General features: G+C 43.8%; 1 protein-coding gene across 1 annotated transcript; it reads right to left on the reverse strand.

Moving 5' to 3' along the window:
* Positions 1-12,356: 12,356 nt before the first annotated feature.
* On the reverse strand, positions 12,357-120,446 carry LOC126418488 (serine/threonine-protein phosphatase 6 regulatory ankyrin repeat subunit A-like). Its single transcript, XM_050085264.1, has 3 exons — positions 120,374-120,446; positions 31,086-31,662; positions 12,357-12,843 (listed from the first exon to the last, which is right to left on the reverse strand). Exons 2-3 carry the CDS (start codon positions 31,649-31,651, stop codon positions 12,357-12,359), a joined length of 1,053 nt encoding a protein of 350 aa, XP_049941221.1. The 5' UTR covers positions 31,652-31,662; positions 120,374-120,446.
* Between the last annotated feature and the right edge of the window lie 23,733 nt (positions 120,447-144,179).

Genomic DNA, 144,179 nt, shown 5'->3' on the forward strand with positions numbered 1-144,179 from the left:
GACAAACACTGTACAGGGTACAAGGTTCAGTTAGTACTTGACAATGACATTCAAGACATGCAAACACACTCATCGGACACAGAGCTAATGGACTTGAAAACATTGCTTGATCATAAGATAAGTGAAGCTACAGCTCTCAGTGTACATGAACGTATAAAACTACAGGAAGTGTTATCCAAATATTTACAAGTTTTTACCAAACGATTAGGTGTTATCAACACGTATGTGTACAAGATTGAAGTTAAGCCTCACAAGATCTTCTACCATAAGACATATAACGTACCGTTATCTCAACGACCTGCTGTGTGGCAAGAATTAAAACAAATGTTAGACTGGAAGGTCATTGAACCATCCACCTCACCTTATTGTAGTCCTCTACTTGTTGTCAAAAAACCAAATGGAAGCATTAGGTTAGTGTTAGACGCACGAGCTATTAATGAAATAATTTTACCGGTTCACACAAAACCTGAAAATTTAGAAGAGCAATTACAGAAATTTCTAGATGCAAAATATTTTTCCACAATAGATCTCGCTAATTCGTTTTGGCAGGTGTGTATCACTCCTGATTCTCGGAAATATACTGCATTTATGTTCGGGGGGCGAACCTATCAGTTTTGTGTTCTACCCTTCGGACTGAATGTCAGCTCTGGGGTATTCATTACAGCCCTGGATACCGTGATTGGCGACGATTTAGTTGAGACAGTCACACACTATGTAGATGATATACTGATAGCTACACAATCTTGGAATGAACACGTTGACACACTTCAAAGAATTTTAGAAAAATTTGCACAAGCTGGAGTCACAGCCAACCTAAGAAAATCAAAATTTGGTTGCAGTGAGATAAAATATTTAGGACATATCATTAATTCACAGGGCATACGTCCGGATCCCAGTAAATTAGATGCTATCAGAAACTTTCCTAGCCCTCGAACTAAAAAGCAGTTAAAATCATTCCTTGGGCTATGTTCATTTTTCAGACGTTTTTTGCCACAACCACTTTTGAACAGTAAACATCTGCTAAATCTACTCAGAAAGAATCAAGTTTGGATCTGGTCGGAACAGTGCCAGAATGACTTTAATACAATTAAACATGCTTTAGTGAATGCTAACATATTGAGCCATCCAGATTTCAATTTAGATTTTTGTATGACTTGTGACGCTTCACGTACTGGCTTGGGCTGTTGCTTATTTCAAGTTGTAAAGAATAAAGAGGAGGAACAGATAAGAATTATTGGGTTTGCGAGTCGCACTCTAACTGAATGTGAGCGTACATACTCCACTACTGAGTTAGAAACACTTTCCATAGTATGGGCATTCAAGAAATTCAATTATTATTTATTTGGAAAACATACGGTAATTTACACCGATCACCAGGCCCTGACATTTTTGTTAACTTGTAAACTTGTACATCCTAGACTATCACGATGGGCAGTTACACTTCAGAACTACTCTTTTGAAATTAAGTACATAAGAGGTAAGGACAACACCATTGCAGACACTTTGTCTAGACTTCCACAAGGTATCAATGATACCAACAGTGACTTAGAAAATATAAATGACTACAGGATTCTCTTAATGCAAGACAAGCAGTATCACCAATATTATATTGATATGTGCAGAAACATGGCTGAATTACAAAAATCTGATCCTCACTGGTATAAGATAATAACATTACTGGTAGAAAAACACAATCATCCTTTGACTAAGTATTACAAGTTACACAATGATGTGTTATTTTACCGCCGACATCCAAATGCTACTAACTGGTGTGTATGCATTCCCAAAGAGTCTGAACGTAATCTAATTTGGCACACACACTTAGTTTGGGGTCATTATGGGACGAAAAAGTGTTTGGCAAAGCTCAGCACATACTGTTATTTTAGCAATATGAGAAGAAAAATTTACAGGGAACTAAAAACATGTGTCATATGTCAAAAATCAAAACCTCAGAATTTATCCACAAAAACAGATTTACATTCTATTTTACCCAGTAAACCCCTGGAAATTCTGTGTACTGACATCAGTGGACCGCATCCAGCAAGCTCTGGAGGCGTCAAATATATCTTAGCTTTTTACGATATGTTTTCTAAACATGTAAAACTTTATGCTTTAAAATCCGCCACTGCAAATGCTATAATACGAAGATTCTCAAGTGATTACCTGACGCACGTGGGAAAACCTAAAGCAATTCTATCAGATAATGCAGCATACTACTCTGGGTACAAATGGAGAAATTTCTTGAAGGACAATAACATCAAAAGTATATTTATTTCGAGGTTTAGTCCACAATGTAACGCGACTGAGAGACTTTTCCGAGAATTAAACCGTTTCATGAGGACCTATATTTCATCAAAACATCCTAATTGGGTGTCCTACCTAAGTCTTTTCGAAGACGTACACAATAACTTAAATATTTAATATACGAATTACACACCTAACGAGATCATGTTCAATTGCAAACAGAACGATCAGTGGATAGAACTATTACCTAAGTTGTCGGACAAGGAAATCACACCTGAACAGAAAATAAAAGAAGTATTGACTACATTGACACATCACGCACAAATACGAAACAAACATCACAGAAACATAATAAAAAGAAAACAAAAATTCGAGGTAGGAATGCTTGTACTACTTCGTACTCATCATAAATCTGTAGCACTCAAACGACGCAACGCTAAGTGGCGTCTGCTATATGAAGGACCTTATATAATTGTTAACATACCGCATCCTGGTGCGTATCTGTTACAACATCCTAGAACTAACAAAATTATTGGGCTATACGCACACCGAGATCTTAGAGCATTTCATGCTGAATAATGTCAAGGTCATACCCATCAAAATATTGCTAAGCAACTCGAAAAACTCTGTTGTTACAACACAGATAATAAGTAGTATAGAAATTTTCATTTCAGCGGTTCCAGTGACGCAGTTGAAGACAGAAGAACTCTTCTTTCAGCGCGCGCCTCCACCTGAAAGACGGAATATTAAAGTAAAATTTATGATTACGTAGCAGTGGATGACATATTAATTTTTCACGGAACATTTGTTACTGAAGGTACCACTGACTTGGTGTGACACCTGACGAACTGACAGACGTCATCTGTGAAGCGATCTTTTACTTTGAGAAATAGATTAGACGCACATCTCTCAACACGAAAAGCATCTATCAGTAGTCAAGGCCACACAGACACTCTACACACACGCACAAAACGCGAGGAATCGAACATTTTCTCTCTCTTACTATTTTGAATATTTATTGAGTAGTGAAAACGCCTGGTCTTGCCTACTGATGTAATGAATGTTGTGTCTAACCTATCTTAATTTCAGATGACATCACAAAAAACATCGATAATATCCCAGCAAAACCGCTAAAGAGGATGTAAATATCTGCAATTCATGAAATCAAATGTGACACAATGTAATAACCTATAGCGATGTAATGATGATGTAAACATGTTTATGTGCAACTATATTATGTTTATGCTAAGAAAATATGTGACGTGTGTATGTATAATTACTTATTTTTTTTAACTGATGTATAGTGTAACTGTTACTATGTGAAAATTTGAACAAAACGAGTGCCAAAAAGACATTGCATAGTGAACCACTGTTCACGGACATTAACGAACATTACTAACTCTGCAACTACGCGGAAACCTATGTGAAAGAAACTGTTAATGCCATTCATTATGCAGCGTATCTATGTGATGAACGATTTCCTTGATTAATAACTACGAACATTTAGGTGAGCTATATTCAGCAAAAAACTGAAAATGTGAAGTGCATAATTCGTGCATCGTCTAGTGACATTACTACAGTACCCAACTTCAAGATGTTAACTGGATTAAATGGACACAAAGTGCCTGTCCAGAAAACAAGACGACGGGTGGAAGAATTTTGGTTGGAACTTCAGGGAATGAAATGTTCTCGAAATGTGACGGACACTCTTACCTGGACTGTCCAAGGATCGACGCCAGCTATGTGCCGTCCGAGGTTCTGCAACCAAGCTTCCACGGAATGTAAAAAACGAACTGCACGTGGAACAATAACTCGACGGGTCACGTCTGATCTGTAATAAGCAATGCTTTTAGTCACAACGAACTGCATCACTACGACTATAATGGAAATGAGAAATGGACACGCTTATGTATTAATCATGTTGTTATACAACGATGTTACTGTGATCAAAAAACTTTACCACGACGATACTAACCTGTAAAAAATTATTGTGCAGCGGATGAATATGAACTGTAATAACGACACGATGTGTATAGGTCAACGCACCTGAAAAATACGGACATTTTTCTTTGAAATATTTCAAAACAATACTATGTAACTAAGAACATTCAACAATCTAAGTTGTATTGTGTTATAACAAATATTGTAAATTTAAAACTAAGTTACCTGTCATAGAATGTAGTCTTCATATGTAATCTTGGTTGAATATTTTCTTTGTGCAACGACTGAAAAACGCGCGCACACGAACAATATGAACTGCAATACTGTGCCGCGTGATCTAACTGTACGATATAACGGCAGTGCCGCAGTTACACAGACGCTTCTGCGCATGCGCGCACTCTATCTGCCAACATTAGAACTTTTACGGCGCACCCGCGTCATTCAAATTTTGTATATAATGTGTATAATGTGTAATGTAAGTCATGTAAATAGTTGTAGATAACTTAGATTTTCTTGTGCCTTTAGGTGAATTGCTCGCCTGCAGGTGTGTCCTTTCGCCTCGCAATTCAGGGGGCAATATAAAGGCACATTTGCATTGAATATATCTGATTTAACTAACTGTGTAACTTTTTTATGTTTAGTAGACAATCACCTCTGTACGACGTATTGGCATGGCTGGCAAATTATTGTAATATTGAGATTTAGATTATGAGTCCGCACCTACCGCAGCAGTCTTTGGAAACGATTTAATTACGAAGTCCGATTATTCAGTTTTATTTCACGGTCAACTACGAGTAACATTGCCTTTACGAAAAAGCCATTGTCAAGCGTCTGATACCGAATAATTAAACGTCCACGTTCCAGATAAGCAAATACAATTGCAATCACAATCACCATCATACAGATAGAATAATCAATATCTAAATAACAATATATTTTTATTTATTTATTTTATTTATTTTATAACCTTTCGCCTCGCCCCCGTCACACACATCTCGCCAGCTGCAACTTACACCACTACACGAAGCAAACAGGGTAACGTAATGCTGGTCTGGCCTTGTCAGGGCGTACGAATCACAATCGCCACTTGCTCTCAGCTGCAACTGTTGTATACACGGACCCAACCAACCAACCAACTCGCACACGCGCGCCCTGACCGTGACATCGCGGCCGTCGGCGTCTCAGGGCGTTACCGTCGACGGAAGGGGTCGCACCACGGCTGAGCTCGGGTCCGCAGCGCCCTCTGCCTTCTGCATATAAGGAGGAGCGCTGGCCCCGAGGCGTATGATCTCATCCCCTTCCCCCACCTCCTCCTTTTCCTTGAAAGGATACGGATCCTGTACACCTCCCGTAAACTCGATCCTCCTCACCCGCTCGTCTCGCCAATCCTCTCCCATCCCCGCCCGCTGCCGCGCCTGTATTCCCACGTCCCGCCCGGTCTCCATCTCTCCACCCTCCTTACTCTCTCCCAAGGTGGCTTCCGCCAGCTCCCCCTCCCTGATGATGTCCTCCTCCCCTCCATCTACCCCTCCTATCAACTTTGACCCTGCCCCACCACCCACTTCCGGTGTCCTTTCCTTTAGGCACCCTCCCTCCCTCCCTTCTCTTCCCTTCCCTCCCCTTCTCTTTCCTTTTCCCCCATCCCCTCCCTCCACCACTCTTCCCCCCGGGCTTCCCCTCCCCCTTCCTCCCTCCCCCCCTTTCTCCCCTGCCCGTAGCATCTCTGCTCTCCCCTCTCCCTCTCCCACTCCCCTTCCTCCTCCTCCTCTCTTGGCAGGTCTCCGGACTCGCACACGCATGGTGAACATTCGCGCGCCGGAGATCATCGCCATCAGTGTCTAGTGTGTGCCGTCGTGTTTAGTGTTCAGTGTTCCCCGTCACGCTCCCTCGTTCACCAGTGCCATCGTCATCTTCAGAGTTTGTGCGTCGTCTCATCAGTTAGCAGTGTGGATTATCGACGAGTGTGAACGGCTCCGTGTTTGTCTCTATGTGTCTCCTGTTTTATTGCCCACATTCTGTAACTTATGTGTCTTCTCCTGTTTTCTCTGCTTGTATATTCTATGGCTGAAGAGCAGCGTAGTGTGCTGCTGACAGCCTGCCTGTTGTACAGGCTTTAAAATAACAATAAAGTAAAAAAAAAAACCCCGAGGTGGACAGTCTATTGTCGATTGTCTATTGCTAGCCTCTCGTGGAGTTTATAGCGGAGCCACTGCAGTGTGATATTTGCTATTGTATTCGACTAGGCTCAGTACACGGATTACTCCGGGATATTACTTGGACTTGTTTTACTGGTGCACGTTTCGTCAGAAATAAAGATAAGTTATCTCTTTATTCCAGCTGGCGCAATTCTTGTCATTAATTATTTTTCGGCCACCAGACATAGCTACATCCTGGTCACTACCCACGCTTTATACAATTTGTGGTGGCTGCCCCAAAAGTACCGCCGAGGACCTTGGGTTAGGGAGCCGTCACAAAAGCAACAATATAAACTTCTGTATATTTGAACAGTCAAAGGCTCTCAGTGTGAGATTAATTCAGATTGCGTTATCCACTTTTTTTAGGGCCGGAGTACTTGACTCGCTTTTGCCACCAGGATCCTTGTCCATTGTGGTCTTAAACCACCTGTGAGTTGTTAACGATATTCTGTCATAATGTGTTATGCATAAATTATGTTAGTCTATGTTTTTTGGGAAAATAAATGTTGTCAGTAAACTAGATTTTGCATACATTCTCAATCATTTTTATATAGCCCACAAACAGGTTGACTTTCATTGAGGCGTCCCATGCCAGATTAACTTTCATTCTGGCGTCCCATGCAGGATAACTTTCAATATAGGTCGGTATTATCATTCCAATATTGTAGTTGCCGCTCTATGAAGAATGTTCCGTGCCAATATTACTCACCTCACTCATCTAAATACACAAAATCTCTCTAGATGCATGCATGCTGAGGAGATTAGCACTCCTAATTGCTGCATAACACATACGAGCCTGTAATCCTTGTTTTGTCACTACATGAGACTGAGTGAGTGCTGTATGCGAAGGATATAGTGGAAACATGAAGTCTGGAAACAATTAATTGTCCTACCGCGGTGCATTAGAAATCATGAGAGCAGACTCATGTAGTGATGCAGTTGATGGAAGCTCAAAGTCTGGAAACAGTTCTCTATGGTGACTTGATTCCCACTCCAATGTGTACAGAGCTGTGAACACAATGCAATTACGCTATCTCATGTGTTGGGTTCCCAGGCAGACGCCCCTGCGCTGTCTCACTCTCACTAAACCGACACCGAATGCGTGATGTGTGGTGGTAGCGCTCTGGGGCAGTTTCTGATATTTTTAATTTTAATTAATTAATATCATAAACGTTTAGTCAAATAAAAAGCATGCTGCTATAATGTCATGAGATCCGTTTTTCACAATAGGGTTTTTCTGTCATCTGCCATTTTTAAGCAGTTGTGTTTTGTTTTTTTTCAAGCAGTAAGGCTGTAGGGTAATTATCGATTCCATTTTCTGTGAAAATTTTGCAAATTCTTCCTGCATGATAATAAACATGTAAATAAATGGACATTATTCCCAAGACATGTCCTTCCTCTCCAGCAGCTCAGCACAGACTAAGTTTTTTCCTATCAATTCCCAAGTGGGGAAGTGGAGGGGTTGGTGAGGGGAAGGTCGAAGTGAAGGAAGGGAGGGGAAGGGGGTGGAGAGGGGGTGTGACGTTGCCACATCTACCCCCATGAAGAGGAGGTGGGGGACCATCCAGGGAAAGCCGCCATTTTGAATAAAATTGTCAACAATGCAGACTGGTGTCACTTTACCTTTCTACCGTTACTCATGTGATATAAAACAATCTCCTTTGCAGACTCACAGCACTTTCTCAGTATCCTGTCAATGAACAAAAATCGGCCACATGCTATACCTGTGAATGAATCCACATGACTGTTGTGCTGATATCCTTGTAAATTGTTACCATCAGTTGTACAGGTTGATAGTACATTTTTACATATTTTGAAATGCATAGTTTTTGTTTTCGATTATTTATAGCAATATGGTAACATTTGCACAACTATTAGATCTTGTCCAGATCTGAATATCTGTGCAGTTCTTGTGTCATATAGAACTTCATTCTGGATACCTGTATCTGCAACATTTGAGGTTATGAATATTGTGATACCATATCATTAATGTACAACATACACAGCAACAGGTACAAGACACTTCAGTGGGGGACACCGGAAGTTACCTGAAATTCTGTCGATGACTCATCATTCAGCCGTGTCAGTCCCAAATTTCGTTTTGTATCCCACATGATGGTACTTTAGTTAACAACAGTATGTATGAAGCCTAGAAAATGTTAAGATAAACTACTACGCCTAGCAGCCTTGTTCTGTTGCTTTTAGGGTGTCATGTGAGACAATCGTGAGATGTACCTTGTTGGCTAGCCTTTTTTGATAACTGTGGTGGTTGGTTTGGGTGAGGTCATAGACATTTTCATTCAATGAATATACTAAACCATGAGAAATATATATTTGCTGATCTAGTGATGTATCAACTGTACATTATGCATATAAAATCTAGGTCATTTACACTAAACCAACTCTCATATATGTATTAAATAAAGGTTTAAACCAGTGGCTGATGATGCCCCAATGTAAGTACATAATACAAGGTATCCATAAACTCCATTTACAATTTCAAAATTTTATTACAACGGCAGTTGTTGAAGTATTTTAACAAAATTCCTTTTATTGTAATCACTGTTTACTAAAGTTTCTATATATACTAAAATTTTGTGTTTCAGATACACTGATGATGGAAAGAACTGAACCTCTACAAAATGGCAACTCTGCAAGAGGAGGCACAATGTGTGTCCTGGTTTATTGAGACAAAATCGAATGTTCAGACTCAACGAAACTTCAGAACGAAGTATGGAAGAGATCCATCATCGTGCCCTTCAATCCGTGCATAGCACAAAAAATTTATGGAGACAGGGACAGTGTTGGATAAAGGGAGGAGCGGGTGACCAAGAAAATCCGAGGAAAACATCGATCGCGTTTTAAACGTCTTCACTCGTTCACTTACGAAGTACATTCGCACTGCTGCCAGACAGTTGCAACTACGACGTTCAACTGTGCATAAGGTCCTCCACAAGAACTTACGGCTGTACACTTACAAAGTGCAACTGTCACAGACACTTGAGACAAATGACTAGCCAAAACGGACAGAGTTTTCACTCAACATGCTGGAACGCCATTCGGAGGATGAAGCATTCCACAAGCGAGTTTGTTTCAGTGAGGAGACAACTTTTCATGTTTCTGGGATAGTAAACAGACACAATGTGAGAATGTGGGGATCTGAACACCTCCATGTGACTAGGGAGCTTCACCGCGATAGTCCAAAAGCGAATGTGTGGTGTGGAATCATGTGCAACTGAATAATTGGTCCATTTTTCTTCAACGAGTCAACAGTTACTGCAGATGTTTACCTCGACCTTCTGACCGAACATGAAACGCCACAGCTGATTGACTTACAACGAACTATCATTTTCCAGCAAGATGGTGCACCATCACATTGGGGACTGCATATTCGTCGGATCCTCAATGAAACATTTCCAGGCAGACTGATTTGCAGGGATGGGCCAATTCCTTGGCCACCGCGTTCGCCAGATATCACTCCCTTGGACTTCTTTTTATGGGGGTACGTAAAAGATATCGTGTATCAAACACAGATACTGGACATTGCTGACTTGAAGCAAAGGATTCGTAATGCCACTACCCACATTGATCACGCTATGCTACAGCGAACATGGCAAGAAATCGAGTATTGTCTTGCTGTCCTTCGTGCAACTAAAGGTGCCTATACAGAGGTCTATTAAACACTGTCGAAAAAACCTTTATAAACACTGATTACAATAAAAGAAATGTTGTTAAAATATTTCATCAACTGCTGTTGTAATAAAATTTTGAAGTTGTAAAGGGACTTTATGGACACCCTGTACTATTGCTGCATCGACGTACTGGAGTATGGAAGGCTCACTGCCTGTTCCTATTGTTACTTGCATAGACGCACTAGAGCTTAATACATACAAAAATCATAGAAAAAAATTCCACTATAAGGTTAAAAAGGAAGTCAGAGAATTCGCATAATTACATCAATAAGGATATCAACAATTCAATCAATTAACGTAAATTTACTTGATTTATGGAGCAAAATATAGAACTTTGGTCCTGTACTTATGTTATTTTAATTACTACGTCAGGTGCGCCATTCTGCTTGACATGTGTTTCAATTCATGTGTAGCATTGTGTAATATGTATGACTGTGTTGTATTCATAGTTGACAATCGGTTTCCTAACAAAGTCCAACTCTTTTTCTTTTGATAGTTGTAGTTTGATGACATGGAAGATGCAACGCTATCAAGGTGATACTGGTATTAACCTTACTTTTCGCATTTACTATTTTTCATTTATGACTCCGTTACTGCATCTGGTTACTGGTTCAGTCTTTATTACTGTAAAAAAATGGACCTTTGATACTTATGTAACTGAAAAATCACTTTTTTGATCTGTCACAAACAAGGTTGTATTACATTGCCACCATATAACAACTTAAAGGATAGGCTGCATGTACTGCCCCATAGACAGCTGCTAATGATAGTATTTTATCGCTCATTCTAGCGAACTGCAAACTTCTTTTCAGCTTGCCATTTTTAAAATAATATTAATACTACTGGCTTGCATACCTTCGAGGTGGCGTAGCGTTCCAGTGTCCTGTACTACGCTCAGTTTTCCGATCGGATTGCCCAGACAAATTGTCAGTTCTGTTTTACATTTCCCACGTGCCGTATTTTCTGTGGACTGCAGCCTGGTGCGGCTGTTGTGCCTGTCCGACAACGGTTCCTGTGCGGCGTGTACAGTCACCCTGATTACGTGACATGGAGCTGACAGAAATTTACTGAAAGTGGACAGAACAAAAATGTGGAAAGAAGGAAGGTCGTCTGTAACATCCTGTAATGTGGGACTCAATATCTCTGTAGCTTGACACATGGTAATAAATCCTAACAGCAGCATTAAAGTTGTATGGAGACTGAATTAATTAGGATAAGCACAACCACATGTTACAGGTCCTGTACGGGCCTTTCTGGATACAGAAAATGTTCGAATGCTGCCCTGGCCAGCACATTCTCCGGATCTCTCACCAACTGAAAACGTCTGGTCAATGGTGGCCGAGCAACTGGCTCGTCACAATGCGCCAATGCTTGATGAACTGTGGTATCGTGTTGAAGCTGCATGGGCAGCTGTACCTGTAGACGCCATCCAAGCTCTGTTTGGCTCAATGCCCAGGCGTCTCAAGGCCGTTATTACGGCCAGAGGTGGTTGTTCTGGCTACTGATTTCTCAGGATATATGCACCCAAATTGCGTGAAACTGTAATCACATGTCACTTCTAGTATAATATGTTTGTCCAATGAATACCCGTTTATCATCTGCATTTCTTCTTGGTGAACCAATTTTAATGGCCAGTAGTGTACAAATAAACTGATAATACCATTTTAGATGATAAGCACATAGCACTGTGAGAATATTAAACCCAATATCACATTCTAATTGAATACATTACCTACTGAACCGCCTGTATTGCGGACCCATGAGTAAATTTAGTCTGGAATTAGGACTTACGTGGTGTGAATATTGAGAATAATATCACACTGTAATTGCAGACACAAGTTATTGCACTATCTGCATGCCAGAAAAACAAGTAAATTCAGTCTTACATATGAACTGAAGACACATCATAACTATAGAACTTACGTGGCAGTAATCTGTGTAAGGTGAAATTTACAGTAGTTCATATAGCAGCAGTTACGTTCCTATGAAGTACTTTTCACTAATTAAACATTGCAGAAAACTTATGTTTATTAGTAATAGTACATTTTTCGATTTTTGTTAGAGTTTTTATGAAATGAAGTGTGCCTTTTGTTATTTACATTAGTTTATAGACATGTAATATATCACTCTTGTGTGATGTTACTAGTGCAGTTATATGTACTACGTTGACACAGGTACAATGAATAACTGCATAATTAATGTTTATTGTATTCTTAAACTAAAAAAAAAAACAAAAAATCGTGTAGTGATGTTCTTTTCAGACTTATTTTTCGGACTGCTAGCTTCATCTTAGGATGTCTATCAGCTGGTGATGATTCTTCTCCCTGGCGAGGTCGAGTGCCGTCTTGCCTTCATTATTTCTGGCTCTCCGGTCGGCCCCTGCCTGCAGCAGTGCAGTCGCTGCCTGCTCCTGGCCATTGAACGCCGCATCGTGCAGTGGAGTCCACCCACCCTCACTCCAAGCGTTGGGGTCGGCAGAGGACGCCGTCAGCAGCCGCACCACTGCTGCGTGGCCGTTCCAGGCAGCCCTGTGCAGAGGCGTGTTCCCACGGGACGTCCTGGCACTCATTTCTGCGCCAGCCTCTACCAAACACCTCGCAGCCTCGACGTGTCCCTCTGCTGCTGCATAATGCAGGGCGGTTCTCCTGGTGCCGTCCTCTTCTCTCGCCCCCACATCGGCCCCTGCTGCGAGCAGCGTCCGCACATCATCCACGGTCCCCTGCTTAGCTGCCTTGATTAGTCTCCTGTCCTTCTCTTTTGCAGAAAGGCTCCTGCACAAAAAAACGAGGTTATCACTCGTCTGTCCAAACACACTGAAGAAAACATACAGCTACAGGGTAAAAACTCTGGGAGGTTGTAGGGGACATCAAAGTAAATATTTTTACCTAATGCCATTTTTTCCTACGAGGATTATTTAAAACGGTGGGGGCCGTATTACGCTCTTCAGTTGTTAGAAGCCGTATTACTATCTTCAGTTGTAGGTAACTGTTGTCCACCAGTGTAGTAGTGCATTGTCTCTCTTTACTAATGGAGCTATACACCTGGAGCGAGTACACTGATATGGTTGGTGCGTACTACATAGCGCACCACAACGACGAGCTGCACAGCAGGTTGATCAACAACCATATCCTAATTGCCATATCCTGCATCATACGACCTGTGCTGCTGTGTACCAACGTCTGCGTGAGACCAGGTCATTTAGCAGATTACCTGGATGGGCAAGCAGTGAAGGAAACAAAAGAAAAGTTCGGAGTAGGTATTAAAATCCATGGAGAAGAAATAAAAACTTCGAGGTTCGCCGATGACATTGCAATTCTGTCAGAGACAGCAAAGGACTTGGAAGGGCAGTTGAACGGAATGGATAGGGTTTTGAAAGGAGGATATAAGATGAACATCAACAAAAGCAAAACGAGGATAATGGAATGTAGTCGAATTAAGTTGGGTGATGCTGAGAGAATTAGATCAGGAAATGAGACAAAGTAGTAAAGGAGTTTGCTATTTGGGGAGCAAAATAACTGATGATGGTCGAAGTAGAGAGGATATAAAATGTAGACTGGCAATGGCAAGGAAAGCGTTTCTGAAGAAGAGAAATTTGTTAACATCGAATATAGATTTAAGTGTCAGGAAGTCATTTCTGAAAGTATTTGTATGGAGTGTGGCCATGTATGGAAGTGAAACATGGACGATAAATAGTTTGGACAAGAAGAGAATAGAAGCTTTCAAAATGTGATGCTACAGAAGGATGCTGAAGATTAGATGAGTAGATCACATAACTAATGAGGAGGTATTGAATAGCATTGGGGAGAAGTGAAGTTTGTGGCACAACTTGACTAGAAGAAGGGATCGGTTGGTAGGACATGTTCTGAGGCATCAAAGGATCACCAATTTAGTATTGGAGGGCAGCGTGGAGGGTAAAAATCGTAGAGGGAGACCAAGAGATGAATACACTAAGCAGATTCAAAAGGATGTAGGTTGCAGTAGGTACTGGGAGATGAAGAAGCTTGCACATGATAGAGTAGCATGGAGAGCTGCATCACACCAGTCTCAGGACTGAAGACCACAACAACAACAACAACAACAACCTGGACAGGGTCGCCTTTGCATGGTAGGAACGCTGCAATTTGAGGAAGCTGTCTTGCAGCACATGCAGCAGGATCCTTCAATCAGCACTCGTGCAATTGCACGTAACATGGGGACAAATCAGACGAATGTAAGACCAATCCTTCGAGAGCAATTGCTACATCCATTTCACTTACAGCATGTCCACAAGCTGGAACCAGTTGACTATCCACCCAGAGCACAGTTTTCGCAGTGGTACTTGGAACAGTGTGAAATGCATCCTAAATTTCCATCCTCTGTGTTGTTTACCGATGAAGCAACGTTCGGGCGTGATGGAGTCTTCAACATGCACAATTCGCATGTTTGGAATGAGGATAACCCACATACCACAGTTACTAGCGCTCATCAAGTGCGGTTCTTCGTTAATGTGTGGGTCGGTGTTCTTGGGGACTGTTTAATTGGGTCATAACTGATACCTAGGCCATTAAATGAGAGGCACTATTACAATTTTCTAGCCAGAATATTGCCACAATTGCTGGAAGACGTCCCGCTCCCTACAGGACAACGCATGTGGTTCCAACCATGACGGAGCACCAGCACGTTTCAGTCGTCGTGTGTGTCGGTTCCTGGACCGACGGTTCCCAGCAACGTGGATTGGCTGAGGTGGTTCTGTACCATGGCCTGCTCGATCCCCAGATATGTCCCCTCTGGACTTTGTTTTGTGGGGAGAGATGCGCAACTTTTTTTACGCATTCCCTGTTGCATCAGAAGACGATCTGGTTGCCCGGATAGTAGCAGCAGCAGGAAAAATTCAGAATACTATAGGGTTTTTGCCCATGTCAGACAGAACATGATCCGACGGTGTAGCCTTTGTTTACGTGTCAATGGAGGCATTTTTGAAAATCTACTGTAGTTGAAATTGGGTTGTGTTAATGTGTTGTCTCTTGGTCCTAAAAAAATGGAAAAGTGTTTGTTGGTTTAATTAATTTGCCGCCAGAGAAATCTTCCTCTACCGGTTTAAATACTCCTCATATGAAAAATGAAATTAGGGAAAAATATTTGTTTTGATGTCCCCTACAACCTCCCAGAGTTTGTTGGTTTAAATACTTTACACCCAGTGACAACCAACCAATCTATTGTAAATTTTCTTCCTTCTATGGCACAAAATGTTGGATGTTCTCTGTATATTAAGGGACATATGCACAGCTGTACCATCCTCTCAAAAGTTTTCACCCAGTATCCTTTAAAGATTCCTATACTCTATCTCTGAATGAACTCAGTTAACCCAAGATACCACATAAAATATGCTTCATGCAACCAGTACCAGTTCTCTGTGTGGAGTAAACCCTTCTCAACAGCAAAACTCACGGGTTAAGTGAGTAATATAATGTTTTATTCACTCTTCCAGTCGCAGGTTCGAATCCTGCCTCGGGCATGGGTGTGTGTGGTGTCCTTAGGTTAGTTAGCTTTAAGTAGTTCTAAGTTCTAGGGGACTTATGACCTAAGATGTTGAGTCCCATAGTGCTCAGAGCCATTTGAACCATTTGATAAAACACAGTCATTGTATTAATCTGCCAAGTGATTTATTACTGTTGATAAATACAATATCCATCAATCGATTAAGTACTCATCTTTGTCTGTGGCTATTATGCATACATAGAGTTGATAAATTCGCTGTCTGTAGTCGAAGTCCCATAGTTTATTTATTCAAAATAGATCTTAGTTTAGTAACAAGTATGTGAAACCCTTCTTGATGTTTCCTGTCGAATGGCAACACAGAAAACGTTAATTCTCAACTACTCGTCGTCAGCCAATGGCCTGAATATCACTTTGACCCCACAATGCTTTCCTAAGGCCGGTGCTGGTGAAGGCATGCGCCTTTGAGTGCCTCTAATCTGTATACCGATTCATATATATCCACAGTCTTAAATGGAGTACTAGCAATGGTGCTACTTAGTTTTAAGCCACATGGTTTCTCGTCTAGCGCAGTCTGTTCCCTGATTGTGAGTAGCAAGATGTAAAATCTGTTTTCTTTGGGATCTTTAACTACTGATTATTTCCTTACTTAAGGATAAGGTACAGTTTCAACTTCATACCTTATTTACTTTATGTTTCTGCATCTGGCACTCATTATTGCGTCTTGTGACTACATTAGTTTCCCTACATACGTATCGATTCAGTTACTGCACCTCCTGGAGTAGTTGTATGTTATCTTGTTGTTAAGATTTTCTGACATAAGTCCTTGAAGAGTGCCACTTCTATGAGCGTGAGCAATTTAACTCATTTCCACTGAATTGCTCGCCTATTTTCATTCTCTTTTAGGTCTTGGTGTTCTGATCTGTATACTGACGTCCATTGAAATGCAGAGGTGCTGCGACTAATGGGTTGTTGCCTCTTAGAATGTAGCTGAGTCACTCTGTTTATGATGAGCTTTTATGTAGACTTATATTTTTCTGTTTATACTTATATGCACACAATTTGCTTTTAGACATAATAATCCTGAGAAATATTTAACCCATAGTAATGAAATTTCGGTAATACGTGAAGGGCTTATTTCAGTAGTGGTACAAGTGCATTTTTTTTCATTCTGAGAGACAGAGTCTTAAAGTTAAAAGAGCGCTGAAATATCTGCAGTTGAGATACCAGAAATATCAAGTATATGTCTCAACTGCAGATGTTTCAGCGCTCTTATAACTTTAGGACTCTGTATCTCAGAATGAACAAAAATGGACTTGTACCACTATTGAAATAAGCCCTTCACATGTGTCTCGGTAGTATATTTAAGGGTTAAGTGATTGTCATCGTAAGATCACAGGTTAATGTTAGTGCCAGGTAAGAGATTGCAAATGGGAAAAGCAGGTACATTAATAACCTGTGCAGCAGCCAGAACGTTCAATGGAAGCATGCAAACGTGCTTGCATTGTGTTGTACAGGTGCCGGATCTTGGTTTGTGGGATGGAGTTCCTGGTTGACCAATACAGGAACGGTTAATGCTGGCTGTGGATGACGCTGGAGCTGTTCTCCGATAATGTCCCCGTGATCAAGGGGTAGGGTCTTTGTCCTTGGGGTGAGAAGCTGCCCCTAAAGGTGGAAGAATCAGTAATGGTCAACGGCATGACGAAGATGGCAATGGAAACCACAGCATTAAAGACACATAACGTGTATCCACAGGACATGCGGCCTTTAACTGAAAAAGTGTCATCATGATCTCTCTAGTGGCAAAAGATTCCGGAATAGTCCCTCCTCGGATCTTTGGGAGGTGACTGCCAAGGGGGGAGGTGACTATAAGACAAAGATTCAATAACCAGCGAAAGGATAACGTTCTACGAGTTGAGACGTGGGATGTCAGAAGATTGAACATGGTAGCGAAGCTCGAAAATTTGAAAAGGGAAATGAAAAGGCTCAGTCTAGATATAGTAGGGGTCAGTGAAGTGAAATGGAAAGAAGACAAGGATTTCTAGTCAGATGAATGTAGGATAATATGAACAGCAGCAGAGAATGGTGTAACGAGAGTAGGATTCGTTCTGAGTAAGAAGATAGGGCAGAGAGAGTGTTACTGTGAACAGTTCAGTGGTAGGGCTGTTCTTATCCGAATCGACAGCAAACCAACATCGACAATGACAGTTCACGTATACATGGCGACGTCGCAACCTGAAGATGAAGAGATAGAGAAAGTATGTGAGGATACTGAAAGGGAAATACAGTACATAAAGGGAGATGAAAATCTAATAGCCATAGGGGACTGGAAGGCAACTGTAGCGAAGGTACAGAACAAATGGTTACAGGAGAATATGGGCTTGGGACAAGAAGTGAAAGGGGAACAAGTGAGAGAGGGTAAAGACTAATTGAGTTCTGTGACAAATTTCAGCTAGTAATTATGAATACTCTGTTCAAGAATCACAAGCGGAGGTAAACCTGGAAAGTCCAGGTGTATCGGAAAGATTTCAGTTAAATTACATCATGGTCAGACAGAGATCATGAAATCAGATACTGGATCGTAAGGCGTTTCCAGGAGCTGATATAAACTCAGATCACAATGTAGTAGTGATGATGAGTAGGCTGAAGTTTAGGAAATACGCAAATGAGTGGGATACAGAAGTACTAATAAATGACGAGATACGCTTTAAATTCTCTAAGGCTATAGATACAGCAACAAGGAATAACTCAGTAGGCAGTACATTTTAAGAGGAATGGACATTCCTAAAAATGGCAATAACAGGAATTGGAAAGAAAAACATAGGTACAAAAAAGATAACTATGAAGAAACCATGTGTAACAGAAGAAATGCTTCAGTAGATCGATGAAACAAGGAAGTACAAAAATGTTCATGGAAATTCAGGAATACAGAAATAAAGGTCACTGAGGAATGAAATGAATAGGAAGTCCAGCAAAGTTAAGACGAAATGTCTGCATCAAAAATGTGAAGAAATCTGAAAAGAAAAGATTGTCGGGAAGACTGACTCAGAATCCAGGAAAGTCAAAACAACCTTCGGTGAAAATAAAAGCAAGGATGGTAACATTAAGAGTGCAACGGGAATTCCACTGTTAATGCAGAGGAGAGCGTGTAGGTGGAAACAGTACATTGAAGGCCTCTTTGAGGGGAGATTTGTCTGATGTGATAGAAGAAGAAACAAGTGATAGGGGATCAGAATTTAAAAGAGGTTTGGAGGACTTACGATCAAATAAGGCAGAAGGAATAGACAATCCATGAGAATTTCTAAAATCATTGGTGGAAGTGGTAACAAAACGGCCGATCAAATAAGGCAGAAGCAATAGACAATCCATGAGAATTTCTAAAATCATTGGTGGAAGTGGTAACAAAACGGCCGTGTGTAGGATGCATGAGTCTGGCGACATACCATCTGACTTCCGGAAAAGCATCATCCACACAGTTCAGAAGACTGCTAGAGCTGAAGCAAGACTAAAGAAAAATCGAGATCCGTTCATAGGATTTGTCGGCCTGGAAAAAGCATTCGACAATGCAAAATGGTACAAGATGTTCGGAATTCTGAGAAAAATAGGCGTAAGCTGTGGGGAGAGACAGGTAATATACAATACATACAACAGCCAAGAGGGAATAATAAGAGTGGACAACCAAGAACGAAGTGCACGGATTAAAAAGGGTGTAAGACAGGGATGTAGTGTTTCGCCTCTACTGTTCAATCTGCACATCGAAGAAGCAGTGATAGAAATAAAAGAAAGGTTCAGGAGTGGAATAAAAATACCAGGTGAAATGTTGTCAGTGATACGATTCGCTGATGACATTGCTACCCCAAGTGGAAGTGAAGAAGAATTACAAAATGTGCTGAATGGAATAAGCAATCTAATGAGTACAGAATATGGATTGAGAATAAATCGAAGAAAGACAAAAGTAATGAGAAGTAGCAGAAATGAGAACAGTGAGAAACTTAATGTCAGAATTGATGATTACAAAGTGGATGAAGTTAAGGAATTCTGCTACCTAGGCAGCAAAATAACTCTGACGGATGAATCAAGGACATCAAAAGCAGACTAGCACTGGCAAAAAGCGCATTCCTGGCCAAGACAAATTTGCTAGTTTCAAATAAAGGTCTTGATTTGAGGAGGCATTGTGTGGTGGTGAAACATGGACTGTAGGAAAGCTGGATAGAAGAGAATCGAAGCATTTGAGATATGGTGGTAAAGAAGAATGTTGAAAATTATGTGGGCTGATAAGGAAAGGAATGAGGAGATTCGGCGCAGAATCGGAGAGGAAAGGAATATGTGGAAAACACTGACATAGAGAAGGGACAGGATGATGATCATCTGTTAAGACATCAGGGAATTACTTCGAAGGTACTAGAGGAAGGTGTAGCGAGGAAGAACTGTAGAGAAAGACAAAGACTGGAATACATCCAGTAAATAATTGAGGACGTATGTTGCGAGTGCTACTCTGAGATGAAGAGGTTGGCACAGCAGAGGAACTCATGGCAGGCCACATCAAATCAGACGGCTGATGACAAAAAAAAGTCCGATATGTTCTGGACTGGACACCGATCTGGTGATCGAGCAGGCCAAGGCATATATCGGCGCTCTGTAGAGCATGTTGGGTTGTGTGCGCGAGCGTTATCCTGTTGGAAAGCACCCGCTGGAATACTGTTCGTGAACGGCTGCACAACAGGTAGGATCACCAGATTGACGTACAAATTTGCAGTCAGGTTCGTGGGATAACCATGAGAGTGCTCCTGTTGTCATACGAAATCGCACCCCAGACCATAACTCCAGGTACAGGTCCAGTGTGTCTAGCACGCAGACAGGTTGGCTGCAGGCCCTCAGCTGTTTTAACCAACATACGGCCATAGCTGGTACCGAGACAGAGCTTTCGTCAGGAAGCACAAGAAATGGCTCTGAGCACTACGGGACTTAACATCTATGGTCATCAGTCCCCTAGAACTTAGAACTACTTAAACCTAACTAACCTAAGGACATCACACAACACCCAGTCATCACGAGGCAGAGAAAATCCCTGACCCCGCCGGGAATCGAACCCGGGAACCCGGGCGCGGGAAGCGAGAACGCTACCGCACGACCACGAGCTGCTGACTCAGGAAGCACAGGAAACCTCCAGCCCGCCCTCCAGAAGGCTCTCACTTGGCACCACTGAAGTTGGTGGTTTTGACTTTACAGGTCAGTGGAATGCACAGGGCGTCTCACTTGGACCTGTCCTTGAAGTAGCTGATTTGTGACAGTTGGTTGTGCCACTGTAGTGGTGCTCAGATTGCTGCTGCCGCTGCGCCAGAGCCCTAAGTCGAACCCGATGGTCTTCGCTACCTGTGGTGCCATGTTGCTTGCGACCGTACATTCTGGAGACCACCGCTGCCAGCAGTCACGTACAGTGGCTACATTCCTGCCACGTCTTTCTACAGTGCGGCAGAAGGAACATCCAGCTTTTCATAGCTCTATTACATGATCTTGTTCAAATTAAGTGAGGTGTTGATACTGGCATTCTTGTCGCCTTATTGGCATTCTTCATTAACATTAACCCACTACGTCTAATCTCAAAGTTAACCAAGGCTCACGACCGTTACAGCGTTTATTTAAAGCAAACCTGATTTTCATCCTTATAGTGGCGCTTGTTCCGCGACTCTTACGCGACTGACACGAAATCTGAATAGAGATCATCTTTCAGACGTAGAAAGACTCCTACCAACTTTCGCTTATGTTGGGCAACTCCTTTTTGGTGTTGCGGTAGTTTTCCGCCACATTTTTTAAATTTTAATTTCTTATACACCACATAACGGTGATGCAAACATCAGATGTTCTTGCGTTGCAGTCCTTTGTTTAACCAATTACTCATTGACGTTGTGTAACAAATGGTCATTTCCTCTTGTATCGAACCTAATAGTAGAAATGTAAAACAGTCAGGTTTGAGTGGTCAAGACACAACTGAAATTATCCAGTTTAGTTAATTTAATTTTCCACAATTTCAATGAGAATACCGTTTTTGTAACTGCTTTTATTCACTTTTTGTGAAAACACTACAGTGCCTTTTCTTGGTTGGATGCAATTTGTTCATATTCGCTTCTGTAATCAGTTTTTGTTTCATGTATGTGGTGTTGGTGCACCTGTGCATAATCTTTGGCATTTGTTCTTTTATCATGCAGGAACGCAGAAAATTCAGCGCAACTCACTTTTCTAGACCTAACCAGATGCTATTTTTACTTTTTTTATATGTTCAATGGAAACACATTATTTGACGTATGCCAAAAGCTCATTTCATTTCATTTGATGTAATCGCTTTTATGCTGTAGTCATGATCATTTTAAATGACCAGAATTACTGGTTCTGTTACAGCGTGCATTGTTACTCGACGATCGATTGGTGAATGCGTTGTATGCCTCTATGAACGTAGCATTTGTTCTCTTCTGTTGTCAATAATTGTAGTTAGTTCAACGAGGCTCGCTTGCTATATCTTCAGCAATACACAATAAGCACCAGGGTAGTTGTTTTAGGCCTTTCACATTTTCGGTCACAATGCCTTTCTGTGACTATGTCATTCATTACTTACGATCGTTCCACGAGTTTTTATTACGTTCCCAGATTATTTTCACAGTTACTTCATAACTGTATTTTATAGCTAGTTACTTACTGTCACATGTGCGAACTCAACTGACGATGCAGTTTGGTGTAAGCACTCACCCGTTCCTTGTTATAGTTCATAGTTGTACAGTAAACATTTGTTAATATCTGTTTTTCATTGTTGAATTATTTGTGGAGCGGTTTTTATTCTTTGTCTGTTCTGTACTTTTACATAACGGTAGCAAGCTTAACACAGAGTTTCATTGTAAATACACCACTGAAACTACGCAGTTTAGTTATTTCAGTATTCTACATATTCAGTGACAAGTTCTTGTAATTGGTTTTATATCGTTGCTCACGGTCACTTTCTGTGAGCACGTTTATTGTTTTTTGCTATATTGTGTGTGTGAAAGTAGTTTCTGTTTTATCTGTCTACGCCATCTTGTGTAATATTTGGCATCTGTTCCGTTATTGGATAGACATGTATCAAATTCAACATAGCTCGCATGTAGTCTGTTACGACCGTACAAGAACTAACCAGCTCAGTACTTTTCAGTCTTTTTGTATGTTCAATGGCAAGACGTTTTTTGTTGTAACTGCTTTCTATTGTATAGAATTGATCACTTTGTACGAGCATAACTATGGGCTCAGTTGTATTATATACAATTACTTCAATATCGTGATTCTTGAGGTTTTCCGGCGTACCGAATTCGTGATTTGCAGCCGGATCATGTTGACTTCTTGCCACAATACTTCGGCTGGCAAACGACCAGAGCCGCACTACGAAAATTACGACAAAATCCTCGCACGATGGCCTTACCAGCCGATGAGGGAAACGCCACCGTGCTGTTGCCACGGATGTGGCGGGGGGGGGGGGGGGGGGGGGGGGGTTGTAGACCGAAGATAACTTGCTGAGTGAACCATTGTATCGAAAGACTGACACCAAAAGATTAAGGTCTCATAGTTCCGTGCCACCCAGGTTATATGGGCTTCCGAAAATTCATAAAAAAGAGGTTCTGTTACGGCCGACCGTCAGTAATATCGACGCCCGTACGTATGATGTGGCGATACATCTTGCCTGTACTGAGACCTTTTGTGGGGAAGTGCGCGCATCATGTTCGCAACTCTGCTGACGTCATCAATAGACAGAAGTCACTTCAACTCAGTGAAACTGACTTACTAGTGAGCTTCGATGACATCTGACTTTTCAGTAAGGTTGCTCTTATAGACTCTCCAGGAAGAAGTTCACGGACGACATAACAGCACTTTTGCATCATGTCCTTTCGTCGACTTACTTTTTATTTAACAACGAATATTTTGAGCAGAAAGACGGTATTGCCATGGACAGTCCTCTCTCCGCTCTGGTAGCAAACTTTTTTATGGAAGACATTCAGGAAAGGGCACTTGTTCGACAGAACTTAAACCGGGAGTCCCCAGGCGATATGTAGCTGGCACTTTTGTAGAATGGCCCCATCCAGTTTACGATGGAATAGAGAAGGATCGTTACTTACCGTTTTTTGACGTCTTGGTTACTAGGAGAGTGGATGGGTCATTAGGACATTCTGTCTACCATAAGCCCACACATACGGACCTTTACCTGCAAGCGTCGAGTTGCCATCACCCTTCACGAACTACCGGCGTCCTTAGAACGTTGGTGCACCGGGCCCATGTTGTTTCTGATGGAGACAGCCTTAGAAAGGAGCTAGAACACCTATAGTCGGTGTTCAGAGACAATGGTTATTCTCTACATCACATCAGTACAACGCTAAGAAGAAAGAAACGTGACCACCCACAACATGAAGAAGGCAAGCAGCTGTTCAAGTCCAGGGCGTTCCTTCCATACGTCGGCAACCTTTCGTCTAAAGTAGGCAGGATCCAAAGGAAATATCGTGTAAAATTAATTTTCCGGCCACTGGCGAAGATAGGTGTCCTTCTCGGTTCGGTCAAGGATGATCTGGGTCTGCGGAAGGCCGGGATTTACAAAATTTCTTGCCAGTATGGCAAAGCGTACATAGGTCAGACGATTTGTACAATACATGAACATGAGCCTGTCGCAGCCCAGTAAGTCGGCCATAGCTGAGCATTGTATTTTTTTCCTTTATTGAATTTTGAATTTCGATTCGATTTATTGAATTTCTATTAATACGCCGCTCTACAACCGATAAAAGAGTAAAAAAAACATAATAGGAAGATAACAAACAATATAATACAGGGGATAAAACAATAACTTCCAGTAAGTACACAGGCACAAGTTAGAAAAACAGGGCGACAGTACCGTTCAATGGTCCCAACAACTTCTTCAGAATCACCTTGACCTTTTTGCCACATGGTGTAACCAGTGGCAGCTCAAAATCAATCCTTCCATGACCCAGGCAACCAACATAGGTCGTACCACTCGCTCCTTCCGGCTCCTTGATTTTTCTCCCGTCATGTCCACCTCTCCTCCACCCTCACCTACCTTGGACTCACCATTGACTGTCACCTCGACTGGATCCCTCATCTCCGCTCTCCAATCCAAAGCAAACAACCGCCTCCACCTCCTTAGACTCCTCTCTGGCCAGACATGGGGGTTGAACCCCTCTACCATCCTCCACACCTACAAATCCTTAATCCGTCCCACCCTATGTTATGCCACTTCCACCTGGATATCCACCCCCCCCCCCAAGTCTATAAGTCCCTCTAGATCCTCGAGCACCACTCTACCTCACCTTCCATATACACATCCCAGCCCATATCTGAGTCCTCTACACCTCCTGCCGACTTGATCCCCCCTCCCCATCCCCTGGTTGCTCCACTCTTCTCCAACCCCAGCCCAATGCCACGCCTTCACCATTGTGTCCCCCCTCCCTCCACCTCTACACCCTTCATCTCCTTTCCTGGATGATGCTCTCTCTCTCTCTCTCTCTCTCTCTCTCTCTCTCTCTCCCTTCTCTCTCTCTATTTATCCCTCTTATCAACTCTGTTACTCACCTTCCCCTCTGTCCTTTCCCCAGGCTCCCTGTCCCTCCCTCCATCCTGTTTCTTCCCTGCCTACCTTCTCTTTGACTCCATTCTCTCTCCCAAGTCCTTTTTTTTTCCTCCACTGCGTTCCCCACTCCTTCTTTCATCTGCCCTGCCCCCCCCCCCTTTTCTGTGTCCTCTCCCTCCATTGGCATCTGTCCAGGTCCCCCACCCGCCCCTATGCCGTCGTACTCTGTAGTGCAGTTTTCCATGAGCGTCCCCTTGAGGATGCAACGAGTGTTGCGAACAGCCATCAGACTGTCGCTAAGTGTGTTTTTAACTGTTGTGAACAGCAACCAGACTGTCCCGTGTTGTTTAATTGTGCCTATCTATTTATGTTTTAATCAGCATCGCCGGCCGGAGTGGCCAAGCGGTTCTAGGAGCTTCAATCTGGAACCGCGCGACCACTACAGTCGCAGGTTCGAATCCTGCGTCGGGCATGGCTGTGTGTGAAGTCCTTAGGTTAGTTAGGTTTAAGTGGTTCTAAGTTCTAGGGGCTGATGACCACAGCAGTTAAGTCCTATAGCGCTCAGAGCCATTTGAACCATTAATCAACATCACTGACCCTTTGTTTTTATATTTTCTTCGCACCTCTTCTGCCATGTTTCAGTTTTAACAGTCGCCATTTTATTGTCTGCTTTTATTTTTATGATATCTCCTAATTCTGCTTTCTAACTTTTCTGTAGGCTGCAGAGGGGCGTATTGTGCTGCTGCCAGCCCCCCCTCCCCGCCACCCCTCTGGAAGAGAATCGAAATCCAATAAAGAAGAAAAGCAGCCTCCCAGGTCATTCAGGTTGGAGCCCTGACAGTGTTTACTTGTGAGTACATGCATGTTGTTCATTACAGTCACGAGTGTTGCTCAGCATTGTCTAGTTGTAGTGTGAGTCGTCATCGATTTGTCGTTCACCGAGTAAGGCAGCTTCATTATATTGAATTCATTATTTTCTATTCATCCCGTTGTACCGGGTATAGACAGGCGACAGGCATTCATGCCGATAGCCTGCCAACAGCAACCTGACTACATCAGTCGGACCGGGGCTAAACATGAATAGGGCCAAGGACAGGAATCCATGGCTAGGCAACTCTTCCATTTCCCCTTCGCATGGCAATGTGACACCAGCCACTCAACAGCCATCGTGGCAAGCTGCCGGCTGTGCTGATACTGACACCCCCCAACGGGCTAAGGACCGAGCGCATCTGCTTCCCACCACAAGTCACTGATAACCACTGAGAGTGATACTGATTCACATGAACCCTGTACACAGTATCACGTCAGAGACCGATCGTCCTCTTCGTCGTCTATTCCCGTGGCTGCCTGGTGATAGACCTCTCACCTACGGATAGTCAAGCCATGTCGGCCCCCAGCATTTTTACAATCAACCGACATGCAGACGCCTTGCCGGGTGATGCTTCATCTCCACCATCTCGTCACCCCTACGGTGCTATCTGGGGATTCTGACCCTGGTGGTCCCCTCCACAGTTGACAATCTAAATGGTCTTCCACTCACGCCCATCACTGCGGCCATGATTCAGATTCCAATGCCTCTGCACCTGCAGCAGCGACACCTGTTGCTGCCATGGAGCAGGACATGGGTCCCCATCCAGACCCCACTTCTCAGAATCCGCCTCCACCACCAAGAAAGAAGGAGAAGATAGATCATATCATTGTTTACAATTCCACAAACTACATGAAACTGAACACTGAACTGTGACTTATTGCAGCCCAACTGCGTGCGGTATACCAGAAAGACCACGTCAAGTACCTGCTTGACACCGTGGATGATTATCTCCAAGTCCTCAAATTTGTGAAGTCCAGGGCTTTGGACTACTACACTCAGGCTTCTGGTGACAAAGGAACAAAAATCGTCATCAAAGACCTTCCTTGCGGAGTTACAGAGGTAGATGTCAGGGTGGATTATTTCGTCTCAATTTCCTGGACCCTTTAGTCCACCAATACAACAAGAGGGACCCTGAGACCCGGAAATTTATCCCTACGCCCACCTATGTTTATTCGGAGGAAGGGCTTCGAAAGCATTTTCCAAATCAGGTATCTCCTGTCCACCAAGGTGCGTATTGAATTATATGAAGGCTGCAAAGGCCCATCTGCCGTAGCTGTCAACATTTAGTCCACACCAGCAACTACTGTTCACTGCCTTTTCCTTAGTGTGCTGGCTTGTCTCCATCAGAGGACTGCAGCCTCCCGGTCTCAGAAAAACCCGCGTGTCCCCACTGTTTGGGCACTTCTCAGGATCTCCACCACCTGGCTCCCTGGAAGGTTTGTCCTATATACCAGAAGGCTGTGAAGTCTTTCCGCTCTCCACAAAGGAAACAAAGGACGAATCGACCACCCCCACCATCATGCACCACACCTATTTCCCCATCTCCAGAGTGAATTCTGCCACTGGCTCGCCAACTGGAAAACACAATGGGAGGACAAGATGTCTGCATTCCTCCTCCAACATAAATCCAAATGGGCTTTTGTCCGAGTCCTGCAGAGCTCCACAGTAAAGAACAACCATCCCATCCGCAGTGTTGATGGCTTAACTTATGATGCCCTCCATGTGGTAGAAACTCTGGCTGATGAATTTGAGGCCCAAACCCAGTCGCTCGTCCAACCTCATGCCTGATAACCTACAAGATGAACACGATATGCTAGCGGCCATTGCCGCCTTAAGACAAAGACCACCTCAATCTGTCCCTCAACTTACGTCCACAGGGCAAATCCAGCGGATCCTCTGGTGGAAGCAGGGACAGTTGGCTCCAGGTTTAGATGGTATTTTAAAGGAACACTTCCACCGGCTCCCTCACAAGCCACTGGTCTTGTTTACCAGTATGAAGAACCGCTGTCTCACAACTGGCGTCTTTCCCCCACAGTGGAAGTGGGCCAAAATCTTTGCCATCCCCAAGCCCACAAATGATCCCGCAGTCCCTTACTAACAATAGGCCCATTAGCCTTCAGAATTCCATGGCCAAGGTTCTCAAATCTTTGGTCCTCCATCACATTTCCAAGTCTCTGGTGGCAGATGGGACAATCCATTCACAACAAATGGTTCAAATGGCTCTGAGCACTATGGGACTTAACATCTATGGTCATCAGTCCCCTAGAACTTAGAACTACTTAAACCTAACTAACCTAAGGACATCACAAACATCCATGCCTGAGGCAAGATTCGAACCTGCGACCATAGCGGTCACGCAGTTCCAGACTGAAGCGCCTACAACCGCACGGCCACACTGGCCGGCTCCCATCCACAACAATTTGGATTCGCTTCCCACCTGTCGGCCGAACTCTAAGTCCTTTGGATCACAGAAGATGTCAGCAAGGGCTTTAACTCCACCATGTCGACGTCAGATTTTTTTCTGTGCCTGAAAAACGCATATAAGATCTGACAGGACAATCTTGTGTACAAAATGCTGACATAGACGACCATCCCCGATATCTATGTGAAGATAGTGGATAATTTCCTCCATGATAAGACTTTCTTGTTTACTCAGTAAGGTCGACGCCCCATCTTACATCACATGTCGATGGGTACCCTTCAGGGCTCTGAGTTGTCTCCCACCCTTTTTAGCATTTGTTCTAAAGATATGCCAGTCCTCCCATACTGCCACCTGGCACAATACGCCAATGATACAGCTCTCTATACCACCGGCGCAACACAGACCAGCTTATTGCTCGCCTCCAGAGGGAGGTGGACCTGGTGTCGTTCCAACAAGATTGCACTCAATGCCGCCAGAACTACAGCCATCTACACCACTAAACAGCACCCCATCCTCTGCCACAACATCACTGTTGCATGCGTCCAGGTCGTATGGTTCCGTGATACTAAATACCTAGGTGTCTGGATGGATAAGAAACTGTTCTCCCATCGCCATGCTGAATATGTAACGCAAAAGGAACTCAAGCTGATAAAAGCGTTTTACCAATGTTCACCAGCAGGAAACTGAACCTCGACACAAAGCTCTGCCTGTACCAGATGGTCGTCCACCCTTCCCTCACCTATGGCTCCACTGCATCGGCTACGATTAGTGCCTCCTGGATGCAGACCCTCCAGCACCTGCAGAATAAGGTGCTTTGGTGGAGTCTGCATGCTCTTACCCTCACAAGGGTGGTTACCCTCCATGAGGAAATGGGCACGGCCACTCTCAAGATGTCCATGCGAGAGAAGGCAAGGCGTCTCTATACCAAAGTAGAAGCCATATGTGACACAGTTGCTGGCTTACAAAACTTTGGCACAACGCCTCCCCGGCACTGGCACAGACACCTTGTTCCTCTCACCATCCTTGAGGACTCCGATTCCAACCATGGTTAACATTAGTCTTCTTACAGCCACTCATGCAGCGTTAGTATTGACTTGACCACTCGATGGGTGTCGATCATCATAAACCGCCGATGTTGATACCTAATGTGGTTCGTCGTTATGTTACCTCTCAACTGCACCTGAACTACCACCGTCAAAGGGTGATATGGGACTTCAAGTCCCACCGCCACACCTTCAACATGCACTCCAGTGATGTCTTTAGAATGGCATCACAGTCGAGTGGAACAGTTTACCATCCATCAACATAGTAAGACCGTGGGCAACCAGTGAAACTGTATTCCAAACTCGCAGAAGAAAAAGCAGCCTCCAGTATCAGACACTCACCTGAAAATGGCTGTACGGTTGCCAGCCGAACTATTGTGTCAAGAAGTCATCATGATCTGGCTGCAATTCCGAAACTTCACAGAATATTTCAATATCAGTTGTGTAATAAGTCGTATGACGTTTGAAAATAATAATGATGCTGATCTGTGCAAACACTGGTGCATGTTCTCCTCCATAGTGAATAACTGTAGTTAATTTAACAGCATATGATAACCTTCAATTTGGTCTTTTTTATTCCCATTATTAATGGCTTAAGATCATTCCGTGAAACCAAAATTACCGTTCGTGACATATTTTACAGAAATATTTGGGAACTCTATTTTATAATTATTCACTTATTGTCATAGCTGTCAATTGACGAAGCATCGTTACCTGTCCTCTTGTTATTGTGAATAACTGCATTGTTAACTTTTGTTCAGATCTATTTTTCAGTTGCTTCGATTAACTGTGCTCTCTTCAGTGTCAGTCTCCTATGTAAGGTTATGTCATTGTAACGACTATGATCGGACAATCGACTACCGCACTCGAAAAAGGCTAATCATTACTTTTACATGTATACCTCTGTTGTGGATCGGGCCTGTCTACACAGCTTGTGGTGTCTGTTCGCCATACTTGAGCCAGGCGGTCGGCAAAACATTTTGTGACGAGTTTTTGGATTTGATCTTTGACATTTGTGCCGACCACTTTTGTCGTGACTGCAGCACAACTCGGTGAGGATTTAGTTATCTATTCCTTAAGATTCTGTAGCTTTAGCGCAATTTTCTGGTCTGTTCAACTGCTGAAGACCTGAAGATGTTCACTGAACGAAATTAGCGGTAAAACGATAAATACAGCTGAGGTGGTTGTGATTAAGCATCATCATTAGTGTCAGCTTTGGTGCTCAACATCCTCAAGATTATTTTGTTCAGCGGCATTGGTTCAATGGCTCTGAGCACTATGGTACTTAACATCTGAAGTCATCAGTCCCCTAGAACTACTTAAACCTAACTAACCTAAGGACATCACACACATGCATGCCCGAGGCAGGATTCGAACCTGCGACCGTAGTGGTCGCGCGGTTCCAGACTTTAGCGCCTAGAACCGCTCGGCCACTATTCAGCGGCATTATGCCAGACCCTAAGTAATAGCGACTTGTACACATACCATTTGACAGCACGGATACATGTAAGGGAACTCAATGGCAAACATCAGACAGTAGTTGCGGATATATACACGCACACACACATACACACAAATGGCGAACATCGGTGAATGGCTGCTAACGCGCTTACCTGGTTTCTGCTGGTAGCTCTGAGAGCAGCCGACTGACTTGGACCACGTCTTCTGGCTGGGAGCGGACTGCGTCAGCCCAGCCCTGCGTCGCCATCACTGGAACCAGGTGGGCCTTCATGAAGTTAACGGCGGCCTTTGTGAGGCTGGCCCCGGAGTGCCTGACTGCGAGAACGGCTGTGGTCGCCGCATTCTCGACTGACAGCTGCGCGGCCACCTGGCGCTCGCAGTGAGCCTTCAGCACCAGCAAGCCGTACTTTTCTGCGGCTGCCAGTAGCTGGGCGGCCATGCCGGGCAGCTGGGGGGCCTGCAGGGTGTAGAGGTAGGCGACCAGCTGGCGCAGCACAGGGCCCTCCACGTCTGGTATCGTGACCAGGCCGCTACTGGCCTCCAGCGTCTCGTGCCGGAACATCGCGGCGAACACGGGACTCCTATCGGCCAGCACGGCCCTGTGCACCACGAGACGGGCGTCGCCCGCCGCCAGAATCACCACGGCTCCGTCCCCCGCGTCTAGGAGGGCGCCCAGGTTCACAGTTGTGGTCTCCTTAAATTCCTGAGTGGACTCCATTCCTGATGATTCTGAAACACCGCGTCATTGAGCAGTCCTTTGTCTTTAGACAGTATCCCCTACAATTGTACGATTTACTGGCAGATCTGTATCGAGGACAGCTCTAAATGTTATCAGTTGTACGTCAATAGCAGCAATGTAGTTTCCTTGCTGTGTCAGAAGGATGCCATAGGTGAACAGCTGCAAATAATTAATAATACCATGTAAAGCAGTCCCTATTTGTTTCAGCACATATCATTCTCAGGACAAACTCAAAAAGCGAAGGAGACTTCGTTTCCTTAATATCTTTCTACAGTTATTTCCTTGAGATGTCAGTGAAATGGGCATCTGGCATACTATTAACAAGGCCAGAATGCTCTATGATAGTACCTTATTCTGTGAGCCATGTTCCTGACTTCTCCAGTTGCTTAAGCAAACAAGGATGTTTTGAGAATGGAATCTGCAATACTCTGCTCTTACAAAGGTGGTTTGAAAAGTTCTCGGAACGGAATAGAAAAAAAGTACTTACATCACTGAAACGTTTATTTTTATTTTTTATTTTTTGATGTAGTCTCCTTGTAGATTAATGCACTTGGTCCAACGGTGTTCCAGTTCCTTGATCCCAACTCGAAAATGACTTTCCTCCAGGCCTACAAAGTAGTTGTTAACTCCGGCTACCAGTTCTTCATTTGAAGTGAGTCTTCGTCCACCAAGAAAAATTGTAAGTTTTGGGAACAGGTGGAAGTCTGACTGTGCCATGCCAGGTGAATAAGGTGGGTGTGGCAACAATTCATACCTCAGTTTGTGTAATTTTGCTATGCTGGTGGCACATGTCTGCTGGCGCGCGTCAAGAGTCGCGGCACCCATCTTACAGATCGTTTTTTCATTTCTAATTCTTCAGTTAAGCATGCGTTAGAAATTTCATGCACTTTCAATAGGTGTCCTCCATGACCATTTTGTGCACTTTTGCATGGAGTAGTGACACATCTTGGCCGACCACTTTCCGAACCATCATCTAGGCTTTCCGGACCAAATTTAAATTCATTTGTTCACTTGGCAACAGTTAAATATGAAGAAGCAGAGTCCCCCAGTGTATTCTGGAAATCGGCATCAACGTCCTTTGCTTTCATACCTTTCTTTACGAAGTACTTAATCACTGCTCGAATTTCGATTTTTTCCATCTTCGAAAATCACTACGCGGGAACAACAACAGAGCCACGTCACCGCCACAGCTCTCTTCCAAGAGCACTGGCATGGCACGCGTTCACAGGCAACAGTCCAATGAGTATCATGTGAACAACTCGTTGCGCTACCACTGACCTCTATTGGTGATTCCGAGAAGTTTTCAAACCACCCTCGTAAAAGTTAGTCTTTCATGTTGTCATGAAGGTGTTAGTTAACACAGAGAATCAACCATAACCTACCAAAGACTGTGGTGCCTTTCCACCAAGCAAAACCTCCATGGAACAGGGGTAACCAGACTGCAACTCATTCTCAACATTCGTCACATAGTCCAACAGGACAATACGCAACCATACATAGGGCGATACATAAGGGCCAATCATAGAGAATATGCCCTTTTTTCGACTTATATATGTGATATGGTCTTCTAGCTGATGTCACGCTACAACAGGTTTGGAAGTGGTACTGATAGGCGAGTACATAATTCATATTAATATAAGTTCTCAATTAGAAGCTCTGGTTCTCTTTCTCATAGTCACTATCTAGAGTATCTACATTAGACGGTCAGGGTTAAATCACCTTCAGTTTATTACAGTTATCTTCTATCAACCAACCTCAGTCATTGAGGGATTCATTTTAGAAGAGGAATCTGATCTACCTCTGCAACACCAAAGAAACCAAGCCCAGAAGTAAACAATTTTCCTCCAGACTTCTTAAAGTGGGAGGAATGGAAATCAAAGTCAAGTTATACACTGTGCTGTGTAACGCATCTGTATGGGGAAGTTACCAACAGATTTTGAGGTGAATCTCTTAAACAACTGATAGGCTCCATCGTTTCAAAGAGTTGACCCCATGTTCTCAAAAAATCAGTTTGGTTCTGGAAGAAGTCAAATAATCTGAGAAGGAATATTGGCCTTAAAAGTAATTATAGAGAAATGTAAGCAAAGGAATTTAACAACAAACATGAATGGTGACAAAGTTTGACAAACCAGTGTTCGAGTACATGTATGTAATGAGCTTCTGTATAACTTTGACTAATTTAGGAAGCAATATCACAGGAAGTGAAAGAATCAAAGAAGAAATACGAAGAATAACTCCCCAATAAAAAGAAGATATTAACATCTCAAGTGGTTGATTTGGGGGAGGGGATGAAATAGCGATCGGTCCCATCTGATTAGGGAAGGATGGGGAAGGAAGTTGGTCGTGCCCTTTCAAAGGAACCATCCCGGCATTTGCCTGAAGCGATTTAGGGAAAACACAGAAAATCAGGATGGCCAGATGCTGGTTTGGACCGTCGTCCTCCCGAATGTGAGTCCAGTGTGCTAACATCTGCGTCACCACGCTCCGTAAAGCTTAATGTAACGACCAATAAATCGGGAAAAGCCTTCCAAAAGCATATGTTTGGAGTGTGACGGTGTATGGCTGTAAGAACTTGACTCTGGAGACAGAGGAAAGAAAAATACTGAATTTCATTGGGGTGTTGTGTTACAGGTGCATACTGCAATTCAGAAACGACTCTTTGGATGAAAAATGGCAATCTTTTAAAGAGTGAGGACAAGAGGAGTTTATATAATTCCGTTGTAAACTATTTTGAGGGGTATCTATTGAGATGTGAGGAGTTCCTAAACGCAGGAACAGACAATAAATCTCACTTGTAGCATTCCGAGCGTATACGGGCGGTGTATTGAGTCAGCGCTGGCAGCAGGTGAGTGCGGGATGTAAGGTCGACGCAGTTTCGCGAGACAGGTTCGCTTGTTGAAACAGCGACTCAGTAGTACTGCACAGATTAGTGCAACAAGGGTAAGCCAGATATCCACACTGACAGCGGCCATGGCATTTTAGACTACAATAAGTTGGTGTCGTATAAGCACATCACACGCGCTGCTGCTGGCTATAAGCATGGGACATTTTTGTAACAAATTTGTTCCCAATGTTGCAGCCCCACCGGGTTTACTGGGCTGTGTCAAACGAGATCACGATACGGGCCTGCTAATGGAAGTCACCGGTTCGAGGCCATGGCAGGGCAACAGTTGTAAGCACTAGGTCCCCCCCCCCCCTCTCCCAATAGTGCCAATGCACATGTGGCCATGCCAGACCAACATCAGCAGCACGGCTCATAGCCACTGCTCCCTGTATTGTGGGTGCCACATCTCAGAATTTGCATCAGCATCTTCAACCGACATGGAGTCGGAATCACGAGCTACTGTTATCAACGAGGTGCAGTTGGCGAAGAACTGTGTTTTGGAGAGTGTAATAGACATGGACATGAGGCGTGACTGTCATCGTAATATAAAGGCTACCTTGTTTAGGCCAGAGGAGCCGACTGACTTATCTGAGTTTGGGGGTAACTGTAGAGAGCAGTATTTGGTGTCTCTACGGTGCACGCAACTTGACTTACCTGCGCATTAGCGCAATGCTTGTAGTCTGTGCCTCTACTCCGTTGTACATGTCGTTAATGGTGTCATATTGCAAGGCGCTGTAGAGAGTCTAGGTGGCTCATGATACAACGTAAAGATTGAGTCTGTGATCAATTTATTGGAGTTGCGACTTCTTGTTGTACTAGTGTACGAGATTAGAGTACTAATATTGTTACGAAAGGTTGTACAGCTGACAGCTGATAACAGGCAGCTACATGGGCCGATGACAGCCAGGGACGAACAGTTAGCATAGCTTCAGGTACCACAGTATGAGGTGGATCCAACTATGCAGGGTTTCCCCTACTGTGGAAAACCATCTGAGGATATGCTGTTGTTCGTAGAGGAACTTCAAACCTCGGCGGAGATGGGTGGTTGGACTGCAACTAGAGTGAGAATTAAAAAGGTACGTGAGGTGTACAGAAGCATTAAATAATGCAGCAAGCTTCGAGCAGTTGGAGAAATGACTTTTGCAAAGCCACAAAAGAACAGAACAGTGCACGGTATTTTCGGGACCAGTTGAGCGCCATCGTGAAGAGTCATGGATAAACTGCGGAGGATTTTGCTGATAGGACACGTATGACTTGAGGCAGAGTAATGAAGCACGCACAGTTTTGTTGCAAGAAGATGGGCAGATGATGGTCGAAATTGATACATCAAGAGGTTTATGAGATATACATGTTGTATTTTCTGCAAACACTGTTCCAGGGGCCGGCCGGAGTGGCCGAGCGGTTCTAGGCGCTAGAGTTGGGAACCGCATGACCGCTACGGTCGCAGGTTCGAATCCTGCCTCAGGCATGAGTGTGTGTGATGTCCTTAGGTTAGTTAGGTTTAAGTAGTTCTAAGTTCTAGGGGACGGATGACCACAGTAGTTAAGTCCCATAGTGCTCAGAGCCATTTGAACCATTTTGAACTGTTACAGGTGTAGACAGAAGTGGAATTTACAGAGGCAGTTCCCCCAACCACAGGGAAGCAGAGGATATGGAAGGTATCAGTAGTCGAATTTTGGTAATGGACGTAGTGGTTGATGAGGAGGTGGTAAGCGGCCGTTAAAGGCAAGGGGGAACGCAAAGTCCAGCTAAATGCATTCCTGTTCAAATTAAATGCAACAAATACGTATGCAGAGATGGAGTGTGGAGTAATGGGTGTTGTGAAAAATGGGAAGTACTTTTGTTTAACACTGGGCAGCAGATGTGATGGTGGTGGTGGTTAACGTCCCGTCGACAACGAGGTCATTAGAGACGGAACGCAAGCTCGGGTTAGGGAAGGATTGGGAAGGAAATCGGCCGTGCCCTTTCAAAGGAACCATCCCGGCATTTGCCTGACACGATTTAGGGAAATCACGGAAAACCTAAATCAGGATGGCCGGAGACGGGATTGAACCGCCGTCCTCCCAAATGCGAGTCCAGTGTGCTAACCACTGCGCCACCTCGCTCGGTGGGCAGCAGATGTCGGTTGCCTCTAGAGACTACAGACTTACTGAATCAGAGGCAATCGAACCCACAGCCCTATGCGATTCGCGGGGTCAGCGATAACAATTTAAGACGGCTGGGTTCAGCAAACGTAAATTCTCACACAGGGGCTACTCGATTTAAAAAGTATGTAGAGACATTGCTACACCTAAGAAAGGGCTACAGCCTGATCCTGGGGTTTGACTTTTTTGGACCGAAATTGTGCTAAAATTGATCTTAGGCAATGTGTAGTAGAATGACATTTACATCAACATCAGTACTCCGCTATCCACTGTGCAATGCGTGGCGGAGGGTACCTTGTACCACTACTAGTCATGTCCTTTCCTGTTGCACTCGCAAATAGGAGGAGGGAAAAACGACAGTCTACATGCCTCCGTTCAAATGGTTCAAATGGCTCTGAGCACTATGGGACTTAACATCTATGGTCATCAGTCCCCTAGAACTTAGAACTACTTAAACCTAACTAACCTAAGGACAGCACACAACACCCAGCCATCACGAGGCAGAGAAAATCCCTGACCCCGCCGGGAATCGAACCCGGGAACCCGGGAGTGGGAAGTGAGAACGCTACCGCATATATAGAATCCGCCTGTTGCTCTTCATCCATAGTTCGCCGTATGTCATGTGAGATAAGGGCAAGCTGTGCTTCGCATGAGCGACGCTTTCTAAAACCGTGCTGATTCGTGGACATACGCTTCTCGATCTCAAGAAAATTTATTATATTCGAACTGAGAATATGTTCAAGAGATCTGCGGCAAACCGGTGTTTGGGATATTGGTTGTAACTCTGCAGGTTCGTTCTTTTGCCCTTCTTGTATACAGGAGTCACCTGCGCGTTTCCCCAGTGGCTTGGACCCTTGTACCAGGTGAGAGATTTGCAATAAATGCAAGTTAGGTAAGGCGCCAATGCCGTAGAGTACTCTTCGGAAAACGGGATTGGGATTCCATTCGGTCCTGATGACTTATTTGTTTTCATCTCTCTCTGTTGTTTGTCTACGCCAGGAATGCTTATTACTACGTCGCCTGTTCGATGTTCAAAGGACAGCACGTCTGTACAATTATCCTGCGTGAACGATTTCTTGAACGTGAAATTTAAAACTTCGGCTTTCGTTTTGTTATATTCAAGCACCACATCAGACTGGTCGACAGGTAAATGGAAATGAGCGTTTGGCATCATTGGTCGGAAAACCCCTTACGGGGCAGGTCCGGCCTCCTTGGTGCCAGGTCTTATTACATTCGACGTCACATTGGGCGACCTGCGCACCGGATGGCGATGAAATAATGATGAAGACAACACAACACCCAGTCCCTGAGCGGAGAAAATCCCCGGCCCAGCCGGGAATCAACCCGGGCCCGTAGGACGGCTATCCGTCACGCTGACCACGCAGCTTTCGGGGCGTACGGTCGACATGTGATTGAATGAAAGCTTTAAACTCTCTTAGTGATTTCACGTAGGCCCAGAATTTTCTCGGCTTGTCTGCCAGATCTTTTGCTGAGGCATGACAGTGGTAGTAGCTGTATGGTTCACGCATAGATCACAGACGCATGAGTCTCCACTAACCTTTGCTTGTTGTCATTTGCGGATTCTCTTCCGAACCAAGAGCACAACAGCCTCTGCATCCTGGGAATTTTCCTAATCTCGTTATTAAACCATGGTGGGTCTTTTCCATCCTTAATCGATATAATAGCACTCCGTCTTCAGGCCACGAGTCGCCTACCGGGACCATCCGACCGCCGTGTCATCCTCAGAGGAGGATGCGGATAGGAGGGGTGAGGGGTCAGCACACCGCTCTCCCGGTCGTTATGATGGTATTCTTGACCGAAGCCGCTACTATTCGGTCGAGTAGCTCCTCAATTGGCACCATGAGGCTGAGTGCACCCCGAAAAATGGCAACAGCGCATGGCGGCCTGGATGGTCACCCATCCAAGTGCCGACCACGCCCGACAGCGCTTAACTGCGGTGATCTCACGGGAACCGGAGTATCCACTGCGGCAATCTACATAATAAGCATCACATAATTTTCCAGACCGCGATTTACAAACTGCTTAAACTTTGGATGTCACTCCTATATGCCTATTGTACTAGAACTAAGTGACGTCGTTTCACTGTCTAGGCGAGATGCTAATAATTGCTTATCTGCTCTTTGTAGAGTACACTCTCCTATCATTTTAACTGATTTATTAATTTGCGTATGCTTAATTGCTATAATGACATCATCCCGGTTTCTATACTGATGCTGTCGATAAGGTGTAGCCTGTTTGTAGTTACATCGTCTAAGACATTTCCATTCCATGTGGACTACTAACCACAGTTCGCCTCATGCGGGAAGGCGGCCCTATTTTCAGCCGTTCTGTGCATCCCCCACCATTCATCGAAAAAGTTCAAAGAAGGGCAGCTAGTTATGTACTGTCGCGATATAGGGGAGAGACTGCCAGGGATATCATACGCTAATTGGGATGGCAATCACCAAAACACGGGTGTTTTTCGTTGTGGCAGGAACTTCTCTTGAATTTTCAGTGCCCTACTTTCTCCACAGAGTGTGAAAATACTTTGTTGACGCCTACCTGCAAAGGGAGTAATGATCATCATAATAAAATAAGAGAAATTAGAGCTCGCACGGAAAGATTAAAGGGTTCACGTTTCAAGGGCGCTGTTCGAGAGTGGAACGGTACAGAAATAGCTTGAAGGTGATTCGATGAACCCTCCACCAGGCACTTAATTGTAAATTGCATAGTAATCAAATAATTCCTTGCAAGCAGTCGAGATGTTTTATAACCTTTTCAAATGTGAATACGAAGGTGAGACTTATATTTTTGAAGACTCAAAAACGAACGGTAGAAAAATCGCCTGCATCACAAATAGATGGTTTTGACAATGATATTTTAAAGCACTCCGTGTTTTAAATGTATATAAGAAGGGAATACTCGCCATCACAAAAACTCGTTACAATTATGCCTGAGCAAACTGGCTTCACAGGTAACGCTTCGTCAACGCAAAGAATTTTAAAAGGCATTTGTTTCAAATCTGTTAAGAAGAGAGTTTTTAACTGAAAGAAGTGACACAGAAACAACACGAACCACGTCCCTCATAAAGACGCACCGTACAAGAGAAGGTGGTAGTTCCACAGTGTATTACCTTGATGAAATATGAGTGCATCATTCCATGAACGCGTGCAAGGTTTTCGGATACTTCTTCTGCAAACTTGTATTTAGGTGTAAGAAAAACAGTAGTAACTACCAGTCACAAATGAACGCTGTCACTTTCAGGAAGTGGTTCACTGAACGATTGTTGCCGTACCTTGCTTCGAAGTCGATCATTGTAATTACCTTGTCAGTTGTCATTCAGTTGTTACACAAAGAAGATCAACTACGAGCACCAGAAAATGGGATATTGTGCTCTGGCTGAAAAATAAAAATATCCTGGACAATATAAGCCAGACTCGTGTGCTGAACTCGTGCAGCCCGTTAATTTATAAGAGTACAAACTGACTTTCATGCGTGTGAATGCGGCCACACAGTGCGTTTACCCACATACCACTACCAGTATAATCCGATAGAATTAATTTGTCGACAGGTTCCAAGCTATGTGCGAAGAAAAAAACAAAACATTCAAGATAACAGACACTGAAACGCTTTGCACGAAGCAATAGACAGTACGCCCCTTCAGTGTGGGCACAATGTGTGTGGCACAATGAAAAGTTTCAGAAATAAGACTGACAGGGAGGTCAATATGGATAAACCCCTTGCAATTTTCATTCTAAATTTACAGTCAGATTATGCAGACATGGGCAGATGGTACTACGATGTAGACATTGAAAAGGGAAAGTTATCTGTCAAGGTATCTGCGGTTTTCGACGTTATCGGCCAGCATTACGTCGGCTTATTTACAGAAGATAGTTAATTGTTTGCTTCTTCAGTGGATTATAAATGCGTTCTTCCACTATAATATCGAACATACTGACAGCTTTTGCGATAGTCTTTTGCACTAAACTTTGCTACCAGTAATTCTTTTATACGCATAGTGATTTACATTGAACTACACTGAAACACACCCACCTACGCGCATTATACACAGCTAAAAGAACTGTATGCAGTAGAAGCAGTTATCAAACAAATATAATTGTTTCGGTTTGAGTTTGAAGTTTATTTTGTAGTGTATTACATTTTACTTATATTACTGTCCAAATCGCAATAAATAGTAATTATTGGAACCATTTTCGGTGATCTTATCGTTGGACACTCGTCGTTTTAAGTAAAGTTGTACTTGACGTCTTCACAGAGCTGCGTCAGCTGTTCTCGCCTTCTGACCTTTTTCAAGCAATGTCAGTCAGTTGGTTTATGCTTCATATGTCATTCTTTCTCCGTGTGTTGTGGGTATGGTTACTAGCATTTGCAGTCCACTCTGCACTATCTTTTGTGGTATATATCACAGTTTTATATATGTACAAGGATGTAAAAGTTAAGATGCCTAGTCTTTTGAAGCAGTTTCTGTATGTTTCATAAGTCTTTCTTCTCAATATGATCCTGCCTGTTTTTCTTTAATGTGAACACCTTCTTTATGTCTTGGATGTTTGAGTTTCCTGACACTATAACTCTACACTGCATGTATAGTTCAGAGAGCCGATGTTACTCGGTACACAGACGCCGTTTGTCTGTATACTGTGATAACTGCCTCACTATGATTATGACAGAGGTGAGTTCCTTACAGATAGTATTATACATTGTTTCCATTTCGGCTCGTTACGCATAGTAATGCCTAAGCATATAGTGGATTCTACTTCTTCCAGTCTCGTTTCATCCACTTCTAAACCCATATACACAGCCTTCCCTTTATTTCTGAACACTGCACACATAATCTTTTTTAGGTTTATAACCAGTCCATTTTCCAGGCGCAACTGAGCTCTGGTGTTCGCAGACATGTATGTTCTTCTCTCAAGCTGTACCACATTTTGGTCATTGTTCAGTATTGTCACACTATCTGCGTGTAATACTTTCTTCTAATTCTCTTCAATACCAATGGCCGATTACGAATCCCTGCAGCGCTCCATATTTGATGGCTTTAGTTTCTGACTAATATGCATCCCCTATTGATACATGATATGTTGCGCACCTTCAGGAAAAGAACTATATACTCTATCCAGCTAGTTGTTTTATTAAGATAAGTGTAGTACACGAGCAAATGAGGTATTGCAGGAGAAATGTACCCATAAGTGCAGATAATTTTTGCACAAACTAATTGACGTTAAGGAAGGGGATGCTGATAGCGAGTTTTGACATTCCAGATGAGGATGAATGGTACACAAGATGTTGTAAACCACAATCAGCTGCAAGGCACCATTAAGTCTAGGGCTCTAATTCGAAATTGAGGATTTATTTTCCCCATGGGGCCTGTTGCCAGTGATGTCTGTGACACGAATCAGAATAGGGAATAAAGCACCGATATATCAGTAACTATATCACATAGCTAGATATTGGCAGCTGATTATAGAATATTTTATTAACCTGTAGTTAGCTGAGAGGATAAGAGAATAGTGATCTATGGAGTGCAGGAGTCGTGGTCATACGAAAAAAGTCTACAAATGGCCCTAGACAATACAGGTTCTGCTGTGATTACAGTCACTTGAACATCGATACCACTGAGACTATCGATAATTTAGGACTGTGCAGTCCTCAAGAGCCAACTGCGTACCGACCACAGCAGCGCCGCGAAACAGCATCAAGAAGGCGCTGACCAGCGCAGCGAAGAAAAGAGCGGGCAGCGCCACACCTCCAGAAAGACAGAGTTCAGCGTCCCTCACCAACGCTGACTTAACCAGCTGCCCATCGCTGGTCGGACCCAGTTCGGTAGCAGTCTTCGAGAGTATCAGTACTGAGCAATACGAAGATGATACTTACCCTGAATTCTGCGAGTAGTAGTAGAGAATAAAAGTAAATGCATGTAGGAAGCACAGGTAGCCACTTAATAACGTTTTTAGAAATGAAGAGTTCTGTTAATTTAAAAGTGTTATGCACAGATCATTTTGCATTCCTGGCCATCGCAACTTCTCTCCATCCTTGTTTATGTCAGTGCTGACTTCCACAGTAGACAAGACAACAAGGACAATGCTGGTACTTTTCGACCATGGATTCAAGGAGTGGTTACCACAAATTTGAGGTTGTTCCTAAATACCAGCCGAAGATAGAATATTCGGTAAAATGAGCGTGCTATTAGTTCAGGAGAATGCTTTGGATTGAAAAATGTACCTGCAACGTTTCAGAGGTTATTGATGATGTACTGAGAGATTAAAAACTGGCCCTGTACCTAGTTTACTTAAACGATATCATCATATACTCAAAAAGGCATGGAGCAGGCAGTACAGGTAGCCACTGTAGGAAGTGTTTAAGAGACTGAGGGTTTCACGTCTGATGTTGAGCACAGAGAAGTGCCATTTTGCATTAGAGGAGGTAGGGTATTCAGACCAAGTAATTAGTAAAGATGGAGTACAGACAGACCCGAGGCTGGTGCAAGCTTTGGAAGGCTTCCCAGTGCATAAGTCGAATGAGAACTGGAATCCTTTCTAGAGGATCTCAAGTTACTACAGAAAATTCGTGAAAGGGGTGCTGACACCAAGCAGTTGCTAAGAAGTGGTGTGAAATTCATGTCAATATAAGAGTGCTTTGGTGTGTTTGAAGAGTAAGAGGGGACTCCGACATCCAGCGCAGTTCTAGTATTTCCAGACTTTCAGAACGAATTCATTCGTTCGTATGATGCTTCCAATCGTGCTTCGGGATGTGTTTAACACAGGAGATTAAGAGTGAGAAGTGGCCTGTCGCCCATGTCTCGAGACAGCTGAATGCAGAAGAGAACGGTTATTCAATGACAAAGAAAGGAAGAGATGCTGAGTTTCGTTTATAGTGTCACGTATTTTAGATGTTATCCTTACAGGAAAAAAATACTGACCACGATGTTTTGAACCGGTTATCGGGCCTGACGGGACCCATCCAGCAGCCTGGCAAGACAGGTCCAGAGACAGCAAATTGGACTACGAAGTGGTACACAAGCATGCGATGAAGCACAGGAGTGTAAATGCATTATGCAGGCGGGCAGCAGTGTTGAAAGCTCTAGGTAATGGTCTTGCAGTATAGCAGAGAGCTCACAGTGGCTGTAAACAGAAGAGGATGCAGTCAAAGTCTGCCACATGTGATGAACTGTTGTGCAAGGGAAGGAGGCCAGGACTGCGGGTGGCAGTACGAATGAATTTTAAGGTGTTATCTGGTCATGCTGGTCATGAAGAGAGCAGAGCACCAAACTAAAGAATGGCCAGGAGATACTGGTGGAGAACAAGAGAAATGGATGCAGATAAATACACGAGCAACTGCGTGCAATGTGCACAGTGAGCTCACTTGAATCGTAATTGTGTAGCCTGCAGAGGCTAACAGAAGTGTCAAAATCATTTGAAATGCTTTGAGATGACGTATTAGGACGGTTCAATCAAATGCCAACAGAACACCAATTCGTATTTGTTGCGTACACAGTTCCGCGTAGTCAGTGCGTACACAACTTTCCCACTAGAGCGCGCCCCGCTAAGCACAACAGCGCAGGCGCAGCGCTCGTCCGTCTCCGCATTACGAGATGGCGCTGCCATAGAGACGGACCAAATTCTGCTTCCGCCGATCCGCGTATTAATATGTAACGCAGCCAATGAGATTGCTGCTAATGTAGAACCTTTTCTTCTAGCGGATCACACTCGCGCAGTGATACCTGAACGCTCGAGGTATTATAACGAGTGTACAGGCCTCCGATTAGTCAGTTTGCATTAGTCTTCATTTGTCTGTACCAGTCTATAGTCAAGTTTCAATCTGCTCCTAATAATATTATCATATTCCTGTACATAGCCATGAAGAGAAATGTATAGACACTTTGTCAAGTATGAGAGATATGTGAGAATAAGATTAACGTACCAAGACCAAAGGAACTTCAGATTGTCAATTGTAAATAGCATCCAGAATCAAGTTATGTAATGTCTATGCTTTTTATTATTTTAATAAATGTGTGTGAAAATTAATCAAGTTCTGTTTAAAGTTGGTCACCGTCAATCTGCTACTCTAAGCGTGCAAATGGTACTTCTATTGTCTGCCCTAACAGCAGAAAATAAACACGCCACAATAAGACCACGAGACATATTGCTGCCACTCGCCTATTTCGTTAGAGCGACAAGTCAAATAATCTGATGGTGTGTGTACCGAAGGTCTTACAGTACGCACACCACAGTATTAACGATAAGAGTATGCTTTACTCAGTATGTGGTGATCGTTGCTGTGCTGAACCAGCCGTCAGAGACAGTTGCACAAGCAATCTTTAACAGCTGGATGTTGAAGTTTGGCGTGCCAGGTACGATAAGTATGGACCAGACTAGGAATTTCATGTCAGACTTACTGAAGGAATTGTGTCGGTTATTAAACGTGAAGAAGTTAAGAACTAGTCCTCTTCATGGACAGGCCAATGGTAGGATGGAATGGACACATAGAACGATTGGGAAAACTTTACGTTGCTATGTGAATGCTCATCATAGTGACTGGGATGCATATGTAAGGTATGTCGTGTCAGCGTATAATTCAAAATTACACACTAATACTGGGTTTCCTCATATGAGGTTTTGTATGGTCGGAAAATGCCATCACCGTTTGATTTAATAAAGACAAAGAAAGGTAAAGTTGGAGAGGCGGCACGCGGGTATGCGGAAAAATTTCCGGAAGTCGAGAACAGAATACCAAAACAAAGGCAAGGGGAATCAATGCTTCGCTGATTACTCCTGCTTGTCTGTCGCGTCTGTACCTGTACTTACCCTACGGCAAGTTTACCGCAGTATAAAGTGACATTAGTGAGTCCTTAAACGCCGGAAGGCGAATACGAATAACCTCATCACTAGGTGTCGAGCACCCTATCAGATGGTGGTGGCTACTTTGTCAGTTACGTGAAGCTTCAGTTGTCAACAAGAACGGCAGTTGTCTGAGGAAGCCTGGAGTGGATTCCAGGAGTTTCAAGAACGGAAACGGAAAAGAATGCGAAGAGAAGGAATCATAGGAAAAGACAAGATGATGTGGTAGAGTCTGTGCACGAAGTAACGTATTCGTTAAGATCAAGACAATGAGGCTTGTTTCTGAATGATTTCTTTGGTGTTTACATTTGTGTGGGTATAGGACTGTAGCGAATACATTTTTTTAGTCTATAGATTCTTCTGTTATCTTTTGTTGTTTGTGAATCGGCTTGCTAGTGACAGAGGCCTTCCAAGCAGGGGCGGGGGAGTGTGATCTTTGTTCCTGTCACGATGAAAGTAATAACAGTATTACATTTCGTCGCCCGGATTGGGGCGGGGCCTCTGCAGAACCAGTACCAGGAAAGATGAAAGCTGTTCTCGAGGCAACAGGATGTGATAGTTGCCAGCCGTCAGTGGGCGCTGTAGTTTCCAACACATGGGAAATGCGGAATGAAGTGAGGACGTTGAAAGAAGCGTTCAACGGACTTCGCGAAAGTGGTCAGAACATGGAAGTACTCAAGGAAGTTTCAGGGGAAGGTCATAAACGAGGGACAAATGAGACAAGTAGTGGAGGCTGTGCTACATACACGGAGAAAGAGAGACTTAAAAACTGTGGAAAGAGTGAAAATACACAGATAGCGAATTTGGAGAGTGAAGTGTTGAAGAACACACAGTTGGTATGGAAAGTGACGATTAGAATAATGGATTATGCTTAGGCATCGGAGAACGTGATGACCCGGAATTTGGGATTGCTGCAAGCATAAGTGTTGGGAATTGTAGTGACAATGCTGAATTAGCGGATAGCGTGTGGGACGCACGAGAGATGGTGTGACGCTTGCAAGCAGTCATACATCTTGCCTTGCATGGATAACTGAGCTTAATCTTTTGCCACATGAACAGCACTTGTCGGGGTTAGAGAAAGCAAGTAGCGAACTATCGCTGAGTTAAGTCTAATTTGGTAACCCAGTAGAAAAAACTTACCCTCTTACCGCCACATAGCAGTGGAAGTGAAAGAAGACCGAGCACCATTATACAGGGTGTCCAACATAACTCTACCACCTCATATATTTTAGAAGTGAAACAAAACGGAGAAAATGCAATTGGCCAGGAATGCACTTGTGACAGGGGCAGGTACGAGGGGCGTTTGAAAAGTCCGTGCGAATTCCGAGAGATGGCACCACCGTCGTGTATCGAGGTCACGTTTAGTTAGTAGCATCTTTGGAAAGAACGCACACCAAGTTTCAGCCATGTTGGTCTATTTTTTTTTGCGTTTGGCAGTCGTGTGACTCAAGAAAGTCGGATGATTGTCAAAAAAATGGACGAAAAAGAATTTCCTGTAGTGATTTAACATTACTTTATGAAAGGCAAAACGCCTCAGGAGACTAAAGAGAAGTTTGATAAACATTACGGTGACTATGCATCTTCGATCATAACAGTTTATAAGTGGTTTCAACATTTTCAGAGCGGCCATATGGGCACAAATGATGCTGAACGTTCTGGACGCCCTGTGGAGGTTACGACTCCAGAAATCATTGATAAAATCCATGATATGGTGATGGATGACAGAAGAGTTAAGTTGCGTGAGATTGCTAGTACTGTGGGCATCTCGAATGGACGGGTACATAATATTTTGCGTAAAGATTTGGACATGAAAAAGCTATCCGCAAGATGGGTTGCACGATTGCTCACGCTTGACCAAAAACGGAATCGTGTGAAGTGTTTCAAGGATGGTTTGCAGCGGTTCAGGAAGAATCTGTAGGACTTTAAGAGTCGTTTCGTCACTGTGGATGAAACATGGATACATTACTATACCCCTGAGACTAAACAACAATATAAAACATGGGTTACCAAGGGTGAATCTGCAGCAAAAAAGGCGGAGACCATTCCTTTGGCCAGAAAGGCTATGGCGACTGTCTTTTGGGATTAGCAAGGTATAATCCTCATCGACTATTTGGAAAAGGGTAAAACTATTACAGGTTCATATTCTTCATCGTTATTGGACCGTTTGAAAACCGAGCTGCAAGTAAAACGCCGGCGATTGGACCACAAAAAGTCATTTTTCTTCACGACAATGCACCAGCACACACATCAGCAGTTTCAGTCGCAAAATTAATGGAAATAGGATTCCAATTCGTTTCACATCCCCCCCCCCCCCCCCTGTTCTCGAGACTTGGTTCCCTCAGACTACTATTTGTTCCCCAATTTGAAGAAATAGCTGGCGGGACAAAGATTTTATCCAAATGAGGATTGCAGCAGCTAATAGCTATTTTGCAGACTTTGGACAATTCCTATTATTCGGAAGGCATCAACAAATTAGAACAGCGTTGGACGAAGTGTATAAGTCTAAAAGGAGACTATGTCAAAAAATAAAAAAAGTTTAACTCAAACAGGTAAGTAGTTTTTATTTTTGCTCGGACTTTTCAAACCATCCTCGTATTGTCGTATTGTCAATTCAAAAATGTAAACAAACATGATTTTCAACGTAATTTCACGTTTCTTTCTTTCTTTTTTTTTTTTTTAATGGCACATGTACGTTTTTCTACGGAAATGAAAAATGGAGGTGCAATCAGTGAGGGCTGACTTTTTTTCACTGTTATGAACCTTATACCTACACAGACTTTTAAGAATGGCAACGGTGCCACGGTCTCTGCTGCAAAGTGCAGAGCAAGGGGTTGCCCAGTGCAGGCTTCAGGACATTGCTGACAACCCGCATTACGCCATTACAGCATTACGGCAGAAACTGTGTTACCACGCCAGTTACTTAAGGTCAATGTATTCCAGAAAGTATTATGGCAGTGAAACCAAGTCTGCCTTCAGTAATGATACCTCTAGTTTTCATTTCAGTAGAAAAACATACACCTGCCATTTAAAACAAACGTAAGTTTGCGTTAAAAGTGATGTTTGTTTACTTGAAGGGACTGTGCATTCCTGCCCATTCTGTGATTCCTCCCTCCCCCCCCCCCCCCCCGACAGGTGTATCCATGGCCAGTCGTATTTTTCATATTTCGTTTCATTTCGGAAAAGTAAAGCTCAGCAGATTCTAATTCGATTCACAGTAACATGAAAATATGTACAGTTTAAGTGTTATGCCATTCACACGTACCCAGTAAAGTCGGAAGATCTTGGAAAATTCACGTAGGTGAAGGTCCACGAGACGTTATTAATTTCGGAACATGGTAGCTGGGATGCAATAACGACGAAGGAACTATTGCAACACTGTCAAGGAGGGAAAGCTCAAGGAGACCAGACTGATTGAACTCAAGGAAAGTGGGTTATTAATCAAGGGGATTACGTGCAACATAACGGGGCCGACCCATCTACTGGCCAGGATTTGGGAATCACACAAGGAAACGTCTCAGAATTTCTGTGGTTTTGGCCACATGTAGCCCTGGAATTATTGCCAGCACCGAATATCACACTCCCAAATGAAACTTTAGAACTTGACCTAAACCATTCCCTGGATCGGATCATTGCTATGCAGGAAGGGCGCATTTCGGCTGAGCAATTAATGCACCACCGAGGAAAATTCAGAGAAAGACAGTGACACGTGGTGACAATTTTCAGTGCCGCAGTACCAAGCGCCAGAGCGGTTTTAACTGTGCTGCGCATTGCTTTTATTCTTATGAGAGGGAGGGCTGACTCAGTATAAACGATCCAGATTCAGTTGACTGTATCTCGAGTGCATAAGAAAGAGAGTGAAACTGTAACCTTGTGAAGTGAATGTAGAAAAGTGTAAATTAGTTTGAGGGGGAAGGACGCAGCTGGACAAGCCACCGAAGGTTAAATTGCCAGAAGCGCAAAACAAGTGTAGTAAATAGTCTCGTAAGTAACGTAGCAATAGGCAGCATAGTAAGGAAGATTGGCTGTCGTATCTAACATGTGTGGGCAACCTGCCAGTTTCTTTTAATATCAGTTTCTCCGTATTTTGCACGAAAGTGTAGTGTAATATAGAACTGATTTTGAGGGCGACTCAAGGAACCCGGACTCGTTCACGGAGGGGAGCTAACGTAGCACACCGACAAAATACATGTACACACAGATGAGCCAAAACGCTATGACCACCTGCTTAATAGCTTGTTTGTTCGTCTTTGGAACGAAATACATTACTGATTCTACATATCAGGGATCCTACTGTTTATTGGTAGAACTGCGGAAGTATGTGCCATTAGATGTCTACGCACAGGTCACGTAATTCGCGTAAATAACGGGCCGTTGATTTGCGTACGGGTGATGACGCCCGACAGTGACACAGATGGGTTCTATAAGATTTACATCACGCAAATCTGGTCGCCGAGACATCAACGTGAGTTCACTATAACGCTCCGCAGACCTCTGTAGCGCCGTTCTGGCTCCGAGACACGGACTGCTGACTTTGCCATCGGGGAAGACATCAAGCATGAAGGGATGCAGGTGGTTCGCAGCTGTCAGCTTGTTTTCGATTACTACCACAGTTCCACGTATGGGCATGTCCATGTCCCCCATAACATAATACTGCTCCCACCAGTCTGTGTGCATAGCACGTTGCACGTTTCGAGTTGCCGTTCACCTCCTTGACGGCGTTAGTGGAGACGACCAGCGACCTGGGGTAGCAAAAATGTGGTTCACCCTGTAACCACCCCCTTCCTAACCGGCCTACTGAGATATAATTAACCGTGATCGTGTAAGCCTAATGAAATTTTACAGACAGTAAGACTATGGTTACCGAAGGAAAATAATACCGATTAGTTGGAGGAAGGCGTACAACAGACCCTTCTGAAGGAAAAATCTATTGTAAATCTAATCTAAATTATTGATGATAGTTTTGAAATGGATGGAAATTTAGTGCAATCACTCACGAACCACACAGGGGGCGTGGCGGGGGGGGGGGGGGGGGGGGGGAGGGAGGGAGGAGGAGGGGGGAATGGTACCACGTAATATTTAATATAAAGCAAATACTGATTAGGAACAAAAAAAGGATAAATAAACGATCGCCAGCCTGTTACGGCAATGAATATCAAAAATCCTACGAAAGATTATGGTAAAGAAAATTAAGCAAATAATCACTGCCGTGGAAACAGAAGGTTGTCACCCTTTTCCACAACACAACAGGTCACGAAAAAATAAATGAATCAGAAAGCACTGCGTTTGCAGTTAGTTATTCTGAAATTCTAAATTTTGAAGGTGAAGTTAAATCAAGTTACTGGTTAAATAAATGATTGACTGAAACTGAAACTTTGTTTGTTCAGTAACCCAGCGTAGCGTAATGCAAAATTTACCAAAAGGCAAGCAATTTACTTTTGATTATTGAGAGAGTGAACTGAATTTACTTTAAGCAAATGAGGAACTGATTTTACTTTTAATGCAACAACAATAAAATACATACTAAGCCAGCAGAAGTCACCCGCTAAATACAGAATAAATGAAATTACGCACTCTTAATTTATGCTGTATCTTTAGTTATTAATTTTGCCAGTGAAATTTTACGTTATTTTAAGTGAGTGAAGTTAGTACTCAAAATTATAAATTAGTTAAGTCTCTGTTATGGAATACAAGAATGAACAATTACTGATGCAGCAGAATTTAGATTGAAACTGGTCATTAACAAGCAAACAAAACTAGCAGTAAGCAGTAAATCAATTTTCATATTTTTGCGACACTAGGTGACTGCTTGGAGATGAAAGGGACCCTGCTTGGTAATAATGTCTGAGGACAATGACAACACAGGTGTCCTAAAAGTTTTAACTATTGCAGGTAATTATTAACGGAAGTTAGTCGAAAACTGTGAATGAAATGCCATTGTGTACTGCCTCTATAATATTAGTTATACTTTGTCACTTAACAATTATACGATATTGTAGCTGCTGGGACGACGAAGAATGTAGCTGCTGCTGGTTGAGAACTACGAGTCGTCTCCAGAGCCACGGATAATTATGAGACAGGCAACAGATAGAATTGAAGCTTTCCTCCGCCAGTTCACTCCTATTGTGCTCTCAGGACTCGGGGATTAACAAAGTAGGTGCACCTACACTTTCGCGATCATAGCTGCACACCGCGTTAGCGGAAGATCCCAACAAATTCTTCCACACTCTTTCGTGTCAAAAGCTACCCTGCTTCCTCTCTGTTCGCAACGTGATGGAGACTCTCCATATACAAAGATAAACAACGACACAGCTAGTGCTCCTTCGTTGTTGCTATCGATACATTTAAATAAAGTTACCCTGGCTATTACCGAACAATTTACAATATTTACAATTACAATCAGTTTCATACAGTCAGAAATAAATACATTGTTACATCCATTACATATTAAATATAGTTTCTGTAATAAGGCTTACAGATTCAGAATTACAAGTACAGTACGAGTTATCGACGGATACTAGACGGCGAAAAATTTTGGAATGATGCAGAAGGTACTTTACCTGCATTTTCGATGTTACAAGCCGAGAGGCCTATACGGTCGAATCCCGAAGGTCCCGTGCCCACTCGAATCGTAACTACCGATGTCGCTGTGTCAGTACGTGAACACATAGGGGTAATATACTGCGGAGCTCCATGTTCGACAATGTACGATGAAGTGTGCGCTCCGAAACACTTGTGCATACACAAACATTGTGCTTTTTCGGCAGAGATGTCACAGATCATGATCTATCCTATTTTAAAGAGCGCATAAGCCTCCGAGCTCCACGTTCTGTGAAGAGTCCCGGACGACCAACCATTCAGCGCGAAGTGGTAGTTTCTGTCCTACCCCTTTCCATACACGCTCACGGTAGTAACACGTGAACATTCGACCAGCTTCGCCGTTTTCGAGATACTCGTTGACAGGCTCTGCTTAATAATAATCTGCCCTTTGTCAGAGTCGCTTATCTGAATTGATTTCCCCATCTGCAGCCTGCATCATCGTTAGGGTGATCCTCTGTCCGTGCCTGCTCCGCTTGCATACTTTTGTTACCGCGACACGTGGAGACTGAATTAATTAGGATAATGCATAAGCGTATATTGCAGGTCCTGTACGGGCCTTTCTGGATACAGAAAATGTTCGACTGCTACCCTGGCCAGCACATTCTCTAGATCTCTCACCAATTGAAAACGTCTGGTCAATGGTGGCCGAGCAAGTGGCTCGTCACTATACGCCAGTCACTACTCTTCATGAGCTGTGGTATCGTGTTGAAGCTGCATGGGCAGCTGTACCTATATACGCCATCCAAGCTCTGTTAGACTCAATGCCCAGGCGTATCAAGGCCGTTATTACGGCCAGATGTGGTTGTTCTGGGTACTGATTTCTCAGGATCTATGCACCCAAATTGCATGAAAATGTAATAACATGTCAGTTCTAGTATAATATATTTGTCCAATGAATACCCGTTTATCACCTGCATTTCTTCTTGGTGTAGCAGTTTTAATGGCCAGTAGTGTAAATTACACGTCTGTAAGACATTTTCAGAACTGCGAAAAGTATTGTGGACCCTCACCCTCCACAAAACATCAGAAGTCTCTCATATGTACTGCAAGATTACAATTAATCAGAAAAGTGGCTGACCCACTTCAGCCTTGCATGAATTTTCAGCACCAGGCTGCTGCTGTGAGGTATACGATTCAAATATGTCAGCGGAAAGATGTCCACGTTTAATCACTCCAGCTTTTGAGGTAGTTAATTTACCTCAGGGTCGGAATGGGTAAGCAAACCATCTTCTTTCTATTTTAATTTTTACATGACTCGCTCTTAAACTTGAACTGATGTAACTTACAAATGATAAGAATTTCATGAGTTTTTTTGTCACAGTACCTTGTGATCTGATATGCAAGATCAGGAGCAATATTCCTGTAACACAGAAATGAGTTCTTTGACTGTGTGTCACAAAATGTATATAATTGCAGTGGAGGAAACAGCGGCTCCCTGTCACCACAGGGGCACTGTGTTTAACGCGGTGCTGCACACATTTCTGGATGTTTCTATCACTTATATATTCTACTCAAACTAACGTACTTTCGATATGTGAGTAAGAGCTGTTATACTAGTTTATAGCTCTGGAGTCTATTACACACTGTTTCCCTCATGGAGCCAAAGTTACAGTTTTAAGATGTTTGATTACATTCCATTTACAGTTTTCTTCGCAGACTTCTGCAATTAATTACCCGCAGAGGGTAGTAATCACAATGTTTTGGCTCTTCGAGGTTTTCGTGTGAGACCGAGTGGTGTATTACGGCACCGCTGACACGAAACGAGCATGAGATGTTGTCACTGTTGTAATTCGACAAGGCTGATGCAGTGTCGCAAGCTTGTCGAAGCAGCGAACTGGGGAGAACTGCTCTGACTAGTGCAGCAAGGGGCAAGCCGTATTTTCTCAGTGATAGTGGCATGGCAGTGGTGTGTTAGGATACAGACAGGTAGTCCAGTGTACGTACAACGGGCGGGCTGCTGATGACTACTTGCAGTGGACATTTTTTATTCTCAATCTTGCAGCTTATCAGGATTACTTGGCTGTGTCGAACGAGATCACCGTATGAACCTGCCTGTGGGAGGCCACGGTTCGAGGCCACGGCATGGTGACAGCAACCTACGCCTTAAATTCCCCCGCCCCCACACACAGTGCCACAGCACAGCTGCGCGGCCATCCCAGCTCGACACCAGAAGCACGTAATGCCCAGGGGACAGCGGGTCGTTGCCCGCGCAGACCAGCCGTCTACCGCCGCTACAGGACGGGCGTGTTACCATGGCAATCATCCAGACGCCGCGTGGACCCACTGCAGATACAGCACCGTCCAGTATACACCGCCTGCCGGCGATCGGTGGAGCAATGGCGACAGCAGCGCAGGACACGCTGGCAGCCGGTTGCCCACCGAGCCGGTAGCAGCGCAGCTGCGTCACTAGAGAATCGGTTACGTTTGGAGATCCCTTTGTCTGGAGCCTCCAGACTCTTACCCCGCCTCCACCATCCGCTCGCACCATCCTGTCTTGTAGCTGCTCGTCGTTGCACTGGTCACGCTTCGCAGTGGGAATAGGTCTGTAGGAAGACCACGACTGGAGTATATGGATCACACAATGAAACACTTCAGCTTCAATTGCCACACGGGAACGAAGAAGAAAGAGACAAAGCGGTAGGTGGATCAAAACAAAATGTCCAGACACTCTGTGACCAAAATGTTACTGAAACAGAGGATGACAGACTAAAGAACGAAATACTAAATGTCTTTTTCCAAAGCTGTTTCACAGAGGAAGACTGCACTTCTCTAGATTGTCGCGCAGATGACAAAATGGTAGATATCGAAATAGACGACAGAGGGATAGAGAAACAATTAAAATGACTCAAAAGAGGAAAGGCCGCTGGACCAGTTCGATTTTACACAGAGTACGCGAAGGTACTTGCCCCCCTTCTTGCAGTGGTGTACCGTAGGTCTCTAGAAGAGTGTAGCGTTCCAAAGGATTGGAAAAGGGCACAGGTCATCCCCGTTTTCAAGAAGGGACGTCAAACAGATGTGGAGAACTATAGACCTATATCTCTAACGTCGATCAATTGTAGAATTTTGGAACACGTATCATGTTCGAGTATAATGACATTTCTGAAGACTAGAAATCTACTCTGTAGGAATCAGCATGGGTTTCGAAAAAGACGGTCGTGTAAAACCCAGCTCGCGCTATTCGTTCACGAGACTCAGAGGGCCATAGACACGGGTTCACAGGTAGATGCCGTGTTTCTTGACTTCCGCAAGACGTTCGATACAGTTCCCCACAGTCGTTTAATGAACAAAGTAAGAGCAAATGGACTATCATACCAATTGTGTGATTGGATTGAAGAGTTCCTAGATAACAGAACGCAGCATGTCATTCTCAATGGAGAGAAGTCTTCCGAAGTAAGAGTGATTTCAGGTGTGCCGCAGGGGAGTATTGTAGGACCGTTGCTATTCACAATATACATAAATGACCTTGTGGATCACATCGGAAGTTCACTGAGGCTTTTTGCGGTTGATGCTGTGGTACATCGAGAGGTTGTAACAATGGAAAATTGTACTGAAATGCAGGAGGATCTGCAGCGAATTGAGGCATGGTGCAGGGAATGGCAATTGAATCTCAATGTAGACAAGTGTAATGTGCTGCGAATACATAGAAAGAAAGATTCCTTATCATTTAACTACAATATAGCAGGTCCGCACCTGGAAACAGTTAATTCCATAAATTATCTGGGAGTACACATCAGGAGTCATTTAAAATGGAATGATTATAAAAAGTTGATTGTCGGTAAAGCAGATGCCAGACTGAGATTCATTGGAAGAATTCTAAGGAAATACAATCCGAAAACAAAGTAAGTAGGTTACAGTGCGGTTGTTCGCCCACTGCTTGAATACTGCTCAGCAGTGTGGGATCCGTACCCGATAGGGTTGATAGAAGAAATAGAGAAGATCCAACGGAGAGCAGCGCGCTTCGTTACGGGATCATTTAATAATCGCGAAAGCAGGAGAGACGCTCAGTAGCTCGGTAAGGGCTTTTGTTGAAATTTCGAGAACATACCTTCACCGAGGAGTCAAGCAGTATATTGCTCCCTCCTACGTATATCTCGCGGAGAGACCATGAGAATAAAATCAGAGAGATTAGAGCCCACACAGAAGCATACCGACAATCCTTCTTTCCACGAACAATACGAGACTGGAATAGAAGGGAGAACCGATAGAGGTACTCACCCTCCGCCACACACCGTCAGGTGGCTTGCGGAGTATGGATGTTGATGTAGATGTAGACGTGAAGACACATCTGCTCCCAACTCATCCTCAGATTGAGCACTAATGAGGAAGATGAAACTGTGTGCGATCTACGGTAGGCAACGTAAAACATATTGCTGTATTGTACCAGTTTCAGTTCCTTATACCTCCTTTAGTGTATCCTATCTCAGTCTCTTGAACTGTCACAGCCTTGTGGCGTTAACATTAATGGTCTGCGTGTTTGTAGCAACAGAGCCCTTCTTTGTCGTCAGGCACACTTCCGTCCAGGTAAATGCTTCTTCTTTTCCTGTACCTTGACTAGCAATTATAACTCCTCAAAAAGTGTGATTTTAAACTATGACAGCCTTCACGATGTTTATGAGTACTGTTTCGCATCAAAAACCAGACTCCTTGCATGACCCACTGCTGACTGGTCTATATAGTCTGCAACGACAGATGTCAACTGAACAGTCTTGCGAAGAAAATGGCATTCATCATCTAACAAGTGCTCCGTTTCAGCCTCAGTCCAACGGAAAAGCAGAACGCTACGTACGGGAACAGTCGCTGCAACTCTTTCTCGCCTCCTGTCGCTCCCAGTGACGAGGCGGGACTTCTGCACGACCGCCGCCATGGGACGCTGCTACACTTGCTACACCCACAGCAACATCAGGCGCCGCCAGTGGTGAGGAAGTATCGTTTTGCGACTCGCGATCTCGTTTTTCTTTTTTTTTCAGGTTTTATGGAAACTGTGGGCGCTGGGAATGAGGCGTGACCCAGGAACGCAATGGCTCTTTTATGTACTTGATTGCAGGTCCTTATGGTTTGCAGCACCGGCTCCAGAGCCAAATTCGTGTGTGTCATTTGCCCCGTTATTCTGCTGCTTTTCTTCCCGCAGATTCACGGCCTGACGGGACGGAGCGACCTTCGCAGCCGGCCACTGGTGCCACCAGGGCACCCCAGGAGGAGCGGATGGGCGATGCGCCCTCGACCCCGCCGTCCCCGCTCGCCGACTCGATGGACCTGGACCCGCCATCGCCCCAGCACACGCCCTCAGGCCTGGACCTGTGCCGTGGCAGCAGTTTTCTGGAGGATGCTACCTCGCAAGCCAGATGGCGGGGTACTGTCGGGAGTCCGCCGTTCTCCACAGATACGGGGGCAGGATGGATCGGCATAAGCTGTCAGCAGCACACCAGTCGGCAAAGACGCGGCGTGAAGACTGGCATTAGGCGCTGGATCTAGCACGCCTGTCACGAGAGATGCCAGAGACAGACTTGCAAGCAACACGCCGCCAACGCCCTCTCGACAGCAAGTAATTAGGCCACCGCCGCTGACCGGAGGGTCTCACTAGCTCCGTCACTGACGCAATAACTCACTCGGGTTACGACAGAGCATAGCGATCAGACCGAGACTAGTACTGTGACTAAAGTCTCTAATGGCAACATACCGATATTGTCAGCAAGAGGACTATTGCGGATGAACTTGCACCACAACACATGGACTCTATTAAAGTTAAGTAACAGCTCTCTGTTCATGTAAATAAACAACTGTGTTAACCCACGTGTGCAGTTGTGTTGCAGAAAGAGGATACCAGCCACCAAACAACTCTCTCCCTTCAATCCTACGGTACAAGACGTCATAGTGGCGACGAAGACAGTTCATTAACACTCATGTACTCGCCCGCTCCGAGCTCTTGCGACCATCTACCAGGAACTTTGAGACAAAAGCAAACCACTGTAGAATCCCAAAAGCATGCCACGATTCTAGAAAATTTTCCTAACGATGTTTAGTGTCTTATGACAAGACCTGCTGAAAATATATGAAACCAATTTCCTTTTAATATTGGTGTCTACATTTAAAGCAAGGTTTACATACTAACAATGAAGTCCTATTTTTATTTATTTTTTTCCTTACAAAATAAATGCACGGATATCTCAAATTCGTGAGTGGAATAAAATTCATAAATACTTTATTATAAAACTGATTTTTATTTATCTGTGAAACAAAGAGGCGAAAGAGGAGAATTACACTACTGGCCATTAAAATTCCTACACCACGAAGTTGACGTGCTAGAGACGCGAAATTTAACCGACAGGAAGAAGATGCTGTGATATGCAAATGATTAGCTTTTCAGAGCATTCACACAAGGTTGGCGCCGGTGGCGACACCTACAACGTGCTTACATGAGGAAAGTTTCCAACCGATTTCTCATACACAAACAGCAGTTGACCGGCGTTGTCTGGCGAAACATTGTTGTGATGCCTCGTGTAAGCAGGAGAAATGTGCACCATCACGTTTCCGACGTTGATAAAGGTCGGATTGTAGCCTATCACGTTTGCGGTTTATCGTATCGCGACATTGCTGCTCGCGTTGGTCGAGATCTAATGACTGTTAGCAGAATATGGAATCGATGGGTTCCGGAGGGTAATACGAAACGCCGTGCTCGATCCCAACGGCCTCGTATCACTAGCAGTCGAGATGACAGGCATCTTATCCGCATGGCTGTAACGAATCGTGCAGCCACGTCTCGATCCTTTAGTCAACAGATGGGGACGTTTGAAAGACTACAACCGTCTGCACGAACAGTTCGACGACATTTGCAGCAGCACGGAATATCAGCTCGGAGACCATGGCTGCGGTTACCCTTGTCGCTGCATCACAGACAGGAGCGCTTGCGATGGTGTACTCAACGACGAACCTGGGTGCACGAATGGCAAAATGTCATTTCTTCGGATGAATCCTGGTTCTGTTTACAGCATCATGATGATCAAATCCGTGTTTGGCGACATATCGGTGAGCGCACATTGGAAGCGTGTATTCGACATCGCCATACTGGCGTATCACCTGACGTGATGGTATGGGGTGCCATTGCCTACACCTTTCGGTCACCTCTTGTTCGCATTGACGGCACTTTGAAGACTGGACGTTACATTTCAGATGTGTTACGACCCGTAGCTCTACCCTTCATTCGATCCCTGCGAAACACTGCATTTCAGCAGGATAATGCACGACCGCTTGTTGTAGGTCCTGTACGGGCCTTTCTGGATACAGAAAATGATCGACTGCTGCCCTAGCCAGCACATTCTCTCACCAATTGGAAACGTCTGGTCAATGGTGGCCGAGCAACTGGCACGTCACAATTCGCCAGTCACTACTCTTGATTAACTGTGGTATTGTGTTGAAGCTGCATGGGCAGCTGTACCTGTACACGCCATCCAAGCTCTGTTACACTCAATTCCCAGGTGTATCAAGGCCGTTATTACGGCCAGAGGTGGTTGTTCTGGGTACTGATTTCTCAGGATCTATGCACCCAAATTGCGTGAAAATGTAATAACATGTCAGTTCTAGTATAATATATTTGTCCAATGAATACCCATTTATCATCTGCATTTCTTCTTTCTGTAGCAATTTTAATGGCCAGTAGTGTAAATTACACTTCTGTAAGACACTTTCAGAACTGCTAAAAGTATTGTCGACCCTCAGCCTCCACAAAACATCAGAAGTCTCTCACATATACTGCAAGATTACAATTAATAATAAAAGTGGCTGACTCACTTCAACCTTGCCCATGAATATTCAGCACCAGGCTGCTGCTGTGAGGTATACGATTCAAATATGTCGGCAGAAAGATGTCCACGTTCAATCACTCCAAATTTTGAGGTAGTTAATTTATCTCACGGTCGGAATAGGCAAGCAAACCATCTTCTTTCTACACTCCTGGAAATTGAAATAAGAACACCGTGAATTCATTGTCCCAGGAAGGGCAAACTTTATTGACACATTCCTGGGGTCAGATACATCACATGATCACACTGACAGACCCACAGGCACATAGACACAGGCAACAGAGCATGCACAATGTCGGCACTAGTACAGTGTATATCCACCTTTCGCAGCAATACAGGCTGCTATTCTCCCATGGAGACGATCGTAGAGATGCTGGATGTAGTCCTGTGGAACGGCTTGCCATGCCATTTCCACCTGGCGCCTCAGTTGGACCAGCGTTCGTGCTGGACGTGCAGACCGCGTGAGACGACGCTTCATCCAGTCCCAAACATGCTCAATGGGGGACAGATCTGGAGATCTTGCTGGCCAGGGTAGTTGAGTTACACCTTCTAGAGCACGTTGAGTGGCACGGGATACATGCGGACGTGCATTGTCCTGTTGGAACAGCAAGTTCCCTTGCCGGTCTAGGAATGGTAGAACGATGGGTTCGATGACGGTTTGGATGTACCGTGCACTATTCAGTGTCCCCTCGACGACCACCAGTGGTGTACGGCCAGTGTAGGAGATCGCTCCCCACACCATCATGCCGGGTGTTGGCCCTGTGTGCCTCGGTCGTATGCAGTCCTGATTGTGGCGCTCACCTGCACGGCGCCAAACACGCATACGACCATCATTGGCACCAAGGCAGAAGCGACTCTCATCGCTGAAGACGACACGTCTCCATTCGTCTCTCCATTCACGCCTGTCGCGACACCACTGGAGGCGGGCTGCACGATGTTGGGGCGTGAGCGGAAGACGGCCTAACGGTGTGCGGGACCGTAGCCCAGCTTCATGGAGACGGTTGCGAATGGTCCTCGCCGATACCCCAGGAGCAACAGTGTCCCTAATTTGCTGGGAAGTGGCGGTGCGGTCCCCTACGGCACTGCGTAGGATCCTACGGTCTTGGCGTGCATCCGTGCGTCGCTGCGGTCCGGTCCCAGGTCGACGGGCACGTGCACCTTCCGCCGACCACTGGCGACAACATCGATGTACTGTGGAGACCTCACGCCCCACGTGTTGAGCAATTCGGCGGTACGTCCACCCGGCCTCCCGCATGCCCACTATACGCCCTCGCTCAAAGTCCGTCAACTGCACATACGGTTCACGTCCACGCTGTCGCGGCATGCTACCAGTGTTAAAGACTGCGGTGGAGCTCCGTGTGCCACGGCAAACTGGCTGACACTGACGGCGGCGGTGCACAAATGCTGCGCAGCTAGCGCCATTCGACGGCCAACACCACGGTTCCTGGTGTGTCCGCTGTGCCGTGCGTGTGATCATTGCTTGTTCAGCCCTCTCGCAGTGTCCGGAGCAAGTATGGTGAGTCTGACACACCGGTGTCAATGTGTTCTTTTTTCCATTTCCAGGAGTGTATTTTAATTTTTACATGACTCGCTCTTAAACTTGAACTGATGTAACTTACAAATGGTTAGAATTTTATGAGTTTTTTTGTCACAGTACCTTGTGATCTCATATGCAAGATCAGGAGCAATATTCCTGTAATACAGAGATGAGTTCTTTGACTGTATGTCACAAAATGTATATAATTGCAGTGGAGGAAACAGCGGCTCCCTGTCACCACAGGGGCACTGTGTTTAACGCGGTGCTGCACACATTTCTGGATGTTTCTATCACTTATATATTCCACACAAACTAACGTACTTTCGATATGTGAGTAAGAGCTATTATACTGGTTTATAGCTCTGGAGTCTATTACATACCATTTCCCTCATGGAGCCAAAGTTACAGTATTAAGATGTTTGATTACATTCCATTTATAGTTTTCTTCGCAGACTTCTGCAATTAATGTTCAGATCCAGGATGACTGTTACACCGAGAGATGCTGTGTCTACTACTGAAACACTGAGGTTTGTTTGAGAAGAAACAAGTACACTGAGGCCTGTTATCATTTAGTTTTTCCGTTTTCAGTGTTCGGTAATGTGAGCTGTTCTGCAGTCCTGTCCTGTTTGGATAATGTGTGTAAGACGCAGTAAACAACAGGACACCCAGTTTTTGGTCTCTACATAACTGAGAGCGAGTTATCGACAATTTTCTTTTCTGATCGACAGTAGTACAAATGAATGTGTTAGTCAAATGAAGAAATTTTTTTGATGAAGTAGTGTACCAATCAGGTCGCAAATTGATGGGCTCCGAATCTGAATGACTTTGTTTCTGATGTCTACCCTACACTTACGGCAGTTTGTTACATTCACGTCTTCTACCATAAATAAAAACGTTTTTCTGTGTATACCAATACAATACCAACGTAATCCTACGGCTGCAAGACAAGAAAGCATAAGTCCGCCGAAAAAACATCTACACCATGCATACCAACTTGTCACAGGTACAAGTATGGTGGCAGCCATTGCCTACATTTCGGCCTTGGTCTGTGTTGCTCCGCTAATTGTAGTACTACCACATACAGACTAAACCGAGTCCAAAGCTGGAAGAGGAATTATCGACTGACAGTGCAATGGGTCACCTGCTCAGTATATCAAGAAGGCCAGTCAGGTAGTGCAGAGCCGTTAGTCACCCTAGAGTGAGGGAGGGGTGTCTCCAGTCGAGTGATGCAGCCAACAGACAGAGTGTCCCTTCAGCTGCTGGAGTCGCAGTGTGCTCAGCGTCATTGCCCCCCCCCCCCCTTCCTTATATATCTGCGGGTGGCCGATGCGGCCACATCTCGCCGCTGTGCACTGTGTCTTGCACATGCTCCTCGCGTGACCATCTTATCTCGAGTGCCTGTCATCGTTTGTGACAGTCTTAAATCAAGATTGCACCAAGCGACTGGGTTTATGCAGTCCGCGTATCGGCTTGCACATGGACATTCGATTTCTCGGAATCCAAAATATAGGAAAGCATTGCGAATCTTACTAAAACTGGTACTGTGTGAATATTTTGCCCTGATCTCAGTTTTGATAACAGAAAACAGTCCGTTTTGGCACGGTCTGTAGAATGGTGTGATTGTGTTTCACATCTTCTTTGGTCAGTTTTGTTTCACCCTAGTGATTACTCTGACCTCAAACCGACTCAGCAGAACAGATATCGCATCAATAATTTATAAATCTTTTTAAATGAAATTAAATATTTTTGGTCTGCTGGCCAAAACAATTGCAACGCCAGGAGAGATAGCGAATAAAAAAATTAGTTAATGTGTAAGTACAATACAGTAGGGAGAGTATATGATAAATTATTTGGGCGTACAGAGGATGCCAAAATTAGTATACAGGATTGTCATGTCTGACATTAGCAGTGGCTGTAACCTGACTAGGTATTAGAAAGAACTGCACTAGGATGATAGACACAGACATGCGTGCCACCATGCTGCTCAAACTGTATGCGACAGTCCGTCACCCGTGGTGGCTGCTGAGTTGTGGCATGCCGGCCTCTGAATGACCAGTGAACACCTGCTTTCGAAGTGTGAGGAGAGGGATGTGGAGAACATACTGCCCTGGACAATAGCCGAACACGATCTCTACTGAGGTACATATGGGCAACATGCAGCCTCGTGTTGATAATTTTACGTTGACGTCGAAAGTTCGGCACAGCCATCAGCCTTAACAATCAGAAATGTAACGGCTACTGTCTATATTACTGTCCATGCATAATACATGTTGTTGTGTACCTAAGGTTATACAACAGCATCATAGCAATTATTGCACCTATATGGTGACAAATTCAGTCTGTCCGTTCTCCTCACAACGCCCACACACAGACACGTCTATCGTGGTGTCAGATGCAGAACGGCGACTAGTCCGGAAAGACAGCACAATGTAACTGCTATGTAAACTCCTGTTTTTGGGCATTCCTCTCTGCTGTTACATCAAGGATATCTGCTATAATGGTCACCGTGTTGACAGCTGTAGCTATCCTTCAGCTGCAGGCATCACGAAATCATTCAAAAAATTCATCGCTCTTGCAGACCCTATCGCTCTGACAATTATAGTATCTTGACATTGTTACACTATCCGTGTGGATACTTGCCTCACCGCCAAGAAGCCCACTTCATGACTCAACGTACTTGAAATGGTTGTACATTACGAAATGGCCAAGGAAACAGTGTGATTGTCCCCCAAGGCACCAATCGCTGAGGCTACTGATATTTTGCATGGCGCTGAATATCTCCATCCTGAACTCGTCGATTTCATATGTCAATCATGGTCTCCTGAAGGACAGCTTCGTAGCTTTGGAGGGAGACAGCAAAGGTGGTCACAGCCATTTTAGGGCAGTCGCTGCAGGCACTGATGAGAACTGGTCAAGCCTGATGTTACGACGACATGGTTGCCACAGTTGCTTCCTGATCCTTATGACAGCCACACTGTCTCCCTGCATCTCTCACTGCATGGTACAGGCCCTGACCTATTATCCTGTCGTGACGGTGCTATAAGATAGATACGGTACATGCAGTAGAGTCAGAGCACAGCATACTGTAAACACTACTTCCTTAAATACAACTCAACAGGATTTTGCTAGAATAGCGTCATCTTTCTGTCTAACACTCGCAACCTAAGTTCACTAACCATTTGCGGTACACTTTGGTTCGAGCGGTACAAATCTGTTATGGCCCTATGGTCACGTATCTGAACTCGATGGCCGCCATCAGGCCCAGTTAACGTCGAACCCAAATACTGGAGCAGTACTCCACAGCAGCTCGCACTCCGGTCCCTTGTATTGTGCCTCGAACAGATGCACTGCACTTTTCCGGAAGCCTTGCTCCTCCACTTTTAATTTCTCGCATTCCTTGATTTCATAGGGATTCATAGTCTCTATATTAAAAAACTAAAAACCCGCCTCGATTCGAAAAAAGCACCTAGTGTTAACTATTAACCCAGGTTTCGGCGTAGATAACTACACCTTCTTCAGAACAACAATAAAACCCACAAGTGCCTATGAAGACCTTTGTCAATGATTAAAAGAAAACTGCGTAGTTTATAGGCTAGTGTGAGGTGGAGCGTACACCATTAAGTTAAGTAGTGGTTTCGACTTTGTACATATGTACTGTTTGCGTTTCCTTTTCTTTTTCGTTTATAAATGCATAGCTATGGTGTTCTTTAATCATTGACAAACGTCTCCTTAGGCACTTGTGGGTTTTATTGTTGTTCTGAAGAAGGTGTAGTTATCTACGCCGAAACCTGGGTTAACAATTAACACTAGGTTCTTTTTTCGCAATCGAGGCGGGTTTTTAGTTTTTTAACATATTAACCAACGATTGCTAACGCGCTGCGATGTTGAAGGTTCTTAAATTCATAGTGTTACCCCCAAACATTTTTTACACTGTAAGTACCTCCAGAAATAGTATCATTGTTCATATAAACATCAATAGCTCCCGAAGTTTAGTAATCGGGTAACATGACGCAATTCTTATTTATTTATATAAATATAGATTTTTGCAAAAAACGAAACCAGAAAAGCCATCAACAATTCTGTGCACTCATCCTGAGGTACTCTTTCCTGTAGACAACGATATAGTCTGCAAATGTCTGCAAATGCTGCTAGTGCTCTGATAAAACATTTAGTTCGCTAAGAATATTGGAGTCCTATTGTACCGTGTATGAGGCTCATGAGGAGACTAGTTTCCATTGCGTTTCCGCCGTCTGTATAACGTACTGAGCGGAAAATTCTCTGATCTAGGTACAAGTTTCAGCAGGTGGATCATATGACTTTCCCGTAATAACCACTCGATAATGAGATACAGTACCTAATGGATTTAGGCCTGTGCGAAGGTCTACTGGACATACATACGTGGCTGATATTTGCGGTACATCGAGTACGATAGAAATGGATGATATGTCATTCGAGTGCTATTCCGTGAGACCGTGCAGTCTCAGAGACGCATTCAGTGTCGCCGACGAATTTGCATTCGAATTCGGAATTCCCCTGCAGAGCCTTCTCCCCTACACTTGCTGTTGCCCCCCTGTAGTCCGCTGCCCACCTCCAGTATGTACTGACCTCTCAGCTGCTCGGTCTGTCAGACTGTGCAGAATGGAACCCACGGCCCTCTGTTCGGTCCTCACTGCTCCCGAAGGAGCAGAACGCAAAATCATTTCACATGTGTCTCCAATAATAGGGACTCCCATATCAGCTTACTGTTTACTTAGAGAGCTGGTTGCCAGGTGCGCTGTATGCAGAGAAATGCCAGCCTATTAGTCAGGTGACGTGGCATGACTTACACAGAATGTCTTTCTCTTCTTGTGTAAACAATGTAATTTTCTCACCAAGAGCTCGGTGTCCTAAGGATTTATAAATTCATTATTATGTAAGTTATAATAAGATATGCGAAATGCCATTACTTCCAGTGTCGCCTTTTAAAAATCGAGGTGCGAGAATGGTCACTGCAACACATTTGAATGTGAAAATCATCATTCAGTCACTTGTGGCGTCATCTGTACGACTGGTGTCGTTGTAGTCGTGGCGTTAAGATGAATTCAGTTTCATGTGTCTAAACAGCGTCCTATTAAACGTATAGAATGGCTCATACTTTTCTACAAATAATGCGCAGATTTTTAACAGTACATTCAATGTTTCAAAATTTTATAGAGCATTATCGGTGTGTTATGGAGCTGGATTTTCACCAAAAAATGTATTTCTTGCGATTAAATTTCTAACAATTATAGATTTGCTCTTTTAAATGTCCGATAAGCAAAAATCAGAATGTCAAATGCCTCAGACTGTAATGCTTCCCGCTGTTTATCAGTTTCGTTTCAGAATTAGATACCCAGATTATATCGGAGGGATATGAATTAGAGGTGTTCACCTCCATTATCCATAGTTGGGAACCAGCGACTCAAACCGCAGCTTCCGCTCTACCTGTTGGTCAGACAGCTGTGGGACGGTGGCTGCCCTCCACCTCAGCTGTTGTCTGGCTCCACACTGAGGGAGCCCACCACAGAGGCTGGACACAGCTGCTCACACCTGTGACCAGTGCTGGCAGCCAGAGGCACTCGGGCGTCCAGAGGACCTCCTGAGGACAGCGTGCGGGCGCAGGGACTGGAGACATCCCAGATGAAAGCTTTCAGACTAGGGCCAGCGGTCGGAACACTCTTTACAGTCAGCCATTCATTTCAGTCTTCCATGTGCTCCTCAGTTACACTACGTGTCGGGCAGTGTGCAGTTTATCAGGCACTCCTGACACTAAAAAGTATTCATACTGAAAGCCAAGGGATGTGTGGCTTACAATTACCTCAATGAAGTGCATGGCAATACTAAATATATGTAAACTTTTCGAGAAAATAATTCCAGGACAGGAGTTACAATTCTTGCTTTAACAAAACATTCAAAATCCTTAGAGATTGTTGGATATGAAGAATTCTGAATACTCTAACATGCAATGTAAATATAATACTAGTAACTCTGATACAGTTTTCTATGTAAAGTCAGAAACATTATATAAAGCACTCCGTCTTCGGCCACAAGTGACCCATCGGGACCATCCGACCGCCGTGTCATCCTCAGCCGAGGATGTGTATAGGAGGGGAGTTTGGCCAGCACACCGCTCTCCCAGTCGTTGTGATGGTTTTCTTTGACCAGAGTCGCTACTATTCGGTCGAGTAGCTCCTCAGCAGCATCACGAGAATGAGTGCACCCCGAAAAATGGCAACAGCGCACGGCGCTGACAGCAACCAGTGTGCCCACTGCGGCAAGGCCGTTGCCAGAAACGTTACATGCCGAACGTTAAATCAAAAGAAACAGGAAAGCTGATTTTCGAAATGGCTGCCCTTAGTGTTGTGAAGTGTCTCGGATTTCAGTGCTCAATACAATTTGTTATGCTATGCTATCGGTTTACAGGACGCCATTCATATTTATTTTCCATATACTTTGTAACTTTTAATTACACAAACAGTTCACGACGAAACTAGATTTTATTATTTAAATAAGTAGCTTTGGCAGCCATCGATTCGGGCGGTGGTTCCAGTGAAACTAACCGATTCACATCTCTGTAGTCATCTGGTGGCTACTGTTAATAGACGAAGTAATCAGACAGTGTTTGCGAAATACAGTTGCTTCTGATGGAGCGATATCCAGTAACAATCCTATTATTTCCACATGATCCCTTGTTATTCCTTATACACTTTCTTTCAGTTACATGTAAGAGACATATTATAAACATGAAATGTTATTTTCTCATTTCATGGCAAACAGTTCTTATTTTTGTCTGATTTTTATTTACTTTAAAATTTCGCCTCATTTACTAAACACATCAACCAGGCATCAAACAACCTTTCCAAGTAAACAGCTTATAATGTCTAAAAGGTGCAGCTATCTACTCCTACTCGTATGTTTGTGATACGAAGAAATTTCTAGGAAGTAACATTTCTTGAGATACTTGATAGGTGGCCTTACGAAGATAACGTATTTACCGTGGTCATTTCACAAAGCTCAAGTGGGGACACTGTCCAAGCAAAACCTTAGTTGATAAGGAACCTCAGTTACTTACAACTTGACAGTTTTCAGAACTTTCTCAGTTATTTTGACGGTAATGAACACTGTACCTTTATTCCTTGTCAATCATAAATTATACTCTGTTGTACTGACATTAAGAGGTGTTTATGTTAAAAAGTCAAATATAGCTGGAATAGCGAAGAGATACTAGCGAATTCAGTGGTATATGAAGTATGAATTTTCTCAATAATTTTTCTCAATACTCAACCTGAGGGAACTTATACGACGTAGGCTGGAAGGGAGTTTTGTGCTCTGCAGGCAGACGCTGCGGTTATTATGAAATCCCGCCCAACGTTTCCTGTCTGCTGCCTTAGCATACTTAGCGCTTCCTTTCCACATCTACATCAATATTCCGCAAGCCACCTTATGGGGTGTAGCGAAGGGTACCTCTGACGGCTCTCGTTTTCCGCCTCCTCCATTCCATTTCCGAATGGTGGGTGGAAAGAACGACTGTCTACAAACTTCTGCATGAGCTTTGATTTCCCTGATTTCTGATTGTGATCATGTCGCGAGATGTATGTGGCAGGAAGGAATATACTGCCGAACTTTTCTTCAAACACACTCAAAATTTCAAGAATAAACCTCTCCCTGATACACAACACCTCTCTTGTAGCGTCTGAGATTGGAGTTTGTTGGGTGTCTCCATAACTCTGTAGCGTCGAGTAAAGGATTCCTTGATGAGATACGTCGCTCTTCGTCGAATCTACTCTCTTCAATTAATTCCTCTGTCGCACTGTCGTATGCTGGGGACAGTGCTCTGCTGTCACGCGGAGGCTGCAAAATTCGTCACCATATCTACAACCGTGCTTTGTGTATTTGTGCAAGCCAACAGAAACACCTCATCATGGATCTGTCAGCACTAAAGCTTCGTTCACACCCAAAGATTTGTAAGTCTAATTCTCACATATGTCCTAAGGTTAACTCAACAAACAGTCCATCATATTTTATCAGCAGGAAGCTATAAGACAGGTTCAACAACTTTTATATGTATGAAAAGAATTTTTCAATTAATAATAGCTATGATCTTACAGAAGATATCATAGATGCAGCAATACCAGAGGGTGGCAAATTTGCCTCAATGGACACCAATATACCAGTTCTTGAGACAATGCAGATAATTAAAAGCAATCTAAACAAAAGTCGTCAAAGGCTGAGATACATAAACTCAATGAACTGTTAGAACTAATCCTGTCATATAACTAATTCTCTTTTAACAACCAAATTTACAGGCAAGAAGATATCATTGCAATGGCCAGCAATTTGGCAGGAATAACTACTGACATTTGCATGGATCACATAGAAAATTAATTCTTCAGGTTATATGTTTATTTAAAGACAACACAATTTGTTACAAAAGGTATGTTGATGTTACCATTATCCTGTATGCTGATGTAGCTGAAGAGATTGAAAAACATGGAAATGCTCTCAGTAGCATGCACAAAAAAACTTTACTGTAGAAAATCAAATAGATTATGCAATCAATTTTTTTGATGTTACACTGTCAAATGTAAAAAACAGACCTGCCTTTCAAATTTACCAAAACTCCATCCCCAGAGGTTTTCCATAAGCAACTCCTCCTGTCACACAACACTTAAAAAATGGAATTTTTCAGATCTAGACTTAATCATATACATCATGTCCCACTCAGTCTGCTAGATGAACAACAATAAATCAACATTACCAACGGAATAGATACAACCCAGATACATTTCTTAAACTTGATAACAAAATTAGTCAAAAGCAATGAACCCCTACCTAATAAATCAGAATCGCAAGAACAACACATTTGCTCACATCCTGTTTATTGGAACCTTCTTCATAACAGTGGTATTCAAATATCCTTCAAAGGTGACAATTTGCTATAGCAGCACTCATTTTATGAGGTTCTCTGTGCTTCTCTATCCTGTGCAGTATTAGTTTCTGAAAAACTACATCAAATTACATTCTTATGAATCTGCTTACAGTATTCATCTTTTGGTCTCCCTCTTCAGTTTTTATCCCACGTGCTCCCCTCCAACACTAAATTGGTGATCCCTTGATTCCTCAGAATTTGTTCTTCAGCTGATCCCTTCCTCTATTCCAGTCACAAATTTCTTTTCTCTCCAGTTCTGTTCAGTACCTCCTCATTAGTTACATACTCTACTCATCTAATCTTCAGCAGTATTCTGTAGTATCATATTTCAAAAGCTCCGTGTCTGAACTGTTAATCATCCATATTTCACTTTTATTCATGGCTACACTCCACACTAATACTTACAGAAAGACTTCCTAACACTTAAATCTATATTCAGTATCAGCCAATTTCTCTTCTTCAGAAACACGTTTCTTTCTATTGCCAGTCTACATTTTATATCCTATTTCGGCTATAATCAGTTATTTTTCTGTTCAAATAGCAAAACTCATCTACAACTTTAAGTATTTGCTTTCTTTATCTAAATCTCTTAGCATCAGCTGATTTAATTCTGCTGCATTCCATTATCCTTGTTTTGCTTTTGTTGATGTTGATCTTGTATCCTATTTTCAAGATGCTATCCATTCCATTCAATTGCAACTGCAACCATTCTGTATACAATAAGTAATTGTGTGGTTCCACAAACATGTAACAATTACAGTTTTGTAATTTGTAGTATCTGTTATGTATCTGCAGGTGTAACAACTCTCTCCTTTCGGCCCGCATCTCATGGTCGTGCGGTAGCGTTCTCGCTTCCCACGCCCGGGTTCCCAGGTTCCCGGGTTCGATTCCCGGCGGGTCAGGGAGTTTCTCTGCCTCGTGATGGCTGGGTGTTGTGTGATGTCCTTAGGTTAGTTAGGTTTAAGTAGTTCTAAGTTCTAGGGGACTGATGACCATAGATGTTAAGTCCCATAGTGCTCAGATCCATTTGAACTCTCTCCTTTTCCCCCAAGCTCTTTGACCGTAACCTGTTTTCCAAAGTAAACACGTTGGATGTTGTGAGTGTATGTGCTCCCTAAGTTAATAATGTCTAATGTATAACTACATTATCAAAGACATAATATGGAAGCACAAGCAATTAGCATGGTGGCTAATATAGGTTTAATGCGTAAAAACTGAAATATTTTTGGAAAAAAATGGTGATAAAAATAATGTGAAAATGATATGGGTACACCAGCTATATGTATTTATTACCATATTTTACAACAGATGTCATTTTTCTACATCCAAATGTTTCATTTGTGTCTAGTCATCAAGACATAATTTTTTTCTGATTTAAACAGTGATATCCAACACCAAGTATGGATACATGTACAGCAATGTAAACCTCCTGAGGATGGGCAGAAACCAGCAACTGGTTGTGTGTTAAATAAAATCGCCTTCTGTTGTGACTATTAGCAGTTATTATTCTATGTCCTAAATTCACTAGGTTTTTCATTAACTACAGCCTACTAAAAAAAATTACAGTTACATATTTTTATAAATATTTCTGTGTAGTCAAATTTGTTAACAGTGGGTCCTTTACAATAACAGTCTAACATTGTTCTTTTATTCTTCTCTGAGTCTTTCTTTTTTTCATATATATTTCAAGAGCAACAACTGTGTCATTTAGTTTATCTTGTGCTGCTTCCAACACTGTCATGTTCTCATACCAGGCACATCATTAATTTTTATGGTATAGTTAATTCTCTGATTTGCCTCAGATAAAAGTTTGTCATAGTCATGTAATTCTAATTTGATACGTATTTCCTCCTCTTCCAAATTTTTTTCTTTCATGAAAGTTGCTTTTGATTTTCTAGAATATATTTTTCTGTTTGTCTTCCTCTTCCACTTTTTCCTTCCTCTTTTCATATGCTTCTTTCCTCTTTGTTACAAACTCTTCTTGTAACTGTTTTTATTCGTCAAGTCTAGCTATTTAACGCTGATGAGCTGTACAATCTCTTTTCAAAAATACTTACATTATGGGGTCTTTGTGCATTTCATAATTGTATTGTTTCAATTAACCCTTGATAAACTCAATGGTACCTAAGCAATTCTGGGAAAGATGTATTCTGGTGTTTGTGAGAAAATTATTATTATTTGAAAATCCTGTTTCTGGATCTGCATTATGGTGTGACTGTAGTAATACATCTTTCGTCAATCTCTTCACATTTGAGAACATATCACTACCTACTGAATTTTTATGGAAAATATTTTTTTCCAGTAGTGGTTAATTCTCAACTTCTTCATGTTACCACCAATGTCATTTATAATATACAAATCACCTCATATTGTTTGACAATGAAGAATTTTCCGCTCATTAGAAATGATTTCAAGTTGCTGGAAGAGTTAGCACAAAGTGCCCAAGAAGAATATTTGTCAATGAAGTCATCTCATCACATAAGAAATGAAAATAAAAGTTCTTCACCCAGAAAAAAACAGAATATATTCCCCTGGCTATTTAAGAAAATGTAACTGAGGTAAAATTTTATCCAGTTTACACTGAATAATTCTATAAAATGTTGAGTTATCTTTGAATCTGTGTTTTCAAGACAAGAAGTATTTCTGAAGAACAGCCCTCTGACATAAAATTCTTTCAGTATTCAGAAAGAGTGTTAACCATCTACAGCGTGCATGTCTGAGAAATTTCAACTTTGAAAGCAGAAAACATCCTGAATTTTCTTGAATTCAGTCAGTACAAGTTTTTCTGGGTATGTGACCACATTCTCAACGTGTAAAATCCTCCAATCTTTGGGCCGCTGTTGTAAATGGTCTTCCTCAAGGTTTTTTTGCACTTAGCAGTTACCAAAAATATCCTAAGGCCATCTGCAACAGTGGACGAATCCTAGAAGCATTTTACACATTGGCATTGTGGTCACATAGCCAGAAAAATTATATTCACTGTGACAACGGCTGCAGAAGTCTACATTTAGTTTCTTGAATTTGCCTGTTCTTATTTGAGAAAGTTTAAAAAATTTTGTACATCAATCATTAAATCCACAGCTTCCTGCCCAGAAAATGCGGTCCATTTTCCACAAGTCCCGTGTACTTTATGTAACGTGCTGGTGCCAATGTCAATTATTTCTGGATAGTTTAACAGCTTCTTTTGTGCATGAATAATTCTATCAATTGCTTTATTTACATTGGATTCATCACTTCCCAACATGATTAAATCTCTGATGACCTCTTGATTATTAACATTAGTTTTGATGATATTCACGGATGTGTCTTTTGCTGTAGTATGAGACATCAGGTAAATGTTCAAATGACGAACTGTAACTTTATCACTGACCTTCATTTTATATTGAGCTGCTTTTTATGTTCTTCTATTTATTTAGTCTTCATTTACATAAGTATAAGGACCTGATTTCACCTAATAATAGTAAATGGAAATGTGACCCTATGGCATCCGGTATGAAACAGAACAATTTCGAAGCAGACAGAGACATTATGCCAGCAACTGTACTATCAGGGAACATCGCCATGAACAGTTCCTTCAAGTGCTGAACGGAATTGTAGCTAAAATTATTGTATGCCACTTGCATAGCACAAAGAAGTTACGTCTTTTTTGAGTTATTCCTAACAGACCCGCAGGTTACGTTTATTTACTGTTTCTCTTTCCATCAGGGAGAGATACTTGCAGTGTTGTATTCCTAACAAGAATAGTGGGTGCGTTCGCCTGGTTGTCTTCGACAAGCCTGTGGGTTTTGACCCATATTTTGATGAAATCTTTGCTGTTCTAGAGATGTAGCGGAGCCCCACAATTGAAATAAACGCTAAGGATGAGACATGCCAAACGGAAACCAAATCCCACAGTGTTGTCTAAAATACGTTCATTGTGCTGAAGTCTCTTTCTCAACTGGATGTGTCAAAACAAAAACACTGGCTTCAGGTTTTCGGGAATTTTCTCTCCACTGTTGTCTATATAGTTTCTGAAACCTTTTCTTAAATTTGGATACGAAAGAATAAAACTGTCAGACAATTTTCTTAGATTTTCTTCCTCTTCTGGCCATAGGCTCACAATGTCAATGGGCGACTTTTTATTGTCCAAAATATCGAACTCTTTCACGAAGGATGTGAATTCTTCGCTGTTATTCCAAGTTAGCCTTTGCCTCAAGATGTCGCTCAGACTCCGACAGAACAGTTTACTATTAATTCGGGTAGTCATTCTGCTTGATTCTCTTCTGGGAACCACTGAAACTCCTTCGAAGCACCCTTCAGAAATAGCTTTCCCTGCCTCCTTCATTGAAACACCTGGCATTTCCTTCAGTTGTTCAAAGGCTGTTACTGACTTCTTAACTGCTCTTTATGATGAAACAATATTAACACTGTCCTTTTTTGGTAACTGTGATTACTAATCTCTTCACAAACATCAGAAAACTGTGCTATATTGATCACTAATTCAGGGCTAGATAGTGTTTTCTGCAATCCCTTGAACTCTTCCCTTACAACTGACATTCTAGTGATATCATTCGACCTTCTGTTGAGATGCGCACTGAGAGCCTTGTAGGACTTCCATACTGTTTGTACTACTCTAAAGCTTGAGGCCACCCAACACACTGAGAATACTTTAGATATCTTCTTAAGTTTTGCATCTAACTCTTGTGCAACAGCTGACAGTTCATGGAGATTCTTTGGAGATTGATGACACAATGCACACAGCTTGTAAAAAAAAATGATAATACGATTCACAACAGGAATCTCTTCGATTGCATCAGCAACCCCTAATTCAGTTCGGTGAAACAAACAATGCTTTTTGAATAATTTGTTGTACTCCTTTCTAAGTCGTTCCGAAACACTTGATTTTTACCTAGCATTACACTAGCACCATCTCTGCATGCTACAATCAAATTGTTATTCAAATAGCTTGAAGAAAAACCAGAGACATTTTAGAAGATTTCCTTCTATTATTTTGCATCCGGTCTTTTAAGTTCAATAATATCCAAGAAGAAGTTATCCACACAACCATCGCTGATTTCGGACCTTAAATACACTATTTAAACTGAGTGTGAACCAACAGATGTAGACTCATCAATAAGATCAATGAGTACAGAGAGTTTGGAATTCTTCATTATAATGGATGAACAGAGCTTATTCCTCACAGCGTCCGCAATGCAGTCTATGATGTTGCTACAACTGAGTTTACTATGCAGTGTTTTGCCCATGTGGAGGCAATTTTGAATTTGAAAATCCACAGTCTTGTGAAAGTCTGAATATGGTTTGTTATTTTTTGCTACAAAATATGCTGTGCAAAACATTTTCCTCGTACTTTCAATAATGTCTTCCTGCTGTTCAACTACAGGGTTTTCTGGAACATTGTCTTGTCATTCCTTTCGTTGTCTGCAGTTAAATGTGCTTCGAAATTCCTATGTTCATGAATTTTTTCTCATTAATGTTAACTGAGCTTGTTTACTTGCACAAACTGGACCCACCGAAATACTACTCCATTCTTTATAAATGTACACTCCCTGTGATTTACTCACTTCCATATTTGTCACTGAGCAACCCCGCTTGCCTTCCCTACACATTAACCTTTCATACTTAGTCTTAAATTCTCTCCATGTACTATCGTTCCAACAAACAGCATAACAAGGAATAACAAGGAATTACTTCACATGACTGGTTTTTATCCCCAACAACACTGGTTCTGGTGCTAATGTTCGTATACCAGTTTCACGTTTTTTCGTACCATACGGACCACCTTCTGTAGCTGAAACCCCGGAACTAAATTTACTGAATTAATCTACTATACTGAGTTTCACACTGAAACATCGCAACTTTCAATTACTGGCACAGTTCATACACTTTTCTCTTAAAAACATATTATGACAGGGTTTAAAACGGCGAAGTATTACGTAGAACCGAAGGAGTCAGCAGAGCTGTTCACTACAACAACTATAACTCCACTGAAAACAAAGCTCAACAACAATACTGGCGCCGGCCTTGTACTGGCTAACGATTAACGCTGATGACAATCGGACTGTAAACGCACAAACGAAAGGCACGACAATGACTCGAAATAATAAATAGGTCTACCGTAATAATATCATAGCATAGAGCGAAGTCAAGAGCAAACATTCGATATTGTGGATGGATTGCTGAAGATCGCAATATCAGCATAATGACGCGGGAGATGTTTTTATTTTACTTATATCTTATCTTACAGATTAAGTTTCAGATAGAGATCAGGTTTTGTTGTATTATTAACCTTCAGGCACTCGCGGAATTTGAAGCAACGCTCGAGCGGTGGCATTTACACCATCACGAATTGGTTTTCGTTTTCGAATGCATCGGTCTACCGGAGCTCGTGATCTTGCGGCAGCGGTCTCCATTCGCGCGCACGGGGTCCCGGGTTCGATTCCCGGGGGGGTCAGGTATTTTCCCTGCCTCGAGATGGAGATGACTGTGTGTTATGGTGTCGTCTTCATCATATTCATGTAATTGTCATCGTCGGAGGAAGACAATAGCAGACCACCTCCGCTAGGACCTTGCCTAGTCACCGGTGCGGGTCTTCCGCGTCGTCCCCTACGCTCCTCGGAGTATACCTCATCATCATCATTGAGTCAAATCAACCACATACCACATACCATAAGGTGAGCCGACAGATAATCAGGGATTACCTGAGAATAAAATACGTAGATAGTTACATGTTCAGAAGGTGGAGAAAATGCCGCCCACGCGAGCACCCCGAGGTGAAGAAGGCAACATCAGCGTGCCGAAGAAAGGAATTAAGTTTTCAGACATTATTATCATGTCAAACGATGTGAGCATCTAAATGTGGGTCAACATCGGATGTGCAACGCCACGCAGAACTGCACAGAGCTAGGATTGCCAGCTGTCGGGTTTTAGATTGGACTGTCCGGTTTTTAAATAAAAACTGTGGTGTCCGTTCGAACGTCCCGATCGGACGTCAAACGTCCGGTATCGGGCTCCATTAAATTAGGCAAAATTTTTATTAACAAATTTCATTTTTAAATTTTTGTACGGAAGCCAGATATTGAAAATGGAGTCAGTTAAACTTTACAGTTTGATTATTCTTTGGTTTCAATATTTTGTATCAGATTGTGTCACAAGTTGGAAGCATCGTGGATTTGTCACAACGATTTCCAATTTATTTTAATGTAAGTTGGCGCGATCATTTGTTCGACAAGCTGTGTCAGAGTTCAAAGAGGCTTTGTATTTTTATTACACATTGGTCTCCTTGTCGTTAAATCATTTGAAGACTGCTCCAATAAGAGCGAACTAGGAAAAACAGGCCAATAACAGCTTGTATTTACTTACAGCTGCATGTCACTTCCACCTGGACAATAAAGCAAAATTGGCATACCAGTTTATGTGTGTGTGCTCTTCTTCACACATATATTATACAGCGGCAAACAACAACGAACAAAAGAAGTCGTGACAATGTTGCATTTTCATTTTATTATCGGTGCTTACAATAAAGACCTACTAATTTTAAAAGGAATACCGCTGTCGAACTAATGTTCGCACCAGTCATACCCACTGTTGCGCGCAACTGATTGATGCAGGTAAAGTATTTTATCATGAACCGCACACAGCATGTGTTTAGTTTAACATTGGAGTGTTTAAGAACGGCACTGTAGTGACTGAGTGATATGTGTACGTAAATAGCATCGTGTTATAGTGAGCTTCTCAGATGCAGCATGCTGAAAATCACCGCCGTGAGTGTCATTCCAATGACAAATGGCTACAAGAAACAGATTTTAAAGATGGTGAATATACCGTATATTTTAAAACACGGCGTGTGAGTTTTACAATGAAATACGACTCAGCGAAATCGACAAAGCATCATGCAGTTACAAGACACACATGACAAGGTGCGGGATGTGTTGCGAAACTCTGCTATTCAAACGTATTGCGTGACAGTGGGAACTTTTCAGGTAGAGGAAGAGTCAGCAACGGAACTAATATTAACATATAATGGAGTGAAACAACATCACAGTTTCCTTTCATAAGACTGTGGAAATCTTTTTGTTTCAAGATTCGAAACTGTCATCCAAAATTCACTGTGGACAGGCTAAAGCTGATGCTATTGGCGGTACATTCTCTGCAACAAATTTTGAAAAAATGAAATGCTAAAACTTCTCGATAGCATTTGCTGCTTCAAATAAAGGAAATACGAATTTATTTCCAGTTGCTATCCGGTATTTCGACCAAGAAACCGGAACAACTTGTGCTATTGTTGACTTTTCAGAAGACAGTGAAGAAACATCAACTTCTACAGCGAAGAAGCTTAAAGAGGGCATCATTAAGACTAGTCGTCCAGGATTGCAACTAGTTGCTTCTGGTGCGGACAATTGTTCCATCAATTACGGGAAAAACCAAACTGTTTTCATGGAGCTAAAAAAAAGTGTTTGTAGCACCACATCACTACATCTGACCGCAGGACATTGTCACATACATATACGCCACGATAGTGCGAAATATGGACTGAAACTACTGTCATACAATGTTGAATCGTTAGTGGTTAAGATATTTAATGAGTTTTCTTCAGGCGCGAAGATGGTGAGTGACCTGAAGAATTTTTTGCTTCTGCACTCAGAGTACTCCACAATGGTCCAGCATGTTCTTATACACTTTTTTGACTGTTTTTTCTTCTCTAGACAGATTGCTCCAGAACTGACCTGTTTTCAAAGCCAGGATGAAACAGCATTGCCAAACTTATTTGGACATTTGTAGCCTATGAAAACTACAGTGAAGTGGACGATGAAGTAACACTCCCAGCGATTTACATTCATTTATTAAATACAACAATAAAGCATCTGGAAAGTGATGGTATACAGATAACGAAAAATTCTGCATTCTTGAAGTTGCGTACAGAAATTATTAACTGTAAAAGGAAAAACTTCTTCAGATTCAGGAGCTGAAGAAATGTCTACAATATGAACAAGCAAAATTTATCAGTAAAGCTCAGCATTTCTATACTAATATTGTGGAATACCTACAAAAACGGTTTGACTTCAGCGAAGATTCAATTTTGAAGTTTAGCTCTCAGTTAAATCTTAAAGAGCCCCTTAAAATGGATAAAAGAATGAAATTTATAGATTTCAACATAAATAAAAACGGTGACGAACTATTTTTGAAACACATACACTGAATGTCGTCATGCCTTTCATTAAGGACTTAGCAGACTCAAACATTTCAAACAAATGGGTGACATTTTTTATGGGATGCAAAGCGCAAAATTTGCTGAAAGTTGTTCAACATGTGCTACCAGTGCCACCGTCCAATGCGTTTGTAGAGCGGATTTTCAGTGTGATGCTAAATATCTGGAGCAATAAAAGGAACGGAATGAAAGTGGAAATGATGAAAGCTGAACTCTCTGCGAATTTTAACTAGTGTATGAAATGTTCTGAATTTGCTACATTTGTCAAATGCGACAATGGGAAATAACTTGTTAAAACTGTGAAGTCAGAAAAGAAGTATATCTTCAAAATAGATCTAGGAAAGAAACTAGAAGCTCACAGAACTGGCTCTACTCACAGTATTATCGTGTTTAATAAATGCATGCTTCCTGTTATAGCAGCTATAATGTATGCATTGTGTAATGTGTTGTGAGTAATAATAAAATAATAGTAATATATTAATAGTCATACATTTTTTAATTGTCCGGTTTTGGCTCCAGTTAAAGTTGGCAAGCCTGTGCAGAGCAGGCCATAAATGCCAAGAACGGAGCAGAGTCTTTGTATGTGCACAGCAATGCTCCAGAATGTGCGCGCACGTTTGTGTCAATAATAATGGAAAATGAGTAATGCCGTCAAAACAAAGCACTCATTTCCTTTGATGTTCCGGCACTGCACTGAAGTTTTCATTGTTGTTGGTCATTGAGCGGCGTGGTTTGACGCCCACACTCGCGGCGCTGCGTCGAACCTTCTTCTGGGCTTTGCGCGAATGCCAGACCCCAAGCACCTGATGTTCATTGTTCTGTTTTATGGCGTTGTTTGTCTCTGGCCATTTATTAATGCTTACTTGACTTCACAGCTAATATGTCCTATGAGCTGTAACTCAGAATTGACGGTAATTTAGTTTAGAGAAACGGCGAAAGAGAATTACTGTAACAATAAAATATTCTCCGTTTAAAATAGTAAGGGGGCGTTGTGAATCAGAAATATTACACCAGTTTCGAAGTAAATGTTCATTGCAATCCTTAACATTCAACTAAGCGCCACTAAAAGAGGTCAAATTCTTTGGATTTTTTATGCTTCATGTACAAGCTAAAAATAAACACACGCGATAATAAGTTTTGTTTCACACGCTAAAAACAATAACTTTTGTCTTTCATGCGCCAGTTTGTTTATTTTCATCTGAAAACTCATCAACATTTGTAAAAAGCTATAATTACTTCGCATTTCTAACACTACGAATGTATAGAATTTATGGACATGGAAGGCCATTAACGGATAATTATCGCATACTGGTTAAATGAATAAGTCATTGTTCAGCCAGAGCCTAAACATGTCATCTTGAGCCCACCGAAACAAATGGAGCTGTAACTACCGTCTTGTGGTGACGTCATCCGCAAAAGTGCTAATCTGTTCAGGACACCGATTTACTTACTGCATTCAACATTCGCAACATTTCGTTTGTTGCAAATGAACTGATGCTGCTATGTAGCAATACTACTGAGCGCTACACTACCCATAACGTCTTGAAATTGCGGGAAATTCAAAATGAGACTTAAAAATGAAATTATTATTCTTTAAAGCTAAGAATAAAAAGTATCGAAAAAGTAGGAAAAGTACGATATGTAAAGAAAAAGTAGGAACCTCCCTACTTCAGAAGTAGGTCAAACGCAGGAGGAATATGATGCCTCAAATTCTCGACCTGTCAAACAGGCGTAGCTGGTTCGGTAAGTGTCGTCTTACACATGGCTACATCGAATACACACTAGGAATTTTTAGAGTTGCCATCAGGTAGGATGGAGTACTCTGTGTGCAGAAACCAAAAAAGTTCTTAGGCTCACTCACGTTCTTCGCGCTTGAAGGAAACTTGACCATTAACGATTCAGCAGTACAAATGCCGCTTGTATCAGCCATGTCGTGCCTATCGTTGAGAGTAGAGTGAAGGCTTTCACGACCGTGTGACATGGCTGTGATATACTTTCCGGGATGTGAGGTCGTGGTCCAAGAACTGAATGTTTGCATTGTGATTGTGCAAAACCGTTGTACAGGTGTTAATAATACTTTTGCTTTCTATTTGTAAACTTCCTAGGTATAGTATCAAATTAACTTCACTGTACAGTAATTATAATGGAGATAGCTACTGGTGCAAGTATTAAATTAATATCTTGTAACTTACTCTGAAGTATGTGACAGTAATGAAGTGTGGAGATTGATTTCAGTGTACTCATTTTGAGTAAATATAGGAGCAGAAAAGTTCTTGGACCACGACCTCACATCCCGGAAAGTATATCACAGCCATATCGTTGAGAGGTTCTGCTGTTCAAATCGCTCTGAGCACTATGGGACTTAACATCTGAGGTCATTAGTCCCCTAGAACTTAGAACTACTTAAACCTAACTAACCTAAGGACATCACACACATCCATGCCCGAGGCAGGATTCGAACCTGCGACCGTAGGAGTCGCGCGGTTCCGGACTGAAGCGCCTAGAACCGCTCAGTCACCGCGGCCGGCTGGTTCTGCTGTCATCAAACAAAATTGGTGATACCTTGTAGTAGTGTGAACAACGTAAGCAGTGGCAGGGAGTCTTGTTATTCCACAAGGCATACAGCTGTGATTCAGTGGACGGGATTAATTGACAAGAGCGTGACGTCTATGCAGAACGAGTTGCTCGATTGCACATTCCATCAGAAAAAAAAATTTTCAAAGGGTTGTTCGAACGGTTTTCGGACGCGGGATCACTGGAACAAGATCGAGGGGTCGCGGTAGTCACTGCGCATTTGGCATGACCTGTGTGGAGGAGTGAGTGCTGCAAACAGGGAGGCGACAAAAACAATTGTTCCGATGTGTGTAAAATCTTATGGGACTTAACTGCTAAGGTCATCAGTCCCTAAGCTTACACACTACTTACCCTAAATTATCCTAAGGACGAGCACACACACCCATGACCGAAGGAGGACTCGCTCCGCCGGGACCAGCCACACAGTCCATGACTGCAGCGCCTTAAACCGCTCGGCTAATCCCACGTGGCAGGGAGACGACAGTCTTGACACATGTGTGCGAAGAATTGGAGCTGCTGACGGCGCAAACCACTGTGTCCTGTGCGAGACGGTATTTAATCCGTATCTCTCGCGTGCAAGCTCTCAGGCCACATGACCACCAAGCTATATTACAGTTATGCCAATGCATTCTGAGGCGGACCGCTGAAGATCCGCAGTTAAAAGCTCCAATTTGTTTACGAATGAGGGACGATTCACACACAGTGGAGTAAAGTATTATCATAAAAACCACGTGTGGGGAAAAGGCATCAGGTTCTCTTTAATATCAACGGGTTTTCAGGACTTGTATGTGACAATCTCATAGGATCAGATACATTACGCGGAAAATGCTGATATAACAAGTCTCTGGTCGACATATTAGCTACATTTTTGGGTAATATTGGGTGTATCAAAAAGAATGACCCAATTCTTTTAAAAAATCATAACTATATGTTATTTGAGATAAGTGCGTGAGCAACGTTCTGTTGGAAAGAGCAAACTCTCGAGTTTTACACGGTTTCCGCTAGGTGGTAACAGTGTGCGCACGCTTCAATTCTAGTAGAAATGGTGTCGGGGCAATAGCGTTTTGTGTTCTATGTTTTGCGCATTGCAGGTCAGTAATAACTGTTCAGCATGACTTTAGTACTACGTATGATGCGGCTTCTGCACAGAGCATTAGACGATGGCATGAATAATTCCGAGAAACAAATTGTTTGTGTAAAGGCAAATCGCTGGACAGTCCCCGAGTGTCTGACACAGACGTCGACCGTCCGCCATAGTTTGACAAGGAGTCCGCAGAAATCGGTTCGCCGTGCAGCTCGACAGCTCAACATGCCCCCGGTGTCCGTCTGGTGTGTGTTGCGTCGACGTTTACATGAAACCATACAAAGTTCAGCCACTGCAGGCTCTTCGTGAAGATGAGAAACAACAACGTGTGGACTCGCTAAATTTCGGTCTTGGAAAGTTGGAGGATGACAGTTTTCTTCCACACTTAGTGTTTAGTGACGAGGCAACATTCCATTTAAATGGAAAAGTGAACCGTCACAATGTGGGGAATGGAACAATCACATGAAGTTGTACAACATGAGGACTCTCCAAAATCTACTGTGTTTTGTGCAGTTTCTCGTTAAAAGGTATTTGGTCGATTTTTCTTTGCCAAGAACAATGTTACAGGAAGCACGTTTCTCGATATGCTTGAGAACTTTCTTTTGCCACTGTTGGAGACTGATTCGAACGACTTCATTTATCAACAGAATGTGGCACCGCCACACTGACATCTGGACGTGTGCGAATTTTTAAATCAGAGGATTACTGAGCGATGGATCGGTCGCACTGAACCAAATGATTCAGCCGTACATTACTGGCCTCCAAGGTCACCGGACCTGACTGTATGTGATTATTTCTCGTGCGCGTTTGTAAAAGACTGTTTATGCCACTCCGTTACCAACAATAATGAATGAACTGAGACATTGCGTAACAGCAGCTGTGGAAGCTGTAACTAAAGACATGCGCGCTGCAATATGGGAACAATTTGAATATCGCATTGACATATACTGTGTATCTCAAGGGGAGCGTATTGAACACCTATGAAAAGATACGAAAAAAACTTTTTCAGTTTCCCGTTCATCAAAAAACAAAATTAATTGCATATGTTTATTAGTTTCAGATATATAAACGTGCCAAATCGGATCATTCTTTTTGATACACCCTGTATTACTCTCAAAGCAAAACAACGGCTGAGGTTTATGCACGACAGGGACCCGCCTCATTTTCTAAACCTCGCACGGCAGCGCTTAAAATACAAGTTTAACGAGTGATGATTTTGTTGGAAATATCCAAAAACGTGACTACCACCTAATTTCGATCCCTGAGATTTGTGGCTACGCTTAAATACGTTGGTGGTTCACATACCATTGACAGTTAGTACTTGTTCCAGGAGTGTGGGTCCCCAGTAGGTGAAAAAATCCGAGGGCAACCACGTGTGTTCGAAAGATTTTGTGACTCTTTGTTAGGGAAGGCTGGAGGACGTGCAAGGATGTGTGGTGTGCTCATTGAGCAGCACCCATACCGCCACCAGACGGATGGCTGTCACTGGACAGAATAACCCATGGCTGACTATGTTTTTAGGCATCTTACTTTTTTCCTACAATTGAGGAGTGCTACATCCTTCAGCAATGTGGCAGACTTATTCTGTAAAAATTCCTTATACTTGCCAAGTCAAGGGTCGGTCTCTGGCGGGGACAGCTCTGTACCACTGTCATCCCGTTCCCATCTCGCGTACCGATCTATGGAGGGATGTATGTCTGCACACTTCCCTCATGTTATACTCATTTCATGTGCAAGCCACTCTTTGGAGGCAGCAGAGTAGTTCCACAGCCTACAGTGTATACTGGTTCCATAAACTTAACCATAGGATTACGAGAGGACAGCGTCCCTTTTCAGCTAAAGGTATCCGATAGGTTCGCCCAGCATCTTGGAGCCTTGTTGCTGGGAGAGGGGGAGGCGTTCGACACGTTTGATGCGGGATGCCGCGGCTTTCTCTCCGGTGCAAGACCCGTCACCTCAGAGCAGCTCTTACATACCACGTCCTCAACTGTTCGTGTCTGTGTCACGCGGCTGCCATTATCCTCTACGGCACGCTCTGTAGTCTCACTTAAACTAGATCACACCTGAACTTTAATGTCTCGAGTTGCATTGTGGGCACGACAGGTAGTCCAGTCTCCTCTCTCTTTCTACCGAGAGGGAATTTCTTAAGCTTCTGCAAGTCGTACAAAAACCACGTTAAAGTCTGAAATTCACGTATGTTTTAAATTTCTAAAGTTTCTCGATGCATGTAGAAAATCTGCTCTTAAGTGTATTTTTTTCGTTTTTCTTTTTCTTAACAGAGTTGTGGCTCTGCTTAATCGAGTGAAATTTTTCCATGCGAAATTCCCTATTTTGAAAACGGCTTCAAACTGATCACGTCATATTTTGAAAATTAATGAACTCGCAGAAACACTTCGTTTTCGTTGGTTACTAAGTGTGTCTGTTGTGCGTAAGCTTCGGAAAAGGCTATTCTTAATGAAATTTTCCCAATATTTTTCTCCAAACAAGTATAATGTTTAGATCCCCTACAAATATTCCAAACGCACATATGATGCATAGGTCTGCAGTGTCTCCTTAACGTAGCCCTTAAGATACGTTCCTGAGAATTCCCTGCCGCCGCGGCCCACCGAAATCCGCCAGTGGCAAAGCGGTTGGTAGCCGACAGTTAAACCACAACGAACCTGTAAAATCATAACTAGTTTAATTCGTTCTACATGACCATGGGAGTTACCCACTAATGTTTCAACTCGTGGTCTTCCGTCCTTTTGCTTTCTTCTAGTCTGTGTGTTCCACATATTCATTTCCCTGTCGATTCATCGGAGAACCGATTCATCACATCTGTGTAACATTATATCTGAAGCGGCTCGATTGTCTTCTCTTCTGGTTTCCCCGTGGGCCACGATTCTCTTGCATAGAAAACTGTCTACCAGATGTGATCCTTACCTCTTGTTGCCAATATCATTTTTGCTACACCTCATTACTATCGTTTTTGATTTACCCTCCTCCCACATTCACTGTTCATTCTATTCCTCACGTTCTGCAATTCGAAATCAGTGTCATAAAAGGTTGCAAAATTTGTCGTGCAGTTATTGATTATTTTTGAGCATAGTTTGTAGCCAGTGTATAAAACACTGATGGCACGATAGCTTTTACTGTCAATATGTTTCCCTTCCTGGAAAAGAGAAATTAGTTCTGCTGTACACCAGGAGTCTGGGATCATCGCAAATAGACTTATCACTTGTAAAAAGCTTTTACCTAGTGATAACCCTCCATATTTATTTATTTCTGCATTTATTCCTTCTATTCCAGATGCTTTTCTGTTCTTCATGCCTCTTAAAGCCTCTTTTAGCTCCTTCATTGTAACTGTATCCACCGTTCCACTGCACATACTGTCTCCAGCGATCACCTTCGGCCTTCTGTGTACACTTGTTCATTGGTTATAATGTTCAGTGATGCAGTATCTTTTTTCTCCTTGTTCAGGCTTTGTTGGATAAATTTACTACGTTTCACACAGTTGCTGTTTCACTCAACTAGAATTCGCTGAGGTAATATGCTGGACTCTCGTCTGGGAGGACAGTGGCTAAAATCTTCAAATTTGGGTTTCTCTTGATTTCGGTTATGGCTGACACTCGCCTGTTGTCTGTGAGAGAGTCTTGCGCTCATCAAAATTGTAATCCCTAAGTATTTAGGTAGGAGACTACATATTGGCAGAAGTTGTTGTGTCGGTAGCTGGGCCGACACCGTGAAGTTGAGATGGCTGAAAAGGCAAGCTAGACTAACGCAGACGGGCGTGAAGTACTGGAACAGGATACGTAATTAATGTTAGGAAGAAAAGTACGGAGCAGGTTTAATACTTAACTTTACTCATTGATTGAGGTACATCGATCTTGACGATACACAGGAGGCTTTAAGTACAATCACTGTATGGCTAATGGCGCCTTGCTAGTTCGTAGCCATTAACTTAGCTGATGGCTATTCTGTCTCTCGGCTAATGAGAGAGAAAGGCTTCGTACATCTGGTCGGTAGCTAGGTTCTCGTACAACTGGGGCGAGTGCTCTCTCGTATCACGAGACCTGCCTTGGTGGTGGCGCTAGGTCTGCGATTACACAGTGGCGACACGCGGGTCCGACATGTACTAAATGGACCGCGGCCGATTTAAGCTACCACCTAGCAAGTGTGGTGTCTGGCGGTGACACCACATTCCTCCCCCGCAAATCGGCGAACGGTCGTGTGATAAGGCTTCCGCCCGCCGTGGGGAGGACCACATGTTGACGTATGCGATGAGGTGGGGAGCCTAACAACAGGCGAGGCTGTGCCACCCGCACCCGGCCATTCGGTCCGAGGGGAGCTAGGAAACGCCTGAAAAACTAGTCCAGGGTGCACGTCAACATGCGGGGTATGCGCCCGTAAAGAGACAGGAGGGACCGAAGGATCAACCTCCATTGCGTCGGGGTAGCCGACGCGCGATGACGTCATGTGGTCCGGAGCGGGCGGGAGTTCCATGGCGGAGGACAGCTGGTCACGGGAAGCGATCGGCGGCGCGTGACCCTGGGAGGCGCTTGGCGGCTGCAACGAAGCGTCGAATGCGGGCGGCGCCGGCGGGAGAACAAGCGGCGGCGGCGGCGGCTGCTGCTGCTGCGGCGGCAGCGGCGCGTCGCCATGGGGCAAAATGGAAGGCATCGTCGGTAACACCTGGGGATGAGGCGAGCCAGTAGATGGGTCCCCAGGGCGCTGACCGGACGGCACCGTCGCTGAAAGCAGACGGGGAGCGGCAGAACCCGAGCGACGACAGAGGCGCAGCTGATTGAGATGCCGACGCACCTCACCAGAGGCCCCCAAAACCAAATACATCGCGCGGCCGAGGCAGCGAAGAATGCGCCCTGCGAGCCAACGCCGTGAACCTCGATAGTTGCGATAAAATACAACGTCGCCTGGAGCAAAAGCAGGAGTCTGCCGCTGCAAAGGAACCTGATGCGGCGGATGCAGCAAAGACATCAAGGTGCGATGAGGACGACCGTGGAGCAACTCAGCCGGCGAGCGACCATCTCGGGGCTGAGAGCGATACGAAGACAAAAAGAGCAACAATGCGTCCTCCCGAGAATGCGACTCTTTCAATTTCAACATCTGTGACTTGAAAGTCCGGACCAATCGTTCAGCGGCACCGTTGGACTGAGGCGAAAACGGCGCGGATGTCAGATGTTGAATACCATTGGCCTGGCAGAATGACTGAAATTCTGCGGACATGAATTGTGGGCCATTGTCGGAAACAATAGTCTGCGGAAGACCTTCAATGCAAAAGATAGCAGACAACGCTTGGATGGTGGCGGAGGACGTCGTGGAAGACATCCGGACAACAAAAGGAAAATTACTGAAGGCGTCGACCAGAACCAACCATCGAGCATTCCAGAATGGACCAGCAAAATCAATGTGCAAGCGTTGCCAAGGGGAAGTGGCTTTTGGCCACGCAAAGACTTTCCGCGGCGGTGCGGACTGTTGTTCGGCACACGCCGGGCACGAAGAACACATATTCGTAATCGCAGCATCGATTCCGAACCAAGTACAGTGCTGACGAGCAAGTTGTTTCGTTCGCACTATACCCCAATGTCCTTGGTGAAGAAGCCGTAAAACAGAGGACTGTAACGAACGTGGGACCACGACTCTGGACTGATCATTATCAGAACGCAACAACAAAACACCACGTCGAACAAAAAGTCTCTCCTTGTGAGCAAAAAATCGGCGAACCAACGGATCCTCGATCCGAGACTTTGACAAAGGCCATTGCGTAGCAACAAAACGTAAAACAGTAGCAAGGACAGGGTCAGCAGCTGTGGCTGTAGCGACACGACGAAAATCAATCGGAAACGATTCGACCACTTCATCGGTTTCCGAATCAATGAACATGCAAGCAAGTTCGGAAGAATCGAATGCTTTATCCTCAGCAACAGGCAAACGGGACAACGCATCGGCGTTTCCGTGCTTAGCAGTGGACCGATACAAGATATCGTAGCGGTACTGCGAGAGGAAAATAGACCAGCGAATGAATTTCTGCGCTGTACGTGGAGGTACAGGTTTGGTCGGATGAAAAAGCGATGTCAAAGGTTTGTGGTCTGTGATGATGGTAAAGTGACGACCATACAAGAAATCATGGAACTTAGTAACACCAAACACGAGAGCCAAAGCTTCTTTCTCTATCTGTGAATAATTTCTTTGCGCAGACGAGAGCAATTTGGACGCAAAGGCAATAGGGCGATCATGGGAGCCAACTTTGTGCGCAAGCACAGCACCGATCCCGAAATCCGATGCATCTACCATCAACAAAAGGGGTTTCTGGGGATCGAATGGCGTAAGGCAAGTATTAGAAAGCAACGCCGATTTCAACTGGCGAAAGGCGCGTTCGCATTCCGTCGTCCAGACGAACGGAACACCTTTACGGCGTAAGCGATGAAGCGGAGCTGAAATGGAAGAGGCATTGCGCACATATTTGTTGTAATAATTAATTTTACCCAACACACTCTGTAGCTGTTTCACATTTTGAGGGGAAGGCAATTCTTGTATGGCACGGAGGTGCTCTGGACTCGGATGTATGCCTTGGGCATTAATGACAAGTCCCAGGTATGGTAAGTCACGAGCAAAAAACACACATTTGTCCTTCCTCAAGCGAAGACCATTTTGTCGCAAGACCTGAAATAATGTTCGTAAGTTCGCAAGATGATCTTCTTCTGTCTGTCCGGAGATCACTATATCGTCCAGATAGTTTGCTGCAGTAGGGACCGACGCACAAATAGTTTGTAAATATTGCTGAAACAAGGCAGGGGCGGATGCACACCCGAAAGGCAGTCTTTTGAAGCGGTACAATCCAAGATGCGTGTTAACCACCAATACGCGCTGGGATTCGTCGTCCACCGGTATTTGCAAGTACGCATCGGCTAGGTCCAACTTTGAAAAATATTTTCCCGGGCACAGTTTAGCAAAAAGATCTTCCGGGCGGGGCAAAGGAAAAGTAGCAGTCACTAGCTGTGGATTCACTGTGGCCTTGAAGTCCATGCAAAGTCTCAATTTTCCGGAAGGTTTTGGCAAAATTACTAAGGGTGAGGCCCAGAGAGAAGCTTGCACACGTTCAATTACACCCTGTGATTCGAGATCGTGTAACGTTCTTGCGACCTCATCACGCAATGCGTGGGGAACTGCGCGCCCTGAAAAATTTCGGTTGCGCGTTTACCTTCAGTTCTAAATGTGCTTCATAGTTTTTAGCGCAACCTAAGCCCGGTGCAAAAATGTCTGCAAATTCGTCACACAGCCGAGAAACACTGTCTGTAGGCACAGTCTGATTCACTGATAGGACCTGATTTACAACAGACATGTTAAACAACTGAAATAAATCTAGACCAAACAAGTTCACTGCAGAAGAAGAACGAAGAACGTAAAATGACAAGTTTTGTTTGTCCCTTGTATGTTGCAAGAAGGCTGCACTGTCCTAACACAGGAATTGTCTGTCCGGAATATGTAGTTAGCTTAACAGTTGCGGAACGCAACGGAGGTTTGCCCAGTTGTTTGTACGTCTCGTGATTGAGCAATGAAACTGCAGCTCCGGTATCGAGCTGGAATGGTATCACTTTGCCTTCAAAGTCTAAGTCCACAAAAAGTTTATTGTTCTGCTGACGACAAGAGCGACTGTTTTGTGCAATTGGAACAGACACTGGTACAGAATCACTTGCTAATTGACGTGATTTCCGGCGACGTCGACGCACAGTTTTTGTGGGACGAACACAGTTACTGTTAGAGAAAGTGTCACTGGACGAAGCGGAATTAACGACATGAATGTCCATAGGCGAAGGTCCACGAGCCTGAGTGTCCTTGGTTCGATTACGGCGCGAAGCAAAGGGCCTGGAATGATTGTGATTGTCCGATCTGAGCTTTTTCTGGCAAACACTTTGAACATGTCCTTTCTTATCGCAGAAAAAGCAAATAGCTTGGCGTGACGGGCAATGTTCACGCGAATGTCTAGTAGCACACCGCGGGCATGATTTTACTGCATTTGTGTGCTGGCGCGGCACACCTGGCTTAGCACGCGGCGGCAGCTGTGCGGACGTGCGCGAGGCCGGTTACCGGGCCGCGCAGCGCGTCCAGCGGGCCGGTTAATGTGACACACGGCTGGCGAAGTTTCAAAAGATTCCTGAGCACAGTCAAGTGTGTCCTGTCTATCCAATATGTCTATCACTTGTTGAAGGGAGGGATTAACTAGTTTCAAAATTTGCTCCCGTATGCGAACATCAGAAACGTTCTGTGCAATTGCATCACGCACCATTGTATCTGAATAAGAAAGACCACAGTCACATTCAAAGGCACAGTCCCTAGTAAGTCCTTGCAATGTTGCTACCCACTCCCTATTAGTTTGACCGGCCGTACGTTTTGTACGAAAGAACGTATACCGTTTTGCAACCACATTAACTGTTTCTTTGAAATAGGCATCTAATGCAGACAAAATTTCCTCGTAGGACAGAGTTGCTACGTCGCGTCGGGGAAACAATTTCACTATCACACGGTATGTGGACACACCGACACAAGAAAGCAAAAACGGCTGCCGCTCTTTACCTTGAATTCTGTAGGCTGCTAGATGAAAGTTGAACTGGCGAGACCACTCGTGCCAGGTCTCATCGGCTGCCACGTATGGTCGAAAGGGAGGTGCAACAGCGTTTAGTGGCAGCGGTAGCGAAGAAGCGGCGGCGGCCGCATCGGTGTGCAGCGCACGTTGACCCTGGACGAGCTGTCCAAGGGCATCCAATAACGCCTGCGTCTGCTGATTCTGCAAGCGATAAAATTCGGACAGTACATCTGGAGAATGTGGCGAAGCCATGACACAAATGTAAGCAATCAGAAAGAACTCTTTTCCCTCGTCGCCAATGTTGCGTCGGTAGCTGGGCCGACACCGTGAAGTTGAGATGGCTGAAAAGGCAAGCTAGACTAACGCAGACGGGCGTGAAGTACTGGAACAGGATACGTAATTAATGTTAGGAAGAAAAGTACAGAGCAGGTTTAATACTTAACTTTACTCATTGATTGAGGTACATCGATCTTGACGATACACAGGAGGCTTTAAGTACAATCACTGTATGGCTAATGGCGCCTTGCTAGTTCGTAGCCATTAACTTAGCTGATGGCTATTCTGTCTCTCGGCTAATGAGAGAGAAAGGCTTCGTACATCTGGTCGGTAGCTAGGTTCTCGTACAACTGGGGCGAGTGCTCTCTCGTATCACGAGACCTGCCTTGGTGGTGGCGCTAGGTCTGCGATTACACAGTGGCGACACGCGGGTCCGACATGTACTAAATGGACCGCGGCCGATTTAAGCTACCACCTAGCAAGTGTGGTGTCTGGCGGTGACACCACAGAAGTAAAGCTGTGACAGGATGTATGGACAAAAACACCGTTTGTTCCCTTCCATTTTGCGAGCTTATGCTCCGAGCTTAAGGACCTCAACGTTGGCTGTACATTTGAACCCAAAATTTCCTTTATCACGCCTGTTTGTTGTTCCCAGATGAAATATTAACTACCATTTTAAGATAGGATTATAAGTTACCAACGATTACCGAGTGATGGGAGACGGGCAGCAAGTGGAAAGAAAATATTTTTATTTATCATTTTGTGAAAACCTGTTTGATATTTATAGAATGAAATTTTCACTCTACAGCGGAGTGTGCCCTGATATTCTCATCGACTAACAGTTTCTGAGGCCCTGGGTGGAGAGGTACGTCACCCGGCAACACGGAGGATACGGTTCCCTGTTGCCGAGCCCAGGAGATGGAGAAATGAGCTGTTATTCCGGCACTTGTTGTTTTGTGTTCTTCCTGATCTGATCCGATTATCATTGCACAAGGCTTTTGTCAAAATATCTAAGATTGCAATCGGGGCTGACAGTTTCTTATGTATTAATATATCTAATCTATGAAAAGGCAGCTAGGAGTTTATTCATACTATCAATATAGTTGACAATCTTGTGTGCAGAAATAAGTTTCTTATAGCAGTTGATTCTATTACAAAAATGTGTTAGCCTTCATTCCAGTCACTCATGTCATATACAGTTTCTTAGCTCCACTGAGCAAACGTGCGAGATTCATTTATTCTTACTTTTGTGTTGTGGTGTTTTTTGTTTTTATGAGTCACGTCTAGAGCAGCAGAGCTCGATTGGCGCAGGGAGTTGAACATTTCATTACGCAGTAGTCAGTTGGATATTCTCAGAGGATTTTGATGCTAGGCCTCTAATAATGCTGGTTCCTCGAAATAAGCTTTAAATTTTTACGGCATTCTCTAGAGCTAAAGATTAAGGCACAGTGTAGTGAGCTTTCCTTACAGTGTGGGGGTCACATGCCACGTGTGCTGTTCCCGATGTACATCAGAGACGCTGGCCCCTCCTCCCTCTACGAACTCCTCTGAACTACGCGGTTTCTCCAGCCGAGCAAGGCGACCTTCACTCCTCAAGAGAGCACGCATGACCTGTAATTTTTCGACTGGTTTCATAAGAGCGGAATTCCGATGAAGTCCACTCGATCATTTTGAATGTTTACTGGCGTGAACCAGTAACCTACAAAACCCCATTGTCCCTCTTCTTGAGCAGAAATGCCTTCTTACCTAACTTTATGTTCCTTTTTACAGCCGTGTCTAGTGATTCTGTAACGGCCTTATGATTTCCTCTTATACACTGAAGAGCCAGTGAAACTGGTACACCCAACTAATATCGTGTAGGGCTCCCTCGAGCACGCAGGAGTGCCGCAACACGACGTGGCATGGACTCGACTTATGTCGCAAGTAATGCTGGAGGGAAACTTCCTGGCAGATTAAAACTGTCTGCCCGACCGAGACTCGAACTCGGGACCTTTGCCTATCGCGGGCAAGTGCTCTACCATCTGAGCTACCGAAGCACGACTCACGCCCGGTCCTCACAGCTTTACTTCTGCCAGTATCTCGTCTCCTACCTTCCAGACTTTACAGAAGCTCTCCTGCGAACCTTGCAGAACTAGCACTCCTGAAAGAAAGGATACTGCGGAGACATGGCTTAGTCACAGCCTGGGGGATGTTTCCAAAATGAGATTTTCACTCTGCAGCGGACTGTGCGCTGATATGAAACTTCCTGGCAGATTAAAACTGTGTGCCCGACCGAGACTCGAAAGGCAAAGGTCCCGAGTTCGAGTCTCGGTCGGGCACACAGTTTTAATCTGCCAGGAAGTTTCATATCAGCGCATAGTCCGCTGCAGAGTGAAAATCTCATTCTGAATGCTGGAGGGAACTGACACCGTGAATGCTACAAGAGTACGAGGCGGTGGTGATCTCTTCTGAACAACACGTTCCAAGGCATCCAAGATATGCTCAATAATGTTCATGTCTGGTTAGTCTGGTGTCCAGTGGAAGTGTTTAAACTCAGAAGAGTGTTCCTGGAGCCACTCTGTAGCAATTCTGGACGTGTGGGGTGTCGCATTATCCTTCTCGAAATGCCCAAGTTCGTCGGAATGCACAATGACGTTAATGGATGCAGGTGATCACACAGGATGCTTACGTACGTCTCACGTGTCAGAGCCGTATCTAGACGTATCAGGGGTTCGATATCACTCCAACTGCACACGTCCTACACCATTACAGAGGCTCCACCAGCTTGAACAGGCCTCTGCTGACATGCCAGGTCCATAGATTCAAGGGGTTGTCTCCATACCCGTACACGTCCATCCGCTCGATACAATTTGAAACGAGACTCGTCCGACCAGACAACATGTTTCCAGTCATCAACAGTCTATTTCGGTGTTGATGGGTCCAGACGAGGCGTAAAGGTTTGTGTCGTGCAGTCATCTAGGGTACACGAGGGGGTCTTCGGCTCCGAAAGCCCATATCGATGATGTTTCGTTGAACGGTTCGCACGCTGACACTTGTTGATGGCCCAGCATTGAAATCTGCAGTAATTTGCGGAAGGGTTGCACTTCTGTCACGTTGAACGATTCTCTTCAGTCGTCGTTGGTCCCGTTCTTGCAGCATCTTTTTCCGGCCGCAGCGATGTCAGAGATTTGATATTTTACCGGATACCTGATGTTCAGGGTACACTCGTGAACTAGTCATACGGAAAAATCCCTACTTCATCGCTACCTCGGAGATGCTATGCCCCATCGCACGTTCGTACTCACTTAAATCTTGCAGCAACAGTAACCGATCTAATAACTGCGCCAGACACTTGTCGTCTTATACTTAGGCGTTTCGACCGCAGCGCCGTTTGTGCCTATTTACATACAGGGTGTTTCAAAAATGACCGGTATATTTGAAACGGCAATAAAAACTAAACGAGCAGCGATAGAAATACACCGTTTGTTGCAATATGCTTGGGACAACAGTACATTTTCAGGCAGACAAACTTTCGAAATAACAGTAGTTACAATTTTCAACAACAGATGGCGCTGCAAGTAATGTGAAAGATATAGAAGACAACGCAGTCTGTGGGTGCGCCATTCTGTACGTCGTCTTTCTGCTGTAAGCGTGTGCTGTTCACAACGTGCAAGTGTGCTGTAGACAACATGGTTTATTCCTTAGAACAGAGGATTTTTCTGGTGTTGGAATTCCACTGCCTAGAACACAGTGTTGTTGCAACAAGACGAAGTTTTCAACGGAGGTTTAATGTAACCAAAGGACCGAAAAGCGATACAATAAAGGATCTGCTTGAAAAATTTCAACGGACTGGGAACGTGACGGATGAACGTGCTGGAAAGGTAGGGCGACCGCGTACGGCAACCACAGAGGGCAACGCGCAGCTAGTGCAGCAGGTGATCCAACAGCGGCCTCGGGTTTCCGTTCGCCATGTTGCATCTGCGGTCCAAATGACGCCAACGTCCACGTATCATCTCATGCGCCAGAGTTTACACCTCTATCCATACAAAATTCAAACGCAGCAACCCCTCAGCGCTGCTACCACTGCTGCACAAGAGACATTCGCTAACGATATAGTGCACAGAATTGATGAAGGCGATATGCATGTGGGCAGCATTTGGTTTACTGACGAAGCTTATTTTTACCTGGACGGCTTCGTCAATAAACAGAACTGGCGCATATGGGGAACCGAAAAGCCCCATGTTGCAGTCCCATCGTCCCTGCATCCTCAAAAAGTACTGGTCTGGGCCGCCATTTCTTCCAAAGGAATCATTGGCCCATTTTTCAGATCCGAAACGATTACTGCATCACGCTATCTGGACATTCTTCGTGAATTTGTGGCGGTACAAACTGCCTTAGACGACACTGCGAACACCTCGTGGTTTATGCAAGATGGTGCCCGGCCACATCGCACGGCCGACGTCTTTAATTTCCTGAATGAATATTTCGATGATCGTGTGCTTGCTTTGGGCTATCCGAAACATACAGGAGGCGGCGTGGATTGGCCTCCCTATTCGCCAGACATGAACCCCTGTGACTTCTTTCTGTGGGGACACTTGAAAGACCAGGTGTACCGCCAGAATCCAGAAACAATTGAACAGCTGAAGCAGTATATCTCATCTGCATGTGAAGCCATTCCGCCAGACACGTTGTCAAAGGTTTCGGGTAATTTCATTCAGAAACTACGCCATATTATTGCTACGCATGGTGGATATGTGGAAAATATCGTACTATAGAGTTTCCCAGACCGCAGCGCCATCTGTTGTTGAAAATTGTAACTACTGTAATTTCGAAAGTTTGTCTGCCTGAAAATGTACTGTTGTCCCAAGCATATTGCAACAAACGGTGTATTTCTATCGCTGCTCGTTTAGTTTTTATTGCCGTTTCAAATATACCGGTCATTTTTGAAACACCCTGTATCTCTGTATTTGAATAAGCATGCCTACACCAGTTTCCTCGCCGCTTCAGAGTATATTAACTAACAAGGGGTGGTCTGCCACGCGGAACACCGTTTATGATCAAATTTTGGAAGGCCATTCTATACTTAATATAAAGACAGGTGTTTCGACGTTTTGCAAGACAGTCCTCAGTTTCTGAAAAAAAAATTCGAGTTCAATGTTGATGACGAAAAATTGTATTTTCAATGCCAGACATAGAAAGATCGACTAAAAAAAATTTCTTTATTAATTTGATACGCGTCCAAAATTGATAATGTTCGAGTTATTAACGTTTTTGTGTTTTCATGCTGTAGCTTGGGTACCCGTCTACAACGTTTTTAGCAGAGCGAGGTCGGTGGTCGAGAGGTCAAGACATAGGGCTACCAAAGCGCTGGTGTGTGTAATCTATTCTTGGTCGAGTAATTTCTTTCATTCGGAAATTTTTTCGGTGTATCTGATAATATTCTCATAATTAGAATACTTTCCTTTGCCTTTTTTGAAATAATATATCGGGAGGTGTAATTATTATTTACTATTAATTAACCATTTTCATCGTGATACATAGTACCGTAACGCACCTAAAGTATGTTATTGCGTAATCCTAAGTGTTCACATAATCGGGCGGGTGAAACTTGTCATAGAAAGAGGCAAAACATATATTTGTCGCACACACAAACGAAATCTCGCACCTATTGACATGCTTTCCGGTATGTTGTTCGTGGAAAGCATATCTGTTTCACGTTGTTAAAAATAGAGCTGTCAGATATCAATTCCAATGGACGCCAAGCGTATGAAAGCAAATCTTAAAAGGCAGATGTAAACAACTGGTTAAGGACCAACACAAAAAATTTTGATAGCATTCGCCCTATGTTGTAATTATCAGCTCTGCCATGATGTCGCATAATTTTGAAATCATGGGATGTTATTCTTTAAATGTCGACAGTAAATATCACACGGTTGAAAAATGTAGGTACATGTCGGTGTTATCACTTCTACTGTGCAATTCGGTTGACCATCATCATCTACGAAAGTTCTATCTAGCGCGTCACGTATCACGGTGAAAATTACTGTCAGTACATTTATACATTTACTTGATTATTGATCACCCCCCCCCCTTCCGCGGTTTTATTTCAAAATAAGAAAGGACAGGTATGCCCATTATCATAATATTGTCACATATACCGAAAAATTCAGAATGACAAAAAAGCCATGACCAATAATCGAACACAGACCAGCTGTTAGGTAATCTAGTGTTTGTCCGCTCGACCGCCGACTTCGCTCTCCTAGACACACTGAATGACGAGTACCCAACCTACAGCATCAAAACACAAAAACGCTACTACCTCAATTGCTATTAACGTTGTATTTGATATTACATTAATAAAAACATTTGGTTTTAGACGATCTTTCGGTGACAGCATTGAAAACACGATTTTACTTCGTCAACTTTGACCTACTTTTTTTTCAAAAACTAGAGTGTGTCTAGCAAAATCCAAAACACGTGTCTCATTCCTTCAGTATAGGACGTCTTTGCAAAACCTGATCAAATTCTGTGACCCCCTTATCAGATCCACCCCTTGTGACTCAAAAAGTTCGTAGAAAATAGGAAATCAAAGACGTCATTTTCACGAGATGGTCCTCTGGCTCCTCAATGTGATTGTAGGATAAGGCTTTTAGAACAAGTTCACGCTGTTCCCTACCACATGCGATAATCACTTATCCCAGGCTACAGCTGACCACTGAAATTTCCCACCAATACTATAACAAGGCGACGAAATTTACGCTAAACGTTCCCCAAATTTCCTCTTAAATATTCCGCTACTACTGCTCCTGAAATAGGGAGTGTATAAAAGCGCCAGACTATCATAATGGCCCCACCTTAATATTACTCCACCTTAATATTATCTCCATTCAAATTATTTCCCATTCGGGATCTGTAGTAATCTTCGTAAACATTATCGTATTATTTCCAATTATAAACACAACCACCATGCCATATAATTCCCGCCACGTCTGCTCTTAACATTTTCGTCCAAAAGGCGATTACGCCTTTCCCTTCGTCTGCTTATATGCCAGTATTTCATCCTGTTAATGCGAATACACATACACAAGGCCGATTCAAGAACTTTGTTGCACATGTCAGCCTAGTAGAGGGCAGCAAACATTTTTTTTTTTTTTAAATCGGCGGACTGAGCAGGATCTACTTGAACTGGGGTACTACCCGGCTACGCGACTACCTTCATCGCGTTTCGGCAGATAAAGAAGAACGACGGTGAGATGGAATGAACAGACACCTTCCAAACCGGCGTGTGTAAGTAACGGACTGTTCGCCGCTTACGACACGAGTCCTCGAAGGCTATCGACAGCCAATGTCAATAGTGAGTCATGACATTGACTGTAACTTATGGAAGTAAATAACTAATTCTGGATCTTCTTTCACTGCACCTACCGGCGACAACAGGTTACCACCATCCTTCCGAGGAAAACTGGCAAGCAATGAACTCTGAGAGTGCCTCCTGATAACAGAACCATCACTACATCCGCCGTCCCAACTTTCGCCTCATGCAATATTTTCCACAAGCGACTTATCATTTGTCGCAACGCCTTGGAAGAGTTAAGCAGAAGTACACTCTGAGACAAAAGGAAAAACATAGGGAAAAAAAATCACGAAGGTATTATCAGAATGAGACAGAAATCGGTAGATGTGATATACAAACGAATGGTTACTATTTACGATAAACTGGATGATTTATTCAAGAGAAAGAGCTTAACAAATTGAGCAACTTAACAACGCGTTGACACACTTCTGGCCCTTATGCAAACATTTATTCAGGTCGTCAATGATTGAATGCATTCAGGGACATTGTGCCAATTTATGTCCAATTAGATAGTGAAATTCTCGATTTAGTTGGAGGGCGCTGCCCATAAAGCTCCAGACGTTCTGAACTGGGGAGAGATTCGGTGATCTTGCAGGCCAAGGTGGGGTATGGCAAGTAGTAGTAATTCTCGCCGTGTGCGGGTGGGAGTTATCTTCGTGAAATGTAAGCCCTGGATGACTTGCCACGAAGGGCAATAAAAAGGGATGTAGAATATCGTTGACCTGCTACTCTGCTGTCACAATGCTGAGAAAAGAAACGGCACGCCGGACCATCTCACTGGGTTTTTGGGCCATATGGCTGGCGGCACTCAGGTTAGTATCTCACTGCTGTCGGGGGCGTCGCCAGGCACTGACTGGAATAAACTGTCTACAGTGATGAGTCCAGCTTCCAACTGGGACTTATGATCAGCGAAGACGCGTCTGGACACGCCCTAGACAGTGTTGAAACACCAAACAGTCTTCGGCCAAACAGCTTGATAAGAATGATGGTCTGCCTTGCCAGCTTATTTTATAGCAGGATCCGCTTGGTTGTCACGCCAGCAGTCGTACATCACAGTGGTATGTGGACGATATTCTATGCCCCGTTTTGTTGCCTTTCACGACAAGCCGTCCTGGGCTTACATCCCAGCAGAGGTAAGGCCCATCTGCACACGGCTAGAGTTTCTACTGCTTTGTCTTGATGCTTACCAATCCCTACTTGGCCAGCAAGGTCGCCGAACCTCTCCCCAAATGAGAACGTTTCAAGCGCTATGGGCAGGGCTCTCAAACTGTCTCGGGATGTTGATGATGTAACACCATCCAACGACTCTTTCAAACATTCCCAATCCGAATACCTGATTGCAAAAGGGCCAGAGGTGGAACAATGCGTTATAGACGAGCTCAATTTTTGAATCTCTCTCTCCTGAATAAAACATCCAACATTTCTGGAATTGCATCATTTGATCGTCCGTACAAGTACATCACATCTTACACATTTCCGTCGCATTCGGATAATTCCTTCGTAGAGCGTCAGTATTTTTTAGTGTATTTGAAAAAAAAAACATACAAAACTCAGTACAAATACACTGACGGGAAAAAGGTTGCAACACCAAAGAATAATTAATGTACAGTAATGAGACTTCTGGAATACATCTGTCTAGGTCACATCTGTAAGTGATTGTCATTGCGAGATCATAGGATAATGCAAGCGCGATATAAGCCATTGCGAGATAACCCAGAATGTTGAATGCAAGCATGTAAACATGCATGCATTGTGCTGTACAGTCACCGGATGGCACTTTGTGGGATGTTGCTCTTGATCAGTCAGTACATGGACGGTTAATGCTGATTGTGAATAATGCAGTTGTCGTCCAATGATGTCCCATAAGTGCTGGATTGGAGACAGGCCTGGTGATCGAGTAGGTCAAGGCAGCACGTCGACACCCTGTGGACCATGTTGGGTTACAGCAGCGTTATGCGGGCGAGCGTTATGCTGTTGGAAAACACACTTGGAATACTGTTCGTGAATGGCACACACCAGGTCGAATCACCAGACTAACATGTCAATTTGCAGTGTGTGGGATAACCACGAGAGTGCTCCTGGTATCATACGAAATTGGACCCCAGACCTTAACTCCAAGTGTAAGTCAAGAGTGCCTAGCACGCAGACAGACTGGTTCAAAATGGTTAAAATGGCTCTGAGCACTATGGGACTTAACTACTCTGGTCATCAGTCCCCTAGAACTTAGAACTACTTAAATCTAACTAACCTAAGGACAGGACACACATCCATGCCCGAGGCAGGATTCGAACCTGCGACCTGAGCGGTCGCGCGGCTCCAGACTGTAGCGCCTAGAACCGCTCGGCCACTCTGGCCGGCGCAGACAGACTGGTTGCAGGCCCTGAACTGACCTCTTCCATGTGGTTTTGACTTTTGACAGGCTCGAAGCTTCCCTTGAAGTAACTGATTTGTTAACAGTTCATTGTGTCGCTGTGAAGCCAACTGCTGCTCAGACTGCTTCCTCTGTTGCAATGCGATTCGCCAGAGCCATACACCGAACGCTACGGTTTTCCCTGTTCTCGTAGCCCTATTACACGAATTCCTTCAAACCTAGTGAGGTGCTGATACTGGCGTTTTTTCACGTTAAAAGCATTCTCGGCTAACATCAACTCAGCATATCCAATCTCAAAGGTAACGTCCGCTATCGACCGTTACCTCGTGCATTTAAGGCAAACATGAGTTCAATCCTTTTACAGGCGCTCCTCTTTCATACCCTCTTTCAGATGTAGCATCACGCCTACCAGGTTTCGTTTATATCGCACAATTTCTTCTTGGTGTTATGATTTTTTGCCGTCGGTATATAATAGAGTCTGATAGAAAAGTTCAACCGGAAAAAAAATGCTTCTTTTTATCACAGAATTTGAAGTTACACTACTGGCCATTAAAATTGCTACACCACGAAGATGACGTAATACAGACGTGAAATTTAACCGACAGGAAGAAGATGCTGTGATATGCAAATGATTAGCTTTTCAGAGCATTCACACAAGGTTGGCGCCGGTGGCGACACCTACAACGTGCTGACATGAGGAAAGTTTTCAACCGATTTCTCATATACAAACAGCAGTTGACCGGCGTTGCCTGGTGAAACGTTGTTGTGATACCTCGTGTAAGGAGGATAAATGCGTTCCATCACGTTTCCGACTTTGATAAAGGTCGGATTGTATAGCCTATTGCCATTGCTGTTTATCGTATCGCGACATTGCTGCTCGCCTTGGTTGAGATCCAATGACTATTAGCAGAATATGGAATCGGTGGGTTCAGGAGGGTAATACGGAACGCCGTGCTGCATCCCAAAGGCCTCGTATCACTAACAGTCGAGATGACAGGCATCTTATCAGCATGGCTGTAACGGATCGTGATGCCACGTCTCGATCCCTGAGTCAACAGAAGGGGACGTTTGCAAGACAACAACCATCTGCACGAACAGTTCGACGACGTTTGCAGCAGCATGGACTATCGGCTCCGAGACCACGGATGCGGTTACCCTTGATGCTGCATCACAGACAGGAGCGCCTGCGATGGTGTACTCTACGACGAACCTGGGTACACGAATGGCAAAATGTCATTTCTTCGGATGAATCCAGGTTCTGTTTACAGCATCATGATGGTCGCGTCCGTGTTTGGCGACATCGCGGTGAACGCACATTGGAAGCGTGTATTCGTCATCGCCATACTGGCTTATCACCCGGCGTGATGGTATGGGGTGCCATTGGTTACAAGTCTCGGTCACCTCTTGATCGCATTGGCGGCACTTTAAACAGTGGACGCTACATTTCAGATGTGTTACGACCCGTGGCTCTACCCTTCATTCGATCCCTGCGTACCCTACATTTCAGCAGGATAATGCACGACCGCATGTTGAAGGTCCTGTACGGGCCTTTCTGGATACAGAAAGTGTTCGACTGCTGCCCTGGCCAGCACATTCTCCAGATCTCTCAGCAACTGAAAACGTGTGCTCAATGGTGGCTCGTCACAATACGCCAGTCACCACTCTTGATGAACTGTGGTATCGTGTTGAAGCTGCATGGGCAGCTGTACTTGTACACGCCATCCAAGTTCTGTTTGACTCAATGCCCTGGCGTATCAAGGCCGTTATTACGGCCAGAGGTGATCGTGCTGGGTACTGATTTCTCAGGATCTATGCACCCAAATTGCGTTAAAATGTAATGAAAGCAGAGCTCACCATCTGCAGCATCGTCGACAGGACTGACTGCGGACCTTTGGTACAGAGCCGAGTGGAGGGTCTGAATCAGAGGCTGAGACGGTTCTGCGACCGTGTGGGCTGCAGATTCCTCGACTTGCGCGATAGGGTGGTGGGGTTACGGGTTCCGCTGGATAGGTCAGGAGTCCACTACACGCAACATGCGGCTACACGGGTAGCAGGGGTTCTGTGGCGTGGGCTGGGCGGTTTTTTAGGTTAGATGGCCTTGGGCAAGTACAGAAAGGGCAACAGCCTCAACGGGTGCGGGGCAAAGTCAGGACATGCGGGGACCAAGCAGCAATCGGTATTGTAATTGTCAACTGTCGAAGCTGCGTTGGTAAAGTACCGGAACTTCAAGCGCTGATAGAAAGCACCGAAGCTGAAATCGTTATAGGTACAGAAAGCTGGCTTAAGCCAGAGATGAATTCTGCCGAAATTTTTACAAAGGTACAGACGGTGTTTAGAAAGGATAGATTGCATGCAGCCGGTGGTGGAGTGTTCGTCGCTGTTAGTAGTAGTTTATCCTGTAGTGAAGTAGAAGTGGATAGTTCCTGTGAATTCTTATGGGTGGAGGTTACACTAAACAACCGAACTAGGTTAATAATTGGCTCCTTTTACCGACCTCCCGACTCAGCAGCATTAGTGGCAGAACAACTGAGAGAAAATTTGGAATACATTTCACATAAATTTTCTCAGCATGTTATAGTCTTAGGTGGAGATTTCAATTTACCAGATATAGACTGGGACACTCAGATGTTTAGGACGGGTGGTAGGGACAGAGCATCGAGTGACATTATACTGAGTGCACTATCCGAAAATTACCTCGAGCAATTAAACAGAGAACCGACTCGTGGAGATAACATCTTGGACCTACTGATAACAAACAGACCCGAACTTTTCGACTCTGTATGTACAGAACAGGGAATCAGTGATCATAAGGCCGTTGCAGCATCCCTGAATATGGAAGTTAATAGGAATATAAAAAAAGGGAGGAAGGTTTATCTGTTTAGCACGAGCAATAGAAGGCAGATTTCAGACTACCTAACAGATCAAAACGAAAATTTCTGTTCCGACACTGACAATGTTGAGTGTTTATGGAAAAAGTTCAAGGCAATCGTAAAATGCGTTTTAGACAGGTACGTGCCGAGTAAAACTGTGAGGGACGGGAAAAACCCACCGTGGTACAACAACAAAGTTAGGAAACTACTGCGAAAGCAAAGAGAGCTCCACTCCAAGTTTAAACGCAGCCAAAACCTCTCAGACAAACAGAAGCTAAACGATGTCAAAGTTAGCGTAAGGAGGGCTATGCGTGAAGCGTTCATTGAATTCGAAAGTGAAATTCTATGTACTGACTTGACAGAAAATCATAGGAAGTTCTGGTCTTACGTTAAATCAGTAAGTGGCTCGAAACAGCATATCCAGACACTACGGGATGATGATGGCATTGAAACAGAGGATGACACGCGTAAAGCTGAAATACTAAACACCTTTTTCCAAAGCTGTTTCACAGAGGAAGACCGCACTGCAGTTCCTTCTCTAAATCCTCGCACAAACGAAAAAATGGCTGTCATCGAAATAAGTGTCCAAGGAATAGAAAAGCAACTGGAATCACTCAATAGAGGAAAGTCCACTGGACCTGACGGGATACCAATTCGATTCTACACAGAGTACGCGAAAGAACTTGCCCCCCTTCTAACAGCCGTGTACCGCAAGTCTCTAGAGGAACGGAGGGTTCCAAATGATTGGAAAAGAGCACAGATAGTCCCAGTCTTCAAGAAGGGTCGTCGAGCAGATGCGCAAAACTATAGACCTATATCTCTTACGTCGATCTCTTGTAGAATTTTAGAACATGTTTTTTGCTCGCGTATCATGTCATTTCTGGAAACCCAGAATCTACTATGTAGGAATCAACATGGATTCCGGAAACAGCGATCGTGTGAGACCCAACTCGCTTTATTTGTTCATGAAACCCAGAAAATATTAGATACAGGCTCCCTGGTAGATGCCATTTTTCTTGACTTCCGGAAGGCGTTCGATACAGTTCCGCACTGTCGCCTGATAAACAAAGTAAGAGCCTACGGAATATCAGACCAGCTGTGTGGCTGGATTGAAGAGTTTTTAGCAAACAGAACACAGCATGTTGTTGTCAATGGAGAGACGTCTACAGACGTTAAAGTAACCTCTGGCGTGCCACAGGGGAGTGTTATGGGACCATTGCTTTTCACAATATATATAAATGACTTAGTAGATAGTGTCGGAAGTTCCATGCGGCTTTTCGCGGATGATGCTGTAGTATACAGAGAAGTTGCAGCATTAGAAAATTGTAGCGAAATGCAGGAAGATCTGCAGCGGATAGGCACTTGATGCAGGGAGTGGCAACTGACCCTTAACATAGACAAATGTAATGTATTGCGAATACATAGAAAGAAGGATCCTTTATTGTATGATTATATGATAGCGGAACAAACACTGGTAGCAGTTACTTCTGTAAAATATCTGGGAGTATGCGTGCGGAACAATTTGAAGTGGAATGATCATATAAAATTAATTGTTGGTAAGGCGGGTATCAGGTTGAGATTCATTGGGAGAGTGCTTAGAAAATGTAGTCCATCAACAAAGGAGGTGGCTTACAAAACACTCGTTCGACCTATACTTGAGTATTGCTCATCAGTGTGGGATCCGTACCAGATCGGTCTGACGGAGGAGATAGAGAAGATCCAAAGAAGAGCGGCGCGTTTCGTCACAGGGTTATTTGGTAACCGTGATAGCGTTACGGAGATGTTTAATAAACTCAAGTGGCAGACTCTGCAAGAGAGGCGCTCTGCATCGCGGTGTAGCTTGCTCGCCAGGTTTCGAGAGGGTGCGTTTCTGGATGAGGTATCGAATATATTGCTTCCCCCTACTTATACCTCCCGAGGAGATCACGAATGTAAAATTAGAGAGATTAGAGCGCGCACGGAGGCTTTCAGACAGTCGTTCTTCCCGCGAACCATACGCGACTGGAACAGAAAAGGGAGGTAATGACAGTGGCACGTAAAGTGCCCTCCGCCACACACCGTTGGGTGGCTTGCGGAGTATCAATGTAGATTTAGTAGATGTAGATGTCACTTCTAGAACAATACATTTGTCCAATGAATACCCGTTTATCATCTGCATTTCTTCTTGGTGTAGCTACACTCCTGGAAATTGAAATAAGAACACCGTGAATTCATTGTCCCAGGAAGGGGAAACTTTATTGACACATTCCTGGGGTCAGATACATCACATGATCACACTGACAGAACCACAGGCACATAGACACAGGCAACAGAGCATGCACAATGTCGGCACTAGTACAGTGTATATCCACCTTTCGCAGCAATGCAGGCTGCTATTGTCCCATGGAGACGATCGTAGAGATGCTGGATGTAGTCCTGTGGAACGGCTTGCCATGCCATTTCCACCTGGCGCCTCAGTTGGACCAGCGTTCGTGCTGGACGTGCAGACCGCGTGAGACGACGCTTCATCCAGTCCCAAACATGCTCAATGGGGGACAGATCCGGAGATCTTGCTGGCCAGGGTAGTTGACTTACACCTTCTAGAGCACGTTGGGTGGCACGGGATACATGCGGACGTGCATTGTCCTGTTGGAACAGCAAGTTCCCTTGCCGGTCTAGGAATGGTAGAACGATGGGTTCGATGACGGTTTGGATGTACCGTGCACTATTCAGTGTCCCCTCGACGATCACCAGTGGTGTACGGCCAGTGTAGGAGATCGCTCCCCACACCATGATGCCCGGTGTTGGCCCTGGGTGCCTCGGTCGTATGCAGTCCTGATTGTGGCGCTCATCTGCACGGCGCCAAACACGCATACGACCATCATTGGCACCAAGGCAGAAGCGACTCTCATCGCTGAAGACGACACGTCTCCATTCGTCCCTCCATTCACGCCTGTCGCGACACCACTGGAGGCGGGCTGCACGATGTTGGGGCGTGAGCGGAATACGGCCTAACGGTGTGCGGGACCGTAGCCCAGCTTCATGGAGACGGTTGCGAATGGTCCTCGCCGATACCCCAGGAGCAACAGTGTCCCTAATTTGCTGGGAAGTGGCGGTGCGGTCCCCTACGGCACTGCGTAGGATCCTACGGTCTTGGCGTGCATCCGTGCGTCGCTGCGGTCCGGTCCCAGGTCGACGGGCACGTGCACCTTCCGCCGACCACTGGCGACAACATCGATGTACTGTGGAGACCTCACGCCCCACGTGTTGAGCAATTCGGCGGTACATCCACCCGGCCTCCCGCATGCCCACTATACGCCCTCGCTCAAAGTCCGTCAACTGCACATACGGTTCACGTCCACGCTGTCGCGGCATGCTACCAGTGTTAAAGACTGCGATGGAGCTCCGTATGCCACGGCAAACTGGCTGACACTGACGGCGGCGGTGCACAAATGCTGCGCAGCTAGCGCCATTCGACGGCCAACACCGCGGTTCCTGGTGTGTCCGCTGTGCCGTGCGTGTGATCATTGCTTGTACAGCCCTCTCGCAGTGTCCGGAGCAAGTATGGTGGGTCTGACACACCGGTGTCAATGTGTTCTTTTTTCCATTTCCAGGAGTGTATTATAATGGTCAGTAGTGTATTTTAGGCATATCTAATAATAAAACGCTTAAGGCAAAAAAACTTCATGAATAGAACAAGAAGCAAATCTGTCTGCTGCTGGACAACTGAATCGTCAGCAAGACTACAGTAGAAATAGGCAATGGGAAACTGATGGATACGGGTAGCGACAGTGGCATAAGGAGCAGAAGGGGGAATGCATCACAACTGTTCAGAAAGCCAAAACACAGTCTTAAGACATTCCTTCACTAAAGAAGTTAAGTGAATATTTCGGAACTCGAAACAAGAACAGCTGCCAAAATGTGTAACTTAGAAGCAGATATCCCCGGAGTAGAGAAGCAGCCTAAATCACTTAATAAAAGCAAGTCTTCTGGTCCAGACTGTATACCAATTAAATTCCTTTCAGAGTATGCTGATGCAATAGCTCCGTACATAACAGTCACATACAAGCGCTCGCTCGACGAAAGGTCCCTATCCAAAGACTGGAAAGTTGCAGAGGTCGCAGCAAATTCAAGAAAGGCAATAGGAGTAATCTACTAAATTACAGACCCATATCATTAACGTCGATACGCAGAACGGTTTTGGAACATATACTTGTGTTCAAACATTATGAATTACTTCGAAGAGAACGATCTATTGACACATAGACAACACGGATTTAGAAAACATCGTTCCTGTGAAACGCAACTAGCTCTTTACTCACACGAAGTGTTGACTGTTAACGACGAAGCATTTCAAATTGATTGTGTCAGAAGGCTTCTAACACCGTACCTCACAAGCGGCTTGTAATCAAATTGCGTGCTTCTGGAATCTGGACTCAGTTATGCGACTGGATTCGTGACTTACTGTCAGAGTGGTGACAATTCGTAGTAATTCACAAAAAGTCATCGAGTAAAACAGAAGTGATTTCTGACGTACCCCAAGGTACCCATGTTGTTCCTTATCTTTATAAACGATTTAGGAGACAATCTAAGCACCCGTCTCAGATTGTTTGCAGATGATGCTGTCGTTTATCCCTAGTAAAATCATCAGAAGATCAAAACCAACTGCAAGACGATTTAGATAAGATAAGTGCAATTGACCCTAAACAATGAAAAGTTCGAGGTCATCCAAATGAGTGCTAAAAGGAATCCGTTAAACATCGGTTATACGCTAAATCAGTCACATCTAAAGGCCGTAAATTCAACTAAATACCTAGTAATTACAATTACGAACAACTTAAAATAGAAAGAACACACCGAAAATGTTGTGGGGAAGGCGTTTTATTGGCAGAACGCTTAGAAAATGTAACAAATCTACTAAAGACACTGCCTACAATACGCTTGTCCGTCCTCTTTTGTAATACTGCTGCGCGGTATGGGATCCTTATCAGATAGGATTAACGGAGTATATCGATAAAGTTCAAAGAAGGTTAGCACGTTTTGTATTATCGCGAAATAGGGGAGAGAGTGTCACGGACATGATACAGCATTTGGTGTGTAAATTCATGATCAACTAATCTTCAAATTCCAAGAAAACTATCAGCATGCCTTTGACACTTGACTGACGAGTTTTTTTGTCTTTGAGAACATTTCCCGATCCAATGTGAAGACTGATGCTTGGTCTCAATATCACAGCCGTAGACCCCCGTCTCATTACCAGTTATGACTCTCTTAAGGAATATCTCGTTTTAATTTGCGCGGTCCAAATACTCTTGACAGATTGCGTGGGGAAGGTCTTTCTGGTTTTGACTCACGGGCCGTGGGAACAACTCGGCGGCAACACGATGCCTTGCAAGATGGTGTGTCAGGATCTCATGGGGTAATCCACCTGAAATGTTGCATTCTTCTGCAATCTCTCGGACAGTCAGTCTTCGATTGGCACGCACAATATCGTTGACGTCCTTGACATGAGCGTCGTCGGTAAACGTGGAAGGGCGTCCTAAACGAGGGATTTGGCGTGTCTCTGTAAAGGTTTTCTTGAGCTTCACGCAAAATTTAATCCAGACACGTTGCTCTTCTAACTCTGCCACATCGAAATTCGCAAACTGTGCGACACAACGTTCTACTCAATACAGTACTGAACAATAGCTAATAGACATACAACAATGAAACTTCTGGCAGTTACACATTAAACATGTGCGGCTGCCTCACCAAAGAACGTATATGCTGTTGCCTCAAAGATAAGACACTTCTGCTAGAGAGAGAGCGACAGAGGAAGTGCCACTGATAAGAGCTTGTGCGCAGAGCGCTGCGAAATCAAGTTACTTCCTGTCCTCGCCCATAAGAATAACATAGCCAGAAGTTTCGAATTTCGCCCGGCAGGGCTCTAGTAAAATTATATATAGGGTTATTTAAAACACTCATCCCCCCCATGAACCATGGCCCTTGCCGTTGGTGGGGAGGCTTGCGTGCCTCAGCGATACAGATGGCCGTACCGTAGGTGCAACCACAACGGAGGGGTATCTGTTGAGAGGCCAGACAAACGTGTGGTTCCTGAAGAGGGGCAGCAGCCTTTTCAGTTGTTGCAGGGGCAACAGTCTGGATGATTGACTGATCTGGCCTTGTAACATAAACCAAAACGGCTTTGCTGTGCTGGTACTGCGAACGGCTGAAAGCAAGGGGAAACTACAGCCGTAATTTTTTCCGAGTACATGCAGCTTTACTGTATGATTAAATGATGATGGCGTCCTCTTGGGTAAAATATTCCGGAGGTAAAATAGTCCCCCATTCGGATCTCTGGGCGGGGACTACTCAAGAGGACGTCGTTATCAGGAGAAAGAAAACTGGCGTTCTACGGATTGGAGCGTGGAATGTCAGATCCCTTAATCGGGCAGGTAGGTTAGAAAATTTAAAAAGGGAAATGGATAGGTTAAAGTTAGATATAGTGGGAATTAGTGAAGTTCGGTGGCAAGAGGAACAAGACTTTTGGTCAGGTGATTACAGGGTTATAAATACAAAATCAAATAGGGGTAATGCAGGAGTAGGTTTAATAATGAATAAAAAAATAGGAGTGCGGGTTAGCTACTACAAACAGCATACTGAACGCATTATTGTGGCCAAGATAGACACAAAGCCCATGCCTACTACAGTAGTACAAGCTTATATGCCAACTAGCTCTGCAGATGATGAGGAAATTGATGAAATGTCTGACGAGAGAAATGAAATTATTCAGGTAGTGAAGGGAGACGAAAATTTAATAGTCATGGGTGACTGGAATTCGTCAGTAGGAAAAGGGAGAGAAGGAAACATAGTAGGTGAATATGGATTGGGGGGAAGAAATGAAAGAGGAAGCCGCCTTGTAGAATTTTGCACAGAGCATAACTTAATCATAGCTAACACTTGGTTCAAGAATCATAAAAGAAGGTTGTATACCTGGAAGAATCCTGGAGATACTAAAAGGTATCAGATAGATTACATAATGGTAAGACAGAGATTTAGGAACCAGGTTTTAAATTGTAAGACATTTCCTGGGGCAGATGTGGATTCTGACCACAATCTATTGGTTATGAACTGCAGATTGAAATTGAAGAAACTGCAAAAAGGCGGGAATTTAAGGAGATGGGACCTGGATAAACTGAAAGAACCAGAGGTTGTACAGAGTTTCAGGGAGAGCATAACGGAACAATTGACAGGAATGGGGGATAGAAATACAGTAGAAGAAGAATGGGTAGCTCTGAGGGATGAAGTAGTGAAGGCAGCAGAGGATCAAGTAGGTAAAAAGACGAGGGCTAATAGAAATCCTTGGGTAACAGAAGAAATATTGAATTTAATTGATGAAAGGAGAAAATATAAAAATGCAGTAAATGAAGCAGGCAAAAAGGAGTACAAACGTCTCAAAAATGAGAACGACAGGAAGTGCAAAATGGCTAAGCAGGGATGGCTAGAGGACAAATGCAAGAATGTAGAGGCTTGTCTCACTAGGGGTAAGAAAGATACTGCCTACAGGAAAATTAAAGAGACCTTTGGAGAGAAGAGAACCACTTGTATGAATATCAAGAGCTCAGATGGCAACCCAGTTCTAAGCAAAGAAGGGAAGGCAGAAAGGTGGAAGGAGTATATAGAGGGTTTATACAAGGACGATGTACTTGAGGACAATATTATGGAAATGGAAGAGGATGTAGATGAAGATGAAATCGGAGATAAGATACTGCGTGAAGAGTTTGACAGAGCACTGAAAGACCTGAGTCGAAACAAGGCCCCGGGAGTAGACAACATTCCATTAGAATTACTGATGGCCTTGGGAGAGCCAGTCATGACAAAACTCTACCATCTGGTGAGCAAGATGTGTGAGACAGGCGAAGTACCCACAGACTTCAAGAAGAATATAATAATTCCAATCCCAAAGAAAGCAGGTGTTGACAGATGTGAAAATTACCGAACTATCAGTTTAATAAGTCACAGCTGCAAAATACTAACGCGAATTCTTTACAGACGAATGGAAAAACTGGTAGAAGCGGACTTCAGGGAACATGAGTTTGGATTCCGTAGAAATGTTGGAACACGTGAGGCAATACTAACCTTACGAATTATCTTAGAAGAAAGATTAAGAAAAGGCAAACCTAAGTTTCTAGCATTTGTAGACTTAGAGAAAGCTTTTGACAACGTTAACTGGAATACTCTCTTTCAAATTCTGAAAATGGCAGGGGTAAAATACAGGGAGCGAAAGGCTATTTACAATTTGTACAGAAACCAGAAGGCAGTTATAAGAGTCGAGGGGCATGAAAGGGAAGCAGTGGTTGGGAAAGGAGTGAGACAGGGTTGTAGCCTCTCCCTGATGTTATTCAATCGGTTTATTGAGCAAGCAGTAAAGGAAACAAAAGAAAAATTCGGAGTAGGTATTAAAATTCATGGAGAAGAAGTAAAAAGTTTGAGGTTCGCCGATGACATTGTAATTCTGTCAGAGACAGCAAAGGACTTGGAAGAGCAGTTGAACGGAATGGACAGTGTGTTGAAAGGAGGATATAAGATGAACATCAACAAAAGCAAAACGAGGATAATGGAATGTAGTCGAATTATATCGGGTGATGCTGAGGGGATTAGATTAGGAAATGACACACTTAAAGTAGTAAAGGAGTTTTGCTATTTAGGGAGTAAAATAACTGATGATGGTCGAAGTAGAGAGGATATAAAATGTAGACTGGCAATGGCAAGGAAATCGTTTCTGAAGAGGAGAAATTTGTTAACATCGAGTATAGATTTAAGTGTCAGGAAGTCGTTTCTGAAAGTATTTGTATGGAGTGTAGCCATGAATGGAAGTGAAACGTGGACGATAACCAGTTTGGACAAGAAGAGAACAGAAGCTTTCGAAATGTGGTGCTACAGAAGAATGCTGAAGATAAGGTGGGTAGATCACGTAACTAATGAGGAGGTATTAAATAGGATTGGAGAGAAGAGAAGTTTGTGGCACAACTTGACTAGAAGAAGGGATCGGTTGGTAGGACATGTTTTGAGGCATCAAGGGATCATAAATTTAGCATTGGAGGGCAGTATGGAGGGTAAAAATCGTAGAGGGAGACCAAGAGATCAATGCACTAAGCAGATTGAGAAGGATGTAGTTTGCAGTAGGTACTGGGAGATGAAGAAGCTTGCACAGGATAGAGTAGCATGGAGAGCTGCATCAATCCAGTCTCAGGACTGAAGACCACAACAACAACAACAACACACTCATCGAAGTCTCCAAAAACATAAAATGAGATAAGAGCACAGTTAGATAGATAAGAAAGAGAGGATCAAATATATACCTATAACAATATAGTTTAGATAAGAAATAACATAGTTATAAGCAAAATATATAACTAAAGGCCCTATTTGATTTTGGAGCGGCGGGGCTCGTAAAATCTAGCAGCCCCGCGCCGCAGGGCGCCCCCTCTTTAACCACAGTTAGGTTATATGGAACATAAGTTAGTATACTAACAACTATATGTATACATATCGAAGATATATATCACAGATAATGTCAAGTGCTGCTGCAATGTATATAAAGAAGCAGAGGGGGTGTTAAACATGTTCTTTAAAAAAGTAACACATTGATCTTGCCAAAAGCCGAGGAGCGATTCTTCTTGGTGTCGTAGCCTCCTCAGGGGCACTCTGGCTCTCTCTCTGGCCTAACCGCATTTCGCTCCAACACATCACTGGCGCGAAATTACGAACATTCTGGAATTTTTTGAACAGACCACGAATTGTGATGGAGGAAGATGCATAAATAAATATTTAGATATCTACAACTCAGAACGGTGCACGGTGTGTGGCGGCCTCGCTGCCGCACACTCTCCTCCCTCCCCTCCCCCCCCCCCCCTATTCGGCCTACTGACTACTGGCACTCTGCCCTCCTCCCTTCCCCCCACCAGTGCCCGCATTGCTTGAGCAGTACGAGGAGGTCCCGGCCTGTGGCGACGTGCAGCAGTTTGTTATCTCTTAACAGCGGACATCTGCATCCTGCCGCCAAACCGCTGTCCCATGTGCGGCATCTTTCAACGAGACGCTAGCAACGTTTGATCTCGCTGGCAAATCAGACGCCAGTGCCCACGGTGGGGATTCCATTTTCTCTCTTGCACAGTTCTGGGCCGAGCAATCCACCCACGCAATACAACACATAAATACGTCTCATAAATTTAAAGCGTCTGGAAGTTTTACAACCACACAAGGTATAATGCAAGGTTAACGGTTCAATGAGAGGTATGGATATCCATATGGAAGGTATTGAAGCCTCGCATCAGACACTGTAATGACAAACATTTATGTAATGACAGTTTATGCTGAAGCCATTTCATTTAAAAATTGGTAGGTAAGTAACAAATAGCCTTGTGAAAACTCTACATTCGCATCGCAGGTACTTACAGATGAGAAATCCATACATATTATAAACGTTGATGTATGTATGTATGTATGAACTGCTGTTCATGCAAGACGGAACTCAACCCCAGCAAAGTGTTGACAATTATTGAACTATATGAGATAAAAACGTAAATTAGTTAAAAACTAGGGCGTGCACACACCTTATTCAACTTGTAAATGTCACTACAGATATTCGGATTTAGTTTATAACATGTTCGATATGTGTACCATCATTGGCGATGATGTGGCGCTGACGAATAGCGAAATTCTGCATGACCCGCTGAAGTGTCAGAACATTGATGATGTCGATGACCTCCTGAATGACTGTTTTCAGCTCATTAATGGTTTTGGGGTTATTGCTGTACGCCTTGTCCTTAATATAACACCACAAAAAGGAGTCACATGTGTTCAGATCTGGAGAATATGGCGGCCAATCGAGGCCCATGCCAATGACCTCTGGGTACCCCACAGCCAAAATACGGTACCTAAAGTGCTCCTCCAGGACATCAAACACTCTCCTGCTTTGTTGGGGTTGAGTTCCGTCTTGCATGAACAACAGTTTGTCGGAATCAGGGTCACTTTGGATAATGGGGATGAAATAATCTTCCAAAACCTTCACGTACCATTTGGTAGTCATTGTGCCATCAAGGAATATCGCACCGATTATTTCGTGACTGGACATTACACACCACACAGTTAGCTGTTGAGGGTGAAGAGACTTCTCGATCGCGACATGCGGATTCAGTCCCTCAAATGGTTACTTTTGCTCATTGACAAACCCATCCAAATGAACGTGGACTTAGTCGTTAAACCAAACCGTACAGCTCACACTAATTCCCATCATGCCCCGCGGCCAACCGCGAAGTTTGAATGTCCTGACGCAAGCCGTTCAGAAGTTATGAGGATTTTCTTTCGTATAGTTCAATAATTGTCACCTTATATATGCCACATCTCTTTCTTACCCAATGGATAAATTTCTGCCAAACCTGATGGCCTACACATATCACAAACTGTCTGAAAAGAACCACTGTGGGGTAAGAACCACCTCTCTCCCATCCGCGCGGGGTAGCCGAACGGTCTGGAGCGCATTGTCACGGTCCACGCAGCTCCTGCCGTCGGAGGTTCGAGTTCTCCCTCGGGCATGGGTGTGTGTGTCGTCCTTAGCGTAAGTTAGTTTAAGTTAGATTAAGTAGTCTGTAAGCTTAGGGAATGATGACCTGAGCAGTTTGGTCCCATAAGATCTTACCACAAATTTCCAAAACCTCTCTCAAAGGGGTGGGGTTGGGTGAAGGAGTATCTTAGCTCGCGAAGAGCAAGTAGCCAGAATATATTCATCCACCGAGAATGGGAGCACTTGGTGATTTTCAGCAGTCTTTACACTCAATTGCAAACCATTACGAGACCTTTCCTCGCTGACAACCCGTACAAAATGATGGAAGGAAAAAGGTTCATCGCTTAATACATTTTCGCTATTAGTGGTGTAAAATGGCAACACCAGAAATGACGTTGTAATTTCTTACTTCTTCATTGCTAAGTATTTCCAATATGTTTCGTATACAGGATCCACGTATACCGCTGGATCTACCTACAGAATTGTATCACTGTACGTTGTAGTTTAGGAGATATGAGGTCAATAAACATTGGCCTGCGTGAAAACGAAACTTCAGGGCGAAATTCGCTAGTGTACAGATGAAATATGTGTGCAAACGCGAGTGAAATACATTAAATATATATATGACATGTATGTACACTCCTGGAAATTGAAATAAGAACACCGTGAATTCATTGTCCCAGGAAGGGGAAACTTTATTGACACATTCCTGGGGTCAGATACATCACATGATCACACTGACAGAACCACAGGCACATAGACACAGGCAACAGAGCACGCACAATGACGCCACTAGTACAGTGTATATCCACCTTACGCAGCAATGCAGGCTGCTATTCACCCATGGAGACGATCGTAGAGATACTGGATGTAGTCCTGTGGGACGGCTTGCCATGCCATTTCCACCCGGCGCCTCAGTTGGACCAGCGTTCGTGCTGGACGTGCAGACCGCGTCAGACGACGCTTCATCCAGTCCCAAACATGCTCAATGGGGGACATATCCGGAGATCTTGCTGGCCAGGGTAGTTGACTTACACCTTCTAGAGCACGTTGGGTGGCACGGGATACATGCGGACGTGCATTGTCCTGTTGGAACAGCAAGTTCCCTTGCCGGTCTAGGAATGGTAGAACGATGGGTTCGATGACGGTTTGGATGTACCGTGCGCTATTCAGTGTCCCCTCGACGATCACCAGTGGTGTACGGCCAGTGTAGGAGATCGCTCCCCACACCATGATGCCGGGTGTTGGCCCTGTGTGCCTCGGTTGTATGCAGTCCTGATTGTGGCGCTCACCTGCACGGCGCCAAACACGCATACAACCATCATTGGCACCAAGGCAGAAGTGACTCTCATCGCTGAAGACGACACGTCTCCATTCGTCCCTCCATTCACGCCTGTCGCGACACCACTGGAGGCGGGCTGCACGATGTTGGGGCGTGAGCGGAAGACGGCCTAACGGTGTGCGGGACCGTAGGCCAGCTTCATGGAGACGGTTGCGAATGGTCCTCGCCGATACCCCAGGAGCAACAGTGTCCCTAATTTGCTGGGAAGTGGCGGTGCGGTCCCCTACGGCACTGCGTAGGATCCTACGGTCTTGGCGTGCATCCGTGCGTCGCTGCGGTCCGGTCCCAGGTCGATGGGCACGTGCACCTTCCGCCGACCACTGGCGACAACATCGATGTACTGTGGAGACCTCACGCCCCACGTGTTGAGCAATTCGGCGGTACGTCCACCCGGCCTCCCGCATGCCCACTATACGCCCTCGGTCAAAGTCCGTCAACTGCACATACGGTTCACGTCCACGCTGTCGCGGCATGCTACCAGTGTTAAAGACTGCGATGGAGCTCCGTATGCCACGGCAAACTGGCTGACACTGACGGCGGCGGTGCACAAATGCTGCGCAGCTAGCGCCATTCGACGGCCAACACCGCGGTTCCTGGTGTGTCCGCTGTGCCGTGCGTGTGATCATTGCTTGTACAGCCCTCTCGCAGTGTCCGGAGCAAGTATGGTGGGTCTGACACACCGGTGTCAATGTGTTCTTTTTTCCATTTCCAGGAGTGTATATATGAAACATATATATGGAATATAAGAGAGAGAGAGAGGAGTAAGAGGAGATGTTCAGGAAGATCGGTAGGAGAAGGACAGAGAGAGGAGTAAGAGGAGATGGGCAGGAAGAGGGGTAGGAAGACATGGACAGGGAGGGGGAGATGAGATAATAGAAGTCTGGAATAAATTCTGCCAGGGCAACTCGGGTACACAGGTAATGGTTTTATATTTGCTTGAAAACTACCAGATACGACTTTAATTCGCGCCAGAATGTAATTCAACATATCTTAAAAATGAATACGAGTTACTGTGAATTGATAGCGCCAAGAAAACCACAGTCAATTACCAGCTGATATGGAGTAGTAGAAGAAAACATATGTTGATACAAGTCACACGATTATTTAGAAATTAAATGTGCGTAATTACCTGACACAAACCACCAACAGAGGTCGGTATTTTACGATGTAAATGACTGAACCAGATTACAGACCGCCAGCAATTTACACTGATTGCCTGCACACACGATACAACGCACTGGTCCGCTGCCCACTTTCTCAGCCTTCACAGGGAAAACGTGCGACGTTCCTGTGTCGGCTACAGTTGCCGATCGACTTTGCTGTGTATGGCTGCTGATGTTACGGCTGTCTAGGTGTAAACATGATTGTTGCGGAGACATGCCTTGTGTAATATTTTGTTTGATAAAAGGCTATCTTCAAGGAATTTTATGCAGTCAAGGCGTACACCGAACTACGTTAACTGTTTCATCAGGAGTATCTTTACTCCCAGTTTGTTTTCTAAACATGAAATAAAATTTGTTGCGGAACAGCGCCGTCACTTATATTCCGGCATTTAGTAGCAGGTCGAATTACTTCCACGACAATGGTGGCAATAAAAAAATATGCTATATATTCATGTCTTTTCATATTACATAAAGAATGAGAAAACACGTTGTTCCTTATCAAACTGAACACAGTGAATATTGAAAATAGTAAAATACCTCTTTTGTTTGCCTGTGTAAACTGTTGTAACATAATTACTACCAGCAACAGTTACTGGATGTTATATGAATAAAGTCTATACATACCACAGGGCAACACAGGATACACACACAGATAAATATGCCACTGGATGCGTAGTATTCTGTCTATGAAGTTGCGTCCATATCTAGTCTACGTGATCCTGCTTTGAGCTTTAAAAATGATTTAGATATGTCCCAGACACTCCTTAACCAACATTGCACAATCTAAGATTTATTAATAGTAAAGCAGCCAGCGACTGCTTTCTTAAAAGGTAAGTCTACGGATTACGTTCCGTGGACTATTTAAACACCAAGTATCATAATAGCTGTGAATGGAAAGATAATTTCATCAGTGACAAGTAGCGATGCGATGAAACTATTACTACCAACCAGTTTTCTTAAAAGCGCATGAGAAATTATTACTGCCTTTGACAACGTCATGGTCGTACGCGCTGTGATAAGAAGGAGGCCAGTGGCGAGTGACTCGGGAAACAAGGCTTCTTTAGTCCGGGCTTGTCACGTTTATGTTGCACGCCCTTCATACTTGGAATAGGTAGAATGTAAGTTGTTCGTTTCGCAACAAAACTCTGACAAATTTCTTGCCTGCCGTCTTCTAGCTGCACGGTCATATTATTCGGCTGATTTGCGGGAAAGAATTCATCAGTGCAATTCGCATTCTTGTAACAAAGGGAGGTAGCAGTTCTGGAGGATCGAAAAAGTTGTCTGCGCCTCTCCTGCGGTGAAAATCGCCACCTCACTCGCGACAGGACGAACTTCATGGCTGCATGGCTCACACGGCATCAGAAACATCGCCTCCCTTAATTTTCGCGAGTGTGGTTTCTATGACGAGTAAACAGCCACGGCGTAAGTAGGCCAGGTCGGAGGGGGTGGCCCACACGAAGCAGAAAGCGAGCGCCTACCTATGCAGTTACTCACAACACCAGACGCTGGAGACGGGTTGACATCACTCGCTAGCAGTCTGGCTCTGAGGCGTGTTAATAAATTCACGTCTTACGAATCTGAAATGTGAAAAACAGCCGCGCCGGCTCAGCGCTCCTACCTGTTGTGTATATTTATTTACACCCGCTGCTGGTTCGAGATGAGACACGCCACTAGCTGCTTGCCACGCCTCGGGAACGATGTTCCGCAAAGTCTTGCCGTCACGTTACTGCCCCCCCGCCCTCTCCAAGTGCTGGAAGAGAAGGCTACTCCGCGCCTTCACCAGTAAAGACCCGACTGACTAATCGTTTCTTGCAACACGCTGGAGCATACTCTTCACTGTGACGTTGTTGGCGGACCACGAGCTCAGCTGCTCTCGAAGAATGAGATCGCTTCACTGGGCATGGGGCTCGCACAGTTTTCGCGTGTAACCCCAACATGTTTCAGCGCCTCTATTCCATCACCATTAGGATTTATTTAAAACTTTAAATTGTAAAGATAAGTAGTCTACGAAAACTAGGCCCAAGGACAGTTTTTATTTCTGTCAGTACTTTAATTTTACATTATACAGTTATGCAGGAGCATCTGCGCATTATCGTGTGCTGTCAGATCGTCATCTGCAACCAAAACATGTTAATACGAGCTTCGTTGGTGGGTTAACATGTAATAAATTGAAAACGCATTAGGGATAATTTACAAACTTATACGGGAATCACTGGAAGACAGGCATCGTAGTTGTCGAGTAACCCTCTCGTCTAACTTCAGAGGCCTGGTGCTGAAGAGAGACAGTGATAACAAGACAAGCTGGTGGGAAGCAGTTAGAAGTATTTCATCTGAAGTGGTCACTTAGGACATTGAAACGTTCCGGTCGACTGCTTATTGTGCTGCTATCGCAGCTATCCTAAGTGCTCCCACTTGTCCGACACCTGCCGCCCTGTGATACGGCAAGTACCAAATGGCTCTGAGCACTATGCGACTTAACTTCTGAGGTCATCAGTCGCCTAGAACTTAGAACTACTTAAACCTAACTAACCTAAGGACATCACACACATCCAAGCCCGAGGCAGGACTCGAACCTGCAACCGTAGCGATCGCTCGGTTCCAGACTGTAGCGCCTAGAACCGCACGGCCACTCCGGCCGGCATACGGCAAGTACCGTAGTTTGCAGCCACGCCAACGCAGTGCAGCGTGGGTCCAGTGTTTTGGTTTGCTGCTTCTGGACTGGCAAGTCCCTGGTTCGATTCTCGCTTCGCTCGGTGACTGCTTGTTTGTGTTGCCCTCAACGCCCAAGTCGCCGAAGTGATGCCAAATAGCAGCCACCCCAACAACCCCAGATGGGGGCTCGTGGCCGAACGTTTCATTTCAGTCTGGCTGACCGGTCATTGTGAGGCGCCAGTTCTTGCAGTAACCATTATTTTTTTCTGTTGATTACATTTAACGGTCTCTGATAAATGAAAGTTACCTGTGCTGCGATTGGTGGATGGAGAACAGATCGAGTAATCGTCATATCTGTTATGATACCAAAGTGTTTGTGCCAAGGCCGGCCGGTGAGGCCGAGCGGTTCTAGGCGCTACAGTCTAGACCGCTACGGTCGCAGGTTCGAATCCTGCCTCGGGCATGGATGTGTGTGATGTCCTTTGTCCTCGTTTAAGTAGTTCTAAGTTCTAGGGGACTGATGACCTCAGCAGTTAAGTGCCATAGTGCTCAAAGCCATTTTTTTTTCTTTTTTTTGTGGAAAATGTAGAGGGATCTGCATTCAAATTTATCTGAAACTAAAAACTAACGATTTTCTATAGAATTTCTTGAAATATAATGGTGGAAAATACAATGACGTTATTTAAAAACGTTACCTCCGCCACCTTCAGTTACTTTAGGTAAAATAGCACATTTAATTTCAGCAGCTAGAGTAAGTTTAACAACGTGCACAACCACAAAAAAAAAGCTAGCTGAGCCGACGTGAAAGTAGATTCGTTTACTCCTGCGCTAAATATTTCTTTTGATAAAAGCTATAAAGACGATGGCAAAATTTAGAATGAAATACTAAAGTGCATATTACATTTTTTTCAATGCTTGCATAATGTTCTCTGCACATATTAAGTCACCATCTGACTGTAGCGTCGTACACTAAATCGTCGCCGGCCGGAGTGGCCGAGCGGTTCTAGGCACTACAGTCTGGAACCGCGCGACCGCTACGGTCGCAGGTTCGAATCCTGCCTCGGGCATGGATGTGTCTGATGTTCTTAGGTTAGTTAGGTTTAATTAGTTCTAAGTTCTAGGGGACTGATGACCTCAGATGTTAAGTCCCATAGTGCTCAGAGTAATTTGAACCATTTTGAACTAAATCGTCATTGAAGAGAACCGATGTAAAATGTTGTGATTTCTGTCCCTGTGGGTACCTTTTTGTGTTTCTTTGAAACAGTCACTGATATGCAGCGTCGTATAACAATGTGCCAGCAGTAGGGCAAGGGCAGCAACACAACATTCTTGTCAAATTTATTCAAGATGGCGGAAACAAGATGGCGGCGATAGATGTGACAACATCGCAATGATGTCATGGCGGAAGTTCAAATTTTGATTGGAAAGTAGCTCAATTGGGCTACCTCCACCAACCTAACCCTTCCTTCCCCCCCTCCCCAAGAAAATGACTGGGAAGATAGCTCACTTGGGCTACCTCCACTAACCTCAAAAAATGACGCGAAAATTTTAGACGGAAAAAATGGTGGGAAAGAGGTTACTTGGGCTACCTCATCCAACCAATACCTCTTCATTGGAATTGGTGGGAAACGGTCAATCTCTGTCCAGCTACTGGAGACGAAGGAGTGTATTCATTTTCTGCAGGAAGCTGGAATAATTTATTTAGGGATGGATTTCACATAGTTTATTTATTATGCTGATACAAAACACTCGCCCAGCCACACGCGGATCACAGTACGTAGCCTACAGACCTAGATGAAGGATAGGAAGGAGTGTACTTTATCTATTTGCAGTTGGGGAGCTGCAACAATTCATTTAGAGATGAATTTCACATAGTTTATTTATTGCGCTGATACGAAGCACTCGTCCTGATGTGCTTGTGGTTACAATACATAGCCTACAGACCTGCAAACTACTTTTAAATTACCGAAATAATGCTGTACAATGATGTACAGACACGCAAACAACTCGCAAATTGTCAAAGTAATGCATGTAAAACGCTCTGCAAACACACTCACTAGTTGTAAACTGTCGAAATAATCCATTGCACAGCCTACAAACATGTTCACAAAATAATGCAGTACACTGATGTACAGACACGTTAACTACGTGTAAAATTGTCAACATAATGCATGTATATCGCTCTGCAAACACACTCACTGCGTTTAAACGATGGAAATAATGCAATGCAGAAACACTCATTGCCATAAAAAAGCTTTTGAGCTATGTTTTAAAAAATTCAACCACGATGTATCAGCGATCTGTTTCCATCAGAGGTCCAAGGTAGAATAATGACCGTCTGTGTCGGGCGTGCACGCCGGTCTAGCCTGCCCACGTGCAACAGGCATCTGGGCGCACACGCCTGGTAATGTGTTTACACGGCCACCATGGCTGGTGCACCGATGTCCCGCCTTTGTACCTGCAGGTCCAGCGCCAGCCTAATTGCTTACCAACATGATTTCCTAGTGATGCACACTCTCAGGTGCAGCTAAAAGGTTGTCAGTGCTGTACTGATGTCTCATGCCTGTGTACATGACAGCCGAGTCTCCCTCTGGATACGCTACAGAAAGATTTTACAATGCTTTCAGAACCTGTTCACGAAAAAATCCCACAATAACACAGCATGCGTTCTTCCTAGTGATCCTAACGAGACAGCCCAACCATTAAATATCAGCCCTTCCCGGAAATCGTAAAGTACTGCAGAAATAGTTAATGATCACTTTTGCTGTAGGAGCTTTTGTGATTTCGCAGCTTGTGTGCTGGAAATTCTTGTCCTAACAGGTCAGCCTGTTCAGAACATGGGTCAGCACACATTAACATCTGTGGCGACATGCCTTCAAGGTAGAAAAGCATGGCACAGCTAAAAGATTGTCAATGTTGTGCAGACATCTCACGTTGATATAACTGACAGCCAAATATCGCTCTGGACACAAATACAGAAATCTTTTACACTACTTTCAGAAACTGTTTACGAAAATATCCCAGAATAACACCAAATGCATACTTTCTGATGGTCCTAAGAGGCACCCCATTCATCACATGTTACCTATCCCGAAAATCGTAATGGCCTACTTTCGACAACCATCTCAGAAACTGTAAACGTTCGCTCTTGTTCTCACTGCTAAAAGTCATCATGTCTGTGCATGCTTGCAAAAACACCGTTAATCATAAAAGCATTCTTGTTATTTAGAAAGAGAGCACTGTCTAAGCACAGACGGGAAAAATCAGAAAAATTACACAAACAGAATCCGAAGCACTGTCCTTCAGAAGGGAAAAATGGCTGGAATTTTCAGTGTCCTACAGCTGGTGGTCTGGAGATGTCCTAATGCCACAATGGTGGATGAGGGACAGCGTCCCGCCAGGGACAGATGGTCTGCTTCAACTTGTCTTTGAACACTTGAACAAAGAAGACATCACATTACTCTCAGAACTTTCCATAGATACCTTGCCCCCAATTGTTCCAACCAGTCTCTAGAAGTTCCTATGCCCCAGCACAAAGGACGTCTTGTGAATGAACGTAGCATTCTGATTGGCTCTTATTGAATTGACCCACCAAAGTGCTGCTGCTGCCAGTGTGGGAGCACTGTCCGCCATTTTTTTCTGCAGATAAGACTTCCAGAGGCAAAACTATTTTGTACAGATCGCCATATTACATTGAGAGTTAAACATTGCAAAATTGGTCTATAGATCGTGAAATATTGCAAGACACTTCCTCAGTTACACTACTCTGCTATTGTCGTGCAAAGCGTGAATTTTTCCGTGTGAAACCCGCTAAATTACTGCTGCTGGTGTGGGAGCACTGCCCACCATTTTCTGCAGACGAGCAAAACTATTTTGTACAGATCGCCATATTGCACTGTCAGCTGAACCCTGAAAAAGTGGTCTACAGATCATGAAATTCAGAAAGACACTTCCTCAATTATACCCTTCTGCTACTGTCGAGAAAAGCTTGAATATTTCTGCGTGAAGCCGATCTCCAACCCGGCTATATCACCATATACCGTATCGATGTATTAAACACACAGCTGGTATCCTACACCATACAAAATCACCACTTCTGCATCTGCAATATAGCTATCGACCACTAGACACTCGTATATATACCACGAAGACACACAGCATGCCAGAGCGCCCCAGAGAGCATCCGAGAGTGACCCAGAGAGCTAAAACACTAAGAAGAATCGCTTCTCGGCTTTTGGCAAGATCAATGTGTAGAAGTTTATATAAACTTATTTACTATTTCTTTATTTATCTCTCACCTTTCATTTTTTTACTATTTCTTTATTTATCTCTCACCTTTCATTTTTAATTTTTTTATTTTATTGGTCATTATAAAGTTGCGAAGCATCCTTATCTATCTCGTGAGATTTTTTTTTTTTTAAAGTCTACCTCTAAATTGACGTTAATTTCTTATCTTTTAGATCTCTAAATTAATTATTTATTAATTAAAATATGTCTGTGGGTTGCAGGGGTTCCGACCCCTGGGGAGGTGGGTGGGTGTATGTGTACTCCTTGCAGAGCTAGTTATTTCCCACAAGGTTGGGTGGTCATCCACGGTGGCAGTCACGAGTCATCTGGCACCGTACACTCGGTGGCCCAGTGCTTGACTAGAGTGTCCTCAGTGGTTCGTGGTAACTCTCCAAACTGTTGTACAAAGGCTGGGCTGGTTCCCCTCAGCACAAAGACGTTACTGTTTCTGTCCCCGATGTGCTTGCTTGCTTGATTTCTACACCCATATTAAGACTAGAATTACAAGAAGACTTGTATTTTCGCATGGTCTGCCACAATATCACACCATTTACACGATACTTCTCTATATCAAGCACAAATCAGTAGTCCACCGCACACAGACACAGATATAAAGAAAACAGAGCAAACTTGCTGCAGGTGTAGAATAAGTGGTTGGAGGTGACTGGTCGCATTTGAGTACAGTACTATACTGTACGGCCTGACCAGAGAAATAGTGTATTTCCGCTAGGTGTTGGCAAGTGTACTACATTTTCATGCAATTTTAGAATATGGAACGAGAAGTGATGTCATGACCGCATCAGCAGAAGTGATATAAAATCGATAAAATTACGAAAAGTGTTGGAAAATATATATAAAATTGAGGAAAAATACGCCGAAATGTGGGAAAATTGAGGGAGTACTTGCTTCTTCTGGTTGGTGCAGAACAATTCTTGTTCATGGGGATGAGTATACTACAGCAAGAGCAATACGAGAAAACATTGACATGGAAGCACCAGTAACCAGGGAAACAGTCTTTATTTTTCATCCAGGCAACATTCTACGGTATGACTATTGAGGTAATAGTGATACACGCTAGTTGACTGCTGTGTTTGATGCTTTCCTGGAAAAAAGAGAGACATGTACCTCTAAACTTACTTGCATCTCCGATAAAGGATGACAGAGAGTGGATGGAGTGATCAGTTGTGATGGAGTTGTAATGAGGTACAATTTAATGGTAGACTGATGATACTTTCTAGAGAGAGTGGGCCATGTTGCTGCAGGCCATTTGACCATTTTTTTGCGTTGTTCTGTTGGGATGAATCAGTTGTTTGACATAACCAAAATTCGACTTGTATTGAACTGCATGTTCTGTGTGTGACTTAAAGCATTGTCTACTTGCGATTGTTAACACCAAACCTCTCAGTCCCCAGAGGACTTCCATCTCATGTGTGATGAAACATGACCATCCTGTTTCTACACATGCCTCCAGATGAAAGAAGATTTATGCGACATAGTCTATTCCCCTGCCGCATCTTGGCTATAAAATCAAGTCTTCAGTTTCATAACTAGGGTGATTCTAAATTAGTGACAGGTGGTTGCTAGGTACTGCAATTGCCGTGTATACATCTCCTTCACAGATGTCTTGTTTACGGAGATAGTGGTGGCTTGACGTGTGGAACATCGCTGCTATGCGTTTGTCTCTTTCTCTGTAAGAGCCATTCTCCGATTCTAACGATCTTTTCATATACACTGATGCGAGCATTGTTTAATTTTTGAACCGTGATTGGATGTGAATAGTGGGCGCTGTACACTTCCGGAAAACTATGTTGTGCATGTATAATAAAGACTCGATGCTTTAAGGAAGTAGTTTTTTATTTTACAGTTTATCACCGTGGTTTATCGTACAGAAACCAGCGAGGAGAATGTATGTCATGTGCTGGAAACATATTTCTTACGTTGGGATAGTAGCAGCATTGCATTCCACACGACTAATAGGTCAGAAACCGCAACGAACTAACATTATAGTGTGTTGTAAGTGTAGAAACGTGTAGCCTCAGGAGTGCATGTGTTTATGTTTTCTCTTACTAATACCTTCTTGGTGCTAACCCCAGAAAATAGGACAATACTTTACAACTGATAGCGCAGTTGATATATGTAAAATTTTTCTAACTGCATCTATCTGGAGCTTCATGATGCATAAAACCATCCGTTTCTTCTTCTTCTTAATCGCCTTTTACATCATCACAGCAGTTTCATATCTGCTATAAACCGATAAGGGATGCTAACCACCTCGACGCTCGCACATCTGGAGAAATCTTGTGCTCTTGGATGGGTGCAGGACAACATTTACAGACTCGGTTTGCACTGTTTCTTCACAAAACGTGGAATCTAGTGGTCTACTTCTAATCAGCTGCAGATTAAATTGGTGCCAGTGCTGCTTGGAGCGTTGGTCCAAGGGAATGCGAGGAGATCTCCTGGTCTCTAACTTTATCCTAAGAATGCGAGAATGCCTTTGACTTCCAACCACATAGAGAAAGATCGTAAACTACGCACTATTATCTAAGTGCTAGAGATACGTAGATCGCTATCTGGTATACTTTGGTGTATATGTTCGAGAATTAACAATGAATGAACGTACTGCAGAGCCACCTATGTACATTTGCAGTGGAACTAGCAAAGTAGTGGAGGGGCTGTTTACCAATGATACAGAAATTGGGGACCATGCTGCAGCGTTATTGGTCAGCGTTGACATTACGCTAAAATTGCTCAAATGGATCGCATTATCAACTGTGATACTTATTATTACAGTACATCGATGGCATCTTTTCCATCCCATCTGTCCACTGGTACACTGTTGATTACCATATAATGATTGAATGACATCGCTTGTTTGAGATGGAGAAAGAGTCTTGGTAGAGGGGCAACATCTTCTGGGGATAGGCAGCACCGAAACAATGATTGCATACATGACTGCAATATGAGGAACCAGTCAATCGAAATGGAACACAGCGCCATCATCTATCCTGTAACTGTGAATGACGAGTTTAAATGTAGAGGTCATCTATCACCTTGTTTGGAAACGCTCCACAGTGCCTCAAAACTCTTTCAACTTCCTTATGTCATGAGTTATTGAACGCAGTTTTCCGAAATTCCTTCACCAGGGAAGACGAATGGAATATTCCAGAATTTGAAACACGAACAGCTGCTAGCATGAGTTTCTTAAAAGTAGATACCTTAGGGGTTGCTAAGCAACTCAAATCGCTTGATACGGGCAAGTCTTCAGGTCCAGATTGTATACCGATTAGGTTCCTTTCAGATTACGCTGATACAATAGCTCCCTACTTAGCAATCATATACAACCGCTCGCTCACCGATAGATCTGTACCTACAGATTGGAAAATTGCGCAGGTCGCACCAGTGTTTAAGAAGGGTATTAGGAGTAATCCATCGAACTACAGACCTATATCATTGAAGTCGGTTTGCAGTAGGGTTTTGGAGCATATACTGTATTCAAACATTATGAATCACCTCGAAGGGAACGATCTATTGATAAGTAATCAGCATGGTTTCAGAAAACATCGTTCTTGTGCATCGCAGCTAGCTCTTTATTCGCACGAAGTAATGGCCGCCATCGACAGGTGATTCCGTATTTCTAGATTTCCGGAAAGCTTTTGACACCGTTCCTCACAAGCGACTTCTAATCAAGCTGCGGGCCTATGGGGTATCGTCTCAGTTGTGCGACTGGATTCGTGATTTCCTGTCAGGAAGGTCGCAGTTCGTAGTAATAGACGGCAAATCATCGAGTGAAACTGAAGTGATATCAGGTGTTCCCCAGGGAAGCGTCCTGGGACCTCTGCTGTTCCTGATCTATATAAATGACCTGGGTGACAATCTGAGCAGTTCTCATAGGTTGTTCGCAGTATCAGTTGCAAGGCGATTTAGAAAAGATTGCTGTATGTTGTGGCAGGTGGCAGTTGACGCTAAATAACGAAAAGTGTGAGGTGATCCACATGAGTTCCAAAAGAAATCCGTTGGAATTCGATTACTTGATAAATAGTACAATTCTCAAGGCTGTCAATTCAATTAAGTACCTGGGTGTTAAAATTACGAACAACTTCAGTTGGAAAGATCACATAGATAATATTGTGGGGAAGGCGAGCCAAAGGTTGCGTTTCATTGACAGGACACTTAGAAGATGCAACAAGTCCACTAAAGAGACAGCTTACACTACACTCGTTCGTCCTCTGTTAGAAAATTGCTGCGCGGTGTGGGATCCTTACCAGGTGGGATTGACGGAGGACATCGAAAGGGTGCAAAAAAGGGCAGGTCGTTTTGTATTATCACATAATAGGGGAGAGAGTGTGGCAAATATGATACGCGAGATGGGATGTAAGTAATTAAAGCAAAGACATTTTTCGTCGCGGCGAGATCTATTTACGAAATTTCAGTCACCAACTTTCTCTTCCGAATGCGAAAATATTTTTTTAAGCCCAACCTACATAGGTAAGAATGATCATAACAATAAAATAAGAGAAATCAGAGCTCGAACAGAAAGGTTTAGGTGTTCGTTTTTCCCGCGCGCTGTTCGGGACTGGAATGGTAGAGAGATAGTATGATTGTGGTTCGATGAACCCTCTGCCAAGCACTTAAATGTGAATTGTAAAGTACTCATGTAGATGTAGACTGCCTTTTATCTCAGTCACTTGTATGTGTGTGTTGTGGGAGTAGCAGCAAGAACATGATTTGCACCGTGCGATGCCTAGTTTTCTGTGGGAACCAATGGATCGAAATGTGTTAATGTCAGTTTAGAACCTGGCACAGACCTCGAAGTCGTAGTGGAAAAAACAAAATGTATGGCAGTGTACAAAGCTGTGTCACACGCTGCTTACAGCAGATAAAAACAATGTTGCAAACAACGACATAGGGGCACAGCGGGTCTCTCTTGCTACTGATAGTCAGTGGGATGTGGCCCTCCTCCTACAGTACAGGTGATGATACTTTGCACTAACCTGTGCAGGCGACTGAGTGGATAAATACCTGTATATTTAATGGGGTTGGCACATATGCTCAACGCCGGCACATAGACAGTAATTGTTTTCGATAGATACATCTCGAGTTCTCTCTCGGATTAAGTTAGCGGAAATTTTTTATAGTGTGTAGTCTTTGATTCTCTGTTGAATGGTACATAGTAGAATGTTTGGGTGGCAGACATGAATGGAGTCTGAAAGATGCAGGTCTCCTTTGGACTGCAGTACCTGTGTGTAGTTTGGAGATGCGACGCAATGCAATAGCAAAATCTTCATTCTTCTCCCAGTTCCCGTACTGTCCTTTTATACTGCGACCTTGTGTTGCAGGTGAAAGCTTCTGTTTGGCGCTGGCCTTACACATCATATACTGTTGGCGGAGCTATGACAACACGTTCCCGTTTCCACCAAATGGTCAAAACACGGTGCTGTTGTACTAACACAGCTTAACCTGTTTCTGCACAAGTTGCAGAAGGTGGTATATATAGCACGTCAGCACAGTCTTCGGGATAAAGAAATTCCCCCCATTTTGAAATTCAAACGATTCTTTTTTTAATTCCTGACAAAATTCGGAATTCCCGCCAAAATTCAAAGTTTCCGTCAATAGTGAAGGTAAGGAGGGGAGAGCGTGTGGGAGGCGACGAGGACCTTTGTACCAGGTGAGGAAAACACATGACTTAATCCAGGGGTGGGGGTGGTGTGGTGGTGGTGGTGGTGGGGGGGGGGGGGGGTGGAGTAATTAATTGACCAATTTAATTAATTTGCATTTGTGCGCTGCATTGTCAATATGCTTCTTCATTAAGTATGAGAATGAACTTTCTCCTCTTCTAGCAGCAGTGTATGGTAGGTCATCTGAGGAGCCAAGCGTTCCTAGTGACTGGAATACACCCTTTCAAAAGTTCTGGTGGTATCATGGATAAAAAAGGAATGATGCATAAAAAGGGAATAAAACGTTACCTACAGCTTGTACAGAAACCACGCTGCAGTTATAAGTGTAGATGGACGTCGGACAGTGACATGGTAACCTATAGCCTACTTAATTCAATTTACACATTGAATATACTTTGAAGAAACCAAAGATTAATTGCGAAAGGAAATAAAATCTCGGGGAGAAGAACTGAGAACTTTGGGGTTTGCCAATTATATTGTAATAATGTCAGAGACAGAAGATGGCGGAAGACCTATTGAACATAATGGGTAAACACACTTGAAAAGAGGCTATAAAATGAACACCAACCCAGGTGAAACAACAGTTATGGTAAGCAGCCGAATAAAATTAAGTGATGCTTAGAGAATCAAGTTAGCAGAGGAGTCGCTAAAAGTGGTTGACATAATTTTGTTATTTTGATGCAAAATAACTGATGAAGGCCGAAGCAGTTAGGACATAAAATGAGGACTGGAAACTACACGAAAATCATTTACGTAAAAGTGAACTTTGTTACCATGTCATATCAGTTTCAGTACGATGGTTGAAATTAAAATAGTGGCAACTATTATTCACAACCGATACAGAAGAGTTCCATGTTTGCTCCTGTTACTGTCCTTCAAAGTAATCACCAGCGTTGTGTAGAACCCGTTGGCAGCGATGTGGAAGGCATAGTATATCGTTAGCAGAGCCTGTTCTGTTGATGGTGCGAATGGAGCGGTCTACTGCCTGTCGAATCTCTGGAACAGTTCTGAAGCGAATGCCACGAAGTGGTTCCTTCCTCTTCAGAATCAAATCAAAGTCACAAGGACTTAAGTTCGAGGAGTATGGTGGATGGTACAGTACTTCCAAGTTCCATCGACCGTCGTGCAAACACTCGTGTTAAATGGTGGGTGGGTTACGCAGAAAGCGTCGTCGCTTCTTTCGCAAAGCTGGTCGCAGGTGATGCTCCAAAAACGAATAGTATTACTGTGCATTGACGGTCTACCGTGGAGGAACGTAATGCGTTAGGATAACACCATCACAGTCGTACACTAGAATCTCCATAACTTTAGACCGCTCTATTCGCACGATCAACAGAACAGGCTCTGCTAACGGTATACTACGCCTTCCACATCGCTGGCAACGGGTTCTACATAACGCTGGTGACTACTTTGAAGGACAGTAACAGGTCCAAACATGTAGCTCTTATGTATCGGTTGTGAATAAATAGTTGCCACTATTTAAGTTACAACCCTCGTATTAGAAACTTTTTTTCTGAAAGTATTTGTTACTAGTGTGAAACGTGGACGATAAACATATCAGGCGAGAAGGTCATAATGCGTTTTGAATTGTTGTGCCACAGAAAAACATTGAAAATTAGATGGGTAGACTGAATGACAAGTACAGAGTTACTGAATAAAACCACAGAAAAAAGCAACTTACGGTAGATCTAGACTAAAAGAAGGGATCAGGTGCTAGGATATACTGTGACTGAAGTTCACATCGAGGTCATTGGAGATGGAGGACCTCTTCGGAATCTTCCAAGAATGTGAAGCAAACCGACCGTGCCTTTCAAAGAAACTGTCCTGGTATTCGCTTGGAGTGATATAGGGAAGTCACGGAGTACCTAAATCGGAATGGCCGGACGTGGATTTGAGCCACTGTTCTCGCAATGAGAGCCCGTTGTGCTAACAACTACGGCGCATCCCTTGGTACATATCCTGAGGTGTCATGGAATCCTCAGCGTGGTAGTGGTGGGAAGTGTGCGTGTGAAAGTGGGGGACGGCGAAAATCAGTTCATCAATACGTAAGCTCGATTACCGTAACCAAGCAGAAATGAATGTAGGTTGCAAAGATGTTGACGCTTCCATTGCACAGGCTTGCGTGGAGAGCCGCAGGAAACGGTACTCGGTCCGAAGACCACAAAAACGACTCCCACCTGCTGAAGTACGCTTCCGTATCTGCACAACACGTTCGTGTCGGGGTGGTCAGTTTTCAGTTTTAGGCGCTTTTCGTCGTCGCTATATACCATTACCCTAGAACTATAACTTATGTTTCCAAGAGCATACCCAGTTGATCTAGATGGTGAGAGGTTGGCGTAAGAGGCAGTTGCTATTAATTTTGTGAATAGGGGATGTATGGAGTAAACGAACCAAAATTCTTACAAAGTGAAGCTCAAAAATTATGGAAAACAGTTTATTGAAACCACAATTTCGTAATATGTACTTGCTATAATAAATAGATACGTGATAAAGACCTGATTACTATGCGATGCCGACCTGCTGTCGTGCCATCCTCTGCCATATGCCGACAATAGTTACTTCCTCATGGCGACAACAATCTCAGTACTGACGCATTCGATTTATTTGTGGAGATGCAGCATGCACCACCAATAGACATCAGCTTCAAAAATACAGCTCGCAAGGAGATTATAAAATTCATCAGATCACCAAACAACAGTGACGATGTTGGCTGTGATGGCGTTTCTAGTATAATATTTTAATCTTGTGCTGACTTGATTCGATTATCCTTAATTTCTCTATGTAACCACTCAGTGATTGGGGGCGCATTTCTTGACAGACTTAAGTCAGTTGCAGGAGATAAGCTAAACACCTTTAGTTACTAAACTACACGGCTCCTTCCACTCTTTTTTTTAAGTCTACGATAAAGTGGCTGCGTTGTAATACTGACTCATGTAAATGAGAAGAATTTGATAACGGTTTCGCAGTTTGGCTCTCGCAAAGACTTCTCTACGGAGGAAGCAATACAAGGCCTTACAAATTAAATGACTGCAGAGGTAAGCAACGCAAATTGTCCTGTTGGTATAATTTATAAGGTTCCCAAAGTCTTTGAATGTGTGCCTCACAAAATTCTACAGCCTAAACTAATGAGTTGCCGCATTAATGGCATCGCTTTTCCATTGCTGGACTGTGACCTTCATAACAGAAATGATAACGCGTCGCAGTCATAAAACTGACCTAATAATTGGGGAATATGACAGCGATATCCCACAAAGAGAACTATGCAGGTATACCCTTGTTGTTGACTTACATAAATGGCCTCCCAGTGACTAAAGACTGCTTCAAAAGCTTCGCACGTCCCACAAGCACACTAATGAAGGATCCAAATTCCACCTTACAAAACATGGTCAAATGATAGCTGGGCAGAGCTAAAAGCTGTTCACAGCTGGCAGTTTAAGTCTTAACATCACAATGATTCATATTAAGCGATTTGAAACGGGCAATAATGAATTGTTGTCAATAGAGGTAGGCGTTACTGATCGTAAAGTAAATGAAAAATAGTGTGTCAAATGTGTTGAAATGGAGCCAACACGTAGAAAAATTAATCAAGAACCTTACTTTTGTAAACCCTCGTCCCCAGTTTTGTGAAGGCCTCGTCGCTACTGCTGCGGAGGCCGAGCTGCCACTGCCGTTACGGTAGGCCGAGTTTGTGAAATTGTGGAACGGCTTCTGGCGCAGTACACCGCGAAGACAATTTCTCCCTGCCAGTATTACAGAGCTGTGCCCCAGGGTCAGGAACCAGGGTAGGAGAACGAAGGTTCTACAACACTTCAATAAATTAGTAACGAAGTCACACAAATGATTAGAAGGTCTACTTATGTTTGAGACTAGTCGAATAATGAAATCTGCAACACTGCTTGTAATATAACACAAAAAGGCCCTCAGTGGCTAAGTGCAAATAATCGTAGGTAAACTTCACAGTACACGGCAAATGCAATTTACAACAACTGTCTGTTCACTTCTAAGAGTTCACTAAACGACGTTCCCCGTCTGAGTCAGCCCTGGACATTGATCTATAAGCAAGTGCGGCGAGAGCTGCTCTTTTATCCTCCGAGTAGGCTTCTGTCCGTTTTCGTCAGGTCATTGGCGGATTGCACTCGGCCGGCAATTGACGGAGTCGAAGTCGATATCTTCATCCTCAGCGCCGCTGGTGGCGCTAGTGGAACTGGCGCAAGTGGGGAGTCTCTGTGGCAGTGGCACCAGCTAGCGTCTTTGCGCTTGTGGTGTGTCTCGTTCGAACGACACAGCACTTAGTTCGGCGTGTACTGCCGTTACAAGACTCTCTCACTGTATCTTACGTAAAGTCTGGAGCCTTAACATATTCCGCGTATTTTCACTCCCGGTCTATGACCGAGTTTTCTCCACCACAATCTAACACTGACTGTATTCAATGACAAACAGCATATGTAATGATGGTTTTATATAATTTGTACATCATTAGTTCATTTCATTTTAATGCAAACGAATTATACGTGAAAGATTGTGCTTTGGTCGCATAGCACAAATATAATGTGTGCAAAATTTGCTAAGACGGCAGAGAGTTAGTTGAAAGTCGGATGTGGACATGTAAAGACGGACATATGGGATGTGTTGTTTTCTTAGTACATGTCGGAGTGTGTGCTGTGGAGAAACGCATTGTAGTACAGAGGCAGTCTGAGCACACAGAGACCGGTGAAACGAAGAAGTAGCCAGCAACATTGCTGCAGTAAAGCCGGCCAGTGTGGCCGAGCGGTTCTAGGCGCTTCAGCCTGGAGCTGCGTGACCGCTACTGTCGCAGGTTCGAATCCTGCCTCGGGCATGGATGTGTGTGATGTCCTTAGGTTAGTTACGTTTAAGTAGTTCTAAGTTCTAGGGGACTGATGACCTCAGATGTTAAGTCCCATAGTGCTCAGAGCCATTTGAACCTTTTTTTTTTTTTTTTTTTTTTTTTTTTTTTGCTGCAGTAAAACACCAAAATTTAAGAGACGACTACGATTTATTTAGAAATTATCAACGGAGAAGAGAAGACACTAGAGAAAGAAGAGGCAACACACAAGATTCAAGAGCTTAAAATTCAGCATTTTACTGGCACCGAAGACAGAAGATTATCAGGACGAAGAATGAAGACTAGGAAAGTGCGAGAAGAAACCAACAGTCATCACAAAACACGAGCATACACTGGACTAACAGAGAACGTGTACGAAATGGATACATACGTCATTTTGTCTGAGGGACAAAATGAGATATTGAACTACAGCAGCCGTGCGGTTAAAGGCGCTGCAGTCTGGAACCGCAAGACCGCTACGGTCGCAGGTTCGAATCCTGCCTCGGGCATGGATGTTTGTGATGTCCTTAGGTTAGTTAGGTTTAACTAGTTCTAAGTTCTAGGGGACTAATGACCTTAGCAGTTGAGTCCCATAGTGCTCAGAGCCATTTTTGAACTACAGCAATGGTACGGACTCTGATATAAAGCTTGACTGTTTACCGATATTGCTGGCCGGGGTAGCTGAGCGGTTCTAGGCGCTACAGTTCGAATCCTGCCTCGGGCATGGATGTGTGTGATGTCCTTAGGTTGGTTAGGTTTAAGTAGTACTAAGTTCTAGGGGACTGATGACCTCAGAAGTTAAGTCCCATAGTGCTCAGAGCCATTTTTTGTTTACCGATACTATGATTGAGAGAATGGACAGTGATGAGAGAGCCAAAGCACAAGCTATTCAAAAGTGATAGTTCAAAGAAAAGACGCCACTTGAGTCTCCATTGTACACGAAAAACATATACATCCATTTGCACCACTTAACATCATACTGTATATTAATGAAACTGAACTTGATAGACATGATAACACACAGGGGTAATGGCATCGTGTACATAAGGTCTAAAACGGCAGTTCATTAGTAGAGCCATCATTTGCACTCAAGTAACTCATCTGAAATGTTTCCGTCGTTATTACCGCTACTTGACAGGAACTAACAGACTCTGAACGCGGAATTGTAGTTGGAGCTAGATGCACGGATGGGACATTCCATTTCGGAAATCGTTAGGGAATTCAGTATTCCGAGAGCCACAGTGCCATGAACTTGCCGAAAATACCAAATTTCAAGTATTAACGCAGACGCCGACGGCCTTAAATTAACGACCGAGTGCAGTGATATTTGCGCAAAGTGCTAACAGACGAGCAACGCTGCGTGGAACAACCACGGACGTCAACGTGAGACGTACAACGAACGTACACATTAGGACAGTGCGTCGAAATTTGGCGATAATGGGCTGTAGCAGAGGCGACCGACGCGAGCGCCTTTGCTAACAGCGCGACATCGCCTGCAGCGCGTCTCCTGGGCTTGTGCCCATAGCGGTTGGGCCCTAGACGACTGGAAAACTGTGGCCTGTTCAGATGGGTCCCGATTTCACTTGGTAGCAGCTGATGGTAGGGCTGAAATGTGGAGCAGACCAGCCAAGCCATAGACCTAAGTTGTCAACAAAGCACTGTGCAAGCTGGTGGTGGCTCCATAATGGTGTGGGCTGTGTTTACACGGAATGTACTGGAGCCTCTGGTCCAACTGAACCGATCATTGACTGGAAATAGTTATGTTCGGTTACTTGGAGACCATTTCCAGCCAAACAAGGATGGAATATTTATAGATGACAAATCACTGGGGCACAGATGTTCGTGATTGGTTTGAAGAACATTGTGGACAATTCAAGTGAATGATTTGGCCACCTAGATCGCCCTACAAGATCCCCATCGAACATTTATGGGACACAATCCAGAGGTCAGTTCGTATAAAAAATTCTGCGCCTACAACACTTTCGAAATTGTGAACCGTAACAGTGGCAGCGTTGTTCAATATTTTTGCAGGAGGATGTGCAACGACTTGCTGAGTCATTGTACAGGGTGGTCCATCTGAAGTTTCGGATGAGATTATCTCGAAAACTATACATCGGGTAAAAATAGTGGGCAAGACAAGTTCGTAACCTCAAAGGGGGACATCAAATGATACTGCACGTCACCCCCAGGCCCCGCCCCCTTCGGTGGGACGGGGGGGGGGGGGGGGGGGTAACTTTTAAATCTTAAATGGAAACACCCATTTTTATTGTAGATTCAGATTCTCCATAAAAAAGTAATCAAGTTTTGTCTAAAAAAACTTTTTAAACCATTGACAGATGCCGCTGAAATCGAGAAAAATTAAAACTGCGGAAGAACTCCGATTTATTTAGAATGGTCCGAGGAGGACGCATCAAATCGATACAATTCTTTCATTACGCTAAATTAAGCTTTTTTTACAAAATGTATCCTACCCGCCACAGTTTTTGATGGAGTGAGGCCACTATTCTCCTGCAGAGATTGTTGATATTATGTTAATTTTAGGTGAATGTCATAACAATTACGCTGCAGCTGCGCAATTGTACGCGGATCGTTTCCACACAGACGACATGCAAGCGAAAACATTACTCGAAATTGCACTCAACGAGCTCGAAATGGAAACATGCACCGTCCACCTCGTCATCGCGAATCCAATGAAAATGACGCTCGTGCCCTTACCGTTCTCTTGCCTGTGTTCAACTGGATCTCGAAATGGGTAGTCGTGCGATTCAGAGACAAACTAGAATACCGAAATAAACTGTTTTGAGGATTTTGAAGGCGCATGAATATCATGCATCTCATATCACACTGATATAGGCATTAACGCCGAAAGATATGCAAATACGCGTGCATTTCTGCCAATGGGCCTTGGAAATGGTAAGAAGCGACAATGATTTTTTAAGATACGTTATGTTCACCGATGAAGCCACATTCAATAACAATAGCGAATTAAATAGTCATGACTGTCATTATTGGTCCCCTGTCAATCCACACTGTCACAGGCCCGTTGGTACTTCTTTTACTGAAATGTGACAGGGGAATCGTATTTACAGCAATGAAGCGTTGTCTCAAAATATGGTAGAAAACTCAGAGAGATTCTGGTCGTATGTAAAGTACACCAGTGGCAAAAAACAGTCAATACTGTCACTGCGCGATAGCGATGGAAATGTTACCGATGATGGTGCCACTAAAGCGGAGTCACTAAATACAGTTTTCCGTAATTCCTTCACGAAAGAAGACGAAGTAAATCTTCCAGAATTTGAAACCAGAACAGCTGTTAGCTTGAGTGACATAAAAGTAGATATCTTAGGTGTTGCGAAACAACTCAAATCACTTAAGAAAGGCAACTTTTCTGTCCAGATGGTATACCAATCAGGTTCATTTTAGAGTATGCGGACATAATAGCGCCTTTCTTAGCAATCATATACAACCGGTCACTTGACGAAGGGTCTGTTCCTAAAGACTGGAAAGTAGCACAGGTCACACCAATATTCAAGAAAGGAAATAGGAGTAACCCATTGAATTACAGACCCATATCACTGACCTCAATTTGCAGTGGGATTTTGGAGCGTATACTGTACTCGAAAATTATAAATCACCATGAAGAAAATGACTTATTGATACTTAACCAACACAGCTATGACTTTATTCCCATGAAGTAATGAGTGCTGTCGACAAGGGATCTCAGATCGATTCCATATTCCTAGATTTCCAGAAGGCTGTTGATACCGTTCCTCACAAGCGACTATTAATCAAATTACGTGCATATGGAGTATCGTCTCAGTTGTGTGACTGGATTCGTGATTTCCTCTCAAAGAGGTCACAGTTCGTAGTGATAGACGGTAAATCATCAAGTAGAACGGAAGTGATATTTGGCGTTCCGCAAGGTAGTGTCATAGGCCCTCTGCTGTTCCTGATTTACATAAATGATCTAGGTGATAATCTGAGCAGCCCTCTTAGATTGTTTGCAGATGACGTTGTAATTTACGGTCTAGTAAAATCATCAGACGATCAATTCCAACTACAAAATGATCCAAAGAGAATTTCTGTAAGTGCGAAAAGTGGCAATTGGCACTAAACAAAGAAAAGTGCGAGGTCATCCACATGGATACTAAAAGAAATCCGAAAAATTTTGGGTATACGATAAATCTCGAACATCTAAGGGCTGTCAGTTGGACTAAATACCTAGGAATTACAATTACGAGCAACTTGGAAAGACCACATAGATAACATTGTGGGGAAGGCGAAACAAAGACTGAGCTTTGTTGGCAGGTCACTTAGAGGATGCGACAAACCCACTAAAGAGACAGCCTACATTACACTTGTCCGTCCTCTGCTGGAATATTGCTGCGCGGTGTGGTATCCTTACCAGGTGGGATTGACGGAGAACATCGAAAAAGTGCAAAGAAGGGCAGCTCGTTTCGTGTTATCGCGCAATAGGGGTGAGAGTGTCACTGATATGATACGCGAGTTGGGGTGCAGTCACTGAAACAAAGGCGGTTTTCTTTGCGGCGAGATCTATTTAGGAAATTTCAATCACCAACTTTCTCTTCCGAATGCGAGAATATTTTGTTGACACCCACCTACGTAGGGAGAAATGATCATCATAATAAAATAAGAGAAATCAGAGTTGGAACGGAAAGATTTAGGTATTCCTTTTTTCCACGCGCCATTAGAGAGTGGAATAGTAGAGAGTAGTATGAAAATGGTTCGATGAACCCTCTGCCAGACACTTAAGTGTGAATTGCAGAGTAACCATGTAGATGTACATGTAGGTGAACGCATTCGAAGAGCGTGTGCAACCATTCCACGGGATGTGCTGCTCAAAAGTGTGGACAGCTTTTACAGACGATTGATTTATGCATTGAAGCAAATGGGGATAATTTTGAACAATTACTTCGTGGTGAATTTCATTAATTAAGTACCCCAAATTGTGAGAGGCAAGGGGAATCACACTAATGAAGCAACCAACATGTAAGGGGCAAGGGGACTCACACTAATGAAGCGAAGCAGCCCATGGGAGCATCATTGTACTACGTCCATGTCGTTGTTCCTGGGTAACGCTAACAGTACGATACAGTACAGTTTGTACAAAATAGCTTAGTTTGGCGTAACGAAAGAATTGGTGCACATTTTTTATCGATTTGATGGGTCTTTCTCGGATAATTCTAAACAAATCAGAGTTCTTCTCCAATTTTACTTTTTTCCCGATATCAGCGCCATCCGTCAATGGTTTACAAAATGTTTCAGACAAAGCTTGATTACTTTTTTATGGAGAATCCGAATCTACAATTAAAAATTGGTGTTTCCATTTAAGATTTAAAAGTTGCTCCCCACCCCACCCAAGGGGGCTGGGGCTGGAGGTCACGTGTAGTATCATTTGATGTCCCCCTTTGAGCTTATTAACTTGTCTTACCCACTATTTTTACCCGAAGTATAGTTTTCGAGATAATCTCATCCGAAACTTCAGATGGACCACCCTGTACTACGCTGGGAAAAAGGAGGTCGGATAGGATGTTTGGAGGCATCCCCATGATATTTGTCAGTTCAGTGTACACCGCTGTAGCAGTCGTACGACAGACATCTCTTATTAGTTTTTCCATACAATCTTCACTTTTACATACGGATTGCTCAATAGATACAAAGGCTCATAACAGTTTATACCCATAAGATAATGGCCTCTGGTTATACTGATGCACAATCATTCAGATGAAATACGGAAATAACTAATCTATTTAAGTGGTTGTATAGATATTATTGTGGTCTTGTATTTGTACATGTTTTGGGTGCATATTTGTACTTGTGGAGCTGGATCATCTGTCATGGGCAGAATCAGACGACATACTAGCCACGTACTGGATTGGTGAAACCATTTGTTTAGCACTGAATTATTTCGGCAAAACAGCAGCACGGTTGGTGGCAGGATTCCGTGAGTTTCTTATTGACAGTTACTGCAAGTACTCAGTGGAATTCAAGCATACGAAAGCAGTACTCCAAGGGTACGAGTATTTAGGCAGTCAGTTAATAATCAGCGTATATATTAATATATTACTTCTTTCACAGAACTGTTTCTCGGCCGGTGCACCTGAAGCAAATAGAGTGTTGACTCTGCAGAAGCGAGCAGTGAGAATTTTGCATCAACTAGATAACCTTGCAGAATCCAGTTCCCAACACATTTACTCCTGAATGTTCTTTGTTACTGACTATAAAAATCTGTTTTGGCCGTACTGCTATTTGCACAACACAACAAAAGACACAAAAATAATGTTCATTCACACTTACCTGCATCTCCAGGACTCAGAATGTAATTGCATTCTCTATTGGGAAGATGTTCAAGAAACTTCCGTCAAATATGAAACAGAAAACTGGGAATCTGTTTGAGTACAAAAGAAAAGATATGTTCAGGAATTGAAATGCTGTGTCGACTACATGCGTAATATCAGGGCTCGTTGCGTAAGTGTATGACACATAGTAACGTGCTGTAAATAGCAGTCAGTAAAAATTTTCTTTGAGATAAACATTGTAGTGGAGTGAATATTAACCTACACACAGTAGATAAACAACAGCTGTTTGGTGTGTTTGAATAGGCTGCAACTCTTTTCAAACTACGAGTCTTCTTTCTGACTTACTCGATTAAATTTAGATGGCGTAAGCGTGAAAGCATCAAGCAGTGTAGTGATAGTCGATGGTTATTATAGTACACCTATTGAGTTTCTGTGATTTGCCTGTCTTTTGTTAATGTGTACCTTGACTCGCCCCACATCCGTGAATGTCCCCCTCCTTGACAGGATCTACGGAACACGACTGCTGAATAAATGTGTACGACTGGTCTGTGGGTCATCAGGGATGGCTGCGAACGCGCGAAAGGTCCAGAGACATTGGAAGGCGGACAATTAGGTACGAATGACATAAAATTATCTTGACTGAGAGCAGAATGTACGTATTATTTTTCTGCCAGGCGTATCATATTCTTCTACACCCAAGTACTTGCTAAATTCTCATTTTTATTAGTTTTTGGCGTGCTTGGAAACACGAGAAAAATGGTCGCAAATTGAAGAAACAATACTACTGGTAGCTTTCAGGAAATGTTCAGTTGCAGACTATCGGAGAATGATGAAATAGTTTCGAGATTTCATGACAAATGGCTATTGGCTGTATTTGCTACCAGTCAGTACATCCATTATATGTTGTGGCTTCTTTCAGACACATAGAGAACTGCCTATTAGGGTGTTTGGCACGTCTGGACGCAAGATCAGTTTGAGTAGTTCATTTCTTTTTCTGAGGGATGGCTGGGAGGGCATAAAGCTAAAATTGCGCTCTGAGATGACACAGTGGTTTGTAGACCACACCATCCGTGTTCCTAACGCGTGGGACAGCCGCGTGGTCTGAGGCGCCTTACCACGGTTAGTGAGGCTGACCCCTCGAAGGTTCGAGTCCTCCCTCACGCATGGGTGAGGATCGCCATTTGCGTAAGTTACTTTCAGTTAGACTAAGTAGTTTGCAAGCCTAGGGACCGATGACCTCAGCAGTTTGGTCCCATAGGAACTTACCACCACCACCACCACCACAACCACAACCACCACCACCGTCTTCCTCCGAAACACAATACATGACCAGTAAATAGTTGCAAGTTTCGTAACAGTAATGAGAACGAAAAGATTTTGTATGCTGATTATTGTGATATGATACTGTAAAAATATATGTTGTTTCTTCAGTTTCACGATACAAGCGTGGAGCGTGGCATTGGGGGAAGGTTCGGTCTTCCTACAATGGCCCAGCTACCATTGCTGGGACACATTGCCATTAACTCGAAAGCCGTCTTCCAAGAAAGACACACTGAAGCACCCGCCCCATCTTATGGTCACAATGAAAACAAATGAAATTTATAACTTTGAAATGAGGTGGATTGAAATATCTGTACAGTTTTTGTT

Source organism: Schistocerca serialis, chromosome 9 (assembly GCF_023864345.2).
Source record: "Schistocerca serialis cubense isolate TAMUIC-IGC-003099 chromosome 9, iqSchSeri2.2, whole genome shotgun sequence".
Taxonomy (NCBI): Eukaryota; Metazoa; Arthropoda; class Insecta; order Orthoptera; family Acrididae; genus Schistocerca; species Schistocerca serialis.

What these genes read in the sequence shown, in the direction of transcription:
- LOC126418488 (XM_050085264.1), bottom strand. Translation starts at nt 31,651, where the DNA reads ATGGAGTCCACTCAGGAATTTAAGGAGACCACAACTGTGAACCTGGGC. An exon ending in GAGCTACCAGCAGAAACCAG is followed by an intron (nt 12,844 to 31,085) that starts GTAAGCGCGTTA and finishes TTTTTTGTGCAG; the next exon opens with GAGCCTTTCTGCAAAAGAGA.